This window comes from Suncus etruscus, chromosome 2 (assembly GCF_024139225.1).
Source record: "Suncus etruscus isolate mSunEtr1 chromosome 2, mSunEtr1.pri.cur, whole genome shotgun sequence".
Taxonomy (NCBI): Eukaryota; Metazoa; Chordata; class Mammalia; order Eulipotyphla; family Soricidae; genus Suncus; species Suncus etruscus.
Genome location: NC_064849.1, coordinates 127,764,237 through 127,894,087, shown reverse-complemented (window position 1 = coordinate 127,894,087; position 129,851 = coordinate 127,764,237). Strand labels below are relative to the sequence as shown.

Below are 129,851 nucleotides of genomic sequence, written 5' to 3'. Positions count from 1 at the left end.
AAAAAGTAAGAGAAAAAGAGTAGAACTCTCAAAGGTTAACAGTATATGTTTAGTAAAGCTAGACTTTGGAGTGCCAACGATCATTTTACATTTGTCATTTGTAGTGAGTGGCTGTGATTTTTTTAACTGTGATCTACATTGAGGTGATTGTGGGGTGTGGGTGCAGCTAGCAACACTTCAACAGGGCGGGTACTTTGAGCCGAAATTTAAAGAAATTAAACCATAGGACTGTAAAAATTCTGGGCTTGTTGCATACTTTTAAGGACTTCTCCACTCGAAGCAGGCCAAAATGCAAAATGACAGGTACAGGTACGGTACTGAAATGAGATGACCAAGCCCATCTCCTCTGCAGATGCTACAAGAGGCCTTATGTTCCTAATAATGATCACGATGCACGCTGCTAATAGAGAAAGGCAATCGGGACCTTCCAGAAGTCCAGGAATCCAAACACACACAAGCCAGCAGCACCCACATTCGCCGTGGAAGCAGCTTTTCTTTGGCTCCACGCTGGGAGCCAGGAGTGATGAAGATGCCCCTATTGGAGGTGTGGGCCTCAAGACTCCAACGGGGGGCTTCCTTCCCTAGGGGTCCCAGAGATGCACGAGGCACGACCCCAACTCGATTCCCGGGAACACACGATTCCCAAGCGAGACGCCACCAGAGACTCTGCAGGCCCAGATCGAAGTGGGCCTCCTGGGCCAGAAAAAGCAGCCTCGGCAGCCTTATTCCTTCGACATCAGTCGAGGATGCTCAGAGGGCCACCGAGGCCCCTACCTCGCTGCCACACTCTGCAAGCAGCGGAACCCAACCCCGGACTCTGCTCCCCGATCCCCTCTCCCAGCTCGGGGCGAACCTCGCAGCAAACTTACCGTCTCGCACCTGGCAGCACCGCCGGAAGTCCCGCCCCCCCCCGCCTCGCTCAAATCCTTCCCCCACCCCGGCCCCTCGGCCAAGCAGAAACGTTCCGGCTGCCGAGAGCTGCAGTTAGTTGTAGAACCCGGTCGCTGGGAGGCCGCAGCAGGGCTCTCTTGGAACTTCTGGGTTGGTATGGGAATCTTGCCAGTCCCCTCCACTTGCAACTCTTCTTCACAAAGAGCTGGAAAATAGCGGTCGTTTTTCGCTCTGGCAAGGTTGCAGGTGCAAGAACTTTCTCCCTAGACTTTGAAGAGCTAGATTTTTTTCCTTAAATTTCCATAAGATTGGCCTAAAGAATTCCTGACTCCTGCTGCAAGTGCTAAGTCAGAATTTTAGTGCTGCAGCGGTTTTCTGGAGCTCCTTCATCATGCTCCTGCTCTCCCCGTGCAAAATTTTATTGAACCCTATATTGGGTCTGAATGCCCTCCTAGGCAGGCACTAGCAATGAAAATCTGACAGCAATCATAGAGGTTTTTTGTTTTTGTTTTTGTTTTTGTTTTCTGCTGTGAAGATAATACCAAAGAGAAAGAATTAGGATGGAAGTGGGAAACAAGTTGGAGTTTTAAGTAGAATAAGGCTAGAGAACAGCTGAATGACCTGAAGCACATGCTTTGCAGGAGGGAAGCCTGGGTTCGATTTCCAGGCAACACAATATGCACAAAGCACTTCCAGGAGTGACAATCCCCCCAATAAAGTCATGAGTCACACAAAACATTTGATTTGAAGCATTAACGACAGGGAGCAGGTGATATTATCTGTTCTGATATATCTTTTCCCTTTTATTTCCTTTGAATTTTCTGTTGTTGCATTGAGTATAAAGGAGTGTACCTCACACTAGGCTGTGGTGCTTGCACCCTTGATCTAGTACTTATTGGGGATGGGAACTTTCATTATTATTTTTTTTTTTTTGGTTTTTGGGCCACACCCGGCGGTGCTCAGGGATCACTCCTGGCTGTCTGCTCAGAAATAGCTCCTGACAGGCACGGGGGACCATATGGGACACCGGGATTCGAACCAACCACCTTTGGTCCTGGATCGGCTGCTTGCAAGGCAAACGCCGCTGTGCTATCTCTCCGGGCCCGGGAACTTTCATTATTTAGCTTTCACACACCTATTGCAAGTACTTTTATTTCTTTAATTATCTCTTTTCTAGCTCTTTCCTTCACTGATGCTAATATGATAAGGACATGGACGGGACACACACACACATACATACATACATACACACCAGGTGTTTTTAGCTATGGGGCTTGATGGGAGGCGCACATGATTGTGGGACTGGCACGCGTGTCATGGTGCTCAGTCAGGTCTGCAAAGTCAGGAGTATCTAGCTCTCAGGGTCAGCCAATAGCTTCAGGGCAACTTTGATACACCAGTTCATGCTTATGATTGCAGAAAGTTTCAGGTAAAGAGCAAGAAGAAAGTCACCAAGGGTTGCCAGAACCTGCTTTGTGGATTGGTGGATTTGCTGATTGCTAGATAAACCCATAGAGAGTGGAACATCCAAACTTGCTGACCTGACTCTTTGGACAACTGAGCCACAGCAAGTGATGGGTGGTTAGAGGACAGAACAAGACAGCCCAGCACAGGCCAGGAGCTAGGCTTTGTGACAGTGATCAGACTGTCTGAGAACACCCTTGCCACCCTTCCATGCTTTGCTGCAGTTATCCAAAAAGGCCTGACTGTATGTCCATGTTCTTTCTCTAACTTCAAAGTGGCATTTTATGGGACCAGAAACAATAGCACAGCGGTAGGGCGCCTGCTTTAAATGCAGCCGGACAGGGATAGACCCAGGTTCGATTCCTGGCATCCCATGTGATCCCTCAAGCCTGCCAGGAGTGATTTCTGAGCTCAGAGCCAGGAGTAGCCACTGAGCACCATCAGGTGTGGCCAAAAAACAAAACAAAACAAAACTAAACTAAAGTGGCATTTTATTTTAATTTTTGGGGTCCACCCACACAGTGTTCTGGGTACCTAGGGGCCACTCCCGGAGATACTCTGTTTGATACTGCTCATGCACTATACCCTGCAGTGCTGGATGCTGCCAGCTGGTGCTTAGAGAACCATGTGATGCCAGGAATAAAACCCAGAATCTCTGCCTGCCAGACATACACTATTTCCTTGGCATTATTTAAACACAATGTTTAAAAAAGCTATGGAAATGATTAAGACTTGTGCTGAGTCAGAGAGACAATGCCTGAGATAAAGAGCATGCCTTGCATATTGTTGGCTCTAGCTGAATTCTCAGCATTACGTGGCCCTTAGCATTGCCAGGAGTGACCTTGGAAGCACAGAGTTGAGCACTTGAACACCATCAGGTATAATTCAAATCCTCCCAACAAAGCTTTCCCCAACACTTCCCATTAGAAATCTCAAGGGTGGGAGCATGACTTAGGGGCCACACCTGGCTTTGCTCAGGGGCCAGCAATGTAGACGCCAGTGCTCAGAGGGCCATCTGCAATGTGAGGTTTCAAACGATTGTGATTACTGCAGCCTCACATTGGTAAATGCATTAACCTCTGTTCTCTCTCTCCCAACCTAGAAGTGTCAATTTTTTTTGTGGGGGGGGGGCATACCCTGTGACTCTCAGGGATTACTTCTGGCTATACACTCAGAAATTGCCCCTGGCTTGGGGGACCATATGGGATGCTGGGGGAACTTGCAAGGCAAACACCCTCCCACTTGTGCCACTGCCCCAGAAGAGTCAATTTCTAACCAGTTTCCTTCATTCTTTTTTGTTTCGGTTTTTGATTTTTGAGCTAAAACCCAAAAATATGGTGATGCTTAGGGGTTATTCCTGGCTCTGCACTCAGGAATTATTCCTGGCAGGGGCTGGAGTGATAGCACAGTGGGTAGAGTGTTTGTCTTGTATGTGGCCACCCCGGGTTCAATTCTTTCTGGTCTCCCAGGCCTGCCACGAGTGATTTCTGAGCGCAGCGCCAGGATAACCCCTGAGGGCTACAGGATGTGGCCCAAAGCCAAAAAATAAAACCAATAAAAGGAACTACTCCTGGTAGTGCTTGGGAATCATATGTAATGCTGCAGGATTTGTAAAGTTTGTAATGCTGCAGATCGAACCTGGGCCAGCTTGTTCAAAGCAAGCACTCTACTTACTGTACTATTACTCCTCCTCTAGCCTTAATTTCTACAAAACACTAGAGGATGGATTATCCATCCAAGAGGTTTATTTATTTATCCAAGAGGTTACAATGTAGTAAAACACAAGCTACTATGTGGGATTTAAATACTGAGTCTTTAACATGTCCAGACAAGACACTTCTAATCCCAAAGCTTGAAGGAGAATGGCTGGAAACCTAGTTTGAATTCTGGTACTAGAATTTTTTTTTCCTTGTTTTTGTTTTTTGTTTTTGGGTCACATGCGACAGCGCTCAGAAATAGCTCCTGGAAGGCACAGGGGCCATATGGGATGCTGGAATTCAAACCACCATCTGTCCTGGATCGGCTTCGTGCAAGGCCCCCGAATTCCAGCACTCTTTTGTAGCTCCTTGAGCACAGCCAGAGGTCACTACTGACCATAGAGACAGTAGCAGCCCCTGAGCACCAGTGGGTGTGGAACCCTAATCTTTGATTTTTTTTTTAATATTAACGGCTTCGTGCAAGGCCCCCGAATTCCAGCACTCTTTTGTAGCTCCTTGAGCACAGCCAGAGGTCACTACTGACTATAGAGACAGTAGCAGCCCCTGAGCACCAGTGGGTGTGGAACCCTAATCTTTGATTTTTTTTTAATATTAACATTTAGGGGGTTCATGCGGCCAAATTCTCCCCTTTATACCAACCCAGATGCTGATAGGATCATAGTGTCTCAGCCAAGTGCATGACCCTGTTATTTGTCAGAAAAAGGGGGGGGGGGATGTACCATGGAGTGGTAGGGTGGAGGCAAAATAAGGCTGTGCTCAGGAGTGACCCCCCGTGGTACTAAGCGGGCAACATGAGACAAAAATTCAAATTATAAACAGCCATCACAGCTGCACATAAGGTAAGTCATTCCCTCCTGTACTATTTTTCTATGCACCCCCATACTTTGTTGTTATTATTTTGGGGGCTTTGCTCAGTGCTTACTCCTGACTCTGAGTTAAGGGATCACTCCTGGTGGTGATCAGAGAACCCTCTGAGATGCTAGATATAAAAATCCACGTCTGCTGCATATAAGGCAAGACCTTACCCATTCGGTATCTCCCTGGCCTCTCAAAAAATATATAGTATACCTGAAACATTTTACAAATCAAGTATTTTTACTTATTATTTTTAAGCACTTAAAAAACACTCAAAACGAAACTAGGATATAACTAGGATACATCAGCGTCATCTCACTTTACCCAACCTACTAATTTATTAAAGTCAACCTAGAATGGGAGAATAGAACCTAGTATTACAAACAGCAGACCCAAGAATCTAATCCAACTTTAGTTATAGACTCATGTGACAGTGGTTAATCTATCAAATCATTCGTTTCCTTAAAGCAGAAAAGATGGTTGTATATCAACAGAATGTTGTAGGGATTACATATTTTGTGTATGATCTTTGCTGTAAATATGAAGATAAAATAAAGTATAAAGGTCAAATCCATAATGTTATTTCTGAGTTATGTGTACATGTTTATATCTTGTTTTTTTTTCTTTATAAATACACTTATGCTACTATGCTTGTAGAGAGGGAGAGGTCTGCTCCTAGGGATACTCAGGATGAGGTTCCTACATACAAAGAATGTCCTCTAACTCCCTCCCAAAAAATATCAAGTCCCATTTTTTTTTGTTTGTTTTTTGTTTTTTTGGGCCACACCTGGTGGTGCTCAGGGGTTACTCCTGGCTGTCTGCTCAGAAATAGCTCCTGGCAGGCACAGGGGACCATATAATACAACGGGATTCGAACCAACCACCTTTGGTCCTGGATCAGCTGCTTGCAAGGCAAACGCCGCTGTGCTATCACTCCAGGCCCACAGTTGTGATTCTTATAGGGGTGATAGGGGTCCTTCATCTGGCAGGATATGATGCACACACATTCAGCTGTAGTACTCATGTAGGACTCATGGGGGCATATGAATACCTCATGCTGTGGTGATGCTGAGGGTATACTCCTTTAGTTATGGTATGTGTGCATAGGTTTGGGGACATACTCCTGTTGGTGTGCTTGTAGGGAGGGTCACTGCAGTGCTGATACAGCTGTGCACTAGAAATCTACTGTAGTGATAGCTCCCTGGGGCTACACCCCTTTAGTTGGATACTGCTTGGGAATCCAAGACAGCAGAGCTGCTATGATCAAAGGGCAGAGCTTCAGGAATCATGTGGCAGCAATAAGTACCATACTTGCAACCTTATGCCTGTAACATGGATGTTCTAAGTCTTGGGACTATGGATTGGGGCCCAGTTCTATGCTAAAAATTTTTTCAAATAAAGACAAATTGAAATATTCATCTATTGGGGGCAGAGAGATAGCATGGAGGTAAGGCATTTGCCTTTCATGCAGAAGGTCATTGGTTCGAATTTCAGCATCCCATATGGTTCCCTGAGCCTGCCAGGAGCGATTTCTGAGCGGGGAGCCAGGAGTAACCCTTGAGCGCTGCCAGTTGTGACCCAAAACAAACAAAAAAAATTCATCTACAGGGGGTCACTCTTTATGGCATTCAGGGATCATGTGATACCTGAGCCTCCTACATGCATAGCATCTTCCCATCCCCTTAATCTTTACTTTGGTTTTGGTGTTTGAGCCACACCAAGTGGTGTTCACTATGCTTACTTTTGGCTTTGTACTGACAGACCAATCCTGCTGGGTTCAGTGGACCATATGGAGTGATAGGGTGTACCTAGGTCAACCACGTGCAAGGCAAATGCCCTACTTGCTGTACCATCATGTGCAAGGTAAATGCTTTATCTATTATCACACTGGTCCCTTGATCTCTACATTTAAGAAAAAAATCACGTGTAAGGAAATCACTGTAGGAATGAACCTTTATCAAATAGACCTGAGTGCTTGCCTTCCACTCAACATAACCCCAAGCACTACCATAAGTGATCTTTGAGCATAGAACCTATAAATCCTATAATCACTGCCAAGTAAGACCCCAAACTAAAACCAAACAAAACAAAACCTACATCTGGGGCTGGAGAGATAGCATGAAGATAGGGCATTTGTCTTGCATGCAAAAGAACAGTGGTTCGAATCCTGGCATCCCATATGGTCCCCCAAGCCTGCCAGGAGCAATTTCTGAGCTCATAGTCAGGAGGAACCCCTGAGCGATGCTGGGTGTGACCCCCCCAAAACAAACAAACAAACAAACAAAAACGAACCTTTATCCACCTATTTAATACCAGCCCTTACCAGAAAGTTTGAGCCTGGCTCTGGAAATGATATTCAGTATAAGCACATCTGAAAAATGGTGTGTTTGTATTATTTTTATTTCAAATCCAATTTTATGTAAATTTTTACAATGCAAACTCAAGCTTCTTGATTTCCTTCAGCTGGTCATTTTTTTTTTGGTCTAAATAATGGCAAATACTACTGTATTTGCATTCATACACTAAATACAGGAACTTTCAAACCCAAAACTTTACATTTTAACACATACAAAACACAATTAAGCTACTTAGAGTTCTTATTATGGTGTGAATACAAAAGTCATAAAATATTAACTCTGATTTTTTAATAATTATAGCATACAGAAAATTAAGAATTTCTTCAATTTGAAGAAAGTAATAATATAATAAAAACATTAAAAATGATCTTTGGGCAATGATTCAGATATGTATATAAAAACAACACATTTAAAAGTCCAAATCGCATAATGATGATTAAAGATTGCTCATCAAAATTTTTTCAGGGAAACAAAGTTTTAATGGGTAGTAATCAGTACCATCAGCTAATTTTACTTTTGAATTTTTAAAAAGTACTGAAACTTAAAGGCACCATTTGAAATGACTTGTTTTACAGTATTGCATTTTGTTTCTAGAAAAAAATCAACATTCTTATTAACAAAGGATTGGGAAACTATTAATCAGCACAGCAAACAACAATAGTTTGAAACAATTACAGGTATAATTGCTGTGTATAGTATTATACAACTTAAAATTAAAAGCACTAACAATGTAAATCTGGCATACTATAGAAAGAAAACACCAGGTTTAATACCTTCTGAAATATGTACAGAACTTGAACATTTCTGTAAGATATATAATTTAAGTTACAGTTGAATTATACACTGTAATCAGGTATTCTGATACAATGAAAAGCTTAATTGGTTTTTAAAAAATAACATGTAGGGGCCGGAGCTGTAGTACAGTGGTAGGGCGCTTGCCTTGCACGCGGCTGACCCAGGACGAACGTCGGTTTGATCCCCCAGTGTCCCATATGGCCCCCAGAGCCAGGAGCTATTTCTGAGCACATAGCCAGGAGTAACCCCTGAGCATCACCAGGTGTGGCCCAAAAAGCCAAAAAAAAAAAAAATGTAAACCAGAAAGATAAAAAGTATTTAAAAACACAGTACACAACAACATTTTAACCAGAAGCTTTAAACTTTGTACAGACATCGTTACTTAAAAAAAAAAAAAAGAAAATCAATCTTTAAACTTCATACATTTGTTACTTTTATGTGATCTTTATTACCAGGATTAGATAAAAATAATAAAACTTCTAACTTTTTATATACAATAATCACCAAGGAGGTTGGCAGAATATCCACAGTAGCTTAAAAAGAAAGACTTGGGACATTATTAATATAGTCATAAAATAGACTTAAGTAAAACTGCCAGCCAGGAAACAAGCTGTTTCACAGCAGTATTTTCACTGTAGGAACCCCGTTTCCCTAACTGAGCAGAAATGATGGTAAATAACAGGGAATAAAGGAAGGATTCTGGGAGGATTATCAAGATCAACTATGAAAATAATGAACAGACTTAAGGATTAAGACCTGCCTGGCTGCAGTGTGAATGTCATAGAACAAGGTTCATTTCAGAGCCTTCCTAAAGGGTAAAAAGACTCAAACAACAGTTCTGAATGCAAGAACCAGCAAAGAGAATACATTTCCTCAACTGGAGTGCTCAGCCCAGTGTATTAACAAAAGCTATTTATTAAATGCTTCAATACTGATGATATTAAAGCGACCCAAACTTGGTAATGACCACAAAGGTTTGGTGTCCCTTGCTAGAGTTCAAAGTCTTTTGCCTTCTGTTCAACACTGTAGATGGTCAGATATTTCCCAAGCTCAATGTAGCACCTGCTTTCTAAGTTTTCCGTCTATCATAATCTCCAACCATCTTCTTGATGTGTGACAACTTGCTCTTCAGCTGTTTGCAATCATTCCTCTTTCTTTGATAATCTGAAGACTAAAAACATAAAACAAAATCAGATAACTTCATTATTTATTATAACTTCTATTATTATTATTATTTTGGTTTTGAGGCTACACCCTACAGTGTTCAGGGTTTACTCCTGGCTCTGTACTCCTGGTTGTGCTTAGAGATCACTCCGAGAGACCAAACTTGGTTCAGCAGTTCAAATATGGGTTGGCTGTATGTAAGGCAAGTGCCTCCCACATTGTACTATCACTTTGGCCCCTGTCGATTATGATTTCTTTTTGGTTTTTGGGCCACACCTGGTTGTATTCAATTAGGGGTTGCTGCTGGCTGAGTTCAGCATTCGTTCTGGCAGGCTGAGGGGACTATATGGGATACCAAGACTCAAATCCAAGCCCATTCCAGGTTGATTGCATGCAAGGCAAATGCCCTACCACTGTGCTATGCTTCGGCCTCATTTAATTATTATTAAATGATGAAAATAAATGAACCTGGGCCCGGAGAGATAGCACAGTGGCGTTTGCCTTGCAAGCAGCCGATCCAGAACCTAAGGTGGTTGGTTCGAATCCTGGTGTCCCATATGGTCCCCCATGCCTGCCAGGAGCTATTTCTGAGCAGATAGCCAGGAGTAACCCCTGAGCACCAGCGGGTGTGACCAAAAAAAAAAAAAAAAAAAAAAAAAGAAAATAAATGAACCTAGTTATACACAAGATCATGAAGGAATTGCACAAATATTGAGTCTAAGCATCCATGTACACAATTTATATGGTATAAGTCCATTTATAGAAAGTCAATGACAAAGCTAATAGTAGTTCTATGAGCTACTCAGCTATGCTGAGTTCCAGCGTGTGCCACATGTCGTGATGCCAGATGTGTGCCTGATGCCCCCCTCACCCCTGTGACAAGGGCGGGGACCCCATACAAATTTTTAAAAATTGAAGCAGGGGGTCAGGGAGATAGCTCAAAGACCTGGAGTGTACATTGGAACCCTAGGTTTGATCTCCAGCATCACAAGATATCAAAGATCAGCTGGAGAATTGCATTCCATTCTGAATTTCATTGCATTCCAATTGGAGAATGCATTCCATTCTAAACTGCTTGAACAACATGAATTGTGGATTTCTTTATTTTAATGTATGGCTTGCTCTCTTCTCGTAATTAAAAGTATTTTTTAAAAAATGGGCTGGACGGGGCCAGAGAGATGGCATGGAGGTAGTGTATTAGCCTTGCATGTAGAAGGATGGTGGTTTGAATCCCAGCATCCCATATGGTCCCCAGAGCCTGCCAGGAGCAATTTCTGAGTGCAGAACCAGGAGTAACCCCTGAGCGCTGCAGGGTATGACTCAAAAAACAAACAAACAAACAAAACAAACAAAAAGGGGGATGGAGTGATATAGTACAGTTGATAAGATGCTTATTTTACACACAGCAAACCCAGATCTCCAACACCCTATATGGTCCCCATCATCACTAAGAATGATTCCTGCGTGCTTAGCCAGGAGTAAAAACCTGAGAATCGTTGGGTATGGCCCAAAAGTATCCTTCCCCAAAGTACTTAAAAACAAAGAAACAAGCAAAACAAACAGAACAATGAAGGCGAAAGAGAAGGAAAAGATGAAGGAGGAAGAGGGGGAACACAGGGAGAACAAGGAGAGGCATTAGGACAAATGTTTGTCCTTGTCCTTTTTTCGGGGGATGCCATTGGCAGTGTAATCAGACCAATGTCCATCACATCCAAGATGTCTTATCCACTGTACTATCCTTGGGCAGGAATTGCATTTCTTTATTGCTTTGAGAAAATTTACTGTGTTGCACTGGTGATTTATTTCTCTTTCACAATCTTGTGCACTTATGAAGTGAGAACTTTTCAGTATGTGTTCTCTAAGTTATAAGCAAAAAAGAAAAATACCAGTATCAGACTTAGCTAGAGGGCACAAAATGAAAACCAATATCTCAGTTTCACTCTTGTAAATCATATGCTGTATTCTGTGCTGTGTGCTAAAGCCCACAGTCAAGTTACCAGTTGAATTAAAAAAACACAAGAGAATAGCTCATCCAGAAAGAATTGTCAAGTGGAAGATACTTACTGCTTTCACTTGTTTCAGTCTGTTATATTCATCTGCGGCAGCCTATTAATGAGAAACAGAATTATGCTTAGTTGGAATCCCCTCCCTTCAAAAATAGAATTCCTGATACTTTTATTTTGAAGTTGTAGATTATTCTATTTTTTTTTTTTTTTTGTGGTTTTTGGATCACACCCGGCAGTGCTCAGGAGTTATTCCTGGCTCCAGGCTCAGAAATTGCTCCTGGCAGGCACGGGGGACCATGTGGGACACCGGGAATCGAACCGATGACTTCCTGCATGAAAGGCAAACACCTTACCTCCATGCTATCTCTCCGGCCCCTATTCTATTTTTTTTAACAAAATTAATTTTTTTTTTATGAACAAGAGTTATTTTCTAAAATAGGAAGATAAAAATAAGCAAAATAAGAATACATAGCCGGGGCCGGGCGGTGGCGCTGGAGGTAAGGTGCCTGCCTTACCTGCGCTAGCCTAGGAGACGGACCGCGGTTCGATCCCCCGGCGTCCCATATGGTCCCCCAAGCCAGGAGCGACTTCTGAGCGCATAGCCAGGAGTAACCCCTGAGCGTTACCGGGTGTGGCCCAAAAAACCAAAAAAAAAAAAAAAAAAAAAAAAGAATACATAGCCATTCTATTGTTTTGCCCTTTTTTTTTTGTTTTTTTTTTTTGGGCCACACCCGGTGGTGCTCAGGGGTTACTCCTGGCTGTCTGCTCAGAAATAGCTCCTGGCAGGCACGGGGGACCATATGGGACACCGGGATTCGAACAACCACCTTAGGTCCTGGACCGGCTGCTTGCAAGGCAAACACCACTGTGCTATCTCTCCGGGCCCCTGTTTTGCCCTTTTTTTTACCCACCTTCCTCTTTTTGGTCCCTGACTAGAAGTTGAGGAATATGCATTTTCAGGAATCAAACCTGGATGCAAATGGTGTATGCTATGAGACATCTCCCTATGCCACATCTGGCAGTACTCAGAGCTGCATTTCAGGATCTCTGCACAAAGGGATCATTCTTGGCAAGAATTCAAAGGACCAAGTGAAGTTCATGGGAATGAATCCAAGTTGGCTGCATCATAAGGCAAATACCCTACCTACTATACTATTGCTCTGGCCACTTTTTGATAATAATTGTACATTTTTAAATTTTGCGTGGGAGAGGAGCAAACTATTTTCAAGTCTCTGTGTTCAAGAAATCACTCTGGTGGTGCCAGGAATCAAACTAGTTTGGTAGGCTGTATGGAAGGCAAAAGCTTTATGCACTATATAAGCTTCCTGGCTTTCACTATTTTTGTTTTTGTTTTTTTGGCAGTGCTCAGGGGCCACTCCTGGCTCTACACTCAGAAATTGTTCCTGGCAGTCTCGGGGAACCATATGGAACGCCAGGATTTAAACCACTGTTCTTCTGCATGCAAGGCAAATGCCTTACCTCCATGCTATCTCTCTGGCCCCTCATTCTTTATTTTAGGAAGACTTATTTAAAACATTTTAGGGGGATCGGGGCACAACAAGCAATGCTCAGGGGTTAATCCTGGCTCTGCATTAAGAAATAATTTCTGGGGCCGAAGAGATAGCACAGTGGTAAAGCGTTTGCCTTAGACACAGAAGGACGATGGTTCAAATCTCGGCATCCCATATGGTCCCCCTAGCCTGCCAGGAGCAATTTCTGAGCGTAGAGCCAGGAGTAATTCCTGAGCGCTGCTAGGTGTGACCCAATCCCCCCCCCCAAAAAAAAAAAAAGAATTTCTGGTGGGTTTAGGAGACAATATGGGATAATGAGGATCAGATCTGGGTTAGCAAGACAAGTGGACTTGCAAGACATACTGTACTATCCTTCTGGTTCACATCCAAAACTATTTTGGTCATTCTTCTATGAAATTAGTTTGCTAACTACTATCAAAATGTGCAACATTACTATAAAGAACAATCTGTCTGCATAGTCCTAAAAGTATGAGCAATATGTTATGTATAGGGCTTAAACTTACCATGTACTCTTCACTTTCTTCTCTATAGTCATCCAATTCTTTATCCAGACGAGAGAGTTCCTTATTGATCTCATCAAGCTCTGCTTGTAAGGTCTTGTATTCCTGCAGGCCAGTGTCGAAGTTTCTCTTGTAGAGTTGTCTTTGATGATCTGACGTCACAGGTGGATATTCCCTAAGAACAGAGGTAGGAAATGATAATTACACCTGACTATTGATGGGTTTGACTCCTGCCTTCCACTAAAAAATATATATATATATTTTTAGTCCTGCTGGTAAAGAACAAAATCAAGCCAGACTTGGACTAGAGCAATAGCAAGGTGGGTAGGGTGCTTGCATTGGATGTAGCCAACCCAGTTTTGATTCCTGGATTTCCATATGAATCCTCAAACCTCTAGGAGCTATTCCTGGGGCTGGAGCGATAGCATATCAGTAAGATGTTTGCTTTGCACAGGGCAGACCCAGGACAGACCTGGGTTCGATCCCCAAGCCAGGAGCAATTTCTGAGCACATAGCCAGGAGTAACCCAAGTGTCACCAAGGTGTGGTCCAAAAACCAAAATAAAATAAAATAAAATAAAACTAAACAAAAATGGCCAAAATAGGAGTTATTCCTAAGTGCAGAGTCAGGAGTAAGTCCTGAGCACCACTGGGTGTGGCCCTAAGCCCCCCCCCCCAAAGAAAACAAGCAAATAACAACAAACCAAAATCCAAAAAACAAACCCAGAGACCCAAGCAGGTGTGGGACACTAACACTGGCTGGGTCAGGACACAGCCCAATAGGGTGCTGAGTGACAGCAATACCTGATCCAGTCCTCCTCCAGCTCGTCGCAGGACTCCCCGCCCGTCGTGTAGTCAGTTTCATAGTAGTCGGGGTCGGTCCTCCGGGACTTGCCTGATCGCCCCCCCTTGGTGGTCGTTTTCTTTGGGAGCGTCTCTAGGTTGCCGCTGCTGCTGTAGCGAGGCTGCCGAAAGGTATCCACTGCTGAGGTCAGAGGCAGCTCCTGAACCACTTCAGGCATCCTAGTAAAACAGGGGTTGCTGGTTCAGTGATTACAGAATCCGGGTCACCCTGAGCCAGTGTGATGTGCTCACAAAGCAGCAAGCAGAGGCAGGTATGACCATGATGTGCGGGGACATTACAGGGAGCAACCCCGCTCAGGGGCCCCAAGCCATTCCCCCACCTACTCGCTCACATGCTTACTCATCAACAGGCTGGCTAAAAGCCTATTTGGAAATCTGGGGAAATTACATCTAAGATTCACATTAGGAAGTCCGGGCAGATCTGCAAGTGTTTGCCCACCCTGTGCCAAGTGCTTACTACACAAAAAGCTGTCAGTAAAACAAAGCTCCTGCTTCTTGCCTACAGGTTCTTCTGGTTCCACAGAATGCTGAATGGGGAAGAGGAATGCGTGTTCATATCTAGTTGGAGAGGCTGGCTCTCAGAGACAAGCTCTGAGTAATGCCAATTTTAAACTACAATTCTCTCTTTTTTGGCTTTTGGGCACATTTGTCATTGCTCATGGGTTGCTCCTGGCTCTGCACTCAGGAATTACTCCTGGTGTGCTGGGGGACCATAGGGATGATGGGGATAGAGCCTGGGTCAGCCCCATGTAATATAAGCATCTTACCCTTTGTACTATCTCTCCAGCCCTATATCAATTCCCTTGCCAAAAACAAACCTAAATGAAAACCTGAAAGACTAGGGCTGGAGAGATAGCATGGAGCTAAGGCGTTTGCCTTGCATGCAGAAGGTCGGTGGTTCGAATCCCGGCATCCCATATGGTCCCGAGCCTGCCAGAAGCGATTTCTGATCATAGAGCCAGGAGTAACCCCTGAGTGCTGCCGGGTGTGATCCAAAAACCAAAAAAGAAAAAAAGAAAAAGAAAACCTGAAAGACTGAAAACTTTATTCTGCATAAAAGTTCATTGACTTAAAAAACTGTTTTATTCTGTTGAGGGAAGAGCAAAATAGGACAGTGAATAGGGCATTTGCTATCCTGGATTCACTTCCCAGCAACCCATATGGTTCCTTGGGCTCTCCAGGAGTTATGCCTAAGCACAGAGCCAGGAAGGAGTTAAGCCCTGAGCACCACTGGGTGTGGCTCACAAGCAAACAAAAAATTAATTTGTTAATCTTATTTATTTATTTATTTATTTTTTTGGGTTTTTTTGGGTCACACCCGGCAGTGCTCAGGAGTTATTCCTGGCTCCAGGCTCAGAAATTGCTCCTGGCAGGCACGGGGGACCATATGGGGCGCCGGGATTCAAACCGATGACCTCCTGCATGAAAGGCAGACGCCTTACCTCCATGCTATCTCTCTGGCCCCCTAATCTTATTTATTTATTTGGTTTTTGGGCCACACCCGGTACGGTGACACTCAGTGGTTATTCCTGGCTATGTGCTCAGAAATCTTAAAGCTATGCAGAGTGAATGGAACAGTTATCATCACATGGTAGTTTTCTATGCAATTATTCAGCATTACTTAAGATATTTTTTATTTAAGGGCCACAATCAGTAGTGCTCAGGGACAACATGGTGCTAGGGATTGACCCCAGGTCCTCTACATAGAAAGTATGTTTTTAGTTTATTTCTCTAGGCCTTAAGAGTTTTTAACGCAGGGCCGGGAAGGTGGCGCTAGAGGTAAGGTGTCTGCCTTGCACGCGCTAGCGTAGGACAGACCGCATGGTTCGATCCCCCGGTGTCCCATATGGTCCCCCATGCCAGGGGCGATTTCTGAGTGCATAGTCAGGAGTAATCCCTGAGCGTCAAACGGGTATGGCCCAAAAACCAAAAAAAAAAAAAAAAAAAAGTTTTTAACGCAAGAAACAGAGATAGTACAAATACAGTATACAGCTAACCTATGTTGGATCCCTGCCACCCTGAGTGGTCTCCTAAGCATCACCAGGGATGTTCCTTGTGCCCTAAGACAAGACTAATCCCTGTGCACAGTAGAGTGTTGGGTCCCCACCTCAAAAAAAAAAAAAATAAAAGGTTTGTAATTGTATATATTGGACCCTTAAACGTGAAAATGAAGTCTAACAGAATAAAATGCCAACAGCTATGGCAACTGTAGATTACTTCTGAGTAATAATAAAAGTTTAACTTTCCCCTGTAGCATGTGCTAAAGAAAAGGGGTAAGAGCAGTAGAAATGAAAGAGAGGAATGTCCGAGCCTTCCCACCAGACTCAGAAGTCAAATCAACTATTTCTGATATCTGAAGATTTTATTGCACTCAATTTATAGGCTAACCCTAGATCTTATAAAGTTGACTGTGTTCTGTGCAATACAGAGCTTCTTCCTTCTAACTTTTATCAAAGCTTTAGTCAGTCAGGGGGCCCAAGAGATGCACAGTAGGCAGGGTGATGTCTTGCATGTGGCTGACCCCAGCATCCCATATGGTCCCCCATGTTCAACAGGGGTGATTCCTGAGTGCAGAGCCAGAACTAGCCACTGAGCACAACCAGGTGTAGCCCAAAATCTAAATTTAACAAAACGTTTTTATTTAATAAAAAATATTTTAGTCTCTTCCCCCCTTCTTCCTTCCCCATTCCTCTTCTCCTTTACCACTCCTCTCTCACTCACTCACGCTCTTTTCTCTCACATACACTCTGTCTCATGCTCCTCTCCCCTACCCAACGCCTTTTCCCTCTCTGAACTCTACATTAAAGACAAAAAAAAAAATATTTTAGTGGGGGTGCCAGAGAGATAGCATGGAGATAGGGTGTTTGCCTTGCATGCAGAAGGATGGTGGTTTGAATCCCCCGAACCTGCCAGGAGTGATGTTCTGAGCGTAGAGCCAGAAGTAACCCCTGAACGCTGCTGGGTATGACCCCAAAACCAAAAAAAAACCAAATTATTTTTACTGGTACTATGAATAGAACCCAGGACTTCATACATGCAAGGCAATGAGTCCATTCCTGGCCCCTATTGTCCAATTTTTAGATATCTAATTACACATGTGTTAACTTCATAAAGCATTGGGAGGGAGTTATAGTGAGGCAACAGTGGTATTTATTTTTGTTTCTTAAATGTATTCAGGTTAATGTACTAACATTAATTCTACCTTTAAAGGAGAGAAAATGTGACTTTCTCCAAGCTAATAATTAACAACTTAAGATACTCAACACAAAACTGCCAGGTACTTGCTGCTTGCTCTGAGGTGGCAAACAAAGCCTTTAATATATGGCTGGTTGATTTAAAGGTAAAGTGTTGGTTATGAGAGAAAGATAAAGGACAAACATAATTTTATTTCTATATGCCTATGTACATATCTATGTACTCATATATATTTATATATTTTATATATATATTTAGTATACATAAACTAAAACATTGCTTTGTTTATGGTGGTTCTAGGGGTTGAGCCCAGAATTTGTGAGTTTTACTCCAGAGTTATATAGCCCAGTGCCCACCAGGATTTTATATGAGACCAGATACTGATATGAATCATTTTGGGTTCTTTTTGTTTGTTTGTTTTTGGGTCACACCTGGCAGCGCTTAGGGGCTACTCTGGCTCTATGCTCAGAAATCGGCCCCAGCAGGCTCTGGAGACCACATGGGATGCCGGGATTCAAACCACTGTCGTTCTGCATGCAAGGCAAATGCCCTAACTATGTGCTATCACTCCGGCCCTTGATATGAATCTTTACTTTGGAAGTATCCACCTCCTCTTTTCCTACAATCTTTAAAAATAATGTACTTGTATATGTGTGAGGAAAGCGAAAAACAAAGAAACAAAAATGCTTAGCAAAAAAAAAAAGTTGAGCACAAGTAATAGTACAAAGGTGTTTGCTTTGCATGTGGCCAACCTGGGTTTAATTCCCTGAAGCCCTAAGAGTTCTCAAGCACCACCATGGAGAGTGAGCCATTTCTGAGAGCAGAGCCAGAAATAACCTCTGAGCTTCTTCAAGTGTGGCTAAAAAAAATAAATAAGAGGCAGATATAAATTTAAGAGATTAAAATCTGCCATCTCTTAATTTTCAAACCTACTTAAAGATTCAAGTCCTCTCAAGTCACTGTTGGGGGTTGGTGCGTTCCAGGAGAGTCAGCAGTCATTTAATTCCCACCCTCTCCCTCCTCCCAGGAGAGTCCTCAGTAACTGTCTCCCAGCTCCAGAAGCTTGTCCTCCTGCAGTCTTTGAATACCTTCGCTTTGTTCTTTATCCACTCTTTTTTTTTTTTTTTTTTTTGTGGTTTTTGGGTCACACCCGGCAGTGCTCAGGGGTTATTCCTGGCTCCAGGCTCAGAAATTGCTCCTGGCAGGCACAGGGGACCATATGGGACGCCGGGATTTGAACCGATGACCTCCTGCATGAAAGGCAAACGCCTTACCTCCATGCTATCTCTCCGGCCCCTCTTTATCCACTCTTTTGATTCTCAAGCACACACATATCTCTGGCTGTTCCCACCTTGCCTCACTCTTAGCCTAGTTTCAGCCCAGTTAGTTACACTATTATCACCCCATGACAACATGGACTTGGTATTCCACAGGGCATCTGACCAACCTGCACATATGGCAGGTGTACAAGGTAATTACTGAATTGCAAACACTCACAAGAACCCACTTCTTTGATGACACACAGTATCAGTGAGGAAAGAGAAAGCAAGAGAATTAGTCTCGGTTTCCTGATTGTCACAATACCATTTCACAGGAGTCTAGCTAAACCTTGTGACTCAGAGGACTGTCTTCCTGGCCTCCGGCATGGCAATGACCCAAAAAGAGAACTGACCTTTTCTAATAGGCTTACTAGGTCAGCTTTAGTAAAGGAAAGGAAATTCTACTTTCTGAATCCTAGTTTAGGAGAAAGAAAAAACATCAATGCATCTTGGGAAATGTTAAACCTGCTACAACAGAAGCTACTCTGGAAAGAAATCACATGGCATCAGCAACTATGATCACATTTGAGTCCCTGAATCCTGCCAGGCCTGACACCAGCCCATCCCCTGGGCTCAGTTTGCATAACATTCCACAATTTGTATAAAAGTTCTAACAGTTTTTTCCCCCTAGTATGCTTGCTGGTATAAAAACAATGGTTTCATATGGAATTGTTTCAATTCCCTCCATTAATAAAGGTAAATATACCAGTGGTGTGGAACAGAGTAGGGTGTGAACCAAATAGGGTTCACCCAAATTCATAAGAAAGAGTGGAGAAGCCATGACCTTCAGCTGAACTCTGCTGTCTGCCTTCTAATTCGCTCTTTTTTTTTGGGGGGGGGGGGCACACCGGCAGTGCTCAGGGGTCACTCCTGGATGTCTGCTCAGAAATAGCTCCTGGCAGGCAAGGGGGACCATATGAGATGCCAGGAATTGAACCAGGGTCCATCCTGTGTTAGCTGAGTGCAAGGCAAATGCTCTAACACTATGCTATCGCTCCGGCCCTCATAGATTCTATTTTATAAGAACTCCCATAACAGGCTAACCTAATAGATGGTGACAGGCATTGGATCAGAACAAGTTACCCCCCAATGTGTATGTGCAGATTTTGGGAGATATGTCTGGCAGAGCTCAGGGGATCCAATAGTGCTGGGGGACCATGCAGTGTCAAGGTTTCTGCCCTTTGTGCTCTCTCCCTAACCCACTTTAAGAAGCCATTCTGACATTTGAATTATTTTGAAGGTGTTTTTGTTTGTTTTGGAACCATAACTGATAATGCTCAGGAGCTACTCCTGGTTCTGCACTCAGGAATTACTCATGGAGGTGGTTGGGGATTATATGGAATGCTGGGGACCGAACCTAAGTCAGCTAGATGCAAGGTAATTAAGAGCCAGTACAAAAAAATAACAAGGGGCCAGAGTGATAGCACAGCGATAGGGTGTTTGCCTTGCATGCTGCTGACCCAGGTTCAATCCCCTGCATCCCATATGCCATATGGTCCCCCGAGCCTGCCAGGAGTGATTTCTGAGTGCAGAGCAGGAGTAACTCCTGAGCAGCACCTGATGTGGCCCCAAAACAAACAAAAAACCCACCACCGACAAAAAAGGTGACTGTTCCTTAAATACCTAACACAATTTAAATAGGGGGCCTGGAGGCCATGAAGGAGTTATTTAATCATCTTCCAAAGTTTGAGAGTTTCCCTTAGTACAAAGCAACATCTGCATACAAATTGCTCATTTGTTACTGTACTAATTCCCCTGGCTCATCCAACGTGCAATGTACAAAAAGTACAATTTACAAAACCCAAAAACAAACAAAAGAAAACAAAAAACACAATTCAAGTTTTTTTGGTTGGCTTTTTGTTTGTTTGTTTTCTTTTGGTTTTCAGGCCACACCCAGTGACACTCGTGTTACTCTTGACTATGCATTCAGAAATTGCTCCTGGCTTGGGGGACCATATGGGATGCCAGGGATTGAACCAAGGTCCATCCTGGATCAGCAGCATGCAGGGAAATGCGCTACCGCTCCTGCCCCACAATTCAATTTTAAAACCTGTTCTTAAAATTCTTTATAGGACATTCAGTCCACTTCCACTTCTGAGATAAAGGTGTTGCACTGTCATTTGTTTATTAGTCCACCTTGGCATGATAACTCAAGATATCTCCCAAATGCCAATGTGAAAACCAAAGATAAGACTTTATTTAAAAAATTATACTTCTAAATGGCTGAATAAGGTAATTATAGCTAAGTTTTGTTTACATTCTACTGAGGACCTCTAGTAGTTTCAGCACCTAACAACATCTAACAGGCTCTTAGATCAGGTTAAATGATGGCGCAAAACACTTTAAAAGGAGCTAATTATTTTAGCTTAAGTCATTCAGAGCCAGACATTTGAAGAGTGACCAAAATCAAATCTTTATTTCTTTTATTTTTATTTATTTATTTTGTTTTGGGGGCCACACCCGGTCATGCTCAGGGTTTACTCCTGGCTATGCACTCAGAAATTGCTCCTGGCTCTGGGGACCATATGGGACACTGGGAATCGAACCGAGGTCTGTTGTGGGTCATCCACATGCAAGGCAAATGTCCTACTACTATGCTATCATTCCAGCCCCTTTATTTCTTTTAAACTGTATAAATGTAATCCAAAAGTGTCCATCACTAATTTTTTACAAACAAACTACAGGGGCTGGAGTGATGGTGCAAGTGGTAAGGCATCTGCCTTGCTCGCGCTAGCCTAGGATGAACAACGGTTTGATCCCCCGGTGTCCCATATGGTCCCCTAAGCCAGGAGCGATTTCTGAGCAGGAGTAACCCCTCAGTGTCACCAAGTGTGGTCCAAAAACCAAAAGTAAATAAAAAAAAATAAGCAAACTACATCTGCTCACTGATATGTGTATGAACTTCCTAAACAAATCATTGGGCTTAATATAGACCACTCACAGCAATACAATTTCAGTAAAAACTGTAGCATGATGCTAAGCCATGTTAGCTTCTGCACATACATGTTGCACTTCTGGCTGATGATGCAGAACAATTTGCAGCATTACTCTGTTAAGTTGGGCTACATCCACCCCTTTAAATGGCATCAATATCAATGTCATCGCCCTTATCCTACTTCACACAGCTTTAACCTTCAGTACACTGACAGCCTTCAATATACCACCTCAATATTTTCATCTTCATCATCTTCTTCTGCTTCCTTCAACCATGTTATAAATGGTTCAGCTTTGACACAAATTTCTTTGGCAAGTTCTTTTGAGACATATTTCTTTTTTTTTTTTTTTTTTTGGTTTTTGGGCCACACCGGTGACGCTCAGAGGTTACTCCTGGCTATGCGCTCAGAAGTCGCTCCTGGCTTGGGGGACCATATGGGATCATATTCGATCCCATGGGGGATCGAACCGCAGTCCATCCAAGGCTAGCGCAGGTAAGGCAGGCACCTTACCTCCAGTGCCACCGCCCGGCCCCGAGACATATTTCTTAAAGGCCTTTTCTGACTAGACAATGAAGACTTCTTCCAAAAGGTCTGCGTCGTACATTTTCCTTCAAGACATGTGGGACCTTGGAGATGAGCTGAGCTTGATGCACTGCTACCATACATCCCAGCTCATGAAGGAGGTACCCCTGAGCTTTCTTATTGTTTCGACAAAATCATATGAAATGGCGCCTATACTTCTTCTTCTTCTTCTTTTTTTTTTTTTTTGGGCCATACTCGTTTGACGCTCAGGGGTTACTCTTGGCTATGCGCTCAGAAATCGCTCCTGGCTTGGGGGGACCATATGGGATGCCGGAAGATCGAACCCCGGTCCGTCCTACGCTAGCGCTTGCAAGGTAGACACCTTAATTTTGAACTTTCAGCCAAAGAATATAACAGTCATTCTTAACATCAAACTGGGTCTGTGCTCCCAGCTCATAATCAAAATATTTGGTGGGATACGTTGGAGGCCGAGTAAGCACCTTTGCAACATCAACCATGTTGACTATAACGGTCTTGATTCCATTTCCTTTGCCTTCAACCTTGGCAATCAGACAGGGCATCTTGTAGCGACAGAACTGGTCTGACGCACTGCGGTTGATCTTGACAGGTATTTTGGTTTCTTAGTAGTCTTATCAATAAGATGAAGATCTTTGATTGCAACATTTTGGTATCTTCTGTGTGGAGAAGTGATGCCATAAACAACTGCAAGAGTTCTCAGTCTCTGACAAGAAAAAATTTCCACCACTGAGGCTGTAAGCTTCTTGCTTGTATGCTGTTTCCCCAACACAGGTACCAATGGCTACACAACAGCTCATTTTCGTCAAATAAAGACAAACCCAACGGCTGTTCCTCCGGGACTGGGATGAAGTGAGATGAGAGGAAGCCCCTTGTCTGAGGCAAGGCCTGGTGAGGCCTGGGCGGCTGCAGTGGAGGCAACACAGCAAGCACCTCGGCCCTGTCTGGGCCAGGCACCACCTAGCAGAGGGAGGGGTTGTCCCAGCTACTCTGCTGTCCACACCCTTCAGTGCCAGGGACCTGTGTACTTGGAAGGCTCAGTAAGAAGGCACAGCAGAATGGAGTGGGGAGAGGCCGGTCCTGGAGCCTGGGGCTGCTGCCCTTCCACTGAATTCACCTCTGGAATGTTCTCACTCTATTTGTTTTCCTTTCTTTTTTTTTTTTTTTATTTTTTTATTTTTTTGGGCCACACTCAGCGGTGCTCAGGGGTTACTCCTGTCTGTCTGCTCAGAAATAGCTCCTGGCAGGCACCAGGGACCATATGGGACACCGGGATTCGAACCAACCACCTTTGGTCCTGGATCAGCTGCTTGCAAGGCAAACACCGCTGTGCTATCTCTCCGGGCCCTTTGTTTTCCTTTCTTTTTTTTTTTTTTTTTTGGTTTTTGGGCCACACCCAGTGATGCTCAGGGGTTACTCCTGGCTATGCGCTCAGAAGTTGCTCCTGGCTTGGGGGACCATATGGGACGCCGGGGATTGAACCGCGGTCTGTTCAAGGCTAGCACAGGCAAGGCAGGCACCTTACCTCTAGCGCCACCGCCCGGCCCCTTGTTTTCCTTTCTAATAAAATCAATTAGCTGGAGAAAATAGACGTTTTGTAAAAAAAAAAAAAAAAAAAAATTTTTTTTTTAAAAAAAATGTATTTTATTATTGTTGTTATTCTTGTGGTAGTGGTCTGACTCCTTTCTATTAATTTTATTCTAGTCTATTTTATTCTATTAATCTATTTAATTTTTACTTTGGGCCATACCCAGCAATGCTCAGGGGTTACTCCTTGCTCTGCACTCAAGGATCACTCCTGGCTGTGAGGACTAAGTGGGATGCTGAAGACTAACTTCATGACTTTAAGTGGGCCACCTGCAAGGCAAAAGCCCTCCCCACTGTACTATTGCTTCAGCCCCAAGAAGATGTGTTTGACTAATTCCTTAGATATTGTGAGTTTGGTTAAAAGAAAAAAAAATCTCTTGTATTCATAAATGAACTATAAAAAGAATTATTTGTGCCACTATTCAGATTAATCCTACTTGTTCATGAATCTGATTATATACAACGATTTCAATGGGCTATTATAGCCCCCCCCAATCTAAAGTTTCAAACAACTGTCTTATTGATTGGTAACTGACACAGTACAAGGATTAACTTGAGAGACTAATTCAACATGTTACTACTAAGCACTTTTATCAGATAATTCTACTAAAAACAGAAAGGAGGATGGACCTGGGATGGACCCAGGTTTGATCTCAGGTATCCCATATAGTCCCCTATGCCTGCCAGGAGTGATTTCTGAGCCCTGAGCGAGGAGTAACCTGAGTGGCACCAGGTGTGGCCCAAATACCAAAAAAATAAATAAATAAAAAATAAGAAAGACCATCCACATGTCCACTCACAGGGGCTCTTGGGCTGTCAGTGTTCTTCCTGCTTAGGACTACACAAGTCTCATCTCAGCCCCTTTTAGAAATAATTAGGAAACAGCTCAGCTCTAAGTTACAAAGTTCACAAACTGATAAGAGCAACAGCAGTTTTTCTTCCTAAGAAAACAACACTAAAGTTTAATTTCACCCTCAGAAACAGACCTTAGTTAAACACTTCGTGCACATTTCTGAAAGGCATACTGAACTTCACAAGATAGGGATCTTTTGTATCCTGTCATAGTTGGAATTCTTCTCTCTAAAATAAAGGAAACTAAATAAAATAGAGTTGTGCTGGAGAGGTAGCTAAACAGGCTGGGCTTCATGTTTTACATGCAGGGCTGAGGTTTGATTTCTGGCACCACATAGTTCCCTAAGCATCACAACTTATTAAGTTCTGTCAGCACCTTGTATATTTTTGATATTAGTCCCTTGTCCGATGGGTATTGGGTGAATAGTGTCTCCCATTTCAGGCAATTGGAATTCTTGGAATTTTTGAGAATGAAAACTGTCCTCTTCCTGTTTTGTTTCAGGGCCACACCTTTGTTGGTACTCTGGGGCTTCTTCTTGGTCCTATGCTCAGGGGTCACTCCTGGTCATGCTTGAGGGACATGCAGTGAGAGAAACTCAGGCTCCCACTTGCTTAGCATGTGCTTTAGCCCACTGAGGCATTTCTTCGGCCCAACTTTTTTTTTTTTTTTTTTTTTTTTTTTCAGAAATGTTGGAACCCTGCCTGTCTACCTGTCTGTCTGTTTCCTCTCTAAAAGAAGCATCATTTGTTTTCCTACAGGTGATTAAGTATGACAATTAAAGTTTTCGCATTTTTCTTTCAAAATAGCAAAGAAGGAGCTCAGATAAAGAATAACCCATCTTTATATTATGTGAGACCCTGGATTTGATCTTTTGTACCACAAAAATACTAAGGAATAACAAAGGAATCACAAAGTGGGGAATGGGACCCTCAGACTCTTTCTCTTCTGCTCCCCTCCAGTTCCCTCCTTCTCTAATGCCAGTAGCTCCCAAGACCAATAGTAAGGGCTACACAAGCTTTGTGCTTTTTGCTTCTGGAACTCTGGTCCTGTCTGCCCACTAGTCACTCTTTTACTGGTCAAGGCACTTCTTTCCTGAAGCTACAGGGACTTCCTTCCCTGCTTTGACAGAATTCTTTACTCATCTTACAAAGGCCACTGGAATTCAGGCACACTCCCCACCTTCACAGCAGAACTGTCTGCACAGTAGAAACTGGGAGTCCCTATTCAGAGTTCCTCCTCCACCCAGAGGACACCTCATAAGAAAGATTGCTACCTCTGATCAATTAATGGAGGAGGCAGAGAAAACAGTGAAAGGATTAAGGCACTTGCCTTGAATGACATTGACTCCAATTCAATCCCTAGTACATGGAGCCAGCAGTGCCCTGAACACAGAACAGAAATATAATCCCTGAGCATAGCCAAGTGTGCGCTTCCTCCACCTTTTTTTTTAATTGTTGTAGGGTTGGGGCCGGAGTGATAACACAGCAGTAGGGCGTTTGTTTGCCAACTCAGGACAGATCTAGGTTTGATCCCTGGCATCCCATATAGTTCCCCAAACCTAACAGGAGTGATATCTGAGCATAGAGCCAGGAGTAACCCCTGAGAGTCATCAGGTGTGGCCCAAATACAAAAAATATTATTGTAGGTTCCAGCCAGACCTGGCAGTGCATAAAGGCTGTATAGGTCTGGGAATACACATGCAAGGTATATGCTCTACTGATGCCACACCATGGTTTCTACATCACTGCCTATTAAGATGACATCAAATCCTGCAAACTAAATTGACTTGTTCTCAGGACTGAGAGGCTGGTTCATTGAAGTAGAGCAATGTACCAGCCCCCTTCAGGAACTAACAGGTTCACATCATGGGCCCCACCAAATGCACCACTGTGGCATTGCAGATTCAAGAAAATATTGTGCTTCTGCCTTAACCACAGAAAGGGCTTCAGAGAGGGAGCCAGAACTAAAGAGAGAGCCACTCCCAGAGATAATTTTATCTGAATGACATATGGGCACAAAGAGCAAAGAACCTAATTACTAAGCAAAAGTTCTTATCAGCCTGTGAATCAACCACATTCTCTCCTCCCATTATATATGCTCAGGATGACCTATTGGCCTCAAATGTCCAATTGGCTAATGGATTTCATCTTTGGGGTCCTCGTATACATATGACTTGACATTTTGTTCAACAGTCTATATCGATATAATTATGAAAGGAACCAGGAAAACATTGTTTTTTACCACTAAAGCATAGGAATAGTGATAGTGGAAAGTAGAGGAAATTAGGGGCTGGAGCGGTGGTGCAAGCATTAAAGTGTTTGCCTTGCCCGCACTAGCCTAGAACAAACTGCAGTTCAATCCCCAGCATCCCATATGGTCCCCCAAGCCAGGAGCGATTTCTGAGCACAGAGCCAGGAGTAACCCCTGAACATCACTGGGTGTGGCCCAAAAACAAAAACAAAATAATGTAGAGGAAACTGGTAAAAGAAAGTTTTCAAACCCTTAACTGTCACTTGGTGTGATTGGTGATTACTTTCATGTTTCCATATGTGAAAACTCATTAAGAATTAGCACTCTTAATGGAATGTAAGCTATGTTTTGGGGAGAGGGAGGAAATTCTTGGTCCTAAGTGACTTCATCTTAAACATGGGCCTCATACAGAGCAATTAGAAGAGCAATTAGTGTAATTAATCACCTTAAGCACATACCCTGTTTTAACACCCAGAGCACACACCCTGCTTTCCCTAATTCTTACCCTGTCTTCCCCTAAACACAGAAGTACACATCCTGTTATAATCCCCTCTTATATCCTACCCGATTGGCGGACACAGAGTCCACACTCTACTTTCCCCTGGTATAAATAGCCCTTCCCCACCTAAAATAAATGTTAATTACACTCCCCAAATGTCGGGTGGGTGCTTCTTTGTGAGTGCTCTACCCACCTGAGATCTGATCTCACCAGTGACTCCTACATCCAGCAACTCTGACCTCACCAGTGACTCTGACCTCACCAGACTTCTACATCCTGGGATCTGACTTGACCAGCCTCATTTACAAATTGCAAAGCAAAGAGGAGAGGTGCTCTTGGTTACTAATCATATTCAAGAAAACCCAGGGAAAGGAACACTATGACTTAAGGTGCATCCCTACACCTCTCATTCAAGTGGTGTCCTCTGTATCGACCAGGGCTGCCAGTGCTCTATAATGCACCATTCCAACACCTATCAGGCTCGGAGGCAGAAACCATCCCAGTAGCTTCCCTTAGTGTAAGCCCATGCTACCCTTCTTCTGGGCTTTAAAACTAAACATCACATTTGCATTTACCCAGGTCATCAAAAAAGCTATAGAGTGTAGGCTGGAATGACTGATTGATACAATCCTTATGGAAGACAACTGGCACCAGAGTCTAGAGCATTGCAGTGATCCCAAACAGGCCATTTCCTGATATCCAGTGATTTTTTTTTTGGGGGGGGGTCACACCCAGCAGCTCTCAGGGGTTACTCCTGGTTCTACACCCAGAAATCTCTCCTGGCAGGCTCAGGGGACCAATGGGATGCCAGATCCGAACCACAGTCCTTCTGCATGCAAGGCAAATGCCCTACCTCCAGCTATCTCTCGCCTGCCAGGAGGGATTTCTAAGTGCAGAGTCAGGAGCAACCCCTGAGAACTACCAGGTGTGACCCCCCCCCAAAAAAAACCAAAACAACAACAATAGCAAATCCACTAAAAATGTATATTGAGGGGCCGGAGAGATAGCATGGAGGTAAGGCGTTTGCCTTTCATGCAAAAGGTCATTGGTTCGAATCCCGGCATCCCATATGGTCCCCTGAGCCTGCCAGGAGCAATTTCTGAGCATAGAGCCAGGAGTAACCCCTGAGCACTTCTGGGTGTGACCCAAAAACCAAAACAAAAAAGTATATCTATATGCAATTAATAAAATAAAAGTATACACTATGATTAAATATTATGCCACCCTCAAGAAAAATCAGCTTGATCAATCTTACTTTTACCAAAAAAAATTTGTGTACTAATATAACCAATCTCCAAAATTACTAGCACTTACTGTACATTTCATTTGCCAGTATAGATTTTATTTTTGGTCTACTTTTGAGTTCATTGCTGGGTGGTAAGAGTGGGTATCACACTTGGCAGTGATTAGGAAACCCTGTTGTGTCACAGATTGAATCTTAGCCTTCCACATAAAAAACATGCACTCATCCCATTGAGCTAATGGTCCTAATTCCATAGTAGTTTTAAAATGAAATTAATAGTAAAAATATATATTGGGTTGCCTTTTCCCCCCTTTAAATTCCTGGAAGGATATAAAAGAAACTAATAACACCTAGCTGCACATGGAGAAGAGGAAATTGCCTCTATCCCTTTGTAATTTTACATTCTACAAATATAATGGCTTATTCAGAATAACATTTATTTATGTATTGGGTTTTGGGCTGCATCCAGCAGTGCTAAGGGCTTAATCCAGGATCTGTGTTCAGGAGGAGTGATGACTGAAACTGAACCCGAGTTGGCCATGCGTAAGGCAAGGGCTTTACCTGCTATACTATTTCTCTAGCACAAAGACTTTCAAATTGCTCCAAATAAACTTGTGTTCAAGGAAAAGAACAAAAACATAAACATGCCCTGTAATCATGAAGGTCTCCGAAGTTGGAGATAAGGTTGGTCAGAGAGAAATTATAGGAGTTGGGGGGTGGGGGAGATGGGGAATGGTTGACCACACTAGGCAGTGCTCAGCCGTTGTTTCTGGCTCAGAACACTGTGTGGTGCCAGGGATCAAATGCAGCCTCCTACATGCAAGCAATGCACTGTCTCCTCAGCTCTCTCCAGCCTTTGATATTTACTTAGTGTGTAAGGGTGGAAGTCATGTAAATCATAGATTAAACCTTTACTGTGTATATCTGTTCCCAATAGCCTCAAGTGCTCTTTATTTTGCCAAAATCCATAAAGAGTAGAAAATGTTCTCAGAATTCACAGTAAGATGGTTTCTAAAGATCAAAACAAAATACATGGAGAGTAAGGCAGAATGCTAGCCTGTTTCCAGATTTCATTCCTGGGTAATAATACAGCCTATTGTCTTCAAACTAAGTCCATTGTCACCTCCCTGCTCACAGGGCATCATCTTACAGGGAGTCAGGCCCAGACTCTGCACCTTAGAAACACTATAGAACTTGACTGAGGGATGGGGGTGGTGGGACCCAAGCATTTTCCTACACACTCCTCTTCCATCCCCACATTTGCTGTTACTGTTGTAGAGGTCCATACACATATTTATGATGCTCATACACATCTTTATGTGCAGTTTCCCAAAAATCATACATTGTGTGGTGTTGCTCAAATCACACACTCACTATGCAGGGTGGTGTCAGAGATCAAAAGTGCAACTCTTCAAATCAAAGGAAGCAGCTCAAAAGACATGAATGCTTTGCATGCCTGTGTCTGACACTGGCACTGCAATCAATGTCTCCCAAATATGCAATGAGGAGTGACCCCTGAACACCACTGAGCATGGATACCTCCCCAGTCAAAACAAAGCATAAAGTTGCAGCTCTTTACAGAGCCACATAGAATCCTGAATTCCTCTAAAGGAACCTTTAACAGAATAATCAAGCTAGCTAATGACAGGATAGTGGGTGTGAAGTTTAGCTTGCATGAGGCTGACCACATTGTTTGAGCCCCAGTACACCCCCACGTGGTTCCCTGAATCTGCCATAATTGATTCCTGTGCCCAGAACTGAGTAAGTTCTGAACACTAACACTGCCAGGTATGACCCTTAAACCAAAAAAAAAAAAAAAAAAAAAAAGGGGGGGGGGGCAGAGAGATAGGTAAGGCATTTGCCTTTCATTCAGAAGGTTGGTGGTTCGAATCCCGGCATCCCATATGATCCACAAAGCCTGCCAGGAGTAACTCCTGAGTGCTGCCAGGTGTGACCCAAAAACCAAAAAAGAAAAAAAAAAAGGAAGGAAAGAAACAAAGAAAAAGAAAGGAAGAAAGAAAGAAAGAAAGAAAGAAAGAAAGAAAGAAAGAAAGAAAGAAAGAAAGAAAGAAAGAAAGAAAGAAAGAAAGAAAGAAAGAAAGAAAAAAGAAAGAAAGAAAGAAGAAAAAGAAAGAAAGAAAGAAAGAAGAAAGAAAAAGAAAGAAGAAAGAAAGAAAGAAAGAAAGAGGGGCCGGAGAGATAGCATGGAGGTAAGGTGTTTGCCTTTCATGCAGAAGGTCATCGGTTCGAATCCCGGTGTCCTATATGGTCCCCTGTGCCTGCCAGGAGCAATTTCTGAGCATGGAGCCAGGAGTAACCCCTGAGCACTGCCGGGTGTGACCCAAAAACCACAAAAAAAAAAAAAAAGAAAGAAAGAAAGAAGGAAGGAAGGAAGGAAGGAAGGAAGGAAGGAAGGAAGGAAGGAAGGAAGGAAGGAAGGAAGGAAGGAAGGAAGGAAGGAAGGAAGGAGGAAATCTAGCAATAGGACAATTTTGCAATAGCAAAGGAGAAATCAGAGCGGTCTTATAAACTAAAGAAATATATATATATATATATATGGGTCACTGGCTGCCAAGGAACAATCAGCCTTTGCAGAGAACAAGACCCATCGGCAAAGCTGTCTTTGAAAGGACTCTGTCCTTTCTCCCTGACCATAAACTTCAACACCACACAGAAAAGCAAACCATTTTTCTAGAATAATGGCACCAAACCCAAACATTCTCTAATAACCAGCAAAAGAAAAGCAACAGGAGGAGAATTCCACCAACCCACTGACCCACTGGCTCATCTTCCCTGGTGGGAGAGCTCAGGGTGCCCACCCTCGAGGTAAGGTGCCCTCTCCGGCCTTTGGATTTTTTCTGTCAAGGACAAAGACACAGAAGAGTATGTGTGTGATAAACAAGCACAAAACAGTCCTTGTTTTATAAGCTCCGTGTATACTCACGGGGTCGACTTGTAGGAGTGATCGGGGTAGGTCGGCTTCCCGTTCACCTTCCCGTTGACAGAGTATGTCATGGGACCGTCCACAGTCTCCACGTAATCAGATGGTGGGGGAGGCATATCCTGCGTGCCTGCAGAGACGTTTTTAACCTAGAAAACAGCCCCATAGGATACAGTAACTATTTATTCTATCATTTAATTACGGGAGGCTGATGAAGTCGGATCCCAGGCAAGTGGAATTTACAGATTCAAAAATCATCACGATTGCACGAGGATGACCTAGGACGGACCGCAGTTCGATCTCCTTACCCCGCCCCCCCACCGCGTCCCATATGGTCCCACAAGCCAGGAGCGATTTCTTTGCGCATAGCCAGGAGTAACCCCTGAGCCTCATCGGATCTGGCCCAAAAACAAAAACAAAACAAACAGAAAATCCACCATCCACAAGTCACTTCTGGGGGGAATAAATCCAACCACCCCTTTATTTTAGGTGGGGATGGGATTTTTTGTTTTTGTTTTTGTTTTGGGCCACACCCGTTTGACGCTCAGGGGTTACTCCTGGCTATGCTACTCAGAAATCGCCCCTGGCTTGGGGGGACCATATGGGACACCAGGGGATCAAACCGCGGTCCTTCCTTGGCTAGCGCTTGCAAGGCAGACACCTTACCTCTTGCGCCACCTTCCCGGCCCCGGATGGGATATTTATAATGTGTCTCAGCCAGGGCCAGAGCGATAGCATGGAGATAAGGCATTTGCCTTGCATGCAGAAGGACGGTGGTTCGAATGCCGGCATCCCATATGGTCTCCTGAGCCTGCCAGGAGTGATTTCTGAGCAAAGAGCCAAGAGTAACCTGTGAGTGCTGCCGAGTGTGACCCAAAACCCAAAAATAAATAAATACATAAATACATAAATAAATAATGTGTCTCAGCCAATCAGGTTAGTAGGAAAATGGGGGGGGGAGAAGAAAAAGAAAAAGAAAAAAAAAGAACAAGATCCAATCAGATATGGTGAAAAAACAGGATCCAATCAGGTTAGGAGAAAAACAGGACAAGCATTCTGTTTAAGAGAAAAACAAGATGTTTGCTCTGTCTAGAGAAAAAAACCAAGATGCATGCTGTTAAAACACTGTGTGTTTACCTACTACAGGGGAGAAAGAACAGAGGTAAGTTGCAATACAATTATTACCCAATAATAATTTTGGATGATTTTGGTGGGAATGTCCCCCTTGTCCAAATAATTTTGTGGGTTTTTATTTTGTTTTGGGGGTCACGCCCAGCCGCGCTCAGGGGTTACTCCTGGCTTTGTGCTCAGAAATCGCTCCTGGCAGGCACAGTGGACCATATGGGATGCCGGGATTCGACACTGTTCATCCTGGATCAGCTGCTTGCAAGGCAAACGCCCTACCGCTGTGCTATCTCTCTGGCACCCATATAATTTTGTTTTAGATCTAATGACTTTGTGCTTGTTTGTGTGTGTGTGTGTGTGTGTGTGTGTTTGTGTTTTCTTTTTGTTTCTTTTGATGTAAATCTATACCCAACGGCGCTCAGGACTTACTCCTGCTCTGAACTTAAAGACCTGTCCTGATGGTGCTTGTGGGACCCTATGTAGTGCAAAGGATCGAACTTGTGTCAATCACATGCAAGGCAAAAGCTTTCTCCACTGTACCATCTCTCCAGATCTAATGGCTTTAATTTCAGAATCCTGCATTTCCTGGGTGTTGTCAGCATCCAGTGGGCAGCGTGCTAATCTGATACTTCGTCATCACATTTACTCATCAAAACAATCTCAAGAGGAGGCAGGTGAGAAAGACTGTGGCTTTCTGGAATTTCAACTGGCAAGTTCTGGTGAGAGCCAAGGAAATCCTGCTGCTCTTGTTTTTATCACCAAACAAAAACAGTCCCTCCCAGGCTGGAGATAGTACATCGGGTAGGGCTTTATTTCTTTCCTTGTTCACAGCTGACCTGGATTTGATTCCCAGCACCTCTTGTGGTCCCAAGTAATTCCTGAGTGAAGAGTCAGGAGTACCCCGAGCATCACCAGGTGTGGCTCCAAAAGAAACCAAAACAATGCTTGCCTTTCTATTTTTAAGGTGAAGTTCTTTGGGGGCCAGACTGGTAGTGCAGTGGGTAGCAATGTTGCCTTGCACATGGCTGACCCAAATTTGATCCATTTTGATCCACACCATTCCATATGGTTCCCTGAGTCCCACGGGGGGGGGGGGGGACTGATCCCTGAATTCTGAACTGGTAAGTCCTGTGCACTCCCAACCCCTCAAAAAAAATAGTTGCTCCTTTTTTACAGAATAGTTTATGAGATAAAATTTAATTTTTTCACACCTCTTTTTTTCTATTTCTGTGCTACATCTGGTGGCACTCAGGGGTTACTCCTGCCTCTGCGCTGACCATAAGGATGCCTCAAATTGAACCCAGGTCAGCCACGTTCAAGGTAAAACACCCTATCCGCTGTGCTATCACTCGGGCCCCTCACCTTATTCCTTTTCATTTAATGTAGCGTGTGCCTTCCTTGAGCTTAAGTAGCTGTTGGGACTATATGATTTAAATTTTTTGTCTGTTTTTGTTTTATTTTTTGCCACATTGGCAGTGCTCAGGGGCTCCTTCAAGCTTGGTGCAAGGTAACGCTTCACTCCTGGTGCGGCTTAGGGTTTTACTGGGGCATCTGAAACACGCCTCTGAACTCAAGGTGCACACTCCAGTTCTCTGAGCTCAATTTTTAAAGGGAAAAAACAAAACAAAACAAAACTGGAGCCTTGGAGTACAGCAGATAAGGTACTAGCCTTGCAGGCAGCCAACTTGGGTTCAATCTCCAGCAACACATATATTCCTCCAAGCTCCACTACAAGTATTTTCTGGCAGGCTTGGGGGAATATTTGGGAACACTAGGGATCAAACCCAGTTGGATGCTTGCAAGGCAAATGCCCTACCTACCATATTGTCTCTGGCCCCCTCCACCAGGAGTGATCCCTGAGTGCCTGGCCTGAACACCAGCTGTTGTGGACCCAAAACAAAACCGATTATTTTAATCAATTGCAGAGTAATAGACAATAATCTCAATTTCTTGAATGTTGTATATAAAAACTATCCAATAATATTCAGAATCTAATCAGTTGAAACTTTTTTTTTTTTTTGTGGTTTTTGGGTCACACCCGGCAGTGCTCAGGGGTTACTCCTGGCTCCATGCTCAGAAATTGCTCCTAGCAGGCACGGGGGACCATATGGGACGCTGGGATTCGAACCAATGACCTCTTGCATGAAAGGCAAACGCCTTACCTCCATGCTATCTCTCCAGCCCCTAGTTGAAACTTTTTAATATTCAACACTGTGAAACCTTGACCCCCCCCCCATAAATGATCATTTATTCCTGACCCATGGTTATAAAGTTTGGGCAGCTTTCTTTTTTACAGGCCACCCCTCCCCCAGTTAGTCGTGAGTCAGCTACCTGCTAAGGGCAGATTTAATGTCTGACACAGCTTGCTTTATTGTAGGATTTCCTTCTGAAAAATGACCATTTGTTAAAGTTTTCCTGAGAAGCATGGTTGTGTTGTTTCTTATAAGAAGCTCCATAGAAAACCTTGCAGATGTCCTGTGTATATGTAACCAGAGATAGACACTTCCATGAGGGAGTGTAATACTTGAAAGTGTAACGTCAGAGTAAACTAATGAGTCAAGACTAGTGACAGGAGCTTCCTTAAAGTTATAAACTCTGAAGACAAAAGATATGGCTCTTTTCTGACTTTCAACAGCTAAAATAACCTCTTGACGATAACCATGGTTCCCACTATTGTGATATTGTCTTTTGCTTGCTTATCTGTCGGCTCACCTGCTAAAGAAGGATGCATTCCTTCTTTTATTTAGCTCCTAAAATTAAATTAAAAATTTAAAAAAGACTGGAAGAACTGTGTTTGAGGCTGCATTTTGCCTTTCCTTATGTGAAGTGCAGCTAATGAATTCTTAACTTTGCTGAGACATTCCATCCTTGCCATCTTGGGACATAACCATTTTCCTCCCAAAGGCTGGTAAGATGCAGGTCGGCCACATGCAAGGCAAATGCCCTATCCAAAAGAAATCAGTTGGGGCTTCCTAATTAAAGAATTTTTAATTGGGGGCCGGAGAGATGGGGGTAAGGCATTTGCCTTGCATGCAGAAGGACAGTGGTTCGAATCCCAGCATCCCATATGGTCCCCCGAGCCTGCCAGGAGCGATGAGCCAGGAGTAACCCCTGAGCACTGCCGGGTGTGACCCAAAAACCAAAAAAAAAAAAAAAAATTAATTGGCCACATTGAGCAGTACTCAGGAGACCATGTGGTGAGAGGGACTGAACCTGGGGCCTCAAGCATGCATGTGCAATGTGCTCTACCACTGAATCACATCCCTAACTACAGACTTGTAACAGGCTATGTTGTTGTTGGGTTCAGCATCAATATGTTTCCTTCAGTCCACATCCTTCACATCAGGAGTCCACTGTTCAGTGAAGCAGTAAAACATGACCTGCCTTTTTCCTGACCAGCACAGCAGTATCACAAGCCAGAGCTACTCACCCACCCCTCAAAGGACAAGAAGTATTCTTATTTTTCATAAACATTCCAGTGAATCACAAAGGAATGAGATCATTTCCCCCTGAAAGTGGCACTTGGCAGCATCTGGGAAAGCAGCAGGTGGGTTGCAGGGAGTGTCCTCAGACCCCCACCACAGCGGGGCGAGGGTGGGGAGCATTCTTGGCTCCACGTGGATTGTGGATTCCTTCCAATCAGCAGCAGTAAGCTTCCTTAGAAAATGCTCAGTGACCTATAGAGACTTGAGAATTTAAAAAAAACTGACTTGCTTAAAAAACACATTTTACAACATTGCTCCTCAGGGTTGCTGAGGTTTTGTTCTTTTCCTGCCTGCTCCCTCTGCTCCTTTAGCAGAGGTTATAAAATCACAGAATTTTTTTGATTGTGGGCAACTGGACACCAAAACCTTAACTCCCAAAGGTGCCAAAAGGGCCTCTTGAGAGAGAATTCCTTCCCACTGATTAGAATGGATGGTGCCCTCACTTTGTTGACCAGCTAAACTTGAGCTGGGCTTCCAGTCTGGGATCTCTCCCAAACAGTGGGGAGGGGGGTCCCCATCTCCTGGCACCTGTGCATACACACCTCCCCCCCACAAAACACTGTCACCACTGACTGATGACGTGCCCATGTCTGGCATCTGCAAACCATACAATATGCACAAAGCCTGTTGTTTATGGAAGAATGTGCAGCTCTCAGAAAGAACAAACTCATGCAATTTGCTGCAACAGGATGAAATTAGGAGACATGAATGGAGTCAGTGAGAAGGATAAACAAGAACCTATCATAAGTGAGACTTGAAGACACACAGTAAGGTTGCAACACAGGGTCAAAAGCAACACAAAGGGGCCGGCGAGGTGGCACTAGAGGTAAGGCGTCTGCCTTGCAAGTGCTAGCCAAGGATCAGGACCATGGTTCAATCCCCGGGCGTCCCATATGGTCCCCCCAAGCCAGGGGCAACAACACAAAGGGAAAATTAATCAACACAACTGAGTTAGGATATTAAAAAGAAGGTGGATGGGGCCGGAGAGATAGCACGGAGGTAAGGTATTTGCCTTTCATGCAGAAGGTCGGTGGTTCGAATCCCGGCATCCCATATTGTCCCCATGCCTGCCAGGAGCGATTTCTGAGCATAGAGCCAGAAGTAACCCCAGAGAACTGCCAGGTGTAACCCAAAAACCAAAAAATAAGAATAAAAATAAAAAAGAAGGTGGTATGTTAGGGTCCTTGCAGGAGAACTCAATAGTAGACTATTGAGAGTGTGGTGCTGGAATTATGTGCATAGGAAACCAAAAAACACATAATCAATTGATCAAACAACGTGTCCTCAATCTATGTTTCCTATTATGCTGATTAGAAATACCTGAGTTTCGGGGCCGGAGAGATAGCATGGAGGTAAGGCGTTTGCCTCTCATGCAGGAGGTCATCGGTTCGAATCCCGGCGTCCCATATATGGTCCTCCCGTGCCTGCCAGGAGCAATTTCTGAGCCAGGAATAACCCCTGAGCACTGCCGGGTGTGACCCAAAAACCACAAAAAAAAAAAAAAAAAAAAAAAAGAAAAAAGAAATACCTGAGTTTCGATTTGCATCTCCCTGATGATTAGTGATGTGAAGCATTTTTTTTTGTGTCTTTTGGCCATTTGTATTTCTTCTTTAAAGAAGTGTCTGTTCATTTCTTCTCCCAATTTTTTGATGGGGTTAGATTTTTTTTTTGGGGGGGGTCACACCCAGCAGTGCTCAGGGGCTACTTCTGGCTCTATGCTCAGAAACTGTTCCTGGCAGGCTCGGGGGACCATATGGGATGGCGGGATTCAAACCACCATCCTTCTGCATGTGAGGCAAATGCCCTACCTCCATGCTATCTCTCTGGTCCTCTAGATGTTTTTTTCTTAAGTTCTGTTAGTACCTTGTATATTTTGGATATTAGCCCCTTATCTGATGGGTACAGATACACTTAACAGCCTGTTTAGCGACCTCTACCACTGTACTACTGTATACAATAAATGTAGTTCCTCACTTAACGACCAATTCGCTTAAAGTCCAAGTTGACCAAGTCATTGAAACCAAGTCATTAAAACGGAACCTGGGAACTTGGTCGTTAAGTGAAAAGTATCTGTATTGAGTGAATAGTTTCTCCCATTCTGTGGGTGGCTTTTGTATCCTAAGCACTGTTTCCTTTGAGGTGCAGAAGCTTCTCAGCTTAATATAGTCCCATCTATTTATGAGGTACCATCTCACACCACAGAGACCAGCACACATCACAAAGACCAAGAACAATCAGTGCTGATGAGGATGTGGAGAGAAAGGAACTCTCATTCACTGCTGGTGGGAATGATATCTAGCCCAGCCTTTATGGAAAACAATATGGAGATTCCTCAAAAACTGGAAATTGAGCTCCCATATGATCCAGCTATAATATGATATGATCCACTCCCAGGAACACAAAAATACTATTCAAAAAGCCCTTCCTCACATCTATATTCACTGCAGGGCTATTTACAATAGCCAGACTCTGGAAACAACCAAGATGCCCTTCAATAGATGAATGGCTTAATAAACTGTGGTACATATACACAATGAAATATTATGCAGCCATCAGGAGAGATGGAAGTTATGAATTTTTTCTATATGTGGATGTACATGGAATCTATTATGCTGACTGAAATAAGTCAGAGGGAGAGAAAGGTACACAGAATAGTCTCACTGATCTATGGGTTTTAAGAAACATTAAGGACATTATTGTAATAATCCCCAGAGACAACAGAGATGAGCGCCGAAAGGACTGGCACACAATATTAAGCTCACCACAAAGAGTAGTGGTGCAGTTAAGGAAATAACTACACTAACAACTATCATGACAATCTTAATAAGTAAGAGAAGTAGAATGCCTGTCTCAAAATAGGCAGGGGTTGTGGGAGGAGGGAGATGGGGGGGATGGTGGTGGGAATGTTGCACAGGTGAAGGGAGATGTGCTTTTTTTGTGACTGAAATCCAACTATAGTTATGTTTGTAATGACGATGTTTAAATAAAGATACTATTAAAAAATAAAATACCCAAGTTTCACTGTGTTCAGTAAATTTTCACTGCACGAAAGAAAGGAAGAAAACTTTATTTTTTAGAGTTTAACAATTAGGTCTGGCCTAGATAAAGCCAACAGAGAACTGATTACTGCTCCTCTAACTCCAAACACTGACTTCAATGTATAGACCACTGTGATGGGCTTTTCTCAAAATAAAAACACTTAAGGAAATAGTTAAAAATAAAAAAGAGGGGGCCGGAAAGATAGCACAGCGGTAAGGCGTTTGCCTTGCATGCAGAAGGACGATGATTCAAATCCCGGCATCCCATATGGTCCCTCGAGCTTGTCAGGAGCAATTTCTGAGCATAGAGCCAGGAGTAACCCGAGTGCTGCTGGGTGTGATCCAAAAATCAAAATAAATAAATAAATAAAATAAAATAAAAAAGCACAGGGTCAGAAAGATAGCACAGCGGTGGGGCATTTGCCTTGCACACAGGCAATTCAGGATGGAAGATGGTTTGAATCCCAGCATCCCATATGGTCCCCCATGCCTGCCAGGAGCAATTTCTGAGACTGCACCAGGAGTAACCCCTAAACACCACTGAGTCTGACCCAAAAAACCAAAGAAACAAAAGAGGAAAAGAAAAAAACACTTTGGGGGGCATATGGCTACTCCCCACATCCTGGCCGAGGGGGTGGGTGAGAGCTCAATGCGTCATGATTTCTTTGCAGGCACTTATGCCTAGGCTCACAGCAAACTCAAGACATATAACACAGAGTTGGATGTAACCCACATTTCCCCAGCAGTGCTGGGTGTGGTAAAAATTATCCCCCAAACAAAAAATAAACAAGCTGAACAACAACAACAAAAATAACCTACGAACAATGCACATTTTTAATCTGGCATTCCAATCCCTGAGGCAGGAACTATTCAAGGTTAGGAGAAAAAACAAAGTAATGAGAGATTAAAGAAAAATTTCAGAGAATTTTGTTCTGGAAATTGAGAGACAGTTTAGGAGGTAAGGTACATGCCATAGGCAGATCCCAGTTCTGGACACCTCATGAGGTCCTCCTCATGCACAGTCAAATATCACTCATGAGTACAGCAGCAACACACCGGTCAGTCCCCATCTCCCAAAAAAATTCTGCTCAGATGGACATTTGACTTTGTCTTTACAAACTGCTCAGAATGACCTGGGCCCAGGAACTACACCTCATAAATGGAAAGGAAGTAGTCATTTCTCTCTGGCTGATTCTAAGACTCCCTGCCCCCAAGTTTATTCCACCACTGTGGCTACTAACAGGATGCCCAGAAATCATACAAACTAAAGTGAAGAAGTGAAAGAAGGGTTAAGGAGAATGCCTGGTTGGAGAGAGCATCATCAGAAGCTTCCCTAGCAAAGAATCAGGAGTATCCAAGGCAGAGTCCAAGAGTTGGGGCATTCCTGGCATTCTCAGTCCCACTGAATCTCTCACCAGGAGGCCCCTGTACACCCTTAACCCTGTGAGAGAGCCCCAAGTAAGAGAAAAAGAGAAGGGGCCGGAGAGATAGCATGGAGGTAAGGCGTTTGCCCTTCATGCAGGAGGTCATCGGTTCGAATCCCGGTGCCCCATATGGTCCCCCATGCCTGCCAGGAGCAATTTCTGAGCATGGAGCCAGGAATAACCCCTGAGCACTGCCGGGTGTGACCCAAAAACCACAAAAGAGAGAGAGAGAGAGAGAGAGAGAGAGAGAGAGAGAGAGAGAGAGAGAGAGAGAGAGAGAGAGAGAGAGAGAGAGAGAGAGAGAAACAGAAAAAGAAAAAAAGAGAGCATGCAAAAGAGCAAGGGAAGGGAGGGAGGGAGGGAGGAAGGGAGGGAGGGAGAAAGAAAGGAAAGAAGGGAGGGAGGAAGGAAGGAAGGAAAGAAGGGAGGGAGGAAGGGAGGAAGGAAGGAAGGAAGAAAGGAAGGAAGGGAGGGAAGAAGGGAACAAGGGAGGAAGGGAGGGAGGGAGGGAGGGAGGAAGGGAGGGAGGGAGGGAGGGAGGAAGGGAGGGAGGGAGGGAGGAAGGGAAGGAAGGAAGGGGAGGAAGGGAGGGAGGGAGGGAGGAAGGGAGGAAGGAAGGGAGGGAGGGAGGGAGGAAAGAAGGGAGGGAGGGACTCATTTTATTATCCTGGTAACTAAATTTTGTTTTTTTTGGGTTTTTTGGACCATACCCGTTTGATGCTCAGGGGTTACTCCTGGCTAAGTGCTCAGAAATTGCCCCTGGCTTGGGGGGGGACCATATGGGACTCCAGGGGATCGAACCGCAGTCCTTCCTTGGCTAGTGCTTGCAAGGCAGACATCTTACCTCTAGCGCCACCTCTCCAGCCCCTAATTTTTTTTATTTGATTGATTGATTGGGTTTTGGGCCACACCCTGTGGTGCTCAGGAGTTACTCCTGGCTCTGCACTCGGAAATCACCCTTAGCAGGCTGTTGGACCATACGGGATGCTGGGAACCTAACCGGGTCCCTCTCCGATCCACCGCATGCAAGGCAAACATCCTACTGCTGTAGGCCCCTGGTAACTAAATTTTGATAGATTTAGAACAAGGTTTAGGAGAAAGGACAGTGAGTGGGTTCCTCAGTCCTGAAACCAAAGGGCTGGTACTGGTGGTGAGCTGAAACCATTAAAAGGTTGAAGTGGGCTTGGGCAGAGGCAAGCCAGGTTCCTTAGCCCACAAGCCTCCCTTGCTACCTGAGCCTGACCTAAATGGGCTGCCTGCATCCCCAGAGAGATATTGTAAAGGGCAAAGAATGAGGAAGGCAGACAAGTCTGCTGAGCAAGGGGGTGGGGTGGGGGGAACCACCTCATCAAAAATGACTCAAACTCCCTGTAACTGAATAGCCATGGTTTAAAATTAAGTTTCAGAAGTGGGGATCTGGGCCCACTCTGTGGCAGCAGGGTCACTCCTGGTGGTCATCAGGGGACCATATGGTGCAGAAAATCTAACTGGGATTGGTTGTATGCAAGGCAAGCACCTTAACTGTTCTTTCTCTGGCCCCTTTGATTTTATTATTGGGTCTCTTCTTTGCTGGGAAGCTCCTTCTAGCTCTGTGCACCGTTGTGACTTCTGGGGGTACTGGGGGGAAAAACCAAGCAGTCTCAGGGATCAAAGCTAGATCTCCTGCATGCAAAGTATGTACTTCCAGGCCAGCAAGTAATTGAAAGGAAGGGAACTTAAATTTTAAACCCTCAAGCTAAATTTTCAAAGAGCAAACTTGGGGCCCACAGCGATAGCACAGCAGGCGGGGTATTTCCCTTAAACTCAACTGACCTAGGTTTGATCCCCAGCATCTTATACAGTCCCCTCAAGCACTATTGGGTGTGTCTCCCTCCCAAAGAATAACTTGGCACAGATTAATAAGGAAAGATCTACTAACAATTTAACCATACTCATTAGCCATCATTTGTGGGGGAAAAGAATCTATCAAACAACATAGAACATTCCTTGGAGCACTAGTGAAAAAATACTAAATCGCTGTGGGGCGCACTACAGGCAGGTTTTCTCCAAACTCACCTCACTTCAATCTCACCTGGGGCAATAAGGTGGAGCTACACAGTCCTTCAAACTTTAGGAGGGTGAACAGTCTCCCCACCCTGAGTCCTTGAAGATTGAGGGAAAATAAAGACATCAGAAGTGTTCTAGGATGCTCAGAAAGGAAGTCTTCAAGTCCTTGATGGGGGCCATCCTCCCCACATACACCTCTCCTCACTCATCTCCTGCCATCTGAAATGAGTGCAAGCAACAGCCCTTCACTCCCCTCTTGTTTTTCGTTAAATGCCCTCAGGAAGAGAAAGTCCAAACCTGCATCCAGCACCTGCAACCAGTCGTCTAAACTCCTTTTTGGTCTGTTTTGGACCACCTCCAGCAGTGCTCAAGATTTACTCTTGGCTCTGCACTTAGGAATCAGGAATCCTGGCAGGGCTCAGAAAATGTATAGTAGGCCCCCAGCCGTCCTTGTCTTTTTCCCCTTACTTCAGGGCCTTCCCTGGGTGCCAGCTCAGATGGCCAGAAGTGGTTCAGGTGGACTCTTAGTGGTCCTCAGGTTCCCCCTCCCTCCGTACTCCAGAGGGGATGTGCATGGGGAGGAGGGCGGGCAGGCATTTGGCTTCCGATTTCCTCCTTGATTCTGGAGACCAGCTCATGCCAGGTATAGGGTTTTTCTCCCCTGGACTTCAGTCTTTCCCTGGGCACCGGTCTAGGTGGACTCTATAGGGGTCAACAGGCTTTGCCCCTATCTTTCCCTACACTAATGGGAATGCGCTCTGGGAGGAGGGCAAGCTGTTCTAGCACTGGTTTCTGTTGGGACAGTCACTGGAAATTTTTTCTCTTTGTTTTCATATTGATAGTATTGTGTGCATATATTCTATATATCCATAATATCCATCTTGTATTGAGACCTTGATACTGCCCTACAAAGCTCATTTCTAATATTTTACTGCCTCAGTCCCAACCCTTACTTTCCCCCATCCTCCCATGTAGGTGCAGCTAATGACATGAAGCTCATCACATAGAGTGATAAGTGCAGTTAGAGAAATAACTACACTGAAAACTATCATAACAATGTGAATGAATGAGGGAAAAAGAAAGCCTGTCTCGAGTACAGGTGTGGGTGGGGTGGGGAGTAGGTAGATCTGGGAAATTGGTGGTGGGAATCCTGCACTGGTGAAGGGGGGTGTTCTTTACATGACTGTAATCATACAACTACAATTATATTTGTAATCACGGTGTTTAAATAAAGATAATTAAACAAAAAAGAAAATGTATAGTATACTAGAATCAAACCCGGATTGGCCATGCACAATAAAATGACCTACCCCCGTGCTGCCCTTGCCCCCACATTTTAAGTAACAAAAACAGGAATATTTTTGTTAGCTGTAACATCTTATCAGACCCTAAGGAGAGACAACAGGAATTCATTCGGCAGTTTTATTTGCAGATTTACTAGATCAACAACTGAAAAGTCCAGGAAATTGCCCCTGGTGCTTCAGTCACTGCAGCCTTTGTTTCAGGCTTCGGAGGAGCCTGGGAAATTGCATCCAGCAGAAAGGAAACAAGGGCTTTTCCTGCTCAGTAATTAAAGACCTGCTGCGCCCCAATCTCCAAGCACCATCTCCAGTTTTACAACCTGAGGTCCCCCTTCCCGCCGGAGCCCCGGCCTGGCGTACAACAGCCTCAGAGTCAACAGCAGCCCAACTCGTTTTTCTGGTTTGCTGATATTTTATACCCACAGAAGTTTCCCCAACAAGAATCTCAGAATTGCCTCTGCAATTTTCCCTGGGGCTTTATTTTCCCCCTCCTTCCTCAGTTGGTGGGCGATAGAGATGCTCCCCCAAATACTAGACCCACAGAAGCTCATGGACCTGTTTCAATATGTCTCATTAACCAGAGTGGAGCAGGTGGCAAAGGTGCTCAGCAAACAGTGGGTCCCTGAAGCCAATGCACCAAGTCCGTGGGGAAGCCAATCCACAGTTACCCACATCAAGCAAACACAAAGGGGACACTCCCTAAGAGCCGGTAAGCTCGCAGTGTTGTCGGGGGAGAGGCCTTCATCAGGATACAATGAGCAAACCTCAGGCCACAATCATATTCCCAGTCCTCTTCTAGACAGAAAAATTCTACATATGGCTACTTTACTTATTTTATCATTGGGGGAGAGGCTGGAGGCTACACCCAGTGGTGCGTAGGGGGCTGGGACAGAAACCAGGCTGGCCTCCAGCATGCACAGCATGGGTTCCAGCCCTTTGAGTTCTCTCCTGGTGGGGAGTATTGAATTTTCAGGTACTTTATACCAGCACTCCCTTGCAGATGTCAGGTGGGGCTGCCTCAGATCCAGTCACACTCAGGGTCCAAGTCCCCTCCAACTGCATCAGTCTTTACAAAGCAACCTCATGTTCACAGTATACCAGATGCCTGCCAAGAGTTCAAGGCCTCCCTGGATGCAGAGAGGTGCAGCAGGGCTGGGCAGGGGAGAGGCTCTCTGTTACACTCCCCCCCATTCCATATGCTAATTTCACCTGCATGATAAGTCCCTCCCACATGTGGGAGGGGCTGCTGTTGGGAACAAAGTATAGGGCTGGCTGGGGGTAGGGAAAGGGAGAGAGCTGAAGCAGGAAGGGTGCTTAGAGGGCAATGAAAAGAGGCTGCAAGAAAATCTTAGCTGAGAAGCCATGTGGAAAAATGCACATGGCTGCTAGGGCCCTGAAATAAAGCTAGATGTCTCCTGAAACTTCAACTGACTGCCTGTAGTGTACCTGAGACCCACCCATTTCTGGGAGGGGTCCTACCTATTTCAAGACCCCTCCCAGGAATGGGCCGGGTCTTGCAGGTAAGGTCACACCTAATATCCGGTTCCCAAGACCCCTCCCAGAAATGGGTGGGTCTCAGGTACACTACAACTGCCTATGAATCATTTCTCCACCGTTACCCTGCAACCTTCAGACCCACCAGCCAAAGGGGCTACAGAGAAAGGCCTCACCCTGCAACCCTAGGGCTTTATGTTTTATATTTAATCAATAGCTCTCAGTGTGGCCCTCAGACCTGCAGCATCAATATGGCCAGGGACTTCACCAGAAATGCAAACAACCCCATTTTTGTTACACTGAGCCCAGAGAATGAGTCTAGCATGTTTTACACTACATAATGTTTGCACTAGGTAAAAGAAAAAAAAGATGATTCAAGTTTCTTCAGATGTCAAAGCTACCACTGACCTGTCTCAGATGTCCTAACCTACCTCTCCTGGCCCATTCTTGCAGGCTGCAAGATTAATATGCAGAGCCAACCTTCAACCTGCACATCCCAGAAAATCACTGGTTATTACAACTTATAACAAAATTACAAGTAAGATGATTTAGGGGCTGGAGCAATAATAACAGCAGGTAAGAAGCTTGCCTTGCACTCCTGCATTCCCAGTACTCCATAAAGGTCCTCGGAGCCCTCGGGAGTGCAGGAATGATCCCAGTTTAAGTCCTGAGTATCACGAGGTGTGGCCCCAACCCACTCCGGCAAAAAGATAAATTGTAAATGAGAACAAATGTATTTATAGATTCCGGGATTTCCCCCAAATCCCTCATTTAAATTAATAATTGCAAATATTAGTCACCAGTATTGTCTGCTATTTGCTTTTTGGGTCATACCTTACCAGTTCTCAAGAGCTATTTCTGGCTCTGTCCTTGGGGAGATCATGTGGGTGCCAAAGAAGAAATTTAAGCCTCCTGCATGCCAAGCATGTGCTCCAGCCTGTCAGCCAACTCCCAGCCTTAATACTGCCAAGTACTGACATTAACTTAGTCATCACTCTAGCTAAAATTTACTGGGCAATGCACCGGAGCAATAGTACGGTGATTAGAGCACTTGCCTTGTATGTGGCCAACTTGGCTTCAATCTCCAGCATCCCATATGGTCCTCTGAGCACTGTCACCAGTAAGCTCTGAGTGCAGAGCCAGGAATAAGCCCTGAACACCACCAGGTATAGTCCAAAAATAAAATAAAATAAAATATGCTGGGTAATAATAATAAACTACATTGGCCCTGCCTTTTTATCATCTCAATGTATCTACAGAGAATTTAATTTTCCCCATTTACATAAAGTACTTATCAAATAAATTGACAAAGCACTTTGGGCCAACATGATTTGGGCCAATCATTAGATTTTCAGAAAATCAAGAGCTATCCCAAGGCTGACCACAAAGGTTTGGGACCAGGCTGAAAAATTCGGAACCTGTCCCTTCTCTGCACCCATCAGACAATCCTCAGAAGCACTAACTCTGACAGGTAAATGCTGAGAACAATGGGATATATTGTTAAATCACAACACAAATTTTCAAAATTTTAGAAACTGCTAAGAATGGAGCCAGAACACTAACACAACAGGTTAAGGAGTTTGCCTTGCATGAGGCCAACCAGGGTTCAATCCCCTCTGCCAGGAGTAATTTGTTTTGTTTTGTTTTGTTTCTGTTTTGGGGCCACACCCGGCAGTGTTCAAGGGTTACTCCTGGTCTTTCGGAAATCACTACTGGCAGGTTTGGGGAACCCTATGGGATGCCAGGAATAGAACCCAGGTCTGTCCTAGGTTGCCTGCATGCAAAGCAAAAGCCCTACCACTGTGCTATCTCTCCAGCCCCTACCAGGAGTAATTAATTCCTGAAAAAAAGAACCAATAAGCACTGTCTCTTAAGGCCCAAAACCAAACCTAAACAGGACTAGCAAGATTTAAAACCTTAGCTTTTAGATTTATATGCTTCCTATTTAAAGGGGGGGAGAAAAGGGATCTTGTCAAACAGATTTTATTTGCTTCATTTACGACTTGGTAAAAGTAGAATAGTGAGGTTATCATGTTCTCTTGAAACTTAGTCTATCTGGCTCAGATTGAAACCATCTCGACAAGGTGCAAATAAGGAACTATGGGAAAAATATTTCCCAGGAACTGGAATGCTGATTTATAGTCAAGACAGGAATGTCACACACATTATCATCCCACTTTACTCTCTGCTTTTTTGACTAAGTACCATTTCCCCCAATTCTTTTCTTTCTTTGGAGGGTCGGGGAGGCCACCCTGGTGCTCAGTGCATACTATTTGTCTGTACTCAGGATCTCTCCTGGTAGTGGTTAGAGGACCATATGTGGGTCCATCTGCAAGGCAAGCACCTTAACCCTTGTACTATCTCTTCAGCCCTTCAGTTATTACTTTCTATTGTAGGTATCAACAGAAACTAATTTCAAGTACATGCAAATGACAGTCAATCAGATCTTAATATTTACTGTAGGGGTGTGTTTTTCTGGAACTAGGCCCAATTATAAGTATTTACTCTAGAGAAATGGAATATTTAGCTTCCTGTTTATAGTCTGACTTTCCAAAAGACCAAGTGTGGAGAGGAAAAAGGAACATGAATCACAAAATTTTCAAGAACCAAAGGGGGTGAAATGCCTCCTCACTGAGCATTGGCACCCACAGTCAGGGAGCCAGCGACTTAGAGACAGTCCCAGGCCTGCTTGAGAGTCTCAGAGGAGCAGAAGAGGTATGAGCAGTTGGCATGTGCCAGGCAAAAAGCCAGCAGAGGACTGAACCATGGATTGAGACAAGCACTTCAAACTCCTGTGGAAATTCATCCCAGCCACTCCAGATGTGCATGGAATTGAAACTTGATTGGGTGTCCACAGAAATGTAAAAGGAAGGGCTGCCCCCATTCAGAAAGAGAGCTTTTTGGGGTTTTTTTTTTGGGGGGGGGCACACCCATTTGATGCTCAGGGGTTATTCTTGGCTACGTGCTCAGAAATTGCCCCTGGCTTGGGGGGACCATATGGGATGCCGGGGGATTGAACCGCGGTCCTTCCTTGGCTAGCGCTTGCAAGGCAGACACCTTACCTCTAGCACCACCTCACCAGACCCCAGAAAGAGAGCTTTTGTTTAAGAGTCTACATCAGCTACAGATCAGCTCTCTACTCCACAAGGAGGCTGGGAACAATAACATCACACATGGCATAATGAGAACCAGCCTCAGTGGGTCAGTGTAAAGATGGGGTCACCTGACCTAAGCTGAGCCCATATCAGGCCACCTTAAAGGAAACACCAAGCACTCAGGAAGCAAGAGAAAGGATGGAGTATGGCAGGCAGCATGCTGGGGACACTCCCTGGTTTAAGTCCAGCTCAGTAGATGGTCCATCAAACACAGAGAGAGCCAGGACTACCTTCCAAGCAGAAAACAACTCAGGAGCTCAAAGTGGCTGCTCTGGATAGGGGAAAATGATTAAAATGAAATCACGAGGTATAAAAAAAAAGTCATCAAGCACCCCACTGATTGGCCCTCCATTGTTAATCAGGATTTCCAGATTTACCACAGCCAGCCATGCAAATAAGCCCCTTCCCCCTTGGGCAAAATTGTTTCTTTCAGCACTAGGAAGGCTGTCATTCCTGGAGGGCAGTGCTAACTCCAGAGTCTACTGTGGTACTTTCCCTAGCCTGGTCAAACCACACTTTCACAGACTGCTTTATGCGTGCATAGGTGATTCACATCAGTCCTCAGCATCAGGCAAGATCTTTTTTTTTTTTTTTTGGTTTTTGGGTCACACCCAGCAGCGCTCAGGGGTTACTCCTGGCTCTATGCTCAGAAATCGCTCCTGGCAGGCTAGGGGACCATATGGGATGCTAGGATTCGAACCACTGACCTTCTGCATGCAAGGCAAAACCTTACTTCCATGCTATCTCTCCGGCCTGGGGGAAGATCTTTGATGCTGCCCATGTCACAAAAAAAAGGAAACTATATTTCCAGGCAGTAGCTCTGTACACAGGAAAGCTGGACCAGGATTCAAACCCAGAGCTTTGGATGTGAGGGCAATCTGGCTGTGACATCTGTTACCCCATTGATCACCAGGGTTGATTCGCTGATCTGGCTGGCTAGGCAGGTGTCCCCTTCCTCCCTCACAGCCCTATGTGTGTCCCTCTGGAAGCTGCACACTCAGTTGAAGAGGATGGCCTTCCCTGAATAGAGACGGACCATTCTTTGGTCGAGGGTATACCAGTAGCTGCGCTCCCCTGCTAGAACCTCCAAACAAGCTCTCAAACTTAGAGCTTTAAGCTTCTAAATGAAGTACTCTCTCTTTTGGAGGTGGGGGACACTCAGTGACGCTCAGGGTTTACTCTTGGCTTTGCACTCAGCAATTATACCTGGTGGTACATGGGGGACCACATGGAATGCTGGGGGATCAATCAAACACAGGCCAGTCAATGTAAGCAAACATCCTACCTGCTGTATTCTCATTCTAGCCCCCTCTTTAAACCAGATCTCCCAGAGGACAAACAAGGGAAAAGAAAAAAGGTAGACTGCCTAAAATTTCAGCAAAAGCAATGAAGTGAGATCCAGAACCCTGAGTATTTCCTATTTGGGGGGGGGGTGTTTTGGTTTTTGGGCCACACCCAGTGGTGTTCAGGGGTTACTACTGGCTCTGCACTCAGAAATCACTCTTGGCAGGCTCAGAGAACCATATGAGATGCAAAGATCGAACCTGGATCAGTTGCATGCAAGGTAAATGAACTAACTACTGTGCTATGGTTCTGGAACCACAACTTTTTTTTTTAATGATTTTTGGGCCACAGCTGGTGACTCAGGGCTTACTCCTGGTTCTGCACTCAGAAGTTATACCTAGCAGGTTCAGCAAACCATATGGGATGCTGGGGATTTAACCTGGGTTGGCAGTACGCAAGGAAAATGCCCTATCTGTCGTGCTATTGCTCCTGCCCCAGCTTTTACAATTTTTCTATACTGCTAAAAGAGACTTTATTTTTATTTATTGATTGAATGATTTTTGGGCCACACCCAGCAGTGCTCAGGAATTACTCCTGGCTCTGTGGTCAGAAATCGCTCCTGGCAGGCTGGGGGACCATACAGGATGCCAGAAACCTAACTCCCAAGTCCACTGCATGCAAGGCAAAAACCCTACCGCTGTGCTATCTCTCTGGCCCTGAGATATTTTAAATTTATTATTTTATTTAAAACCCTAATTTGGGTGATGGCTCCAAAACACAAAAAGTTTAGTAAAAATTTATCTAATGAGTGTATTTTATAGTATACAAATTATATCAGGAGCCAGAGAGATAGCATGGAGGTAGGGCATTTGCCTTGCAGGCAGAAGGATGGTGGTTCAAATCCAGGCATCCCATATGGTCCCCCAAGCCTGCCAGGAGCAATATCTAAGCATAGAACCAGGAGTAACCCCTGAGCGCTGCCGGGTGTGACCCATAAACCAAAAAAAATTATATATATAATTATATCAGACAGTGAAGTTGAAGCAGGTAGGGCGTTTGCCTTGCACGTGGCTGACTTGGGTTCAACCCCTGGCATCCCTTATAGGTCTCCTGAATCTGCCAGGAGTAATCCCTGGACAATGCCAGATACAGCCCAAACCAAACAATTATGAAGCACACAGAAAGAACTCTACATCTACCAAGAATGAGAAAATCAGGTTGGGGAGAAAGCTCAGAATGTCACAGTGCAGGCTTTCCAGATGGGGGTGGGAATGGGGGGAGGCAGGACTTGATCCTCAACAGCACTGAGGCCCCAGAGCATGGAACAGAGGGATTCCAGAGCAGATCTGGGAACAATCCTTGAACATTACTACTACTGGCTGTAGCCCCAAAACAAATACGAGGAGAAAGGAACACAAAATCAAGACACCAAAATGATGCCAGAGCAAGTGACTGAACCGGCTTTTGTGTTTTTGTTTTGTTTTTTTTTCTTTTGGTTTTTGGGTCATACCTGGTGGTGCTCAGGGGTTACTCCTAGCTCTACGCTCAGAAATTGCTCCTGGCAGGCTCAGGGGACCATATGGGATGCCAGGATTCGAACCACTGACCTTCTGCATGAAAGGCAAATGCCTTACCTCTGTGCTATCTCTCCAGCCCCTGAACCGGCTTTGATCCTCAGCATCCCATATCCCCCAAGCCTGCCAGGAGTGATTTCTGAATGCAGAGCCACAAGTAACCCCAGAGTACCACCAGGTATGTTCCCCCAAAGTCACCAAAATGGTAGCTCAGTATAACACTTCTTCACCACTGTATTTTCAAAAATTTCTACCAATAAAAGACATTTATATCCAGAAACAAGAGATGAGGATTAGGAAGACCAATCAATGGAAGGAAAATTACCAAAAGAGCAGTTAGTACATTTAGAAGAAAGAAAGAAAGAAAGAAAGAAAGAAAGAAAGAAAGAAAGAAAGAAAGAAAGAAAGAAAGAAAGAAAGAAAGAAAGAAAAGAAAGAAAGGAAGAAAGAAAGAAAGAAAGAAAGAAAGAAAGAAAGAAAGAAAAAGAAAGAAAGAAAGAAAGAAAAGAAAGAAAGAAAAAAGAAAAGAAAAGAAGAAGAAAGAAAGAAAGAAAGAAAGAAAGAAAGAAAGAAAGAAGAAAAGAAGAAAAAAGAAGAAAGAAAGAAAGAAAGAAAGAAAGAAAGAAAGAAAGAAAGAAAGAAAGAAAGAAAGAAAGAAAGAAAGAAAGAAAGAAAGAAAGAAAGAAAGAAAGAAAGAAAGGTCCACTTTGACAAAGATAGTTGGATCTGGTCACTCTGAACAAGAACTGGGTGCTGAAAGGAAATAAAGTGACATGCATGACACCCTTTATTAACAATAGTACAAACCACAATATCAAAAAGGAAAGAGAGCGAGAGAGAAAGAAAGAAAGAGAGAGCGAGGAGAGAGAGAGCCGAGTGTGACTCAAAAAGCTATATATATATATATATATATATATATATATATATATATATATATATATACACACACAAACTTGAATGATGGCTGCAAATAGCAGATCAGCACCCACCAGTGTGCAAACATGGCCTGCTTATTTTACTAAGAACTAGACATCCAGAAAGGAAAGGGAACCCAAATCAACTCTGAAAACCTTAGAAGAGATAGAAAAAAACAAGTATTCTGGATATTCAGACAAGAAACTAGAAAGCTGCATGCTTCTCCACTGATGATACAAAAAAACAGAAATCTGTTTACAATTCAGGGGGCTCAACTTCTGAAGTGCTTTCTGATCTTAAAGTTTTTTTTTGGGGGGGGCCACTCTCGGTGATGCTCAGGTGTTACTCCTGGCTCTGTGCTCAGAAATCGCTTCTGGCTCAGGGGACCATCTGGGATGCTTAGAATTGAACTGCAGTCGGTTCTGGGTCAGCCGCGTGCAAGGCAAACGCCCTACCACTGTGCTATCACTCCAGCCCCTGATCTTAAAATTTTTTTAAAAATCTAAGAAAAGGAGCCAGAGAGATAGCATGGAGATAGGGTGTTTGTTTGCCTTACATGTGCAAGGACGGTGGTTTGAATCCTGCATCCCATATGATCCCCCATGCCTGCCAGGGGCGATTTCTGAGCACAGAGCCAGGAGTGACCCCTGAGCACTGCCGGGTATGACCCCAAAACAAAACAAAACAAAACAAAACATCCAAGAGAAGTAAAAAAGATGGTATGGATTTGGGGTAACCTAAGGCACTTGGCATTGCAAGGGAGTGACTATAATTTGATCCCAGCACCACAATGGTACCCTGAGCTCTACCAAGAATGATCTCAGAGCACAGAATGAGTAGAAAACCCTAAGCAATGCTGGCTGTAACCTCAAAACAAAACAAATTAATAAAAATTAAAATCTAAGAGTAGCGATAATATTAAGAAAATTATGGGGCTGGAGAGATAATGAACCTACCTGTTCTAGTCCTACCCAAATTAAAAGAGATGGTTCAATAGCTAATTGTTCCTTGAACAAGTTCTTCCTTTTCCCTTAAATCCCATTATTACACCCATTATATCAGTATCTTATGAATTCACAATTAGTGGAATTCACACATTAATGTTAACCCCAACATAGCACAAATAATTAACTCTGGATCCTATGTCCTTCTTTGAATATTTAGGAGAGGGACAGTTTGGGTCACACTTAGGACCTACACTTCCAGCTCAGTACTCAGAGCTGGAGATCAAACTCAGGCCTCATGGATGCAAAGTAGGCGCTCAGTTAATTGAATTCTCTCTTCAGACCCAAGAGATTATGACATTAATTTTGCTGGCCAATAGAAAGACGAGCCAGTAATTCACAGCCATCTCCTGAGCGGGACACTGTAAGAGTGGCCAGAGAGATAGTGAAGCGGTAGGGCATTTGCCTTAGACGCTGAAGGACGGTGGTTCGAATCCCGGCACCCCATGTGGTCCCCCGAGCCTGCCAGGAGTGATTTCTGAGCATAGAGCCAGGAGTAACCCCTGAGAGCTGCTGGGTGTGACCCAAAAACCAAAAAAAAAAAAAAAGAGTGAACAGATGAGTGCACAAAAGTAGAAAAACAGGGCTGAGCAACAGGTCAAAAAACTATGACACAGACTTTGTATGTAGGAGCCCTGGGTTTGATCCTTGGCATACACGTGAACCCCAGGTGCATATCCTGAGCACCACTGGGTATGACCCAACCTCTGACTTCCTCACCCCAAAGCAAAAAAACAAGAGCTTTCCTCTGACTATTGAAATAGAGGAAAGAGAAAGTTTACTAGTGAGTTCAGCAAAATGAATGTGGGCAGGTGAGAGGGAAGTCAAAGGGAAAGCAAAGTAACTGAGGCTACAAATTACCTCCTGACAAGTATTCCAAATACTTAAGCATTTTAGTGAGGAGGGAGGAAAACAAATGAGAAGTTTGCAAGTGATCAAGTTTCTCAAGACACCTTCCTACACCAGACATTTCAGTGCTTAACCAACCGGTGACTCCAAGTTTCTTACACTCAGTGTTACGGCATGGAGACTGTGAGGGGCAAGTGACACCAGCAGCAGGAGGCTGAAATCCCAAAGAGCTGGTGAGGAAGCACAATCAAAAGGATGCTAGTTAGGGGCATAGCACAGCAGAAGGGCATTTGCCTTGCATGCAGCCAACCCAGGACAGAGGGTGGTTTGAATCCCGGCATCCCATACGGTCCCCCGTGCCTGCCAGGAACAATTTCTGAGCGTATAGCCCGGAGTAACCCCTGAGCACCACCAGGTGTAACCAAAAAAACAAAACAAACAAACAAACAAACAAACAAAAAGGATGCTAGTTCAAGACTGAAGACAGCCCAGCTTTATCTTCACCAGCTACCTCAGAGGGATTGCAGCAGTCTTTCTCTGAGTTATCAACAATATCTAGACTGATTAAGCTTTCATAACAGAAACATCAGATGAAAGATCAAAGTTCACTGAGACTAATGCCTGCACATGGGTACCTCCTGAGTCATTTTTTTAAAGGCACTTGAAATCTTAAGTAAACAAATCCACAGTCAATGAAAACTGACACACCCAGAAACTCGCACCGAAACATTGACTTCACAGATCACAATGGCTGTCCTATTCTACAGGTGGCCTCGCCTGAAGCCAAAGGTTGACAAGAAACATTCCCCTGGCACCTTCATACTGTGTGTGTGTGTGTGTGTGTGTGTGTGTGTGTGTGTGTGTGTGTGTGCGTGCGCGCGCGCGAAGCAAACAACCTTAGAGAGCAGAAAACAAAGAATTACAACACAGGAATTATATTCAGTGGCATATATATAATATATTATATATAAGTATATAATATATATAAAATCCCACCTTCTTCTACTATCTCAGACTACTTCCTTTTTTGCTTAACTAATTAGAAAACCGAAATCGGGGCCAGAGCAGTAATACAGTGTGTAAGGTGCTTGCCTTGCAATGCACCAGACCCAAATTCAATCCCTGGCATCATATATGACCTCCCAAGTCCTACCAGAGTGATCCCTGAATGCAGAGACAAGAGTAGTGCCTGAGTGCCACCAGGTGTGGCTCCAAAACAACAACAAAAAAGTCACTGCAACTTCTTTAAGTCAGATATATGCAAGCTCAGATATACATACAGCTAAGCAGGTCGAATTCATGCCTTGCATGCAAGAGGCCCAGGCTTGATCCCACACACTGTACCTCAGGCACTCTGAGCACAGACAAAAGTGACCCCCAGGCTCTGCCACCTGTGGCCCAAAATCTAAAACAAAATCTCAAAGAGATATGAGATGCCAGCACCAATGAGACCTTCAAGGTGGATTTTCTTTTTTCTTTTTTTTTGCAGGGAATGCTTAGAACTTAACTCCAAACTTACACAGAGATCACACCTGGCAAGGAATGGGGGACCACATGTGTTCCTGGTGATCAAACCCAGGCTGGCCATATGCAAGGCAAGTACTATATTATCTCCTGAGCCCCTTTTCCCAGTTTACTTAAAGTTCTTGAGTCAAAATTGAGCTTGGGGGTGGGGGGTCGGAGAGATAGCACAGTGGTAGAACGTTTGCTTTGCATGCAGCTGATCCAGGATAGAGGGTGGTTCAAATCCCAGGACCACATATGGTCCCCTGAGGCTGCCAGAGGCAATTTCTGAGCTCAGAGCCAGGAGTAACCCCTGAGTATCAGCAGGTGTGAGCAAAATTAAAAAGCAAAACAAACAAAATAAGCTGAGCTTGGAGCTCAAGAGATAGTAGTTGGGGCTGGAGAGATAGCATGGAGGTAAGGCGTTTACCTTTCATGCAGAAGGTCATTGGTTCATGGTTCCCCCATGCCTGCCAGGAGCAATTTCTGAGCACAGAGCCAGGAAAAAACCCTGAGCACTGCTGGGTGTGACCCAAAACCATCAAAAAAAAAAAAAAATAAGAGATAGTAGTTAAGGTGTTTGCCTTGATTACAGCTTACCTAGCTAGAATGCCAAGGCTACAAATAGTTCCTTAGCACTGCCAAGAGTGATCCTTGATTAGAGAAACCAACATAAGCCCTGAACACTGCTAGGTGTGGCCCCAAATTCACCCAAATTCAATTAAATTAGTTGAACCCGAACAACTTTGCAATATAACCAAACAACAGGTCTAAGAACAAAGTTCCACAAAACATTAAAAGTCAAGTTTAGAGAGAGAATCCTGGAGGTTTGATGAAAGGTGGAGTGTTTGCTGTTTTTTTTAACACTTACCCACTCTTCGACATTAGGGGGCTGCTCATCATAAATAGGTTCCTTGTCCCACAAAATATTTGACTTGTCATATTGGTACATCTTTCTTCGAGTTTTCACAGCAAAGAAAATTATTAAAGCAAAAGCCACAATAACCATGAATCCCAGTACAATGGCAATGGCCTAAAAGAGAGTAAAGATAGCAATATAACTCAATTTTAATTTCTTGCTTTTATCTCGCTCACTCTCTACAAATTATTCATATGTTCCTCTATTCAACACCCTTATGGTCACTAGGTTTAAACCAGTTTTATATTGTTATACTGTTTTATATTCAGTAATAAAATAGCTGTGATTTAACTGATATAAAATATTTACAAGTGCCAGAGAGATGGCTCAATGGGCCATCTTGCAGGTGGGAAGCTCAGATTCAGTCCCCTCTACCACATGAATCTCTGAGTAACATTAGGAGGTACTCTTAATCATTTCTGGTACAGCCCCCAAATCAAAAGCAAATACCCATATTCCAGTCAGGCTCAGAAGCGATGCTCATTACACATGTTGGGTGAATCTTCTTAACCTCAAAGTTGAATTTGGTTCATAGAGAAAGAACTGCCTTACCTTAATTATTACTCATGCCCTCATCCACCCAGTATAGCTACAAAAAATAGACTGAGTCATGTTTTATGGCAGATTTCGCTGTTCCAAGACTCTTGTACACTTACTAGAATGAATATGTTAAGTGGCATGATGGCTCAAAGGCATGTGGAGTGGCAGGGAAAGCACTCTGCCCTGAATGTCTCTCACGAAGAATGGAGCCGTGTTCTAGTGACCCAAACTCACAGGTTTGGGATGGGGAGGTACCTTAGAAGTAGAACACTTAGGGCTAAAAGGATAGCACAGCAGAAGGGCATTTGCCTTGCATGCAACTGACCCAAGATGGACCCAGATTCAATCTGCAGCATCTCAAATGGTCCCCCAAGCCTGCCAGAAGAGATTTTTTTTTTTTGGTTTTTGGGCCACACCCGTTTGACGCCCAGGGGTTACTCCTGGCTATGCGCTCAGAAATCGCCCCTGGCTTGGGGGGACCATATGGGACACCGGGGGATAGAACCGCGGTCCGTCCTACTCTAGGAGGTAGACACCTTACCTCTAGCGCCACCTTCCCGGCCCCCAGAAGAGATTTTTGAGTGCAGAGCCAGGAGTAACCTCTGAGCACTGCCAGGTGTGGCCCAAAAACCAACCCAACCCCACCAAAAAAAAAAAAGCAGAACACTTGTTTTATATATGGGAGGCCCTGAATTTTATTTCCAAAACGAAAAAGTTTTGGGTAGTCAGATGACTGAGGGATAAGGGTATAGGCCGTAAGGAGAAACAACTCAACCTTATTTACTACTGGTATGTCTGAAAGACAACAACTTTCTAAAATCTACATTTGCAGAGAAAACATTTATTTTTGACCACACACAGCAGTGCTCGGTTGTTACTCATGGCTGTGCACTCATAAATCACTCCTGGAAAGCTCAGGAGACCATATGAGATACCGGTGATCAAACCTGGTCAGCTGCTTGCAAAGCAAATGCACTACCTGCTGTGCCATGACACTAGCCCTACCATTATATTTTTAGAATGAGAACCACCGTGCAGCCCTGCATCACTGGGCCCAACAATGAACCAATCAGGCTCACATGACAGGGTCCAGTATTGCCAGGAATATACCAAAGGGTCTGAGCAGAGCTTGTGATGACTTCTCCCAAATAATGACCCTGTCCCCTTAACTATCTCCCTAACTCTCAGGTCATTTCCACTTTTGGAAATCACTTTGGGTGATTCATAGCTCCTGACAGCAGAGCTCTCAACCCCACCTGCATATTTCAATCACTTGGATAGCTTTTAATGATACTAAACTAGGGCCTAAAAGATAAAACAGGGGTTAAAGTGCTTCCCTTGTCTGTTGCCAAACCCAGTTCAATTTTCAAAATAGCATTTGATCTTCTGAACACCATTAAGAGTGTTCCTTATAGGCACAGAGCCAGAAGTTATCCCTGAGTGCCTCTGGATGTGGCCAACCAAAACAAAACCAAACCTGTGCCTCACACAGGCAAAGTATTTGTTCCCATTGTTTGAGCTATTTTGAAGCCCTGAGACATTCCATAATAGACCTGGCTGTCTTTGAAGTCAACAGAATTTTCTACATGTGAGACCATCAGGCCCCTTCCTCACACCATACCCAATATTGGCTAAAAATGACATAAAGATTTATGCTTTATAAAGATTTAACATTTTCACTGTTATAAATCTTTTTTTTCCCTCCTTTTTCTGGTCACTCCTTGTGGTATTGAGGGGACCATGTGAAGGCAGGAGTTGAACCTGTAATTCCTGCATGCACATGTTACTCCAGGGATGAACCTTAAAAATAATGCTGGGGGCCCGGAGAGATAGCACAGCAGCGTTTGCCTTGCAAGCAGCCCATCCAGGACCAAAGGTGGTTGGTTCAAATCCCGGTGTCCCATATGGTCATCCCGTGCCTGCCAGGAGCAATTTCTGAGCAGACAGACAGCAGTAACCCCTGAGCACCGCCGGCTGTGGCCCAAAAACCAAAAATAAATAAATAAATAAATAAATAAATAATGCTGGGAAGGGGCCGGCGAGGTGGCGCTAGAGGTAAGGTGTCTGCCTTACAAGCGCTAGCCAAGGAAGGACCGCGGTTTGATCCCCCGGCATCCCATATTGTCCCCCCAAGCCAGGGGTAATTTCTGAGCGCTTAGTCAGGAGTAACCCCTGAGCATAAAACAGTGGTCTGAAAAAACAAAACAAAACAAAAAATAATAATGCTGGGTTGAGGCCAGAGCAATAGCACAGTGGTAGAGAGTTTGCCTTGCACATGGCCAACCCCAGGCGAACCCTGGTTCAATTCCTGGCATCCCAAACAGTCCCCCCCACCCCAAGCCCGCTAGAAGTGACTTCTGAGCGCAGAGCCAGTAGTAGCCCAAGCGCTGCCAGATGTGACCCAAAAAAAAAAAAAAATGCTGGATCAGACAGTATGGCTCAGAGGGCTAAGAGCATTCAACCTGCAGCATCACAGTTCACCAGTAACATTTTGGGCAATCACCAAACACTGAACCAGGAGTAGCTCCTGAGCACTTCCAGGTATGGCTCCAAAAATAAGTAAAACAAGTCACCATAGAAGATCTCAGCTCATGTGGTACTGCATTTACATAAAATACCCACAATAAGTGAATCTCTAGAATAAGAGAGGTGGTGGCCTAGGTCTAAGGAAAGTTAGGGACTGAAAGAGACTTTTTTTGTTTGTTTTGGGTTTTGGGTCACACCCAATGGTGCTCAGGGTTACTCCTGGTTCTAAACTCAGAAATTGTTCCTGGCAGTCATGGGGGACCATACGGAATGCCAGGATTTGGACCACAGTCCATTCTGGATCAGCTGCTTGCAAGACAAACGCTCTACCGCTGGTTCTATCTCTCCAGCCCCTGAAAAGAGACTGTTAATGAGTAGAAGGCTATATGGTGGGGTTAGAGAAAATATTCTAGGGCTTGATGTAGTGAAGGTTGGAAGCACACACCATGCATATATTAAAAGTCATTGAACTGTACTTTATATGGATGAACTACATGCTAAATTATGTATTTGGGGGGCCACATCCAGTAATTCTTAGGGAATAATCCTTGCTCTGCACTCAGGAATTACTCCTGTCAGAGTTCAGGCAATGATATGGGATGCTGCAGATTAACTGTGTACAAGGTGGGGGTCTTACTCACAGAACCCAATTAATTATATTTTGGGGGGATTTTTGTTTGTTTTGGGGAAATACACAGCAGCACTTGGTTACTCTGAGGTTCTGCACTCAGAAATTATTCCAGGCTCAGGGAACCTTTTGGGATGCTGGGGATCAAACCCTCGTCACCACTTGCAAGGCAAATATCCTAATCACTGTGATATCACTCTGGTGCCTTAATTATATCTTAATAATGACATTATCCCTTTCTCCCAGACTTTTTTTAAGAAGACACACCCAGCAGTATTTGGGGGAACCATGCAGTGTCGGGGACAAAACTCAGGCCTCCTATATGCAAAACATAAGTTCTAGCCTACTGTGCTATGTCCCTATCCCCTAGAGCATGATTTAACATGCTAATGCCAACAAGACAATTAGAGCTAACTAGACCACAGTCAAGTGTAAGCCAACTGTGGTACACACCAAAATCAACATGCTAAATAAAAGTGAACCATATTAACAAAGTGCTTCTATTAAGCATACCACATTGAGAACATTGGGTCCATGGAGGGAGGAGGGGGAATAACAAAACCAAACCACCCTTACCTCCTGGGGATCCACCACACAGTAGTGATACAGATACTGATCCACGTAGAGTCCAGTGCCTGTTGATGCATAAAACTGGTTGCAGAGGGAATAGATGGGAGAACTGTATATAGATCCAGAAGCCTGGGCAGTGGGGTTGACTCCCATGATGTAGACAATTGTGGCAATAAACACCATGACACCCATGATGGCGCTCACTATTATGACTGTCAAGTAATATTTTCTGGTCCTGGACATTTCGGATCTGATAACGCTGGTGACAAATATCACCAGGGCAGCCATAAAGCAAAAGGCAGCCATGGCCAGCAGGAAACCCTTGGCTGCTCTGGGATCTGTGTAGGCTCCATAGCCATAGCCGTAGCCAAAGCCGTAGCCACTGCCATAGCTGCCAAAGCCACTGCCATATGGGTAGTTGAGCCCACCTCCCAGTATGCCAACTCCATAGCCTCTGTCCCAGGCCAGCGTGGAGGCCACACAGGCGAATATGGCAATACACATGACGATAATGAGCATGGAAAGAATGCGGATGACTCCTGGAGGAGAAGTCCACTTGTAGAAGTGCAGGATTTCATCTTCTGGGTAAAATGAATACGCCGGCTGAGAGAGCATAGGCCGAACGTGCATCTCCCCACCGTAGATATCATTGCTGGGAGCATAATGATTGGGTTTGCTGAAACACACATAAAATCAGCACCAAGTTAGCACATACCAGCAAGCAGAAAATATAAAGTTACATTCAACAGTGTCCTTTGATCATTTTATACCTACAGATGTGGGGAAAATTAGAAAACTATTTTGTAGGGAGTTGACTTGCAGCATCAGGAGTTGCATCGTGTCCCACTTATCCTGCATGATACAATGCACTGTTCCCTCTCCACAACTGGAGAGAAATTTCTGGTGAACAATTAGAAAACTTCTGTGGGGCCCGGAGAGATAGCACAGCGGCGTTTGCCTTGCAAGCAGCCGATCCAGGACCAAAGGTGGTTGGTTCAAATCCCGGTGTCCCATATGGTCCCCCGTGCCTGCCAGGAGCTACTTCTGAGCAGACAGCCAGGAGTAACCCCTGAGCAACGCTGGGTGTGGCCCAAAAAAAAAAAAAAAAAAAAAAAAGAAAACTTCTGTGGACTGGCACATACACAAGTCCTCTATAAAACCTTAACAAGGGGGGCCGAAACAATAGCATGGAGGTATGGTGTTTGCCTTACACACAGACAACCCAGGACGGATCCAGTTTGATTCCCAGCATCCCATATGATCCCCCAAGTCTGCCAGGAGTGATTTCTGAGCACCACCAAGTATGGCCAAAAAATTAAATAAATGGGCCCGGAGAGATAGCACAGCGGCGTTTGACTTGCTAGCAGCCGATCCAGGACCAAAGGTGGTTGGTTCGAATCCCGGTGTCCCATATGGTCCACCGTGCCTGCCAGGAGCTATTTCTGAGCAGACAGCCAGGAGTAACCCCTGAGCATCGCCAGGTGTGGCCCCCCAAAAAAAATTTAAATAAATAAAAATAAAACCTTAATAGAGGTTTAAATTACTGACAAATAAAACTGCTATTAGTACTTTGCCACTCCAATTCAAACTTCTGAATCTGGGGCCAGAGAACTAGCATGGAGGTAGGGTGTTTGCCTTGCAGGCAGAAGGATGGTGGTTCGAATCCCGGAATCCCATATGGTCCAGTGAGCCTGCCAGGAGCGGTTTCTGAGCGTAGAGCCAGGAGTAACCCCTGAGCCCTGCCGGGTGTGACCCCCCCCAAAAAAAGTCCAAATCTGAACCCCCAATGAGATAGAATGGGAACGGAAGATAGGCCTGTGGGAGGCCTTCAGGGCAGAGCTATGGAAAATGGGGTCTCCAAATGGCTCTTCCACTGCTTCTTCTGTGTGAGGGCACTATTAAAACTAAAACCATAAAAGGGCTCCCTCTCCCTGGACCCCAATCTTGGTATGGCAACCCCATGAGGGATTCACAATCTGCAGCCAAGGGAGAGAAGAACCACCCCATTTGGGAGCTTTAATTGGAGGCACAGCTTAGCAGCCTAAACTGACTCAGTCAGTCACCTGCCAAACAGGGAAGGTAACCCAGAATCCCTGCTGCTGTCTGAGAACTGAGCCCGGAGAATGGCTACTCTTCTGAATATGGAGCAGTTTCTCAAATGCTGCTGCCAGTTTAGAATGATCTGAGGAATGTGTCAAATCTTCAAGTCCTTCACACCAACTGGATCTCTGGCCCTGGGAATGGATGCAAACAACAGAGAACAAAGGAGTCTCACCTGCTAGTGAGACAAGTTACTGCAGACAGGATACCTGTCTTGACCCTAATTGGTCAGGTGCAAAGTCTGACAGCTCTGCTCTCCCACCCAACGAAGTGTACTCAGTTCTAAAGAGATGATTCAAGGGCCCGGAGAGATAGCACAACGGTGTTTGCCTTGCAAGCAGCCGATCCAGGACCTAAGGTGGTTGGTTCAAATCCCAGTGTCCCATATGGTCCCCCGTGCCTGCCAGGAGCTATTTCTGAGCAGACAGCCAGGAGTAACCCCTGAGCACTGCCAGGTGTGGCCCAAAAACTAAAAAAAAAAAAAAAAAAAAAAAGAGATGATTCAAAGAGCTAGAACCATGAGGGAGCCCTTGCACGATGGCACTGCAAGTTCCCATTAGCACCAGCAGGAGTTAGAGCCTAAGCACAGCTGGTTGTGGGACACCACCCACTCCCCCACACTGCCAAGAGGAAAAGGAGAAGAAAACACATTCATTCATTTCTTCATCTGACAGTCATTTAGGGAGCTGGGCACTGGGGACACAACAGTTAACCAGTCTTACCAGGTTGCATGGAACTCAGCAGGTTAGGAGAGAAACTAACACAGTAACCAAGTCACTAAGTGATGTCCAAAGTTACAGCCATAGTCAATCAATTGCACAATGAGAGCTCCTGATTGGCTCTGAGCCTCCTGTTTACACACACAGGCTCAGTGACTGTAGCAAGCAACCTGCTGGGTTACTCCTACCCACACCAAATCTAGAACTGTAGCTCCCAACGAGTAAGTCAATACCTACAATGACCTTAACCCGTTTTGCTTTTTGCTCTGGTTGTCACAGACCACATTCCTACCACTGGGTGCTACGAACCATGGAAATGTAAGCATATGGCCTGAGTTTATGAGTATCAGATAAAAAGGAAACAGAAAAAATAGAGAGGACATTGATGTGTGTTGATTAGATGTAAAAAGTCTACAACTGGGGCTGGAAAGATAGCACGGAGGTAAGGTGTTTGCCTTTCATGCAGAAGGACAGTGGTTCGAATCCCAGCATCCCATATGGTCCCCCGTGCCTGCCAGGGGTGATTTCTGAGCATAGAGCCAGGAGTAACCCCTGAGCACTGCCGGGTGTGACCCAAAAACAAAATAGAAACAGCCTACAACTGATATCAGAGAGATTACACAGAGATTAGGGCACTTCTTGTATTACATATAGCCGCCTAGGTTCAATCCCTGGTACTGCAGAGTTCCCCTAGCACCATCAAGAATGAGATCTAAAAAAAAAATGTATATCTGAAAAAAAAAAAAGAATGAGATCTGATCATTGAGACAGGAGTAAACCCTGAGCACAACTGGGAATGGCCAGAAAAACAAAAAACAAACAAGCAAACAAAAAAGTTTTTCCACTTTGTTTCTTTGCAATTGGGAAACTGCAAGGTGCCCCACGCTTTGAATCAGAAACAGCTCTTAAGCATTGTCAAGTATAAACCCAAAACCAAAACAAACAAAATTCCAAAACCCCTCTACTCAGTTACTCTCCCCTTGAGAATGCTGTATATGGGCCTGGAGAGATAGCACAGTGGTGTTTGCCTTGCAAGCAGCCGATCCAGGACCAAAGGTGGTTGGTTTGAATCCCGGTGTCCCATATGGTCCCCGGTGCCTGCCAGGAGCTATTTCTGAGCAGACAGCCAGGAGTAACCCCTGAGCAACGCCGGGTATGGCCCAAAAAAACAAAAAAAGAAAGAAAGAAAAAAAAAAACTTCTTAGACTTCTTTCCTTTTCATTTGAGAAAGTTTCTGGGAGTGTGGAGTGAAGGACCTGGTAGTGCTCAGGACTAACTTTGCGCTTCTTTGTGCTCAGGAGATGATATGCAGTGCAGGGGATTGAACTTGGGTTGCCATGAGCTAGCCAAGGGCCTTACCTGCTTAACCATCTATCCAGTGAACCAGAGAAATTTTGGGTCACATCTGGCAGCGCTCAGGGGTCACTCCTGGCTCTCCACTCAGAAATCGCTTCTGGTAGGTTCGGGGGACCATATGGGATGCCGGGATTTGAACCACTGTCCTTCTACATGCAAGGCAAATGCCCTACCTTCATACTACCTCTCCGGCCCCAAGAGAAATCTTTTGTTTTGTTTTGTTTGGTTTTTTGGGTCACACCTGGCAGCACTCAGGGGTTACTCCTGGCTCTATGCTCAGAAATCGCTCCTGGCAGGCTCGGGGGACCATATGGGATGCCGGGATTCGAACCACTGTCCTTCTGCATGCAAGGCAAATGCCTTACCTCCATGCTATATCTCCGGCCCCCCCAAGAAAAATCTTTTTTTTTTTTTTTTTTTTGGTTTTTGGGCCACACCTGTTTGACACTCAGGGGTTACTCCTGGCAATGCGCTCAGAAATCACCCCTGGCTTGGGGGGACCATATGGGACGCCGGGGGATCGAACTGTGGTCCGTCCTATGCTAGCGCTTGCAAGGCAGACACCTTACCTCTAGCACCACCTTCCCGGCCCCTCAAGAGAAATCTTAATGTAACCCTGGATGTATGAGTAGGAATAAAGACCAGGGATGTAACTTAGCAGTTGCCTTTCAGGTGTGAGCTACTGGGCTTAATCCCCAGCACCTTTTAAAAAAGAAGAGTATAAAAATGACTCATTTATTGTGTGAGTGACAGAGCTCAAAGGACTGAGGGTATATGCTTTGAGACAGGATCCCTGGATTTGATCCCCAGCACTAAATAGTAGCTTGAGCCCTGCCAGAAGTGATTCCAGGGCACTGAGTCAGGAGTAGCCCTGACCACTGCCAGGTATAATCCAGAAACCAAAACTAATTCTTTTTTTCTTGGTTTTTGGGTCACACCTGGCAGCACTCAGGTATTACTCCTAGCTCTGCACTCAGGTATTACTCCTAGCTCTGCACTCAGAAATCGCTCCTGACAGGCACGGGGATCATATGGGATGCCAGGATTTGAACCACCGTTCATCCTGAATCAACTGCATGCAAGACAAATGCCCTATCACTGTGCTATATCGCTTTAGCCCCCCCAAAAATGATTTTTAAGGAGCAAAAGTCAACAATTTAGTCTAGCAGGTTGCCTTGAATACAGTTAACCTTGATTCAATATCCTGAGCAGGGATAGGGTAAGGTCTGAGCACAGGTGGGTGTGGCCCAAAACTAAAAAAATATATAAAAGTAGAAATCTCTATCAATAATGTACAATACAATTTATAATTTACAAATTTATAATGAAAGATTTATAATAAAAGAATTGTTAACTTCTCAAATAGCTAAGGATGAGAATCCTCAACTTTGCTTCTATTTAGTATAATAGCAGGAACCACTCACTTTTACTGTGTACCTTTTGTTCAGTTGCTCAATTTAAACTTATTATTATTGTTGTTATTGTTATTATTACTACTCTTACTGTTTTGGCTAGGGTGCTCAGAAGCAAGTCCCAGCTCAGTAGCTGGAGGTTGCTCTCATAACCATGAAGTACTGGGATGATATATCCAAGACACTAACATGCAAACACACATGATTCGGTGGTCTCCCAACCTGCCCCACCACCACAGCCACCAATCCCCGCCTGCCCTGACAAATACCTATTCTTTTATTTTTGAAAGTAAACAACAGATGAACATTGGAACCATACATTTCTCTTGCAAGTGACACTTCACAAACAGAAAAGAAAAATCCAAATGTTTACTTACAACTCATCAGGTCTATAAGGAGGTGGACTCTCAAAAGGCCTGGACGACATGGTTGATGTCAACAGTCACTTGATCTTCAGGATGAGCAATACTCCCCCCCGCAGCTCTCACGATAAGCCAATCTAAGCAACACAAGTAGGGCAGTGGCATTAGAACTGAGCTCAGAGTTTCCTTGCATCACTAAGAAAATGAATGCCAATATCAAGTAACCTCCCACTCCACGGTTATTTTGCTTTCCTGTCCGCTGCTGTTTCCACCTGGTGGATCATTAATTCCTGGAGCACAGAAATCACTCGGCCTGCTAGTTCACATAGCATTCAGGACGTTCTCATCACTGGCATACAAATAAATACTACTCTAACTTGTAAGTCTAACTTGTCAGAGTGGGGACGGAGAGATAGCATGGAGGTAAAGCATTTGCCTTGCATGCAGAAGGACAGTGGTTCGAATCCTGGCATCCCATATGGTCCCCAAACCTGGCAGGAGTGATTTCTGATTGTACAGCCAGGAGTAACCCCTGAGCACCAAAACAAAACAAAGATAACTTGTCACAGTAAAAACTTCACAATACTTTTACAACAAAAGTTTAAAAAAATGGTACCTGAAAATATACCACTTCAGAGAACAAGAAAGATATTTCTTTTTCCTTTATTTTGGGGCCACAGAGTGCACAGGAGCTATTCCTGGCTCTATGCTCAGGAGTGTCTCTCTAGTGGTGTTCAGAGATCTAAATGTGGAGCTGGAGATTCAAACCAGGATCAGAGGGATGTGAAGTTAAGTGCTTTAGTCCCTGTACTTTCTCTCTAGTCCCTTTAAATAAAACTTCCTGGGAAGAAGGATGCCAGAGATAGAATCCTGGATATCCTACATATGAAGCACAATGAGCTACATATACCAGCTTGGAGAAGTTTTAGAAATATCAGGACCCAGAACAGTTGAGTGGTATGCAGGGTAAAATTATGAGTTAAACCCCTGTGCTACCAACAGCAGAGCAGCGGCCAGGACAATGATGCAGTCTGTGATTTTCCCAGAAAAGGCCCAGTTCAGCCATTCAGTGATTGGGAAGCACCCAGGGCAAGAATGAAGTCCCAAGTTCACTCCCCAGTGTCATCTGTGTGCCAAGTCAACAAGCAAATATAAATGGGTTACCCCATATTTGTTTTGGAAGTTCATGAGAATGGATATAAAAGTATACTTAGAGCAAACACTTTGGCTATTTCTGTACTCAGGGGCCACTGTGTTCTGTGCTCAGGAATCACATCTTTCCTTTTTGTTTTGTTTGTTTGTTTTTGGAGGGGGCCACACCCAGCAGCACTAGAAGGTTACTCCTGGCTCTACGCTCAGAAATCGCTCCTGGCAGGCTCGGGGGACCATATGGGATACCGGGATTTAAACTACCATTTGTCCTGGATCGGCTGCATGCAAGACAAACGCCCTACTGCTGTATTATCTCTCCGGCCCCACTTCTTACTTTTTTTTGAGGGGCATGTACACCTAGCAGTGCTCAGGGTTTAATGCTGGCTCTGTGCTCAAGAATCACCCCTGGTGGTGTTCAGGGGTGATAACTGGTGCTAGGGAATTGAACCAGTCAGCAGAATGCAAAGCAAACACCCTATCCACTGTCCTATTCTCCAGCCCTATAGAAACACTTCTGAAAGGGGACCATATGTGGTGCTGGGGGTTTAACCAGGATTGGCAGTGTGCAAGGCAGGTGCCCCAACACTTGAACTGTCTCTCTGTATCTAATATACTGTCCTTTTAAAGAAGGTCTGTGTTCAGACTGGAGAGAGTGTACAGGGGTTAGTGTGCTTGCCTTGCGCGTGACCATCCCCACTCCATCCCTGAGCTGCAAGGGGTGGAGTGACCACAGAAGCAGGAATAAGTCCTGAGCTTCACTACATGAGGCCTAAACACAGTAAAGAAATCTGTGTGTTCACACCTTCCTATTTTATTTTTATATTATTCCATTACTATGGCAGGAACAGTAAATTACTTCAAATTTTTCTGTTTGGGAAAATGGGAGGCAAAGCTGAGTTCTAGGCTAAGTAACTGCTCCAAGCAGTGTGGTGCCAGTGATCAAAACTGGGCTTCCTGCAGGTAAACCGTGCAATCCCTCTCACCCCACTTCAAACTCTTTAAGCTGGGGTAAAGAGATAGAATAGCAGATAAAGTGCTCTTCCTGCATACTCCCAACCAAGGTTCAATCCCCAGCATCCCAAGAGGTCCCTTAATCACTGCCAGGATTGATTTCTAAACACAGAGCCTGGAGTTAAGGCCTGAGCATGAATGGATGTGAGCCACCCTCCATGCCCCCCCCCAAAAAAAAATAAGTATAAATTTTGTTTTGGGAGTATAATAAAGTAAAAGTTTTCATTAAGAATCTTGGGCCCGGAGAGATAGCACAGCGGCATTTGCCTTGCAAGCAGCCGATCCAGGACCAATGGTGGTTGGTTCGAATCCCAGTGTCCCATATGGTCCCCTATGCCTGCCAGGAGCTATTTCTGGGCAGACAGCCAGGAGTAGCCCCTGAGCACCGCCAGGTGTGGCCCAAAAACCAAAAACAAAACAAAACAAAAAAAAACAACCCTGTCACATGTGGCCACAAAACAAAAAGCCTTCCTTATAGGGCCAGAGAGGTAGTACATCCAGCACTTGCCTTGCACACTGAGTCTGGTATGATTCCCATTACCACATATGGTGCCCTACACACCAAGTGTTACCCCTGAACACAGAACAAGGAGTAAGACCTGAGCATAGCCATGTGTGGCTCAATACTCTCCCTTCCCCAAAAAAGTCTTCCTAATTAAACATATGCTTCACAGGCACTGATGAGTGTGTCCCAAGCTACACAATATTGTTTTGTGAGAGTTTTGTTAAGCCAGACTTAGAATATAATTTAAACTTTCTCAATAAAAACAACCAACCATCTATTTGAGCACTAGGGCACCATCCACTAATGTTCAGAACAGCATAGTGGTACCACCACTGTGACCTCAACACAGTCAATGAATGAGTGTGTGGCAGAACAGAGGGGCCGGGTGTGGGAAGAAAACCCTACATTTTCCACTCCTAGTACAGAGAAAAAGAAAAGTACAAATGGGGTGGGGGGAGACAATGGCTCAAAGGGCTAGTGCAAGTGTTCTATACATAGGATGCCTGGATTCCATCCCTAGCACCGAACTGTCTCCAAGTACCACCAGGAGCCACTCCAAACAATAAGCTAGGAGTAACCACTAAGTTAAAGTACCTGCACACAAGAGCCCTGGCATTGCATATGGACCCTAGAGGAACTGCTAGGAGTCACCCCAGAGTACAAAGCCAGGGATAGTCTCTGAACACTGCTTGCTATGGCAAGAAAAACCTGAACCGGACCAGAGCAGTGATGCAAGCGGTAGGGCATTTGCCTTGCATGCGGCTAACCTAGGACAGACTGCGGTTCAATTCCCTGGCATCCTATATGGGCCCCCAAGCCACGAGTAATTTCTGAATGCATAGCCAGGAGTAACCCCTGAGCATCACCGGGTATGGTCCAAAAAGCAAAAAAAAAAAAAAAACCTAAAACAGGTCAGACTGCGACCCCCGGAGGGAGTGGTTGGTTAAGGGTCGCTAGTTATTCGCAGGTCTCTCGAGCAGATCCAGTCTTATGCTGTAATAGAACTGTGAGAAGTTAATAGAAACAGGCTCAAGACAACTTATGCTGATCAAAAGCAAGTTTATTGGGATACACACTGTTTATATAGAAAATGCACAAAGGGAGGCATGCTCAGCCTGTCAATCAGGCCTGAGGCAAAGGTTATATCCAAATAAGGCATAGGGCTAGCAATACATGTTAAAAATTTCTATTGCTTTATCTTAACTACATTTTTTCTATGTATCATAATAGCATGAAATGGGGAGGGGGAAAACTAGCAGTAACTAGGTCAAGCTTTTTACCATAAGATGTTCTAACATGGGCCCGAAGAGATAGCACAGCGGTGTTTGCCTTGCAAGCAGCCGATCCAGGACCAAAGGTGTTTGGTTCGAATCCCGGTGTCCCATATGGTCCCCCGTGCCTGCCAGGAGCTATTTCTGAGCAGACAGTCAGGAGTAACCCCTGAGCACCGCCGGGTGTGGCCCAAAAAAACAAAAAAAAAGATGTTCTAACTTGCATGTAAGCTGAGGGCCCACCTAGGTGTTAAAATTCAACAGGACATGTCCTTAAAGCTGATTGGTTCTGGCTATGGTTGCTAGGGTCTTATAGATGTTATCTCGCTTCTCCAAACCATCTGGTGGAAAACCTCTAAGGTTTTTCAATTTCTTGTGGTGGGCCATTTCCTTTGAGCTCCGGGCTTGGGCTAAACTGCACATAGGCAAGAGAGAAAATGGTCTCAGAGACTCCAATTTGCTCTAGATCCATACAGCTTCTCACATCAGACCACAGTAGTTTCCCTTTTCTGAGGGAAAACAGGTAGATGAGGAGTAGACAGGATGAGGAGGAAAACAGGTAGATGAGGAGTGCTGAGAAGCCTCAGAAACCTCGGCACACGCTCATCACATACAGAGCTTAGATTCCCAAGAGCTGAAGAATGAGAAGTAGAAAGAAAGAAAGGACCGCTGATGTCCAAGTGAGGACATAAAAGTGTCAGGAGATGACCATAGGTCACTATCACTCAGTCAGCCAGATCTGCAGGCCACAAAACACAGAAAGGATAAAGACTTGACCAGCTATAAAATAGAAGCATTAACCAAGTCCTCCCTTAGCCAGGCAATGAGCTAAACAGACTAATTATTTTACAGTACTCATTATTACTCTTTGGTTTTGGACCCTCACCCAGCAGTGCTGGTGTGGCCAGGGTCAAATCCCCAGTACTGCATGGTTCCCCCCACCACCACTCAAGAGTGGTTCCTAAACTCTGCCAGATAAGGCTCCAAACCCAAACCTTCCCCAAAAGGAAGAAATAAACCTCTGCATAAACTTACAATTTGTACATTGTGTATAACTGGGCCCTGCTTTAGGAGGGTACAGAAGATTGTTAAGGATCTAAAATAGCCATGTCTTAAAATAAGCAATTACAATAATAGGAACTATCTGGCTAAGAGAATTCTACAAGGACCACCACAGCAGCCTTTAAATATCTGAACTAGGGCCAGAATGGTAGCAAAAGGGTATTTGCTTTACATATAGCTGACCCAGGATGGGTCTGGATTCAATACCCAGCCTCCCACAGAGTCCCCCGAACCTGAGAGCAGAGCCAGGAATAACCCCTGAGCATCACCGGGTGTGGCCCAAAGAAAAAAACAAACAAAAACAAATATCTGAACTTTTTGCATTGTCCTAGGTGTACACTGGCAGAAACCACCACCACCCAGGCTCAATGTTAGGAAATCTCTCCCTCAACCCTATCCATGCACAATCCAAAAATAATAAACAAAAGTTTATCTCAACCCCTATATGCAAAGCCTAAGCTGTTTGATATTGGGTGAGGTATACCAGAAAATGTGTAAGGTTTCTCGTCAAGGCAGGCTCTGACTGCTTTAAGGCCACAGCCAAAGGAGAAAGAAGACCAAGATCCAATGCCCATGCAGCATTAACATGTAGTCCATAAATAGGTGGTGAAGGAAGGAAAAAAATAAATGGAAGGCTTTTAAGTTTTGGTCACATGTGTTCTCTAGTCACTTTTGTGAACCTGTGCCTTAAGAGTGAGAGGGGCCTAAGCCAAATGGCTGAGCATTAGGTGCAGAGGTGGGGGAGAAAACTCAACAGGCTCAAGTGCTAGCCTTGCACACATGAGGCCTGAGTCCAACCTCCTGACCCAACCAACCACTATGCTGGGAAGAGCTTCTGAGCACTTCTAGATGTGGCCCCCCCCCCCAAAATTTTTTTTTTTTGGTTTTTCAGGCCACACCCGTTTGATGCTCAGGAGTTACTCCTGGCTAAGCACTCAGAAATCACCCCTGGCTTGGGGGGACCATATGGGATGCCAGGGGATCAAACCTCGGTTCTTCCTTGGCTAGCGCTTGCCAGGCAGACACCTTACCTCTAGTGCCACCTCGCTGGCCCCGCCCCAAAATTTAAAAAAAATATTTTTTAAGTTGTGCCCAATATAAAGTAATTCCACTTTGATCACAGACACAATATAATAAATTACCTAAACTTTAATTGGGCAGATTTTGGAAACAGAGTCAGAAACTGCATTTAGTGGGGTAGACTGTATCAGAACCTGCATTAATTGTGTGTGGGGGCGGAGATGTGGACCATAACTGGCTCTACATTAAGGGATCACTCCAGGCAAGGCGTAGGAGACCATATGAGATAGCAGGAATTGAAACCAGAACAGACATGCAAAGCTGTACTATCACTCCACTCTCCAAACACTGCATTTTTAATAAGTTTACAGGTAACTTTTTTATTTTGTTTTTGGGTCAGTGGAACTCCAGTGGTGCTCAGGGATTACTCCTTGCTTTGCACTGTACACTCTGAAATTATTCCTGGGCCACTCAGTGATATAACAAATGCCTGAGATTAACTGGGCCAGGTGTATGCAAGACAAGCGTCTTACCCACTTATCTCTCCTACACCAAGAGTAATAGACTTCCTTTGTGGGGGTTTTGTTGTTGTTTTTGGGCTTGTGGTTTGGGCTTTGTTTTGGAGTTTTTTCCTCTTTTTTTTTTTTTTTTTTTGTGGTTTTTGGGTCACACCCGGCAGTGCTCAGGGGTTATTATTGGCTCCACGCTCAGAAATTGCTCCTGGCAGGCACGGGGAACCATATGGGATGCCGGGATTCAAACCGATGACCTCCTGCATGAAAGGCAAACGCCTTACCTCATGCTATCTCTCCGGCCCCTAGAGTTTTTCTTTTTTTAGAAAATGACAGAAGAGAAGGGAAGGAAAAAAAAAAAAGAGGAAAACGAGGACTTGACCGAGTGAATTTTCTGTTCTGAATGCCCAGGTCCTTACAGAGTCGATGCCATCTTCAGGTCTCAAATCACAGACTTAACCCACTTCATTAAAGAGTTTCATTTTCAGAGCAAAGTCCCACCCTATTTCTTGGGGGATGGGGAAGGGCCCCACATAACTGGTGGTGCACAGGGCTTACTCCTGGCTCTGTGCTCAGGGATCACTCCTGGCAGTACTGACAGGACTATATCAGGTTTTAGGGATCAAGCCCAGGCTGGCCACATGCAAGGCAAGAATCCTACCCACTGAACTAGCACTTGGCCCCCATTATTTTAAACAAGGCTGCCATGCCCACCTTAAGTAGAACAGTAATTTTACCAAAAATATAAAATAAAAACGATCTTTAAAAATAGTAGTTTTGGGCCGGAGAGATAGCATGGAGGTAAGGCGTTTGCCTCTCATGCAGAAGGTCATCGGTTCGAATCCCGGCGTCCCATATGGTCCCCCGTGCCTGCCAGGAGCAATTTCTGAGCACGGAGCCAGGAATAACCCCTGAGCACTGCCGGGTGTGACCCAAAAACCACAAAAAAAAAAAAAAAAAAAATAAAAATAGTAGTTTTACAGGTACTTGAGTGTCTATAGTGCTACCAGGGATCAAACCTAAATATGCAAAGCATAAGAGATCTGAACTGTCCATATTGCCCTAGATGTGGTTCAACAAAAACCCTTAAGCCCTTTTAGCTATCTCTCAGGCTTAACATCATTTCTCATTCCCAATCTCTAGTACAAGAGTCCCTGGTAGAAAGCAGTAGTCAATGAATATCTGACTTACAAAACCAAATGCACATACTAAAGTTGGAATTTCAATCCAGCAGCAAATGTCCTAAAATACTTTAGACAACCCACCCTGAAAATACAATCCTTCATGTTCTACAAAACAGTTCATTGTGTACTCTGAGAGAAAGGGACAAAAAAAGGTCCAGCATAACAAAATGAGTATCATCAGGAACTTACTAGAAAGACAGGTCCCCATCCACATCTAAATTCTATGAATCTGATTGCCTTTTAGCCCCAAAAGTTTCCCCAAGGGTGCTGAGGGCATGGGGGTATCCCTGCAAACTCCTGTGGAGATTTGGTCAAGGCGGTGCAGACCTCACTGTTCAGAGCTGGGCCAGCCACACAATGCTGCTCAATGTGGGTGGAGAGGACCACCAGGGCTACTCCTGGAGATACTCAAGGGCCCGAGGTGTCAAGAGGTGCCAGGAACAGAACTCAGGCATGCCTCCCTTCAGTGCTATCTCTCAGACCCAAACTATTCTTTAGTAAGATCCACACATGATTCATACCACATTTGAGACTGGGAGGTACCAGTTTACAGAACAGCTACAAACCTGGTGACTAAAGCCATAAACATACTTTTTTTTTTTTTTAAGCTATCCACACAATCTATAAGCCCTTTAACTCTAGAGTTCCCTCAAAGAGCAATGTAAGGGGCAAAAGTCCATTAAGTGGTCAATCAAGAAAGCCTTGAAATACACTGAAAACCAGGATACTACACTGCCATAAGACAGCCTTGAAATACACTGAAAACCAGGATATTACACTGCCATAAGACAAGATAAAGATGTGGTAATTGCTGCTACCTGAAGGGACTTGGACAAGATCATCATGAGTGAAGTTAGTTAGAAGGAAAGAGACCAACATAGAACCATCTCTTTCACATGCAGGATACAAAGAAACATAAGGATGGGATAACAAATATCCAAAGACAATGGAAACAAAGAACTTGAGAACTGGCATTTAGTAGGAAACATGCCATTCAAAAGGGTGAGAGGGGGTTGGGGGGACAACACCTACAGTAGGGGGGAGCATTCAAATGCAGAAGGTGGTGCTGAAAGTGGTTAAGTGCGCTTTCCACCATCTTAGAGGTTTGTGGAGGCCTGAACTGATAAGAGGATAGCAATAACTGGAAGGCTGTGGTCTAAAACAATTTTTGCTAGCTAAAACAGTGTCTCTGGAACCAAAGGGAGCATACAGATTTTCTTAAAATTGAGAAGTCTTTATGCTAGGGATGAAACTGAATTCTTTTTTTTTTTTTTTTTTTTTTTTGTGGTTTTTGGGTCACACCCGGCAGTGCTCAGGAGTTATTCCTGGCTCCAGGCTCAGAAATTGCTCCTGGCAGGCACGGGGGACCATATGAGGCGCCGGGATTTGAACCGATGACCTCCTGCATGAAAGGCAAACGCCTTACCTCCATGCAATCTCTCCAGCCCCCGAAACTGAATTCTATCTGGGGTAAAGATGTGCCTACATACACAAAGCAAAGAACAACATTGTGACTCCTGTGGCAAACCTAACAGAACCAGAGTGATCTGGGGAAAGGTAACTTGTGCCCATGGAAACAGTAGTATGGTTCAAGCCAAGGTTCTAAAGCAACCTTCCTGATAAGGTCACAGAACCCATGTGATGCTGTACTCCTCAAGAATTTAAGCTTCTTGGGGGCCGGAGCAATAGCACAGCAGTAGGGCGTTTGCCTTGCACCCAGCTGACCCAGGACAGACAATTCCCTGGCGTCCCATATGGTTCCCCCAAGCCTCAGGAGCGATTTCTGAGCGCATAGCCAGAAGTAACCCCTGAGCATCACCTGATGTGGCCCAAAAACAAAACAAAACAAAACAAACAAAAACCAAAGAATTTTTAAGGAAGATATGATTTTATTTTCTAATGAGGTGACTGGAATATTAAAAATAAAGTGGTAATGTATTATCTATGAAACCCTATCCGCAACAGTACTGGTGAAGACATGTAGACACTGCTGAAACATTGTATGCTTGAAACCAAATCCTTAATAACTTTATAATTTCACAAAATAAAAAAAGGGAAATGAAAAAAAATTGCAATGAAAGGAACGTTCTCTGGCAGATCAGAGACAGTCCTCTAGACTGAAGCACACATGGGGGTTCCCGGTTTAGTTCTGGCATTTGCATTGCTTCCCAGCACCATGGGGGAGCAACCTCCAGGCACAGCCTTGCACCTTATGAACCAGAAAACAAAAAACTGAGAAAAGGGCCCAGAGAGATAGCACAGCGGTGTTTGCCTTGCAAGCAGCCGATCCAGGACCAAAGGTGGTTGGTTCGAATTCCGGTGTCCCATATGGTCCCCCGTGCCTGCCAGGAGCTATTTCTGAGCAGACAGCCAGGAGTAACCCCTGAGCACCGCCGGGTGTGGCCCAAAAACAAAACAAAAAAAAAAAAACAAAACTGAGAAAAGTACTATTCTGAAGATTCCTATGAAGATGAAAGATATTAATGAACAGAAACCTTGTATTTTAGAGGAGTCACACTTGATGTTCCAGATTTACACCTCATTCAGGGTTCACTCCTGACAGTGGTTGGTATGACCATATGTGATGTCAGTTTAGCTATGTACAAAGCAAGCATGTTAACCTCCTTTTTTTTGGGGGGGGCACACCCGGCGGTGCTCAGAGGTTACTCCTGGCTATCTGCTCAGAAATAGCTCCTGGCAGGCACGGGGGACCATATGGGACACTGGGATTCGAACCAACCACCTTAGGTCCTGGGTTGGCTGCTTGCAAGGCAAACACCGCTGTGCTATCTCTCTGGCCCCTAACCTCTCTTATGTATAATCTCTCTTCCCCCCAAATTTGTACTATTTTGCAGCCACTTTAAAAAAGCATTTCTTTGTATCTTGTATATGTGTTGGTCTCTCTCCCACTAATTAACTTCATTCATTATGATTCTCTCCAGGAGCCTCTATGTAGCAGCAATTACCACATCTTGATATCTTGTCTTTCAGTTATATTTCAAAGCTTTCTGGATTGACCAATTAATAGACTTTTGCCCCTTACCACAAATATCATATCGGTGAGTGCAGTTAGAGAAATAGCTATACCAACAACTATCATGACAATGGTAGTGAGAGACTGCCTGTCTCAAATACAGGCAGGGGGTTGGGTGGAAGGAGATGGGAGGCACTGGTGGCAACACTGGTGAAGGGAGGTCTACTTTTTCATGACTGAAACCCAACTATTTACATGTATGTAACCATGGTGTTTAAATAAAGATATGATAGGCTGGAGAGATAGCATGGAGGTAAGGCATTTGCTTGCATGCAGAACGGTGGTTCAAATCCTGGCATCCCATAGGGTCCCCTAAATGAGCCTGCCAGAAGCGATTTCTGAGCATAGAGCCAGGAGGAACCCCTGAGCACTGCTGGGTGTGACCCAAAAACAAAATCAAACAAAAAATTATAAAAAAAATAAAAATAAAAAAGCAATAGTGGATTGGATAAAGAGACCTGAGTTGAGTACGTATTTTACAACCTTGAAAACCTAAGTTAGATCACCAGTAATGCACAGTCTCCTGAGCCCGGCTAGATGTGGCCCCAAAGTCAAGTAATAATAAGACAATAAATCCAACTTATAGTTGTTTCTTTCATTTTGGGCCATACCTGGTGGCATTCAGAGGTTGTTCCTTCCTTTGTATTGTGGAGAAGAAAGAACACAGGCCTCCCTCAAGCAAAACATGCACAGTATCTGCCAGGAGATCTATCCCAAACTCTAACCTCTTTTTGTGATTGTAGAGGCCACTTTAGGCAGCGGGATATGGGGTGGGGACAGGCAACCATAATCCCAACCCTGAAGTGTTGTGGGTATGGTGCAAGCAGAGGCGAGGATGGAGCTCAGGACCACTGTACCTGCAAATGATGTGCTCTACCACTTGAGCCACATCCCCAGCAACCACAGTCTCCCCTATGCTACACTATCTTTAGGAAAAAAAAAACAAACAAGGGTCCTGAGTGACAGTGAGAGCAGGTAATGCGTTTACAATGCAAGTAGCTAATCAAATTCTATCCCTGGATTCTATCCCAGGTACCACTAAAGTTGTTTAGCACAACACTTATGTTCCTAGAGCATGTAAGAGTGAGCCCTGAGAGCAAAAACAAAAACAAACCAACAAAAATATAAGAGAAAAGAAGGAAGGAAGGGAGGGAAGAAGAAAAAGTAAATCTAGGAATGCATTAGTCCCTGGATTCTTTTTTTTTTTTTTTTTTTTTTGGTTTTTGGTTGGGGGGGGGGGGGCGCACACCAGCAGTGCTCAGATTTTACTCTGGCTCTGCACTCAGGAATCACTCCTAGCAGGCTTAAGGCTTGAGGTGCTAGAATGGGACATTACAAGTCAAGCACCTAACCATCTATGTGATCTCTCCTGCCTAGTCGCTGGATTCTGTCCCAGGCACCACTTGGTTATTCAACACAGCGCCTGAGCCACAGCCCATCAAGTCCCTAAGGAGTTTGGAAGCCGCTAAATTCTTGGGAATGTGCCCAGGATTGAACCCAGGGCCTCACACCTCACATGCAAGGCAAAATGCTCTCACCCGGAGCCACACACATCAGCCTGTCTGGTAGGCTTTGTACCTAACAATAGAGAACTGAAAACGTAGGAAAAAAAACAACAGGGTTGTTTTGTCCGCGTTACTCTGGTTCTTCTGTCAAAAACCTGGGGGCGAAAGGAATGCTTCACCTACACAATGCAGTCCACATTCTACTCCACTTGGGAAATGCGTGGTTTTTGAGAAACCGTAAAGAAAGTAAATGAACCTATTTCAGTTTTCAGTTATCACAACAATCATTAGAAGGGCCTTAACGAGAAGGATTTCTCTGTTCCTGGAGCCCAAGAATGCACCTGTTGTGCCCCAGGGCCACACGCTCTCTGGGCAATCAACCTACTCCTCGGCGCCCCAGGTCATTTACCGGGTGGGTCCGAGACCCCCGAACCCCGGAGCCAGTGAGTAGAGGTCTAGGCTCCTCCAGACCTGGGATCCCGGGGCCCGAGGGGGTTCTGCCAGCCAGCCCAGGTGGGGAGACCCCTAGATCGCTTCCTCCGACCCAGAAATAGGCCCGCAGTCAGGGTGCTGGGCCGGCCTTTCCGCGGTGTCCGAGCCCGGCTACGAGCCCCAGCCGAGCTCAGGGCAAAAGCACCTGGGCACGGAACGCGGCCGAGCGGAGCCAGCCCGCGGGGCAGGTGCACCCCACGGCGGCGGCCTCGGCCTGGGCGGTCACGGGTGAGAATCAGCGGCTTCCCTCGAAGTCCAGCCTTGCTGGAAGTGAAGGACTAAACCCCCGCGCGCTCCAAAACGCCCAGAAGCCGACTTGGAAGAGCCGATCGATCGGACCCTCACGCGCCTCTTAAGAAAGTTTCCCAGCTTGGGTCCGGAGCGGTGGCGCAAGCGATAAGGCGCCTGCCTTGCGCGCGCTAGCATAGGACGGGCCAGGGTTCGAACCCCGGGCCTCCCATAGGGTCCCCCCCTCAAGCCAGGAGCGATTTCTGAGTGCATAGCCAGGAGGAACCCCCGAAAGTCACCGGTGTGACCCAAAAATTAAATAAAATAAAGTTTCCTGGATTAACTCTGGCCACCCCTTTCCAGGGTCCCCAAACGGGTGGGGTGGTGGTGGGAGTAAATTAATGAGGTTCGCTCCCGCTCGGGATCTCAGATGCTCTTCCCAGGACCCCTATCCAGCTCCGATCCAAAGGCTCAGCACCCCCTAGAGCCCCCCGAGGCGCGCCTCTTTTGCTGGGGACACTCCAGATCAACAACAGCACCGCAGCCGCGCAGGCAACCGAGCGCGTTCAAACAATCTCCGGTCACAGGACGGGTGGCCGGCGGCCCCTCTCCGGGGCGGGCTCCCGGGTGGCAGCCCAGGGCGAAACCGCCCTCGAAACCAGCTCCGGGAGTCCTCCCCGTCCCCGCGGACGCGACGATCTCACCTGCTCCCCGCAGCCGGCCGGCCCGACCGACCGATCGACCGACCGACCCGTCACCCAGGACGGCGGGCAGCCGGGCGCGCGCTCACCTGGCCGGCGAACCTGCAGCGGTGCTGGGGGCCTGGGGAGCACCGCGCACCTCCCCTCGCCCTTCCCCTTCCCTCCCCCGCCCCGGGCATGCGCACCGCCGCCCGCCCAGTGCGGGGACCCGCGGGGACCCCGGTCCCACCTGCTGCGCGCCGCTCCGGCTCCTCCGCGCTCACTCCGGCCTCGCCACTCGCCGGACTCCGCCGCGGGGAGAAGCCGAGCCCAGAGGGTGGGCGCGGGCCAGTGGGCGTGGAGCGGAGCGGAGCCGCCGCCTCCTCCGTCACGGCCCCGTTCACCTGGAACTTGGGGAGGGGAGGGGAAGGCACAAGGAAGGGACAGGGAAGGGAGATTCCGGCCCGGCCTGCAGCTCAGGGGAAGGAAACGCCAGACTACCAAGCACGGGCTGCCCGAGCGAGGAAGAGGGTCCTGGGCGCGCGCGCGTCCAGCACCACCGCGCACTGGGGCTTGGGGGGACCAAGGGTTTGAGGGGGGACCACCATGGTGATAATAGTTGGATATGATCACTCTGGACAAGAACTGGATGTTGGTTGGAGATAAAGTGATAAGCATGATACTCCTGTAACAATATTGTGAATCATAGTGTCAGAGAGAGAGAGAGAGAGAGAGAGAGACAGAGACAGAGACAGAGACAGAGAGACAGAGAGAGAGAGAGAGAGAGACAGAGAGAGAGAGAGAGAGAGAGACAGAGAGAGACAGAGAGAGAGAGAGAGAAACAGAGAGAGAAACAGAGAGAGAGAAGACAATTTTTGCCCCAGAACCAGGCAGGGGGAAGTATGGGAGGAAAACTAAAGACTTTGGTGTTGGAAAATATGCATTGGTGAATGGTGTTGAATAATGTGAATGGTGAGGAATAATAACTTTGTATTTTTGGAAAAATATTGTCTTATGTACAACCTTATAAACAACAGTATTTAAATAAAGAAATTAATTAAAAATTGTTAAAATGAAAAAAATAGTTTGGGGGGAGGCGGTAGGGAGGTAAGGACTGGAGGGGACTAGTCTTCCCCCCAATCTCCAGTACTTAGTTTGCAAAGACTCTTCTCTCTCTCCTCTTCTTTCTTCTTCTCTCCACCTCTCTCTCCCCCCTCTCCTCCTCCTCCTCTCTCTCGCTCTCCTTTCTGTCTCTCTCTCCTCTCTCCCCCAGCACTTAGTTTGCAAACTCCTCTCTCTTAGTGTGCAAAGACTCCTCTCCTCTCCTCTCTTTTCTCTCTCTCCTCTCTTCTCTTTCCTCTCCTCCTCTCTCCTCTTTCTCTTAACACCCCTTTCCTGTTCAAAAATTGGGGTCAAGTATTGTTGGAAAGAAACATTCAGGGTGTGCGAGACCTTCAGAAGCCATGGATAAATTAATTTAGACATGTTTCTGAATCTTTAGACCCAAAGGCAAAAAATGGAAAGGACATTACTCAGAGCGATCAAATGAAAGTGAAATATTTATTTGAAGTGATCCAGTGAAAGCCCCCCTAAAAGAAACCTCGCTCAAATCCCTGCTCCAAAGGCCTGACAGGCTGAGCTGTCCCTGGCATTACCTGTGTAGTTCCAACCTTTGGCTACACTTCTGACTCACCCAACCCCCTCCCGGAATTAATTCATGTATAGAAAGCAGAAGCTTCTCGCCTAAACAGCCCTGAGACACAGGATAAAGGACTCCCCAATTCAATGCTAATGGGTCTCTCTAGGTTCTCAATAAACTCACTTTATTTATTTAGCCTGACTTCTGCTCTCTGGTCAATTCTTTTACCACCCAAAGTTCAGAGCCAGCTACACCTAAATTCCATTCAGCACCTCTTCCCCTCCCTTCTTATTTGAGGTGTCATTTTGTTTGCAGTCAATTAAGTGCAGCTCCAGTATATAAATCTGGGCTATCTACCCCATTCTCCCCAAATTTAGCTGGTTTGTCTGGCTAAATTTAATAGTAAGGTCTGAGAGCATTAACATTATTTGAATATTCTCTTCTTTAAAATAGTTTTGTTTTGTTTTGTTTTGTTTGGGGGGGATCACACCCGGCAGCACTCAGGGGTTACTGCTGACTCTACACTCAGAAATCACTCCTGACAGGCTCAGGGGACCGACCACAGGGATGCCGGGATTTGAACCACCATCCTTCTGCATGCAAGGCAAATGCCCTACCTCCATGCTATCTCTCGGGCCCTAAAAAAAGGTTCTTGGGGCCGGGTAGGTGGCGCTGGAGGTAAGGTGTCTGCCTTGCAAGCGCTAGCCAAGGAAGGACCGCGGTTCGATCCCCCGGCGTCCCATATGGTCCCCCCAAGCCAGGGGCGATTTCTGAGCACATAGCCAGGAGTAACCCCTGAGCGTCAAACGGGTGTGGCCCAAAAACCAAAAAAAAAAAAAAAAAAAAAAAAGGTTCTTAATAGAATCACTATGAGATCAGCTACAAAGTGGTTCATAATTAAGTTTCAGTTATACAATGTCCAACACCCATCCTTTCACCAGTGCACATTTCCCACCACCAGTATCTGCAGTTTCCCTCCCACCTTAGCTCCCAACCTCCTCTATGGCAGGCTGTTTTCTTCTTTGGCTTAAGAGAAAGCCAAGTTCTGTTCTGTGCACTGTGTTCTACTTCTTGAGTTGCAAGTTAATTCCAAAGAAATATTCGTTTAGGAAAATTCTTAATCTGTACTTAAGTATATATTACATTTTAAATATATTTACATTTAAATTATGTTTACATTTAATTGCTAATGTAAATTAACATACAACAAAGTTTAATCTTCTGGCAAGGGTATATAAAAGGAAAAAAGGCAGTCATAACATGAAAAGAAATGCAATGTACATTGTTTGATTTTAGAACAAATACACATAACTTTAGGTGGTTTGTAACCTTAGAATAGAATAGGTCTCAGTTAGGAGTTAAAAGATAAAGGGAAGGCTAAATTCTTACATATCAAAGAAGTTCCTGGCCCTAGGTGTCATTACTGATGTAAATTAAGGGATAGCAGGAATCCTGGTTTACTCCTGATAACAAATATTCTTTTTTTTTGGGGGGGGGCACACTCATTAGATGCTCAGGGGTTACTCCTGGCTCAGAAATTGCCCCTGGCTTGGAGGGACCATATGGGATGCCAGGGGAATCGAACTGCAGTCCTTCCTTGGCTAGGGCTTGCAAGGCAGACACTTTACCTCTAACGCCACCTCACCGACCCCAACAAATATTCTTTATTTTTATTTTTTTATTTTTTATTTTTTTTGGTTTTTGGGCCACACCCGGCGGTGCTCAGGGGTTACTCCTGGCTGTCTGCTCAGAAATAGCTCCTGGCAGGCACGGGGGACCATATGGGACACCAGGATTCGAACCAACCACCTTAGGTCCTGGATTGACTGCTTGCAAGGCAAACACTGTTGTGCTATCTCTCCGGGCCCCCAACAAATATTCTTAACTTGAGGTAAATATTATTCTAGTTAGGGGGTAAGACCCACTTCCTATGATCTGGTAATAGAAAGAGAATAACACTAAAGAAAGGGGTACAGAATTATACCTAGGAAAATAACCTAACTCTACACTGACCAGACCTGTTTGTAAGCAGGTATTCAGAGTGACAGGGAAAGTCCCTGGGGCAGAAATCATCTGCTGTTGATGCTCAAAGGCAGGGAGAAAAGACCATTGTCTTGAAGATGCTATGTTTTGACTTGGCCTTCGGAAGTAAAAAAGGCTGACAGAAAGAGAGGTATCTGGCTGGAATTCGAGTTGCAAATATACGAGAAGCCAGCAGCGAACTTCTGGCAGGCTTTTTTGGTACTGAAATTTCTTTGTGAGTGTAGAAAAACTAAGGCCGATTTTCTGTAGTAGAAAAGGAGACAAAAGTCAAATAAAAGAAAAAGAGAAAATGTAATGTCACAGCCATGTCAGAATTATAGCCAGTAATCCACGCAAAGGGTCAATGATTGACTTCTCTAAACGGGCCTTCTGGCAGATAATTCTTGGGAGGAAAATTAGGCACTGCACCAGGAAAGCCAAAAGCCACATCTGGTGCGTGCTTCCTTTTGCGGGTAGTGACAGTGCACAGTATTTCATTTTTTCTAAATTGCACTCCAGGGCTAGAATGATAGTATAGCACTATGCAGCTTACCTGAGTTCCATCCCCAGATCCCCATATGGTCCCCAGAGGGAGACCTGCCAAGTGTAAATCCTAAGCACTATCAGGAGTAAGACCTGAGAACCTTCAGCAAAGACAAACAAAAATATATTGAGCTCTAGAATTTTGACTGTTTTACTTTTTTTTTTTTTTTTAGGTTTTTGGGTCACACCCTGCAGCGCTCAGGGGTTACTCCTGGCTCCACGCTCAGAAATTGCTCCTAGCAGGCACAGGGGGACCATATGGGATGCCAGGATTTGAACCAAAGACCTTCTGCATAAAAGGCAAATGCCTTACCCCACGCTATCTCTCTGGCCCCAACTGTTTTACTTAACTAAATTTCACCATCAGCATTGAAGGCTAGCATCTAGGTTTTTTTCTTTTTTTTTTCTTTCCTTCCCTCCTTTTTATGTTTTTGTTTGTTTGTCTTTGTTTTTGTTTTTTGGCCACACTTGATAACACTCAGGGGCAAATATTCTACCTGTTGTGCTATCACTCCAGATGGCCTCCTTCCCTCCTACCCTTTCTCTTATCTTTCCTCCTCCCCTTTCTTCCTTCCTGCCTTCCTTCCTCCCTTCCATCTTTTCTTCCTTTCTCACACTCATCCATACTCCAGAGCTTACTTATTCCTGGCTCCTGGCTCTGTACTCAAGAATTACTCCTGGGGCCGGAGAGATAGCATGGAGGTAAGGCGTTTGCCTTTCATGCAGAAGGTCATCAGTTTGAATCCCGGCATCCCATATGGTCCCCCATGCCTGCCAGGAGCAATTTCTGAGCATGGAGCCAGGAGTAACCGCTGAGCACTGCTGGGTGTGACCCAAAAACCACACACACACACACACACATACACACACAAAGAATTACTCTTGGCAGTGCTCAGGGTACCATATGGAATACTGGGGATCAACCTAGGTCTGCTACGTGCAAGGCCAACATGTTATTCACAGTACTACATCACTATGGTCCCTCATCTAGGTTACTTAACTCCTGGTTTGTTTTGTGTCCCATCTGGAATGCAGCATCACTAATACATTTCTGTCCGATTCCACCCACTTCTCAGTCTTTAGTGGTGAGGGATATTGACTCTCCTATGCATAAATCTTAAGACAATTCAACAGTTAAGGAAGTAAAAACATTATATAAATAGTTGGTATCTTAAATGATTGATGACAGCTCTAGTAGGTAATTAATCCGCTTGGATTCTTCATGGAACTCATTGCTGCAATTATTTTAATATGATTGTCAACTTTGAATGATACAGTCAGTTTACAATTGGTGTTATTAACACAGGGAAAATCAGGTTAATCCTCTTAATGTTCGATGTCAGATTACTGAAATCTCCAAACATTCCACTTGGTTTATAATTAAACAAGGGAACATTTCCTAATTCCTAGATTTACAAACAGGACTTATTTTATAGTATGTTTTTAAATGTTCTGAAAAGAACTTAGTTTATTCCCACCTTTTAAAGTTGAAATATATCTCATATGCTATACGTAGTACTAGGATCAAGCCTGGGTTGGCCACATGTTAAACCCCTGTACTGCCTTAACTCCTGTACTGTGTCTTAGACCCAAAAGTTGTTTTTTTAACTACTGTGTTGTCCAACAACTGGAATTAATGCTATGTAATAGCTGCAAAAGTTCACAAAGAAATCTCAGCCTTAAATCTTAGGCTGGAGCACATATTTTGCATGAAGGTTCAATAACTAGACTCTGGCACTGTCAGGTTTGACACACACCTACATGATGTAAACATACTTTTGGTTTGGGGGGGGTGATTTTGTTATTGTTTTGGGGTTACCCCTAGTAGTACTCAGGGGTTACTCCTGGCTCTGCACTCAGGAATTGCTCCCAGCAGGCTCCAGGGACCATATGGGATGCCAGGGATTGAGCCCCAGAAAGCCATATTCAAGACAAACATTCTACTCATACTATCACTCTGGCTCCTAAACATACTTTTTAAATATTTTTCTCTCTCCCTTCCCTTTTTTCCCATGTTTGGTGATTGTGGTGGTGGTCTGATGAAGGAGAATCACATATGTGATTGTAGTATACTTTACATAATTGGTTGCAGTATGCCCAAGATTATAATCTTGTGTGGTTGGGACCAGAGCAATAGCACAAAGGATAGGGCACTTGCACACAGCTGACCCATATTTGATCTTCAGCATCCCATATGGTTCCCTGTGCCCACTAGGAGTGATCTCTGAGTGCAGATCCAAGAGTAAGTCCTGAGCACAGTTGAGTGTGAACCACAAACAAAAAAAAATTTTCTTTTTTTTTAAAATAAAATCTTGTGGTGGCACCTGGGTACCCAATATCAGTGCTACCAGCTGTGTTTAGCACATGTAAGGTAGTGCCAGGCACTGAGCTGGCAACCTGACAGTTACAAGGCAGGCATTCTGCCACTGAGCTATTCCTAGACTCCAATATTTCTTTTCTTTTCCCAATATTTCTTTAATGTAAAACAAAATTAGTTGAATGCTATCAAATTATAGTAACATTTGGGGGAGGCCACACCTAGTAGTGCTCAGGAGTTACTCCTGGCTCTGTGCTCAGAAGTTGCTCCTGGATGGTTCGGAGGTCCATAGGAGATGCCAAGAATTCAACCCGGATCTGTTCCAGCTCAGCTGCGTGCAAAGCAAATGTCCTACCCCTGTGCTATCTCTCCGGCCCTCCAAATTATAATTCCCTTCTGGGGCCGGAGAGAGAGCATGGAGGTAAGGCGTTTGCCTTTCATGTAGGAGGTCGGTGGTTCAAATCCCGGCATCCCATATGGTCCCCTGAGCCTGCCAGGAGCGATTTCTGAGCATAGAGCCAGAAGTAACCCATGTGTGCTGGCCGGGTGTGACCCAAAAACAAACAAACAAACAAAAAATTCCCTTCTGCAACACATAATTATATTATCAATCATGATCCACTAGCTAACATTTAATGAAAGTCCTTGTGATTCAAACAGAGCAAATATTATTCTCCAAAAACCCAGGAAATCGTTTATTTTACCTGCAGTCAAATACATGATAACACACACAAATACACACAAATACACATTTTTCTTTTTCATAAGTAAAGTAGAAAGAACATGAGATTAGAAGTTAGAGATTTGGGGTTAAATCTCTTATTAATTGAACGGGTGACTCTTTAAGGGATGTTAAAGTACATTGACGTTATTTTCGCCCCCTGTAAAGTCAGATAATTATAAATATACTAGCTTAAAGTTGTTTGGATGCCATTTCACCAAAATGGGAAATATAATCTGGGGGGAAGAAGGCTTTAGAGATAGTATAGGATTTGAGACGCATGCCTTGAATGTGACAGGCCCTGGTTCAATCCCCAAAGCACTGCTAAGAGTGACCCCCTAAGCACAGAACCAGGAGTAAATTTTGAGCATTAACAGGTGTGTTCAAAACCTCAGCCTCCCAAAAAATAGAAAAAGAAAATGTTGAGTATACATATAAATCATGAAAAATTTATCAAGTCATTACTGTCCATAAGAGTTCATATAATACAATTGTTTAATAAGCGTTATCTCTGAGACAGAAAGATAGTATAGGGAGATGGTGCTTGTCTTATAAGCGGCCAACCCAGGTTCATTCAATCCAGGCACGTCACATGGTCCCTAGTACCACCAAGAGTGATCCCTGAGCACAGATCCAGTAGTAAAATCTGAACACTGCCGAGTGTGGACCAAAAACAAAAACCCCAATACAAATGTTTCATTCTCACTAGAGAACAAAATGCCTATGAGATTGGGTCTATCAGGTCCACCATTTTTTATTATTTACTCCTGTGAAGCATCAAATTCCTAAATAGCTTCCTATAGCTTCCTAAATCACTGAAGGATGAAGGTTTTGTTCAAAACCAGCACAATTTGCAATTGGCAAGGACCTAGCTGCAAGGACTACAGTGCCTAGCCTATCATGAATAGGGAGACACCCAATCCACATGGGGCCATTTCCTTTGGCAGATTAATGAAGGAATGTATGGATAAGTCACCAGGAAGAAAATTTCTGAGACAATGATGTTGCCTAATAAGTTATCTCTTCAGTTCCTATATTAAGCAAGATCCTCCCAAGGGGAATCCAAGGTTAAACAGAGTTCACATATGAACCAGAAAGTCAACAATCAAGGTAATAGGGGCCAGAGTGATGCACAGTGGTAGGGCATTGGCCAGGAGTAACCCCTGAGTACCATCAGGTGTGACCTCCCCCCCAAAAAAAACAAAAAACAAAGGCAAATAAAGGGGGGGCTGGAGCCATAGCACAGCAGTAGGGCATTTGCCTTTGCCTTGCATGTGGCTAAACTAGGATGGACCCCGGTTCGATTCCCAGCATCCCAAATGGTCCGGAGCCTGCCAGGAGCGATTTCTAAACTCAGAACCAGCTGAGTGCCACCAGGTGTGACCCAAAAATAGCAACAAGTAAAAACAATCAAGATAATAACCATAGTGATCACAGTTATTTACTCGAGTTATCCTTGGGAACAAGACACTGTGCTGTGACACTGCATTAAGGACTTAATGGAATATGTTTTTGTTTTTACAATTTTTTTTTTGGTTTTTGGGTCACACCCAGCAGTGCTTAGGGGTTACTCCTGGCTCTATGCTCAGAAATTGCCCCTGGCAGGCACAGGAGACCATATGGGATGCCGGGATTCGAACCACGGTCCTTCTGCATGAAAGGCAAACGCCTTACCTCCATGCTATCTCTCTGGCCCTGTTTTTTACAATTTTATGACATACTATTATTTCCCCACTTGGGGAGACACATTCAGAAAGTTTCCATTAAGATATTGCTAAATTGGGGTTAGAGTGATAGCACAGTGGTATGGCATTTGTCTTGCATGCTGCCAACCCAGGACGGATCTGGGTTTGATCCTTGGCATCCCATTTGGTCCACTGAGCCTGCCAAAAACAATTTCTGAGCACAGAGCCAGGAGTAACCCTGAGCACTGTCGGGTGTGGCTCCAACCCCCCCAAATAAAAAGATAATGCTAAGTTATATATTTCAAGTTATTGGAGGTTTCTTGGGGGGGCCGGGGAAGGAAATTTGGTCCACATGCAGCAGTGCTCAGAGTTTATTTTTGTCTCTACGCTCAGGGGTCACTCCTACTTATACTCATGGGACCATATGCAATGCTAGCAATTGAAGAGGGTTTTGTCATGGCAAGCAACTTAACCCTTGTTCTCTCTCTCCAGCCCCAAATCAAAAATTTTATGTGTGAATGTAATACTATGAATAGAACATAGGTCTCAAGCATGTACTACATTTGCTTTACTGCTCAACCACATTTTAAGACAAGTCATTTAATCCCAGAATTAATATTTAACAGTTTTACGATACTTAGGAAGGCCTTTGTTTCTTTAAATACCCAGGGATGGAGCAATTGCAGAGAGAATAGTGCATTTACCCAACCTGGGTTCTGTCCCCAGCATCCTATATGATCCTGAGCACTGCCAGGAATGACCCCTGACTGCAAAGCCAAGAGTATCCCAGCACTGGTGTGCACCCAAAACAAACAAAATACAAAAATAAATAAACACCCACATTTCTCAAAACTAACCATAGAATGATTCCAGGGGAGGGTGGGGAAAGTCCTTAAAGTTAAATTAAAGGGGCCTGAGAGATAGCATAGAGGTGGGGCATTTGCCTTTCATGCAAAAAGACGGTGGTTCGAATCCCAGCATCCCATATGGTCTGAGTGTAGAGCCAGGAGAAACCCCTGAGTGCTGCCGGGTGTGACCCAAAAACCAAAAATAAACTAAATTAAAGGTGGGCCCAGAGCTGTGGCAAGCGGTAGGGTCTTTGCCTTGCACACGCTAACCTAGGACGGACCTCGGTTTGGTCCCCCAACGTCCCATATGGTCCCCAAAGCCAGGAGTGCTTTCTGGGTGCATAGAGAGGAGTAACCCCTGAGCATCACCCGGTGTGGCCCCAAAACCAAAATAATTAATTAAGGGCTAAGTGCGAGAGAGATAGCACAGCTGTAGGGTGTTTGCCTTGTGCACAGCAGATCCAGGACAGACGAATGCCAGCATCCTATACGGTCTCCCATGCCTGCCAGGAGCAACTTCTGAGTGCCAGGAATAACCCCTAAGTGCTGCTGAGTGTGACCCAAAAATCAATAAATTAATTAAGGGCTAGAAAGAGCTCTATAGCTGAGCACATTTTTCATGTGCTGGAAAAAATCCAGGTTCTGTCCCAGCACCATATGTTCCCTTTAACCAGAGCAGGAACAGCTCTGAATACCACTGAATGTGGATTATTAGAGTGGAAAAAAATTAGCCCAATGCAGTCTTATGAGTAAGAATAAAAAAAATCAGGGGCCTGTGAGATAGCATGGAGGTAAGGCATTTGCCTTTTATGCAGAAGGATGGTAGTTCAAATCCCGGCATCCCATATGGTCTCCTGTGCCTGCCAGGGGCGATTTCTGAGCATAGAGCCAGGAGTAACCCCTGAGCGCTTCCGGGTGTGACCCCAAAACAAAACAAAAAAAAAGAGAGAGAATAAAAAATCAGAGGTACTCACAACAAGCACGTATAGCTTTCAAACATAATAGTAAACAAATAGACAAACCTCCCCATTACAATAAGATTCCATATCCACAAACTTCCAAAACAGGTAAAACTAAAATGGCATCATTTGGAGATATACATAGAATTTCTTTTTTATTTTTATTTTTATTTTTATTTTTTGGTTTTTGGGCCAAACCTGTTTGACGCTCAGGGGTTACTCCTGGCTATGCGCTCAGAAATCGCCCCTGGCTTGGGGGGACCATATAGGACACCGGGGGATCGAACCAAGGTCCGTCCTACGCTTGCGCTTGCAAGGCAGACACCTTACCTCTAGCGCCACCTTCCCGGCCCTTTTGTTTTGTTTTGTTTTGGGGGGGTCACACCTGGCAGTGCTCAGGGGTTATTCCTGGCTCTATGCTCAGAGATCGCTCCCAGCAGGCTCTGGGGACCATATGGGATGTCAGAATTCGAACCACCATCCTTCTGCATGCAAGGCAAATGCCTTACCTCCATGCTACCTCTCCGGCCCCAGAATTTTTATGTATATAGAAATATGAGGGCCCGGAGAGATAGCACAGCGGTGTTTGCCTTGCAAGCAGCCGATCCAGGACCAAAGGTGGTTGGTTCGAATCCCAGTGTCCCATATGGTCCCCTGTGCCTGCCAGGAGCTATTTCTGAGCAGACAGCCAGGAGTAACCCCTGAGCACTGCCGGGTGTGGCCCAAAAACCAAAAAAAAAAAGAAAAAAAGAAATATGAGAGAGATAGAACAAGGGTTAAGTTGCTTGCCACGACAAAACCCTCTTCAATCTCTAGCACTGCATATGGTCCCATGAGTATAAGTAGGAGTGACCCCTGAGTGTAGAGACAAAAATAAACTCTGAGCACTGCTGCATGTGGATACAAATTTCTATGTATAAATATAGAGAATTTTTAAAAGAAACTACAAGGAAAACCAAGGTATGGGTGTGTGTGTGTCATCATACATGAAAAGGCAAATGTTCTACCATCAAATTATATCCCTTAATAAACTTTTATCATGGGGCATTAAACACGTTAACCTAGGATGGACCACGGTTCAATCCCCCTGCGTCCCATATGGTCTCCCAAGCCAGGAGTAACCCTTGAGCATCACCAGATGTGGCCCAAAAAAAGAAAAATAAATAAACTTTTATCAAGTCCAGCTATGGTTACCTCAGAAAAGAGAAGGTAAGGATGGAAAGAAAAGAGGGGGCCGGGTAGGTGGCGCTGGAGGTAAGGTGTCTGCCTTGCAAGATCTAGCCAAGGAAGGACCGCGGTTCGATCCCCCGGCATCCCATATGGTCCCCCCAAGCCAGGGGCGATTTCTGAGCACATAGCCAGGAGTAACCCCTGAGCGTCAAACGGGTGTGGCCCAAAAACCAAAAAAAAAAAAAAAAAAAAAGAAAAGAGCAAGGAGGGGCCGGGCGGTGGCGCTGGAGGTAAGGTGCCTGCCTTGCCTGCGCTAGCCTAGGACAGACCGCGGTTCGATCCCCCGGTGTCCCATATGGTCCCCTAAGAAGCCAGGAGCAACTTCTGAGCGCATAGCCAGGAGTAACCCCTGAGCGTCACAGGGTGTGGCCCAAAAAAAAAAACAAAAAAAAAAAAAGAAAAGAAAAGAGCAAGGATGGAAAGAAAAGAGCAAGGATCTGCATGGTGCTGCTGACAGTTTGTGTCCCCACCTGAGAACATATTTTAGAGCTCTTACTTTACAACAAAGAGTGTCTGAGGAAGAAAGTACAGTAGTTAAGGTGCTTTGCAGTTAATCAGTTCTAGCGTCAGCCCAGCATATGGTCCCCAGCACCACCAAGAGTGATCCTTGAGCAGAGAGCCAAGAATAAGCCCTGAACATAGCCAGATATGGCCCGCAAGCCCAGCAAACAAACCAAAAATTTATTGAGCTGTAAACATATATTTTGGGCACCTTTTTAAATAAAAACTGTGTGTTTTATAGTAAAATATTATTTGAAAGAACATGGTTTGGGGCCGGAGAGATAGAACAGCGGTAAGACGTTTGCCTTTCATGCAGAAGGTTATTGGTTCGAATCCCAGCATCCCATATGGTCCCCCAAGTCTGCCAGGAGCGATTTCTGAGCGTGGAGTCAGGAGTAACCCCTGAGCGCAGCTGGGTGTGACCCAAAAACCAATCAAAAAAAAAAAAAAAAAAAGAAACAAATCAACCTATAAGGCCTGTCTGCCTTGCAAGCCTATCCTAGTATGGACCGCGGTTCAATCCCCGGCGTCCCATATGGTCCCCCAAGCCAGGGACGATCTCTGAACACAAAGCCAGGAGTAACCCCTGAGCGTCAAATGAGTGTGGCGCAAAAAAATAAAAACAAAAGAAAAAAAAAAAAAAAGAAATCAACCTATAGAGAGTCCTGGTTTTGTGACTTAGAATAGTCTCATCTGTGGGATTTAAGAAGAAAGAAAGAGAGAAAGAAAAGAAAGAAAGAAAAGAAAGAAAGAAAGAAAGAAAGAAAGAAAGAAAGAAAGAAAGAAAGAAAGAAAGAAAGAAAGAAAGAAAGAAAGAAAGAAAGAAAGAAGAAGAAAGAAAGAAAGAAAGAAAGAAAGAAAGAAAGAAAGAAAGAAAGAAAGAAAGAAAGAAAGAAAGAAAGAAAGAAAGAAAGAAAGAAAGAAAGAAAGAAAGAAAGAAAGAAAGAAAGAAAGAAAGAAAGAAAGAAAGAAAGAAAGAAAGAAAGAAAGAAAGAAAGAAAGAAAGAAAGAAAGAAAGAAAGAAAGAAAGAAAGAAAGAAAGAAAGAAAGGGCCGGGCGGTGGTGCCTGCCTTGCCTGCACTAGCCTCGGACGGACCGCGGTTCGATCCCCCGGCGTCCCATATGGTCCCCCAAGCCAGGAGCGACTTCTGAGCGCATAGCCAGGAGTAACCCCTGAGCATTACCGGGTGTGTCCCAAAAACCAAGAAGGAAAGAAAGAAAGAAAAGAGAAAGAAAGAAAGAAAGAAAGAAAGAAAGAAAGAAAGAAAGAAAGAAAGAAAGAAAGAAAGAAAGAAAGAAAGAAAGAAAGAAAGAAAGAAAGAAAGAAAGAAAGAAAGAAAGAAAGAAAGAAAGAAAGAAAGAAAGAAAGAAAGAAAGAAAGAAAGAAAGAGAAAGAAAGAAAGAAAGAAAGAAAGAAAGAAAGAAAGAAAGAAAGAAAGAAAGAAAGAAAGAAAGAAAGAAAGAAAGAAAGAAAGAAAGAAAGAAAGAAAGAGAAAGAAAGAAAGAGAACATGGTTTATTGAGAGGCATTTCTAAAATGTATTCAGAGACTTATGCCTAGGAGTTTTGTAAATAATGTTCTTCAAATACCAGCCCACAATAATCTGGTAGGGTCAGAATAAAGTGAGATTATGTTAGAGGTAGAGACTGTTTCTTGATCCAGGGTATAATATTGCCACCATTCTATGGATAAATTCTATGAATTCTATGGATGAAGCAGAGAAAAAATTTGGTTTTGATTTTGTTTGTTTGGAGGTATATTCTGTGATGTTGGGTAGCTATTCTCACCTATCTCCGAAAGAGACCATGGGGTTTTGGGGATCAAACCTGGGGATCTACCACAAAAGCATGTGCTCCAGTCCTTGGTACTTTCTTTTCAGCATTGGCACTGAGTTTTTCTCTTTTTTTTAGTTACATAAATTGCATATTGAAGTGGAAATTGACCTTGCTGGCTTTTTAAAGATCTGATCTCTGAATTTTTTTTTTTTTTTGTTTTTGGGCCACACCCTGTGATGCTCAGGGGTTACTCCTGGCTATGCGCTCAGAAGTTGCTCCTGGCTTCTTGGGGGACCATATGGGACGCCGGGGGATCGAACCGTGGTCCGTCCTAGGCTAGCGCAGGCACCTTACCTCCAGCGCCACCGCCCGGCCCCATGATCTCTGAATTATTTTAGGCTCAAGAAAGAAAGGAGAAAAAGTAAACACTAACCAAAAAATATCTCTCATTTAAATTTTAATTTCTTTGGGCTCTTGGTAAAGAGTCTTTGTGCTCCCCAACTTCAAATCATATGACTAATAACCTTCCAATGTATCAAAATATATCCTAACCTCTAGAAAAATCATTTGCACTAGATCAATTGGAAACCCTCCTGGCAATGTGCAGACTTGACTTGAATGTTCAGTCTGTTTTCAGCATCGTTCTCTACTACCTAGCTTTCACAAGAGCTCTTCTGATTTAACTTTAGTTATTTTTATTGTTCTTGTTTGTGTGGCTGGCTTTGATTGGGGGACCACACCGGGTAGTGCTCAGTGCCGATTATCAACTGATTGCTCTGGAGGATCATGAAGATTGAACTTGGCCTTCCGGTATGCAAGGCATGAATCCATTGAACTCTCTCTGACCCAGGTTCCTGATTTTACTAAGTGGAGCATCACTGGGATCAATTCCTGAACACAGAGACAGAAGTAGTTCCTGAGCACTATCAGATGTGTTCCCCCAAAACAAAAAAATTAAAAATTAAATTTCAGTCCAGAATGATTATAAAGTCAGTAAAGCACTTGCCTTGCATGAGGCCAACCAGGATACCATTTCAGGCATCCCATATGATCCCCTGAGCTCTCCAGGAGTAATTTCTGAGCTCAGAACAAGAAGTAACTCGGGGCCGGAGAGATAGCATGGAGGTAAGGTGTTTGCCTTTCATGCAGAAGGTCCGTGGTTCAAATCCCGGCGTCCCATATGGTCCCCCGTGCCTGCCAGGAGCGATTTCTGAGCATAGAGCCAGGAGTAACCCCTGAGCACTGCCGGGTGTGACCCAAAAACCAAAAAAAAAAAAAAAAAAAAAAAAAAGAAGTAACTCAAGAGCACTGCTATGTGTAGCCCCAAAACAGTAGCAAAATTCAACCCAAAATATTAGGGCCAGAGAAATTCATCAACAAGTTGGAGCATCTAACTTGCCTTGCATAAAGGAGGCCAGGGTTAGATCCCCGGCACAACATATTTCCTCAGCACTATTGGGAGGGACCCTTCAGGCACAGAGCTGGGAGTAGTCCCTGAACACTGGAATATACTCTGACCATAAGCAAAACAAAAACAAAATAACTTAATACCTTCAATGTGTGAGATTCAGAAGTACAGACAGACAAGATCCCTCATAGAGATTTATCTCCTAGGGCCCGGAGAGATAGCACAGCAGCGTTTGCCTTGGAAGCGGCCCATCCGGGACCAAAGGTGATTCGTTCGAATCCTGGTGTCCCATAGGGTCCCCCGTGCCTGCCAGGAGCTATTTCTGAGCAGACAGCCAGGAGTAACCCCTGAGCACTGCCGGGTGTGCCCCCACCCCCCAAAAAAAAAACCCAGAAAAACAAACAAACAAATAAAAAAAGAGATTTATCTCCTAGTCAGTGGTCAGCAACCTTTTTTTTCAACTGAGCCGAATCTTGCCAAAACCACGACTGAATTTTATTTTGAGAGCCACACAGGGCAGGCACTGACAGAGGCTAGGAGCAGAGTCCTGACTCCTGGAGCGGCCGCCCGGCACACAGCAGAGCAAAATTAAAAGTGTAAAGAGCCCCATGTGGCTCGCAAGCCGCAGGTTGCCGACCACTGTCCTAGCTGATAGAAGATGGCAGCCAAGATGATCAGACTGAAAGTGAGCATGAGCCTATCAGACCAGGAGCAGTGACTGGAGGAAATGAAACAGGCTGCTAGCCAGACTCTGGGAGAGGCAGATGCCAGTGGGGAGGAAATGTCTTGGCACAGAGCTCACAACGGTTGTACAGAAGCATGTTCCAGCTGAGACTTTTTTTTTGGGGGTGGGGGGAGGACAGCACTTAGCAGTACTCAGAGCTTACTCCTGGCTCTGCACGCAAGAATCACTCCTGGAGGACTCTGGGAAGCATATAGGATGCCAAAAATTCAACAGTGGGTCAACTATGTGCAATTTATGGCTCAAGGCCCTATCCAGCTGAGACTTTAACGATAAGAAGGCACCAGCAAGGGCCAGAGGCAATCGCTCTCAGGACTAAGTACATACTTTGAATGTTAGAGGACTTTTTTTTCCCCCCCAATTTTCCAGGGGTGGTTGTTTGGGACCACACCAGGTATATTCGGGGGTTAATCCTGGATCTACACTCAGGAATTACTCCTAATGGGGCTCAGGTGACCATTTAGAATTTTAGACTGTCAGAGATGGAAACTGGGTCAGTTGACTGCAGAGTAAGTATTCTACCTGCTGTATTATCTCTCCAACCCCAACAAGGGCTTTTTTTGCTTGTTTATTTTGTTTGGGGGCCACACATGACAATGCTCAGGGATTACTTCTAGCTATGTACTCAGGGATCAATTCTGGCAGTGCTCAGGACATCATATGGGATGCCAGTGACCAGTTCTGGGTCAGTCACATACAAGGCAAGCTCTCTCTCTGCTGAACTATCTCTTGGGCCTCTGGAGCTCTGTTTCAATACCTGGAACCACATGTTCTCCCAGCACCACCAGGTATGACCGGAACAGTGAGCTGGGAATAGCTGTAAGCAACTGCCCTTCCAAAAAACCCTTAAAACCATCTTGGACACTCAAAGTAAACAGCACCAAGATGAGCAAGTCTTTTAACTACGACTGGAAGCTCTGGGCTGCTTTATTATTATATCTTGATACATTACAATATGAATTTCTGTACTGAAATTTATGAAATTTTAAATAGCAACCTGTATATTTTTCTATTTAAAAAAATTTTTTTTGGTGTGAAAGGCATGTTTATTTTTTAAAAACGTTTGTAGCCTTGGGCCGAAGAGATAGCATGGAGGTAAGGCATTTGCTTTTCATGCAGAAGGTTGGTGGTCAAATCCCAGCATCCCATATGGTCCCCTAGCCTGCCAGGAACAATTTCTGAGCATAGAGCCAGGAGTAACCCCTGAGCACTGCCAGGTGTCAAAAACCAAAAAAAAAAAAAGTTTGTAGTCTTTTTGTTTGTTTGTTCGGTTTTTGGGTCACACCTGGCGGCACTCATAGGTTACTCCTGGCTCTTTGCTCAGAAATCACTCCTGGCAGGCACGGGGGACCATATGGGATGCCATTGTTCGTCCTGGATCGGCTTTGTGCAAGGCAAATGCCTTACTGCAGTGCTATCTCTCCAACCCCTAAAAAGTTTGTAGTCTCTTAATAGAAATGGCAGGATCTAACATGAGGAAAAGATCAGGCCAATCTGAAAACCCTATAAGAGGATCTTTGAGAAACGACAAGCTTTCTGAAGCCTTTCTATAAGACCCTTAATTCGTAAGGTTGACAAGATGCTAGAATGAGAAAATAGATAGAAAGAAAAGTGTTTATTTTATTTTATTTTATTTTATTTTGGGGTCATACCCAACAGCACTCAGGGGTTACTCCTGGCTCTATGCTCAGAAATAGCTCCTGGCAGGCTCCGGGCACCATATGAGATGCTGGAATTCAAACCACTTTTCTTCTGTGTGCAAGGCAAATGACCTACCTCCATGCTACCTCTCCAGCCCCTCAAATGATTATTTTATTTTTCATGCCCCTATGTTTTCTAAAAGAGATTTGGGAAGGGGAGTGTTCCTCCAAGCAGTGATCCCAGGGCTATTCACAGCAATATGATAGTTCAATGTTCAGGCAGACAATGCAATGAGGTTTGGACCCAGGGTCACTAGGTTTTCCAAGACTACACCCAGCAATGACAGGGAGTTCATAAATTGCTGGGTTCAAAACAATTCCTGTGTATTCAAAGCATGTGTGTCTGACCACCAAGCTATCTCCCTAGTCCCACAGTTTCTTTTACTTAGCCATTTATGTTTAAACATGTCTACTTTTTCTGTTTAGCATTTAAATAAATTAAAGTAATTTTCAGAGTTGGAGAAGAAGCTTGAAGATCAGGTGCATGCTAACCAACTCATGGTTTTCCTCTCTTGGACCTCCTTCTGAATTCCCAAAAAGAAATTCCAAGATAAAACACTATAGAACTGCATACTTCAGCTTGTATTTGTAAGAACCAAGATATATATATATATATATATATATATATATATATATATATATATATATATATATATATATATATATATATAATAGAACTCCTATTTCACTTCAGTTAGCTCTAAAGGAATTCTGTGCTAGGCAACTTACAAGCAACATACATTTATTTCTCAGTTCAGGGAGATTCCCCAAAGGCTGGAGACCTCTGAGTTCCATCCTCAGCTCCATACAGTTCCCCAACACTACCTGCATGCACTTCTTCCTCTCAAAATTTCTCACTCTTCTGGATAGAAGTGCAACATATAGGGCCAGAACGATAGCACAGCGGTAAGGTGGTTTGCCTTGCACGCTGCTAACCCCTATTCGAATCCTGGTATCCAATATGGTCCCTCAAGCCTGCCAGGAGCGACTTGAGAGCAGAGATTGGAGAGAGTAGAGAACCAGGAGTAACCACTGAGCGCCGCCGGGTGTGACCCAAAAAACAAACAAAAAAAGAAGTGCAGCATAGAATTGCTCAGTTATGGGGAAGAGACACAGTGCTTGATTTATAATAACCAACCTACTGTAGATTAAAAATATAAAATATAGAGCATAAAGTCCATGTGTTGAGTGAGGCTGCCCCCAGGTACTGGGTTTTTCACTCCTCAGGCAGATTGGTCGAATGAAGAAGGGTAGTAGCGGAGAAATAATTCACAAACAGCCTGTTAACGTTTTATTGGACTCAGCTCTCTTTATTTCATGTGTTTCCTCACATGTGTTTCTTTGCTAAGCTTTCTGCTGCTTCTCTTCTGGCTCTGCCTTTTGCTGCTCTCTCCTCCTTTCCCCAGGCAAACCTCTTATTCTTTATTTAAAATAGCCAGCTCGGGCCCGGAGAGATAGCACAGCGGCGTTTGCCTTGCAAGCAGCCGATCCAGGACCAAAGGTGGTTGGTTCGAATCCCGGTGTCCCGTATGGTCCCCCATGCCTGCCAGGAGCTATTTCTGAGCAGACAGCCAGGAGTAACCCCTGAGCACTGCCGGGTGTGGCCCCCCCCCAAAAAAAAACAATAAAATAGCCAGCTCCATCCAGATGAGAGTAGATCTGACCATCCAGGTGGACTTTTACATACTAAAAGAAGAGGTTGGGGAAACAGGAAGTTGGAGGGCAGGGTTACAGCCTACCATTAACATACCCCCAATAAATGTAGAGTTTGCTTTGCTTTGAGATTTTTCCCAGGTAGTGCTTAGTGGGCCTGTAGACTACTCCTGGCAATACTCAGTCACTGAACCAGGCCCTGAGGTTCACTGCCAGGCCCTAAGGAAGTGGTGAAGCTCAGGTCTTGCAATGAAAGCCTTGAGTGTCCATTACTGAAACTTGCCTGAATTGAAACAGCATGATTTAGTATCTTACTTTTCCCCTACTACTATGATGTATTAGTACCCACACTATTGGGTACCACCAAATGGAGGGATGTTTATATGGCTAGAGCAAGAATATCACTGGTAGGGTGCTTGCCTTGTATATGGCCCACCTAGGTTCAATTGCCTGCACCCCATATGGTCACCCAATCCCTGCCAGGAGTGATCCATGAGCACAGAACCAGGAGTAAGTCCTAAAACCCACCAGGAGTAACCCAAAAACAACAACAAAAAAGTTTTTAGGGGCTGGGAAGGTGGCGCTAGAGGTAAGGTGTCTGCCTTGCAAGCACTAGCGTAGGACGAACAGCGGTTCGATCCCCCGGCGTCCCATATGGTCCCCCCAAGCCAGGGGTGATTTCTGAGCGCATAGCCAGGAGTAACCCCTGAGCATCAAATGGGTGTGGCCCAAAAAAAAAGTTTTTAGTATGAGGGAGTGATATCTACATTATTTTTTGTTTGTTTGTTAGGAGTTACTCCTGACTCTGTGCTCAGAAGTCGCTCCGGGCAGGCTTGGGGGACCATATAGGATGCCGGGATTCGAACCAGGATCCATCCAGTGTTGGCCGAGTACAAGACAAACATCTTACCTTGGTGCTATCACTCCGCCCCCCCCCCGAAATCTACGTTATTAAACACTGACCCTATATAAAAATATTTTCTTAATAGTGAAAGAATGTTTCTGTTTGTCCTTTAAGGAACAACTGGCCCTTCACTAGCATTATATATAGTCATGACTTATTTGATTACTAAGTGCTGCTCTCGGTGATGTGGGAAGAAATCAAAGCAGGCTGAGTATAGTCTATTCCTCTCATAGTCTAGGAGATGAGCTGTACACTCACAATAACAAAAGAGCCATGAAATAAAAAACTGATAAGGACTAAGGACAGGGTGAGTGAGTAAGAGAGGTAAGACCTCTGGATGTACTCACCTGCCTGCTCCCTCCTCCCACTCCAGTCTTTGTGAGTTGTTCTTTGTTACATTAATTCCCCTACTGGAATGTTCTTCCATCTTTGTGTCTACAGATGCTTAAAATAGTAGGCGAAAACTGAGAGCTGAGAGCTCACACCTCATTTATTCAAAGACAATAAACTTTGTTCAATTTTCTTTCTCTGAGAATTAGCTTCTGTTTCTTTTATTTTTGTTTTCGGGCCACACCTAGCGATTCTCAGGGCTTGCTCCTGGATCTGCACTCAAGGATTACTTTTTTTTTTTTTTTTTTTTGGTTTTTGGGCCACACCCGGTAACACTCAGGGGTTACTCCTGGCTATGCGCTCAGAAGTCGCTCCTGGCTTGGGGGACCATATGGGACGCCAGGGGATCGAACCGCGGTCCGTCTCCTAGGCTAGCGCAGGTAAGGCAGGCACCTTACCTCCAGCGCCACCGCCCGGCCCCTCTCAAGGATTACTTTTAGCATGGCTCAGAAGACCATATGGGATGATGATGGAGATGGAACCCAAGTAGATACACTCAGAGCAAGTGTCCTGCCTGCCATACTATCTCCCAGATGCTTCTGAGAAGTGGCTTTTGCCACTTGTGCACATACTCCCTAAATAATTTATCTAAATCTTTTGGATTTGGGCTTTGTGTATGTGTGTGGCAGTGAGGAGATTAAAGGTGAATTAATTTACCCAGGCTTCTGGCCTGCATAACAAATACTCCAATCCTTTGAGGTATCCTTTGGCTCTAAGTTTTTTTAATTATCCACCCCACCTCCTCCTCCATATTTAAATATTTTGACTGTCTAAGGTTAAGTCATTTTCCATCTCAGAGTGCCTACGTGTGTGGGTTGGCACTCTTTGGACCACACACACAGAAGATGATCCTGCCCTCTCATTGCTCTGGGTTTCCTATGGCCCCACCTGCTTCTTCTCACTCTGCTGCTTTTCTGAGCCAAGGTGCCACACTCAGCTTCAGTGCCTGAAGTTTTATGCTGTTACTAGTCTGGCATCCCTTCGGTTCTCTGGGTGTGTTTTCTTCCAATCTGTTCCTTACAGTAGGGGATGAATGAGGAAGTTTCCTTTGCTCTCTTCCTCTAGACAGAAGGGGAAAAAATAACAGGAAACCAAACCACAGAAAACAATGAAGATGAATATCAAATATTTGTTCTTCACTGGACAGGAGGAATTGGGCATGACATTAGGTCATCATCATAGTAACATGTGAAAGAATCAAAGTTACTTTGAGCTTTAAGAGTTTCCACTAGAAAAAAACTGAATAAATAAAAACAGAAATAAAATTAAATAATTTCCACTAGAGCAATTTGAGTGCTTTTTAAAATTGTTTTTTACTGTTTTCTAAAAGTAGAAAAGTTTAAAATATAGCATATGGGGTCAGAGTGCATGCCTCATATCTATGAGACTCTGGAGTGGCTCTGGCACTAAAGATATAAAGAGATAAAAATAAAACAAACAGGGGCCGGGCGGTGGCGCAAGAGGTAAGGTGCCTGCCTTGCCTGCGCTAGCCTTGGACGGACCGCGGTTCGATCCCCCGGTGTCCCATATGGTCCCCCAAGCCAGGAGCGACTTCTGAGCACATAGCCAGGAGTAACCCCTGAGCGTTACCGGGTGTGGCCCAAAAACCAAAAAAAAAAATAAAATAAAATAAAAAATAAAACAAACAAAAAAATCACACACAGAATTACACAGACTTTTAACAGAAACAGGAAGCAATTATTCCAAATATTCAAAATTGTCATATCAAGGTCATACTTCAAACTTGTTCTCCAGGAGCCTGGTTTGATGTTGCAAGTAGACAAGTAACTTCCTTGTTGTGCCCCCCGGCCCATAGTGCATTTATGTCCTGTCTTAGATCAGACCAGCCCAACATGTACCAAAGTAGTGTACTGATCATTCTGAAGATGAGTGAGACCATAACCTCCATTTCTCCAAAAGCTAGAATTAGATCTATGTATGAAAGGGATCCTGCCTGCAGTATGAGAGTAAGGGAGAGAAATAAAGAGGGGTGGACAGAGATATAGCATAGAGGTAAGGCATTTGCCTTGCATGCAGAAGGTCGGTGGTTCAAATCCCAGCATCCCATATGGTCCCCTGAGCCTGCCAGGAGTAACCCCTGAGCACTGCCAAGTGTGACCCAAAAACCGAGAGAGAGGGGGGGAGGGGAGGGGAGGAGAGGAGAGGGAAGAGAAGAGGGGAGGGGAGGAGATGAGAGGGGAGGGGAGGGGAGGGGACAGGAGGGGAGGGGACAGAAGGGGAGGGAGAGGAGAGGAGAGGAGAGGAGAGGAGAGGAGAGGAGAGGAGAGGAGAGGAGAGGAGAGGAGAGGAGAGGAGAGGAGAGGAGAGGAGAGGAGAGGAGAGGAGAGGAGAGGAGAGGAGAGGAGAGGAGAGGAAATTTCTGAGAATCAGAGACAGTGGATAGGACCTTGAAGCTGTGTGAATAAGCTAATCTTAATCTGGCAAATCAGTTTACTGAATGAAAATCTTCCAAAATTTCACTGTCTTGTTTATTCACAGTTTTATTTGCTTCTTTGTCTGACACTGTATTTTTTTTGTGTGTGTGTGGTTTTTGGGTCACACCCGGCAGTGCTCAGGGGTTATTCCTGGCTCCAGGCTCAGAAATTGCTCCTGGCAGGCACAGGGGACCATATGGGATGCCGGGATTCGAACCGATGACCTCCTGCATGAAAGGTAAACGCCTTACCTCCATGCTATCTCTCCGGCCCCATCTGACACTGTATTAACTGGCTCTTTTGATCTTTCATTGGGTTCCATGTCTTATGAACTCTGCATATATTACATTGAATTTCTCATGTTGAACTTTCTCTCCCCAGTTTATTATTGGGCCAGTACAAGGCCCTAGTATTGGTGAGAGCGAGATCTGAAATCACTTGCATAAGAAAAGAACTAGAAGGGACTGTTTATTTTATTTATTTATTTATGTGCTTATTTCAGGCCATTTTCTGGTGGTGCTCAGGAGTTACTCCTGACAGGCTTGGGGAACCATATGTGATGCTGGGGATTGAATCCTTGTTAGTCATCTGCAAGAAAATCTCCCTACATACTGCATTATCTATCACTCTGGCCCATTAGGTACTGTTTATTGAGCAACTTCTCTGTTTCACTAAACCTTCACTAGTTAAATATTATCTCCTTTGTAGATAAGAAAACAGAGTTTCATGGGGGCTGGGGAGATAGCTAGAGAAATGAAGCACATGACGTATGGGGCCCCAATACCACAAGGATCCCAAACGCAGCTACCACATACCCCCCACCAAAAAAAAAAAAACAACAACAAAAATAAAAACAAGCAAACAAACAGAAAAAGAGAAATCATGGACTGGAGAGAGAGTAATAAGGCACTTGCCTTACAGGAGCTGACCTGGCACCATATAAGGTCTCAGAGCAAAATCAGAATTGGTCCTTGAGGGCTGGGGAGTCGGGGGAGGGAAAGTGGAAGGGAGGGCGGAAGGAACTTGCACAGCTAGAAAAGGACAAGTCTGGTGGTGGGAATGTTGCACCGGTGAAGGGGGGTGTTCTTTACATGACTGTAATCATACAACTATAATCATGTTTGTAATCACGGTGTTTAAATAAAGATAAAAAAAAAGAAAAGGACAGGTCTGGGATATAAAGATATATGTGTGTTGTGTGTTGCTGTGCCTAAAACTACACACCGTTGACACTTTGTTTAGCAATTTTTTTTTAATTGGTTGTGTGCTCAGACAAAATGTTTGGTTGTGGCACCATAAATCAGATGGAGTGCCACCAGGACACAGGACACAGGACACCAGGACACCAGAAACAAACAGGACAGTGCTGGATCTAAAGCAATGTCTCACGGCTGTGCTAGATGCACAGCTTGCTGGACACCAAATCCCCATCATCATATGAAAGTGCTTATTTCTTTTTTTTTTTTTTTTGGTTTTTGGGTCACACCCAGCGGTGCTCAGGGGTTACTCCTGGCTGTCTGCTCAGAAATAGCTCCTGGCAGGCACAGACACTGGGATTCGAACCAACCACCTCTGGTCCTGGATCGGCTGCTTGCAAGGCAAACGCCACTGTGCTATCTCTCCGGGCCCGAAAGTGCTTATTTCAATGCTTGCCTGATTCTGAACTAGGAAATTGTCATTGTATATTCACATCCTGTCTCAATGTTTAGTATACTGAATAGCATAGCAATAGGTTAATATTTCCCAGACTTATTAGTTCATAAAACTCCATTTTATTCCTATATTTGCCTCCGGATGCAGTAAGCAACTTGGGTACAAGAATCCTGTCTCAATGTTTAGTATACTGAATAGCATAGCAATAGGTTACTATTTTCCAGACTTATTAGTTCGTAAAACTCCATTTTATTCCTACATTTGCCTCCGGATGCAGTAAGCAACTTGGGTACAAGACAGACTGACACTACCCCCATTAGCTAAAGAGAATCCTACTCCCTTTGCCAGTGATTGGCTCAGGAACTCAAATCTAAACCAATCAGCTCCTGTCTGGGGCCAAGGATGTAGCTCAGTGGTAAAGACACTATCTTGCGTATGTCAGGTCTTAGGTTTGAGCCTCTGCACTGCAATTGGGGACCCAATTTCATGTAACCATAATTTGGGTTTACTCTGGCTCTGTGCTCTGTGATCACTCCTGGATCAAACCTAGACCTTGTGTGTGCAATGCAAGTTTATTGCCCCCTTACTTTCAGTCCTTGTTTAAGTTACTTTATACTTTTTTTTTTTCCACGTTAAGCTGGAAGCATCCTGAAGGAGAAAGATAGGCATTTAGTAGATGTTCATTCTACAGCTTTTTTTGTGTCAGAAATAAGGCTGAGACTATACAGCCAACACTAATGTTTTGTTTTGTTTGGGGGTCACATCTGGTGGTATTCAGTGGTTATTCCTGGCTCTGTGCTCAGGGAACCATATGGGACGTTGGGATCTAACCTGTGCAACACATGCACCCTATCTGCTCTACTATGTGCTAGCCCCAATATAGGCTTATTTTTGTTCATGTTCCTTGAACAAAAATATTGGGTTCTTTGCTCACAATTCTCCTTCTCAAAAGCCCAGGTTGTTTAGGTGACCCCCCACTTCAAATATCACCTAACAGAATGAAAGAAAAGACCTCCACAAGGCCTCATGCTGACAATTTCTTTAAGTCAAAGATTTTTTTGGAGCTCATGTTTTGCATGTAGGATCCTGGGATTTGATCTTTGGCACAGCCTGTTCTCTCTTAGCACCTCCAAAAGTGATCCCCCTCAACTCAGTGCCTAAATAAAAGTTAAAAAATAAATTAAAAATAAGTAAAACATACCTGTACATTCAAGTGCTTGCTATGTTGTTGGGGCTCTGAGAGGGCTGGTTGGAAGTCTGAAGTCTGGCTCATCCCCTCTCCCTGCTCCCAATGGTAGTGTCTGTGATCAGCTGGTGATAGAACCAAGCCTGCCTGAGGCCTTGTCATCTATGTAGGACTTACTCAATGTCACCCAAACTGATGAAATTCAATGGCTTCTTCGAAGAGAGAAGCTTTGTTTTCTCAGGTTTATGATCTCCATCCAGCCTTAGTCCACCTGCTAAGTTGATATTCAAATTACTCTCAACTATGTCAGGTATGAGAGCAGCAATCTGTTGACTTCAAATAGTCTTGCCTGGAGCAGATGGATGGTGGGTTGAAGGTCACCTTGTGCCACTGCTCAAGAGAGGCCAAACCAGCTGTGGAGCCCAGAAACTCCCACTAGAACCTCCATTGCTTCAACCTAATTCTTTTTGTTCTTTTGTCTTGGGCCCACATCCTGTAGTACTCAGGGCTTACTCCTGTGTCTGTGATCAGGGATCACTCCTGTCAGAGCTTGAGGGATCTAATATGATGTGGTGATAGATTGAACCCAGTTTGGTCACTTACAAGACAAATGCTCTGACAGGAAGAAAGAAGTGGCAGAAAAAACACACCCTGGAGCCATCAGCAGAGGTTTTCCAGATCTGATTATCAACCCTTATACCTGTAGGGGTTGGAGAGATAGTACAGAAAGTAGGGTTCTTGGGGCCGGAGAGATAGCATGGAGATAAGGCATTTGCCTTGCATGCAGAAAGTCATTGGTTCAAATCTCAGCATCCCATATGGTCCCCTGTGCCTGCCAGGAGCGATTTCTGAGCCTAGAACCAGGAGTAACCCCTGAGCGCTGCAGGGTGTGACCCAAAAACCAAAAAAAAAAAAAAAAAAAAAAAGAAAGAAAAAGAAAGTAGGGTTCTTGATCTCTAGCATCTCATATAGACCCCTAGACATAAAACCAAGGTAAGCCCTGAGCACCACCATTTTGGCATGCCTCCCTAAAACAAAACAAAACAAAACAAAACAAAACTTTACACATTTAAAAACTTCAGTACCTCCTTTTGGAAGTGTGTTATAACACCACTGAATTAAATAGAGCAAGATCTAGGTTCAGTAACAGACCCCAAAGAAGCAAATCCTGTTCACCTTTATCCCTCTGAGTGCCCAGTATGATGTTTGACTTGGGAAAGCCAGATGTATTCCCATACACCTGTGGGATTCCCAGCCCTGAGGTAGCCAGAAAGTTGACTTAAGTCTTCTATTTTTGTTTTTTTGTTTGTTTGTTTGTTTCATTTTTTGTTTTTTTTGGGTCACCAGCAGCGTTCAGGGGTTATTCCTGGCTCTATGCTCAGAAATCTCTCCTGGCAGGCTCGGGGGACCATATGGGATGCCGGGATTCGAATCACTGTCCTTCTGCATGCAAGTAAGGCAAACGCCTTACCTCCATACTATCTCTCTGGCTCCGACTCATGTCTTCTAATCTAAATTGGAGGGCCAGAGAGCTAAGTCAAAAATGGGTTGGAGAGTAATGCCTCCATGACTAAGACTCCAAGTTTGATCCCAGCATATACAGCCTCCCCACTCCGCATCCCTTACTCAACTTCAAAAATATTTTAAGCTTTTTTTAAGGCCTCAAGATGATTATCTTACTAGTAACAGAGTATGCTTAATATGAAATGTTTATCTTTCTTTTTTTCTTGTTTGTTTGTTTGTTTGTGGGTCACACTAGGCAGTACTCGGAGATTACTCCTGGCTCTATGCACAGAAATCGCTCCTGGCAGGCTCAGGGGACTGTATGGGATGCTGGGATTCGAATCACCATCCTTCTGCATGCAAGGCAAACACCCTACTTCCATGTTATCTCTCCAGCCCCTTCATTTTTCTTTCTTAACCTTTGGGGCCATCCCCATTAGGGTTCAAGGAACTGTGCAATTGAAGCTAGGGCTCCTGCATGCAAAGTATGTGCTCCAGACCTCAGAGATTCTACCTGGCCTTATTTGCCTTTATTATCAATAATGCTTGAGTACAACTATATGATTATGATGTAATATAAACATCCTTTTATTCATTCATGGTGGAGTACAATGCCTTACATCTAAGAGGTATACAGATGAAGCCATTTAAAGAGGGACAAACAGCTAGTACAGCATGTAGAGTGTTTGATTTGAACACAATCAAGCCTGGTTAGATCCCAAAAACTGCATATGGTTCTTAAGGCCCACCAGGAGAAATCCCTGAGAACAGAGCCAGGAAAAAAATCCTGAGCACTGCCAGATGTGGTCCATAACATAACACAAAACACAGGGGAAAAAACGTTAAGAAACCTGGCTTGGATAAAGAGCATTCCAGAAATAAGGAAGAGAATATACAAAAGCCTGTCTCCCCAGAGAGAACCTCTCCCTTCACCCCACTTTGACACCACTGCAATGGGGTACAATGGAGAACATGGAACATCTGGGCTAGGCTGGAATTTTAGATCTCATGGTGGAATCATGGAGAAGGAACTTTATAAAGGAAGTTTATTTTTTTATGGTGGCCACACCCAGCAATGCTCAAAGATAATCAGGGCCACTTCCGGGGGTGTTGGGATCAAATATAGGCACTGCCTGTGCTAAGCATGTGTTTGGGCACCTCCCAGGCCCTGAAAACCAGGAAGCCCTCTTTAAAACAAATGAAGCTGTCAGCCATGGAGAACTAGTGTGGATGATGAGGCTAAGGCGAAGATGAACTACTGTTGTCTGGTCATTCAGAGCCTAGCACTCTCCTGCCCTCTAGCAACCTCAAGGCACTGAGTTCTGAGCAACCTCAAGTTCAGCTGGCCAAAGTCTCTTCCATCTTCTCTCTGCCTATTTTTTTGGGGGAGGGGGGCACACCCGGTGACGCTCAGAGGTTACTCCTGGCTATGTGCTCATGAATTGCTCCTGGCTTGGGGGACTATATGGGACTCCGCGGATCGAACGGAGGTTCATCCTAGACTAGCACGGGTAAGGCAGATGCCTTATCTTTTGCGACACCGGCCCCCTCTCTGCCTATTTTAGGGCTCACCACCGCTCTATATCAGTCTCACTTCCTCCAAATATTTTTTCACTGTTCCAGTTCATTGTAGCTTCTCCAGGACTCTCAGTTTCTGGAGCTCCTGGCACGAAGAGGGTCTGAGATAACTATGTGAACGTGCTTAAGAGAGGGTTAAATGCACTGAAGATAAATATATAGTTTCTCTGGGATTGTTATGTTATATATGTTATAAACATATCCCCCTTCCTCTACTCAGTGGAAAATTCCTGACGGGCTAAAAGTGTTTTTCTCACTTCTAAATTCTAGAGAACACTGACTTCCTAATACCCCAATTCTCCAACCACTTAAGGCCCCCACATTTTTTTAAACTTGGGGTGAAAGAAGTCTGTTTTCAGTGTGAAAATCTAAGCTACCCCTCTCTCTTTTCTCTCTCTCCTCTCTCTTTGTCCTCCCCTCTTTCCACTCTGTTCGCTCTCTCCATTCCCTCTCAGGAGTAGCTTTTATTTTTCACATGCATCCACTAAGAGTATTCACCACTAACCCATGCTGTGTGCAGAATTCAAGATTTTTTGTTTGCTTATTTCTGATTTGGTTTTTGACCCACACTTGGTAGTACTCAAGCTTACTTCTGGCTCTGTTATCACGGATCACTTCTAACAGTGTTCAGGGAACCCTATGCAGCGTAAGCAGTTGAAACAGGGTTGACCACATAAAGAGAAAGTGCCTTCACTAAGATGGGGAAATATTATGTATAGAAAGAAGTTCTTATCTAATAGGAATAAGAAACATAAATTGGGGCCGGTGAGGTGGTGCTAGAGGTAAGGTGTCTGCCTTGCAAGCGCTAGCCAAGGAAGGACCGCGGTTCGATCCCCCGGCTTCCCATATGGTCCCCCCAAGCCAGGGGTAATTTCTGAGCACTTAGCCAGGAGTAACCCCTGAGCATCAAATGGGTGTGGCCCAAAAAACAAACAAACAAAAAAGAAACCATAAATTTTATAATGCAGAGATGACTTTCACCCTGAACATTTGTCATAGAGACTTGACTTAGACCTCAATTGATTGAACATCGGCCTTCCAACCCTGAACTCCAGATCCCAACCTTAGAACTGGCACAGTTCCCTGCACCAGCATCAGGAATCAAACTCTCTCTGGGGGAGGCCCTAATACCACTCTGGCATCAACTTGTTCCAGGGTAGGTTTATATAACACCCTAACGACTAGGAAACAGTGATAACTTGATCCAAGGGTAGGTTGCCCTACCTTACCACCTAATGTTGATATGAAATCAGAAGATGATTCATCCTAGGATCCGTGCAATAACCAAGATCTCTAATTACAGAAGACTGACTTTGACAACCACGACTGAGCAGAACTTTTCCTGGGACCTTAAAGAAAGACCTTGAGGTTGGACAACTAACATGCTCAGAGCCTGTAGTCAGTCCTTTTTTTTGTTTTTGTTTTTTTTTTTTGTTTTTTGTTTTTGGGCCACACCCAGTGACGCTTAGGGGTTACTCCTGGCTATGCGCTCAGAAGTCGCTCCCGGCTTGGGGGACCATATGGGACACCGGGGGATCAAACCGCGGTCCATCCAAGGCTAGTGCAGGCAAAGCAGGCACATTACCTCTAGCGCCACCGCCCGGCCCCCTGTAGTCAGTCTTATGACAGTATGCTTAAAGGGTAGAGACACCCTGTAACTCTTAGGCCAAGAATTACAGAATTAGAATTTCCTTTCTAATTTTCCCAATGTTTACTGAGCCTATGCAGAAAAAAAGAAAAACTTCCACATCTGCCCCTCCATTTTTCTTCTTGTAATTTTATTTATATCTTCTAGATAGGGGCTCAGCCTTTTTTACAAAACCATAGAACATGAATCATCTTGTTTTGCCTCACATTTCTTTTATTTTTTTTGGTTTTGGGGTCACACCAGGCAGAACTCAGGGGTTAGTCCTGGCTCGACACTTAGAAATCGTTTATGGCAGGCTTGGGGGACCATATGGAATGCTGGGATTCAAACCACTGTCCTGCATGCAAGTCAAATGCCCTACCTCCATGCTATCTCTCCAGCCCCTGCCTCGTATTTCTTTTTATTTTCTTCCTCCCCTGCCTGATATTTATATATCTTCCTACAAATTGAGAAAAGAGAAAAAAAAAAGCAGATGGGAGCCAGGGGCCAAGTGGTCTCAGGAGCATTTATTGGAAATAAAAAATGGTAAGGGGCCAGAGAGATCACACAGTGGTAGGACATTTGCCTTGCATGCAGCCAACCAGGACAGACATTGGTTTGATTCCCAGCATCCCATATGGTTCTATGAGCCTGCCAAGGGCAATTCCTGAGCGCAGAGCCAGGAGTGACCCCTGAGTGCTGCCAGGTGTGACTCCCCCCCCCAAAAAAAAAAACAGTCAGACCTAAATACCCAAACCAAAGTCAACGACAATAGAATCAAGAGACCCAAACTGTAACAAGCTATACACAAAAGGGACCCGTTACACTAGCAGTCCAAGGGGCATAGGGTGGAGATATGGATGTATGCTGGGAACTATGGTGGAGGGAGGTCAACACTGGTGGTGGGAATGGCCCTAATTCACTGTTACCATGTACCTGAAATACAACTGTGAAAGACTTGTAATTCACATTGGTCTCAATACAAAAAATAGTTTTTTTTTTCTTTTTTGGTTTTGGGGCCACACCCGGCAGCTCCGGGGTTACTCCTGGCTCTACACTCAGAAATCGCTCATAGCAGGCTGGGGGGACCATATGGGATGCCGGGATTCAAACCACCGTGCTTCTGCATGAAAGGCAAACACCTTACCTCCATGCTATCTCTCTGGCAAAAAATAGTTTTTAAAGTGCCTTAACTATCACTCTGTACTATCTTCTGGCCCTTAAGAAGTGCATTTTTATAGAACACTATACATTACTAATAACTTTTTTTTTTTTTTGGTTTTTGGTTTTTGGGTCACACCTGGCAGCGCTCAGGGGTAACTCCTGTCTCTACATTCAGAAATCGCTCCTGGCAGGCTGGGGAGGGGGGGAACGGGACCATATGAGATGCTGGGATTCTAACCACCTCCTTCTGCATACAAGGCAAATGCCCTACCTCCATGCTATCTCTCCGGCCCCACATTACTAATAACTTTCTGCTTAAGTTATTAAGTTATTAAGTATTTCTTTTTTTTTGGTGGGGGGTATTAAAAGTATTTCACCTTTGCTGGTCATAATCTAAAGAAATGGTACTTAATTTCAAGTTTATATAGGAATTAGTTCAGCATTGTAGTAAGCAGGTGATTTTCCAGCAGTTTCACAAAGCTTGCTAAAACAACTACCCAGATAGTTGGAATTCCTTTTCTTCCAGCTAGAAGTGTTTGCTAAGGGCACATTATTGATGTTGACATCTGCTAGCTGAGTCTTTTCAAGTTCAGTCATCGTTAGGTTAATGGCATTATGATCAGCTTGCTGTTGTGCAGTTGTAAAGCCTAAAATCTTTTGTGATGTCACTTACCTCAATTAGACTTTTATAATTATTAGCCAGAGTATTTTATTTTCTTAATTAAGGCACTTTAATTTACAAAATTATTCCTAGGTGAGTTTCAGGCATAAAATATTTAAACACCAATTCCACCACCCATGTCAATTTCCCTCCACTACTGCCCTTGGTTCCCTCCCAGACCTTGACAAGCACATTAAGTTTAGTTGTTGTAGCTGGGCTCTCATATTTTCAGTGCTGTTAATAGATACATGTACCACAGCTCTATACTGCCAGACTGTCTGAGACCCTCTGCCCTAGTTTTTTGTTTTGTTTTGTTTTGTTTTGGTTTTTTTTTTGGGTCACACCCTGCTGAGGTGTGCTCAGGGGTTACTCCTGGCTCTGTGCTCAGAAATCGCTCCTGGCAGGCTTGAGGGACCATATGGGATGCCGAGATTCGAACCACCATCCTTCTGCATGCAAGGCAAATGCCCTACCGCTATACTAGCTCTCCAGCCTCGCCTCTGCCCTTGTTACCTCTTATCTGATTTTTATTCCCCACCCCCCTTAGTTTTTTTTCTTCCCTGTCATAAAATTCTGTAATCTAGGAATCAGGATAATCTAGGTATTTCCCATTTGATTCCTTGCATTCCCGTGTCCTATTATTCTATATACCACAAGTAAGTGAGGTCATCTGGTTTTTGTTTTTCTTCTTCCGATATGATATTCCCCAATTCCTTCCAATTTGCAGCAAATAGCATGTTTTCATCTTTCTTCTTCTTCTTCTTCTTCTTCTTCTTCTTCTTCTTCTTCTTCTTCTTCTTCTTCTTCTTCTTCTTCTTCTTCTTCTTCTTCTTCTTCTTCCTCCTCCTCCTCCTCCTCCTCCTCCTTCTTCCTTCTTCTTCTTCTTCTTCTTCTTCTTCTTCTTCTTCTTCTTCTTCTTCTTCTTCTTCTTCTTCTTCTTCTTCTTCTTCTTCTTCTTCTTCTTCTTCTTCTTCTTCTTCTTCTTCTTCTTCTTCTTCTTCTTCTTCTTCTTTGGTTTTTGGGTCACACCCAGCAGTGCTCAGGGATTACTCCTGGCTCTATGCTCAGAAATTGCTCCTGGCAGGCTCGGGGGACCATATGGGATGCCGGGATTCAAATAACCAACCTTCTGCATGCAAGGCAAATGCCTTACCTCCATGATATCTCTCCGGCCCCATGTTTTCATCTTTCTTTGTATCTGCATAGTATCCCACTGTGTTTATATACCACACTTTCATTATCCACTCATCTGTCTTTGAATACCTAGGTTGATTCCATATCTGAGCTATTATGCTAAGTGCTGCAATAAAAACTGGTTTACTTGTGTTCTTTTGAGTGAATGTTTTTGTGTCCTGGGCTAGTTCCCAAGAAAGGAAATTGCTGGGTCATATGAAAGCTTTATTTTTTATTTTTTTTTTTGTTTTGTTTTTTTGGATCACACCCAGCGGTGCTCAGGGGTTACTCCTGGCTGTCTGCTCAGAAATAGCTCCTGGCAGGCACCGGGGACCATATGGGACACCAGGATTTGAACCAACCACCTTTGGTCCTGGATTGGCTGCTTGCAAGGCAAACGCTGCTGTGCTATCTCTCCGGGTCTCGAAAGCTTTATTTTAATTTTTCTGAGAAATCTTTTTTTTTTTTTTAGTTTTTGGGTTACACCCAGCCAGGCTTAGGGGGGGACCATATGGGGCCTATCCTCTGTTGACCACGTGCAAGGCAAACACCTTACTGCTGTGCTATCGCTCCAGCCCCTTTTTATACTGTTTTCTATAAGGGCTGAACCAGATAATAATCTCACCAGCAATAGATGAATTAAGGAGCTAGACTTGGAGATCTGTACAGATTGTACAGTTTGACATTCACAGTAAATCAGTGTACTTCCCTAGAAATGAGTCTGTCTGATGATACAGAACAATTTGTGCACTTCCTAAATATGTGCTAGTTATATGACTTGGAATCCAGGTTAAGGATAATGAAAACAAATGAACAATTTTAGGTCATTAACTTTTATTTATTTTTACTTTTTGTATGCTTCTTAGTGGGCTACACCAGTGGAGTTCATGGCTTACTCCTGGCTTTACACTCAACAATCACTACCGATAGTCTTGGGGACTTTATGGGATACCAGGAATTGAACCAGGTTTGACCCATGCAAGGCAAGCTCCCTACTCAGTGTACTATCACACACGCTCTTTTTTATTTTATTTTACTTGGGGTCACACCCAGCCTCACTCAGGGGTTACTCCTGGCTCTATACTCAGATACCGTTCCTGGCAGGCTCAGGGGACCATATGGGATGCCGAGATTCGAACCACCATCCTTCAGCATGCAAGGCAAATGCCCTACCTCCATGCTATCTCTCCAGGCTCCTTTTTAATTTTACTTCTGAGGCCACACCTGTTTGTGCTGAGAACTACTCCTGCCTTGAGGTCAGGACTCACTTCAAATGGTGCTCAAGGAACTTTATTTTTTCTGTCAGAGGTGACTTTGTTGTTTGAAAATAGCAGTGCACAAAAAGGGTGCTTGAACACCTGAACATGTCCAGTGTTTCTGTAAAAACGGGGACAGTTTCTTTGCAGAAAGGCACTACTTTCCTATCTTGGGAGAGGTGATTTTGTGAGACAGGTCCCCCCCCCCCACCGGTGAGTAAGATTAGGGGGCACTCCCTTTTTAGCCACTGTTTTCTGATAGCAGGAATGGACCTGGACTACCAGCAGGCAAAGTTTGCCAACCTCAAAAGACCATGCAGTGCTGAGATTGAAATCAGGTCTTCAGCATACAGAGCATGCACTCAGCCCTTTGAGATCTCTTCCCAGCCTTATGTTGATTGCTATTTTGCAAGGCCTTTTTTTTTTTTCTTTTTAGGCTACACCCTGTGACGTTCGGGGGTTACTCCTGGCTATGCATTCAGAAATCTCTCTGGGCTGGCGGGACCATATGGGACGCCAGGGATCAAACCAAGGTCCTGTCCTGGATCTGCCGCATACAAGGCAAATGCCCTACTGCTGTGCTATCGCTCCAACCCAAGGCCTTTTATTTTAACCTTTTTAGTTTTCTTGGTGACACTCAGTTATCAGGTGCTATCCCCCAACTCAGGACTTAGAGGATAGAACCTACATGCCTTAATATTGCTGGAATTTGTTTTGTTTTGGTTTGGCCATAATCGGTGGCACTTAAGGCTTTACTCCTGGCTCCTTGTCCATTTACTATCTCTGTAGTCTGGAATTTTTTTAAGTGGGGTTGGACTTCTAGAAGTAATTATTTCTATGAAAAATGCTTGAAACAGGGCCCGGAGAGATAGCACAGCGGTGTTTGCCTTGCAAGCAGCCGATCCAGGACCAAAGGTGGTTGGTTCGAATCCTGGTGTCCCATATGGTCCCCCATGCCTGCCAGGAGCTATTTATGAGCAGACAGCCAGGAGTAAGCCCTGAGCACTGCTGGGTGTGGCCCCCAAAACCCCCCCCCCCAAATGCTTGAAACTTAGTAAAATAGTAAAAAAGGGTTATTTTTAGAAAGGTTGGTTTGTGCCATTTGATTTTTTTGTTTTGTTTTGTTTTGTTTTTGGGTCATACTCAGCAGCGATCAGGGGTTACTTCTGGCTCTGTGCTCAGAAATTGCTCCTGACAGTCTCAGGGGACCATATGGGATGCCGGGATTCGAACCACTATCCTTCTGTATGCAAGGCCTTACCTCCCTCCATGTATCTCTCCGGCCCGCTGTTTGATTTTTTTATATTTTGGTGGCAGGTGACTCAGAGCACTCAGAGGTTACTCCTGGCTCTGTTCTCAGAAGTCACTCCTGGCAGGCTCGGCGCACCATATGGGATGCCAGGATTCCAACCACCATCTGTCCCGTGTTGGCCGCAGCAAGGCAAACGCCTTATGGGAGTGTTATCACTCCCAGCACCTGTGCAGTTTGATTTTTTTATGTTTGAAAAAACTTACTCTATTTAAACGTTGTAGTTTACAAAGTTGTTCATAGTAGCTTTCCCCCCACAATTACAAAGTTGTTCATTATTGAGTTTCAGTCATATAGTGTATAACATCCCTCACTATTGCACATTTCCCTCCACCAATGTTCCCAATTTCTCTCCCACCCTCCATCCTGCTCTCACCTCTCCCTGCCTTGTGGCAGACATTTTTCTCCCTCCTTCTCTCCCCTCCCTCCCTTTTGTTTTCCTATTTAGACACTGTGGTTTGCAATATTGTTACTGAAGGGTATCATGCATATCATTTTATCTTCTTTCAGCACCCAGTTCTTGTCCAGAGTTATCATTCCCAACTATCATAGTCGTAGTGGTCCCTTCTCTGCCCTAACTGCACTCCACTGCTAGTTATGGAAAGCTTCTTACCATGATGAGGCCCTCCTGCTCCTCATTTCTATTGTCTCTGGATATTATTACCATACCATCTTTAATATCCCACAAATGAATGCAATATTTTAATGTCTATCTCTCTCACTGACTCATTTCACTCAGCATTATACTCTCATATACGTATAAGCAAATTGCATGACTTTTGTTTTGTTTTGTTTTATGGGTCACAACCTGAAGCGCTCAGGAGTTACTCCTGGCTCTACACTCAGAAATCGCCCCTGGCAGACATGGGGGACCATATGGGATGCCAGGATTCAAACCACCGTCCTTCTGCATGGAAGGCAAATGCCTTACCTCCACGCTATCTCGCCAGCCCCACGACTTCTTTCTTTATTTATTTATTTTTATCCTTTTTGGTTTTTGGCCAAACCCAGTGGCAGCGGCACTCAGGGATTACTCCTGGCTCTGTACTCAGAAAATGCTCCTGGCAGGCTTGGGAGACCATATGGGATGCCGGGAACTGAACCTGGTTCCATCCCTGATCAGCCGCATGCACAGCAAATATCCTACCTCTGTGATATCACTCAGGCCCTATGACTTCTTGTTTCTTTTTCTTTTTGCTTTTTGGGTCACACCCGGCAGCGCTCAGGGATTACTCCTGGCTCTATGCTCAGTAATCGCTCCAAGCAGGCTCGGGAGACCATATGGGATGCCGAGATTCGAACCACCGTCCTTCTGCGTCTAAGGCAAACGCCTTACCACTCACTGTGTTATCTCTCCGGCCCCATGACTTCTTTTTTCTAACTTAGTATTCCACTGTATAGATGTAAAACAGTTTCTTTATACACTCATTTGTTTTTTGGCACTTGGGTTGTTTCCAGATTCAACTATTGTAAATAGTGTGTGCAGATTAATCTTATATGTCAATTCCCAGTGCCCTACAATAAAATGTCCCTCTTCCCACCCCCACTGGTTTTCAACACCCCTGCAGTATTTCGGTGGTTCTTAGATCAGTGCTCCTGAAGTCACTCCATGTAGTGTGGGCTCAAACTCATGCCCCTGACATAGGCATGTGCTCTGGCTTGTTAAGGCTTTCCTGACCCCAGCCCAGTTTCTACTTTACCGTCTTCTCCTGAAAATGAGATTTTGCTTAGGTATATCTGCCCTTCATAGACAGGGAAGCAATCAGAAGGGAGATGCACAGAAGTTACAGATACACAGCAGCTTCCAGGTCTCCTGAATAGGCACTGGTTATGCCTTCTCCTCACTGTCCACACTCCTTTACTAGGATGTAAGCTGCAGGATGCAGGAAGATTTTCCTTTCCTCTTACTGCATAGCTGACCCCAAAGACAGGCCTGTCAGGTGGCAGCTGACAATACATTTGGGATGAATCTGGAGCTTGAGCCCAGGCAAGCCCTCTACCTGCTCTTCCCCTACTGTCCTTGCTCCAACCTGCAGAGCTGAGAGTCCAGAAGAAAGGGAACCCATCCAAGGGCAGTATGGATTGTTCCTGTGTGGTTGAGAGCTGTCACCCCACCATGTGCCTCACTGGATTCTACATTGGAGTTTGGTTTCCTGCTGTGACCCACACACACCTCTTAGCTCTGATGTGGAATAGATGAGTTTGTACATCTGCTTGGATGCACTTATTCTAAGGTGAACTAAGTCAGCAATTGTGGTTTTTATTTACTGGTTTTGGTTTTTGAGCCACACTTAGCAATGATCAGGACTTACTCCTGATTCTGTGCTCAGAAATTACTCCGAGAGGGAATCATACAGATTATTCAGGATCAAATCTGGGCCAGCCACATGTAAGGCAAGCACCCTACTTCAGTACTATCACTCCAGCCCCTGGATTTTTTTGGGGGGAGGGTCCCATCCTTTGGTAATTGGGACTCACTGTAGGTTGGCATTCAGGGTCACTACCCACTGTGCTCAGAGGACCTAAAAAGAAACCCTTAATTTTGACACAAGCTTTATTTTACAGGGGGAAGTGTGTTGTCCAAGTGATGTTCAGGAGCTTTGGGTCCACTTCCAGTGATATTTAGCCAAAAGAACCAACATTCCTTGGGAAGGAGAATGTGGTGCTGGGTAAAAAGCCTCCAGGACTCAGTTATTTATGCTAACCCCTGTGATATCTCCCCAAACCCTAGGTTTTTGTTGTTGTTTTTTTTTCTTTTTGAAGTGCTGGGGATTATACCCATGGCTTCACATGCAAGGTAAATACTCTGCTGTTCCACATTCTTTTTTTGGGGGGGGGGCAACACCCGGTGACGCTCAGGGGTTACTCTTTGGCTATGTACTCAAAAATCGTTCTGTGCAAGGCAAACACCTTACCACTTGTGCCACCACTCCGACCCTATGCCATATTCTTATCTCCAAATGCTCATTTTATCAGTGTGAGTGTATGTACAGTACCAAAGCTTAAACCCCGAGTTTCCCCACCAAAGATTCAGGGAGTTACTTTGATGCTGCAAAACTGCTGATGGGGTTGGGGACCATCAGGAACAGGAAGGACATATATGGGTTTCTGAGAGGACAGTGGGAGACTGTTTTCTGCAGGAAAATCTTATTCCTATGGGTGGTGGGGCCCTTGACCGTGGTCGTCTTCATAAGGTAGAAGCCCTTTTTCAGGAAGGGTAATTCCCAAGTATAGGAGCAGGCTTCAAATAAGGCTGACTTTACTCTGTTTTGAATGTAAGGGAGCAATTATCTCTCTGAAACCTCTGTGCTTTTCCCTCTCAGTACAGGTCTATCTTGTTCTATTGCACTTTGATTTATTGAGTTTGGCAGATGCTGCATTTCTTACAAATTGAAGGTTTAAGGCAACCCTGAATTTATTGGCGCCATCTCCCCGGTGGTGTAGGACCCTCTGGGTCTCTGGGCCATATTTACTTCAGAGATGAACTTTGTTTTTTTTTTGGGGGGTCACACCCGGCGGCGCTCAGGGGTTACTCCTGGCTCTATGCTCAGAAATCGCTCCTGACAGGCTCGGGGGACCATATGGGATGCTGGGATTCGAACCACCATCCTTCTGCATGCAAGGCAAATGCCTTACCTCCATGCTATCTCTCCGGCTCCAAATGAACTTTGTTTTATTGGACATAATGCTATGGCACACTTATTTCTGTGCAGTATTGTGTAAACATCACTTTTTTTTTATTTTTTAGAGAGTCACATCTGGAGGTACTCAGAGGCCATTCCTCACTCAGATTTGATGGTCAGACCCCATGGTGTTCAGGAGACAGTGCAGTGTCTGAGATCAAACCCAGAGCACCTGCATGCAAAGCGCATACTACCGACCTTTGAGCATCTCCCCAATCTCTATAAACATACTGAATCACAAGACAATCCTGAGGACCTTCTTTACTGCTCTGCCCATTTTCTTGTGAAGGTCTGAAGCTGGCAGATACCTCTGTTTTTCAGGGTGTCAGCAAAAGTCATTTCCTGGTAGGGGCATCTCAGAGTAGGCAGCAAGGAGGAGCAGAAATCTGATACTAGAAGCTCACAGAAAAGCAAACAAGAGTGTCATAAGGGACAATGAAAAGTGGTGGTGGTGGATTGGCAGATTATGTTCTGAAAAACTGAACCACAGACCCTTTATCCTTTCCCCATACTGAATTAAAATTGATAGAAGTCAAAGATAGTACTGTGGGTAGGGTGCTTGCTTTGCATGTGGTAGACCTAGATTCCATATCCAGTCTCACCAGGAGTGAGCCCTGATCTCAGAGTCAGGAGTAAACTCTGAGCACAGTCAGGTGTCCCGTCCACCAAAATAATAATGAGGAGACAAAGGGAAGGAGCAATAGTCCAGTGGGTAGGGCATTTGCTTTACATTTGGCAGACCTAGGTTTGATCCCTGGCATCCTATATGTTCCCTTGAGCCCACCAGGAGTGATTCCTGAGCACAGAGCCAGAAGTAACCCCTGAGCACCACATGGTATGGTCCCAAAATTAAACAAACAAACAAAAAAATCAGGAGTCAGAGATGTGGCTGAAAGGGCAGGATCTTGTAGCACCCCAAGTTCAATCTTCACACAACATGGACCATGAACCATGGACCATGAAGACTGCTGAGATTCACTATACTGGACCTAAGAGGTACTGGGAATATTCCCAGACACGATTGGGAGCATCCTGCCCTCAAATAATATTAAACAAATCTGGACTTCCATTGTATTTGTCATGAGAAGTCTGAGGCCTCATCCCTGGGGACTCTTACAGATTTTTCAGGGTTTTTTTTCTTTTTTGTTTGTTTGTTTTTGAGCCACACCTGGTAGCTTTCAGGACTTACTCCTGACTGTGCTCAGAAATCACTCCTGGAAGGCTCCAGGGACCATATGGGATGCCAGGGATCAAACCAGGGTTGGCTGCATAGCAAGGCAAATGCCCTGTTATAGCTCTGTTATAGCTCTGGTCCTTAATTTTCAGTTTTGTGGGAAAAAGGAAATAGTATACGTGGGTCCTTTGACCTAAAAGCCCGATCCCAGCGCACAGGAAAGAAAAGCAGATGTTCAAAGCATCTGTGTAACAGTGTGGTTTTTGAAATAGAAACAAAAGCAAACACTTAAAACCATTCCGAGCTTGTCAACTTCCTTCAGGCAAAGGTTTTATAAGAAAATAGTTATCTTGGGCCAGAGAGATAGCATGGAGGTAGGACGTTTGCCTTGCATGCAGAAGGACCATGGTTTGAATCCCGGCATCCCATATGGTCCCCCATGCCTGCCAGGAGAGATTTTTTAGTGTAGAGCCAGGAGAGACCCCTGAGCACTTCCGGGTGTGACCCAAAAACTAAAATAAAAATAAAAATTATCCTTGTTCTCTCCCAGTTTAAGATTAAATAAAACTTTTTTAAAAAGCTTTTTTAGGGGCCGGAGAGAGCACAGTGGTTTTTGCCTTGCAAGCAGCCGACTCAGGACTTAAGGTGGTTGGTTCGAATCCTGGCGTCCCATATGGTTCCCCGTGCCTGCCAGGAGCTATTTCTGAGCAGATAGCCAGGAGTAACCACTGAGCACTGCCGGGTGTGGCCCAAAAAACAAAAACAAAACAAAAAGCTTTTTTAAAGGAAACTTTTCTATCAATTAATTATAGATATCCTATATCAACATATTGAATATGATGAAAATAAATATTTTTACATATATATGATATACTTTAGGTTGTTTTTTAGGCCTGGGAAGATGTCACAAAGAACTAATGTTGGGACCAAAGCAATAGCACAGCAGTAGGGCATTTGCTTCATATGCAGCTGACCCACAACAGTCGGTGTTCAAATCCCGCCATCCTATTTCTGAGCGCAGAGCCAGGAGGAACCCCTGAGCGCCACCGGGTGTGACCCCCTAAAAAAAACCAAACAAACAAAAAACAAAAGACTAAGGTTCATGCTTGGCATGTGCAGTCTTGAATTTAATCCCTGAAACTGCAGGGTTCCCTGAATATGGCCAATCACTCCCCCATTCTCCCCAAGCCACAAAAACAAAACAAAACAAAACAAAAACACCTAAACAGAAAATAAAAAATATTTAATTTAATTTTTATTTTTTAGGTTTTATTTAAGTACTGTGGTTACAAAATTGTTCATTATTGGATTTCAGTTACTGCAGTCAGGAATCCATTCTGGTGGTGCTCCAGGGATTATATAGGATGCTAGGGGTCAAACCCAAGTTGGTTGTATGCAAGACAAATGCGCTACCTGCTGTACTATCATTCAGACCCCTTAGATCATATTTTTGGTGGGGGGCACACCCAGCGACACTCAGGGTTTACTCCTGGCTCTGCACTCAGAAATGGCTCCTGACGGGGCCGAAGAGATAGCATGGAAGTAGGGCGTTTGCCTCGCATGCCAAAGGATGGTGGTTTGAATCCCAGCATTCCATATGGTTCCCCCGAGCCTACCAGGAGCAATTTCTGAGCATAGAGCCAGGAGTAATGTCTGAGCACTGCTGGGTGTGACCCAAAAACCGAAAAAAAAAAGAAAAAAAAAAGAAAAAGAAATTGCTCCTGGCATGCTCAGGGGACCATAGGGGACGTTGAGAATCGAATTTGGGTCCGTCCAGGGTCGGCTGCATGCAAGGCAAACACCCTACCTACTGTGTTTTCACTCCGGCACCCTTAGATCATTTTTATAAAGCTATTTTATAGCTCAATCAAAGAAATAAATGCTTTTGTAGATCTATAAAAGATGTAGAGGGGCTGGAGAAATAGCACAGTGGTAAGGCGTTTGCCTTGAACACAGCCAATTCAAGACTAATGGTGGTTCAAATCCCGGCATCCCATGTGGTCCCCATGCCTTCCAGGAGCGATTTCTGAGTGCAGAGCCAGGAATACCAACCCCTGAGCACTGTCAGTTGTGACCCAAAACAAAACAATAAAACAAAACAAAAATGATGTGGAGCCACTGACAATGATGGCTAAGGGACCATAAGTTGTGAGAATCAAACATGGGTCTCCTGAAATCAGAACATAAGCCAGAAGCTCGGTCTTCTGAGCCTTCTCCTCAAGCCAACACACAATCTTTAAAGGGATAATTACTGGGTTGGTTAGATTTGCTTATAGCATTTCCTCCATTTTTGGAGGAGTGTATGTTGAATACTTAAATAAAATTATCAGATAGAACTAGTTCATGGTAGAATTAGATAAAAATGTATTTTGGTATTGCTATATAGGAAAGACCCATTCCTGGTGCCTCTGTAATTTGTAATATTTATGAAACTATTTCCAAGCTTTAGTGCCTGTTTCCTGTCTTCAGTAAAGGCTTAGTTAAACTAGACTACAAACAAGGCAAAGGTTACAGCATGAAAGTAAATATTTAGGTTGCCTCTAAGTAACTGCCAGTCGTACTGTTTTCATATAACCAGGTTTCTAAAACTTGCACTGGGAGTGAAATACATAATTGGATGGTTTGTTTTTATCTGAATATCCCAGCCCTAAATATATGTATCTGAGTAAGAGTTTTCACATTCTCTTAGTAAATATTTAGAGCTAAATGCCCACTCTCTCATTTCTCTGCAAGTGCTCTCTCCTAATATCACTCCTCTCCTTCATAGGGTGTTTACCACACACTTGCATGCTCTGTTTCAAACCTCCAGAATCTTGTGAAGTTGAGGACCCTATAGGAATCCCAGCAGACTTGTTTTGTCCCTACAAGCCCAAATGCCTCTGAAATGGGTCACTTCCATTTCACCCCACTTCATAGCCATCTAAGCTCAGAGGAGAGAAGCCAGCCAGGTTTGGATACCAAAATGCACAGGGCTGAGAAGAATTTGTGGTTTGTTGACTTTTTGTTGGCGGTGTTTGCAATTTTTTTTTAATTAATAGTGTCCAGCTGCCTCAAAGTTCGCATTGGCTGACCAAAATGAGCTTTACCATAGTTTAAACCCTCATTAGATTATATTGTTTATTTTTCTATATTTGTTAGCTATATTTATTTTGGGGGCGTCACAAGGCAGTGTTCAGAGGCAACTAGTGGTTCTGTGCTCAAAGGTCACTTCTAGTAATGCTATGTGGGGTGCCAGGGATGAAACCTGGGTGAGCTGCATGCAAGGCAAATTCTTTAACCTCTGTACCACTTTTGCCCTAAGATGGCCTTTTAATTTTTCAGTTTTGGGGTCAAAACACCTGGCTAATTTTTTGTTTGTTTTTTGGGCCACACCCATTTGACACTCAGGGGTTACTCCTGGCTGTGCGTTCAGAAATCGCCTCTGGCTTAAAAAAAAAAAAAAGAAATCACCCTTGGCTTAGGGAGGACCTTATGGGACGCCAGGGGATCGAACTGCGGTTCGTCCTAGGCTAAGGCTTGCAAGGCAGACATCTTACCTCTAGCGCCACCTCTCTGGACCCACACCTGGCTATTTTTACTCCTGGTTCTATGCTCTGGGATATTCCTGGTGAGGTTCAGACACCATATGGGAAGCTGGAGCAATAGCACAATGGGTAAGGCATTCGCCTTGCATGCTGTGGATCACTGTTCAATCCCCAGCATCTCATATGTTCCCTTGAGCCTGCCAGGAGCAGTTTCTTGGTGCAGAGCCAGGATTGCTACTGTGTGTGGCCCCAAAACTAAAACTAATACAAAACAAATACCATATGGGGTGCTGGATTAAACCCAAGTTGGCCACTACGAGGCAAGCACTCTACCTGCTGTTCCAGCTCTGGAGGATGGCTTTTTTAAAGACACAAAAATAACAAAGGTGAGGATCTGGAGAGAATGGAGTGCTCATGCATGGCTGATAGAAATATTAAATAGTGTGGTCACTATGGAAAACAGCTTGGTAGGTCCTTGAGAAGTTAAAATGGGGGCCAATGAGATGACTCAAAGGTCTTAAGCTGGGGCCGGAGCGATAGCACAGCAGTAGGGCATTTGCCTGGCAGGCAACCAAACTAGGACGAACCTTGGTTTGATCCCCAGGCATCCCATATGGTCCCCCGAGCCAGGAGAGATTTCTGAGTGCATAGGCAAGAGTAACCCCTGAGCATCGCAGGGTGTGCCCCAAAAGGCAAAACAAAACAAAACAAAAACAAAGGTTTTAAGCTTTCAGGTGGAAGACCTGTCCTTCTTCCATCATTGCATCCAGTGTCCTCTTGGGGTTGCTACAAATGCACAGCGAATAGAGTGAGGGTATAAAGGGCCCAGAATTCAGTGGGAAGCATCCAGACCACGTGAGCTTCCAAGGAAACCTGTGAAGGTGAACAGCCCCAAAGATGCTTTGGATGCTGCTTGTGCTGGGAAGGTGAGCCTGGTCTCTGGGCTCCAGCTTGCTCCCTGCAGAAAGGGCAAAGACCAGCACTGAGGTTCCAAAGGTGATGCTGGCTGGTGAGCACACTTAGATGTGCATGTCTTCTTGGGAGCCTCTCCACCCTGACCCAATGTCACCCATCTTTGCTTCTGCCTTTTGGTTGGGTTCAGCCCTGATGAGGTTCCAGCAGGAGATGAGGGTGAGATAGGCTGGAGATTAGAGTGTTCCTAAAGACTGGACATAACAAATACCAATTCTGGAGCCCTCTCCAGACTGATCCAAAGACCCCAGGGAGGGAGCTAGGACTTAAAATAACAGTCCTGGGGCCAGGAAGGTGGCGCTAGAGGTAAGTCTGCCTTGCAAGCGCTAGCGTAGGATGGACCGCAGTTCGATCCCCCGGTGTCCCATATGGTCCCCCAAAGCCAGGAGCGACTTCTGAGCCCATAGCCAGGAGTAACCCCTGAGCATCAAACGGGTGTGGCCCAAAAACCAAAAAAAAAAAAAAACCATAGTCCTGTTATACCAGGAAGACAAGTGTCAGCAGAGACATGGAAATGACAGTGTCAGAAATAGGGAGCTAGGACAGGGGTTTGGGTGCTTGCATTAGATCTGGTTTGATCCCTCACACCATCTGGACCCCACCCCAAAACTGCCAGATGTGACCTCACAGGCATCTCATCCCCTGCAGTGATGACACTAGTTTCTATTTCTCTCAGTAATGCCCAGGCCCTAGCACTGAGTAGCTGACCCAGTGGGTTGAGAGGCTCCAAGTGGGGCCCCCAAGTCCCTTGAAAACTGAGTGGGACACTCCTGTCTCACATGCAAATGTGCCCTCAGCCCAATTAGCATCTCTCTGGGCCTCAGCAACTAGGCCAGATGGTTTGATAGTGAGGTTCAGGCCCAGGCACACCTCGGCCTGCTCCAGGCCTCCTTCTTGCTTTATGCTCACCCCTGGGGTGTTTGGGGACCATAGGGTGCTGGGGAATCAAATCGCATCAGCCTTATTCCTGACTGTCTCTAGCCTACATCAAGCTCCTGAGTGCACTGATGACTTTGATGAGAACAGCCGTGGTCGAGTCTCATGATTAGGACAAGGGAACTATCAGCTGCAGGTGCAAGAGAAGCTCAATTCTTGTCTATGTGACATAATAAAGCAGAACAAGGAAGAGGGGAGGCAGTGATACCGAGCTAGCAGGAGTTGCTGAGGACAACAGAGCGACACATCTGCAGTGCCTCATCCAGTACCAGTTCCTCACGGTGGGGCTTGTGAGACAGATGGATCTGTGGAGTGGCAGCCACAGGGACACAGTGCCGTAGGAAAGCGACTCTCGAGGCAGGTTCAGAGGCCCATTTCACTGCACGCTCTGACTGCAAAAACTACATACCAAGGTTTTCTAAGAAAACCCCGGAGCATGGGAACAGTTGCAGCAGGTGGGTGCTGAGTCACATGCAGATATTTTCCAAATACTTTCCAAGGTGCCTGTACACTGCCTGCTCTGCCCGCGGGCATTCCCGCTCTGAGTCCCCTTGACAGCAGCAGTCCAGGCAGGCTCCTGCGCACAACAGGAAACAGGAAACACTGCTGCTTGCCCCAAACTAATTGGTGTTTTCCTCACCTGTCACACAACCTTCTGTCATGGGTCTGAGTGCAAGGGAAGCTGTCATAAGCAAGAGTATAATGCTGCTAGAATGCAAGCACTTATTTGTACTATATATGTATTTGGAGGGGGGAAATCATAGCCAGTGCTGCTCAGAGATTACTCCAGGCTCTGCGCCTAGAAATTACTACTGGCAGACTCCAGGGACCATAATGGATGCTGGGTAACCAACCTAGGTTGGCCACATACAAGGCAAATACCCTACCTGCTGTAATATTGCTCCAGCCCCTCAGGGTTTATTCCTACCTCATACTCTGGGATCATGCCTTAAAGTGCTTGGGGAAGCCACGCTAGTGCCATGCTAGTGCTGCAGAGTCTGGGGTCACTTCTGCTTAGCAACTCAGACCAGATGGTTTGATGCCTGGAGACTTCAGGGCTACATCAGGTAGAGCTGGGGCCAGGGTAGGTATGTGTGCAAACAACTTTGTTATTGATCTGTTAGAAACATATGTTGAGTTGGGGCCAGAGTGGGCATTGCATATGGCCGACCAAACCTGGGACAGACCCTGGATTCCCAGCATCCCATATGGTCCTACAAGCCTACCAGGAGTGATTTCTGAGAGCAGAGCCAGGAGTAACCCAAGTGCTGCTGGATGTGGCCCCAAAAATAAACAAAAAAGATATGTTGAGTAATTTCAAGGCTAGGGAGGTAAGATTTAAATGTCTATGCCATGAACCTACCACCCATAGCACTTACACAGAGCATTTACATGCCTGAGATAATTCCTCAGATTTAGTGAGTAGCTGGCTCTCCCCAAGTAATGCTGTTGTGAAATCACCATCACATCATTTTGCCTGGTTGCAGGCTTTCTATAAATGAAATTAATGTGCACTTGGGATTCTTGGGTCCAGCATGCTTCACATGTAGTTTTATGTAATGTGCTGTAACATGTTTTTCATGTAAAACATGTGCTCCAGACCTCTGAACTCTTCCTAGCCTGTGAAATGAATCCATTATTTATTTATTTTGCTTTCTTGACCACACCCAGTAGTGCTCAGGGCTTACTCCTGGCTCTGTGCTCAGGACTTACTCCTGGTGGGCTCAGGGGAACATAGATGACAGGGATTGAACCCAGGTTGGCCATATGCAAGGCAAATTGTTTAGTTTTTGTTATTGTTTTGTTCAAACGCTTCCCATTTCTTTATATTATCATTTTTTTTTTTTGTATTTTTGGGCCACACCCGTTTGATGCTCAGGGGTTACTCCTGGCTAAGCGCTCAGAAATTGCCCCTGGCTTGGGGGGACCATATGGAACGCTGGGGGATCAAACCGAGGTCCTTTCTTGGCTAGCGCTTGCAAGGCTGTCACTTGTGTGCCTCCACACACCAGTGCGATTCAGGGTAAGCTCATGACCATACAACCTGATATGGGACCTACAGCAAGCACCACAGCTAGAAAATGTTTCTGCCCCGTAGCCTGGCATGTGTGTGTCATCCCCACCTTCTGCTGTCCCCTTAGCAATTCAATTACCTGGGAAAGTGGCATAAAAAAAAAAAAAAAGATTTGAAAAAGGGCTGGTGGGGCCAGAGAGATAGCATGGAGGAAAGGCATTTGCCTTTCATGCAGAAGATCATTGGTTCGAATCCCGCGTGGAACCAGGAGTAACCCCTGAGCGCTATCGGGTGTGACCCCAAAACAAAACAAAACAAAAGGAATGGGAGACAGTACAGCAGGTACACTTGCCTTGCATGTGGCTGACATGGGTTTCATGCTGGATATCCCATATGGTTCCTTAAGTAGCATTAGGAGTTAATTCCTGAGTGTAGAGCCAAAAATAATCCCCCAA

General features: G+C 44.7%; 1 protein-coding gene across 1 annotated transcript; it reads right to left on the bottom strand.

The window, feature by feature from the left end:
* Positions 1 to 8,348: 8,348 nt before the first annotated feature.
* On the bottom strand, positions 8,349 to 80,809 carry OCLN (occludin). Its single transcript, XM_049768789.1, has 9 exons — positions 80,762 to 80,809; positions 66,871 to 66,992; positions 60,913 to 61,582; positions 56,595 to 56,756; positions 31,530 to 31,675; positions 14,086 to 14,304; positions 13,286 to 13,457; positions 11,309 to 11,350; positions 8,349 to 9,251 (listed from the first exon to the last, which is right to left on the bottom strand). The coding sequence occupies exons 2-9, from the start codon at positions 66,918 to 66,920 to the stop codon at positions 9,150 to 9,152; spliced, it is 1,563 nt and encodes a 520-aa protein (XP_049624746.1). The 5' UTR covers positions 66,921 to 66,992; positions 80,762 to 80,809; the 3' UTR covers positions 8,349 to 9,149.
* Between the last annotated feature and the right edge of the window lie 49,042 nt (positions 80,810 to 129,851).

Coding starts and splice junctions, on each gene's coding strand:
- OCLN (XM_049768789.1), bottom strand. CDS start 66,920: ATGTCGTCCAGGCCTTTTGAGAGTCCACCTCCTTATAGACCTGATGAG. Junction 31,676..56,594: donor CCCCTAATGTCGAAGAGTGG/GTAAGTGTTAAA, acceptor GCTGTTTTCTAG/GTTAAAAACGTCTCTGCAGG. Junction 13,458..14,085: donor CTGGAGGAGGACTGGATCAG/GTATTGCTGTCA, acceptor CTCTGTTCTTAG/GGAATATCCACCTGTGACGT.